Source organism: Malania oleifera, chromosome 10 (assembly GCF_029873635.1).
Source record: "Malania oleifera isolate guangnan ecotype guangnan chromosome 10, ASM2987363v1, whole genome shotgun sequence".
NCBI classification, from domain to species: Eukaryota; Viridiplantae; Streptophyta; class Magnoliopsida; order Santalales; family Ximeniaceae; genus Malania; species Malania oleifera.
Genome location: NC_080426.1, coordinates 26,533,937 through 26,665,274, shown reverse-complemented (window position 1 = coordinate 26,665,274; position 131,338 = coordinate 26,533,937). Strand labels below are relative to the sequence as shown.

The window sequence follows — 131,338 nt, the reverse complement described above, 5'->3', positions numbered from 1 at the left end:
TGTATTGAAATTTGTCTAAATTTAATTTAAAATTTGAAACTCGTGTGCTCTCAAAGGTAGCATAAGGGGAGAAAAAAAGTAAAAAGTGAATGGAATTTTCTTTTTTATTTAGTTATAAAAGTGGAACAAATTTTCATTCTGATAGTATTTCTAATATAAAGAGAATGTATTTAAAAATTAGACTTATTATCCCGTGTTTAGGAGAGATTTTAAATTTAAATTTAGATTTTTATAAATTTGAATAAAATTTAGATAGTGTGTGGGAGTATAGATTTCGAGTTTTAGATTTAGATTCTTGTGAATTAAATGAAATTCTACAATTTTATACTATTTGTTTAAATTCACACAAAATCAAATTTGAAGCATGAAAGTCCAACTCGCAAAACGAAAAGTAATTGTATTGAATATTTTTTAAATATAAACAATCCAAATTTTGGTTTCCAAAGCCCACATTTAGTAAATACAGTATGGCATATATATATATATATATATATAGCTTGTCAATTTTATTTTTAGTTTGGAGAAACATTGCACGTGAAGATGTGGTGATGTTGGGGAGGTGAGAGTTTGATTTGAGTGGGAACGTGTATATCGATAAAACTGTGTAGTCATGGGGATGTGTAGCTGGGAAACCCTAGTTCCCTTGGGATTGAGAGTCCAAATTTTGATAGAGAAATAAATAAATATAGGGAATAAAAAAGTTTGGAACGCCCACTTGACTAGACTTAAACAAGGATCTATTAGATTTCTTGGTATGTGATATCCGAGAGTCAAGTTTATTGGCAAACTATTTAGACTTAACTCGTCCCTAGCTTAGCTCAACTAGATTCTATTCGAATTCAAATTAAATTTATGCTACTCGAATACTGTAACGAGTTGAGTTTGAGCTCATAAATACTACTCGAATTGAATTTTGAGCTTATTAGGACTTTTAATTTTATTATTTTTATATTTTATATTGTCATATAATATATATTTTATAAATATATTTAATATTATATGTATATTTTATATATATATATATATTTATATATGTATTTAATATAATAAGTAGAATAAGAGGCCAAAAATCATTCCTTAAAAAGAATCTATGACTAACCATATGTGAACATTAATGACTGGAACTCCAACTAATTTGTCCAATCTCTTGAAGTACGGAATTTCTTTCCACTCTTCAGGCAAAAGAAGTTTCAGGATATCAACTGATTATAACATATTATATTAGCAATATTAGTATTAGGGAAGATAAGTGAGCACATGGGAAATTTATATAATTATATGCATAATTTAAAAATATACCCGGTGTAGCAATAACATAAGCGTCCCCTTCAACTACATTCCCATTGTTAAGCAAAAAACTCTTCACTGTTCCATCTTCGTTTAGTTCAATCTTTTGTAAACGAGAATTAAGGTGGACTTGACCACCCAATGACGTAATATGATCTACAATTGGCATGCAGAGTCTCTCTGGAGGATTACCATCTAAGAAGGCCATCTTGGAACCATGCTTCTCCTGTTAATGTATGCTCAATATTTCTGAATCAGGTAGAACCTTTCTTTTTCAATATGGAGCAGTGAAATGCATATTAAAACAGTATCTAGAAGTTGCATCTCATTTGTATGACATCTAGCATTCAATGAAATTTTTAAAGATTTGGTGACAACATGACTTAAAAAGGACTTTGAAACCAAGTGGATAGAGCAATCATTGCCTCAAATAGTTATTGTGTCGACTAATCATCATCAAAATATACGCAACTCCAGACTAATTACTTAATGAACTTATTCTTTAATCTTTATATTTGAATCAGGTGCAAAGAAATAATTTTTTTTTTAAACCAAAAAATAAAAAACAAAAAGACACATCAAACATGACATGTTGCCACTTTACCTAAAAGCTTCAGCCGTTAGGTGCAGGGCCAACAATATCAAGCTATCCAACAAAATAAATAGGATTTATTTCAAATTTCATATCTTTTCTCCCTTATGTAGAAACTTGGACACACAGAGACCGTCAAAATTTTTCTACAATAACTTCTCTCTCTCTCTCTCTCTCCTATGTGCCATAAAAGAGACAATTTTTTTTATTAATGTATAACATCCAAAGAGTGAAGAAGATCTTACCTGAAGAAATCGGTTCAAAGCAATCAAAATACACTGCATTGAAAGTTCATCTGGGTTAATGAAGTTTAGTGCCTTTGACATTGCAATAAACACCTCATTAGTCACTCGATCAGGTATTCCCTGAAAAATAAAATGACGGTATCATTAGCCATCTTGTCTCAGAAATGTACACTAACTTATTAAAGAAAAGAACACAATATTTAACAAAATTAACTAAGGTCATAATGATATATGCAATATCAATTACAGCCATAATGGTGGGTGGGCAAAAGTGCATTTGTAATGTTGCACCAATATTTAGGTAAAGTTAAACAGTGTATCCATTAAGTCAATGTTGGTACACACATCCACATAGAAAAACAAATTATACCATGTCCAAAAGGTAAAGAGTTTCATTACGGAGAACATAGAAACCACAAGATTACTCAAAAAGATAGGTAAAAAGATAGGTTCCCAAAAAGTACTAAAGACAGAACCCTCAGAAAGGCATGAGCAACCAACTAAATTTTTATTTTTTAGGAGTCTTTGAGGGTCAGTAGGAAAGGTCGCACATGCACACAAGGATGTTTACTTAATTGGATACAGCATAGCTTTCAAAACCTTATGCACAAACTGCAACCATTGTGCCATCAAGCCACGAAGTTAGATGTGCTTATTCAATCAAGTATTCTACATTACGTTTCAGTCTGTATAGTTAATTATATTTTTGTACTATGGGGGAAAGGAAAATGGATTTTCCCAGATCATCTAACCATCTATTTTCTACATTGCTTGTACCACTAATGAAACCGTAAACCTTCCATCCTATGGATGAGTTGCCTTTTTGATACCAGCCAGTGTGGTGTTGGTTAAGGCTTAGGATTCTTAGGATTACGAGCAGTGCAGCACAGCAATCCCCAAATCACCTGGAAAAATAAGTCCAAGAAATCGTTCTTGAACATAGTCAAGACATGATAAGCATTAGCTGCAATCTCGCCATGCTTTACAAAAACTTTTCTCGACAAATATATGTGCTCTGCTGACACATTAATGCACCATCATGCTTGCATCAATGGAACTGAAGGGAACACACTTGGTAAAGCACCTTGATCAGCAGCCAAGGTGGAACACCACTGGCTGCTGCCATGGTTAGGGGAGGAAAAGCAGTTTGATTAGTTAGTTATACTGCAGCTATGCTAGATGGTGGAAGTGCAACAAAGTTCTTTATTTGCATTTTAAGTAACAGCAGACATTGCCTTTTGGCTGAGAAGCGGGAGTATTAATTTCCCACATCAGACTTTGGCAATAATATTTTGTTAATTCAATCCCTTCCATCAAAGGACTCAATGACCTCAAAGTTCAAACCACTGAAACCATCAACCTCCTCCGTCAGCCTGAAGTCTTGTACCCCTTCTCTGCTGCCTCATCTGCAATAGACTTTTCCCTTAGGGTTGGCCTCCCAACATAATCACATCATTACCTGCTGGCTGCTCAGACAGTTTCAACAGACTTATCACCCAATTTGATTATTTGCAAATCCATGGGAGCATTCTAAACATCTACATGGCCGCCTTCTCTTTAATTTGTCAGTGTCTCAAATGACATGGTGATTCAAGAACCTAATACTTTTGGTCTTGATGTTGAGGTTGGAAGGCAGATAGTCAAGGACAGAACATGGTTGCTTTTCAACTTGTCTTGAACCTTCTTCATCCTCTCAGCTACCTAATATCTGTCTTTATCCCCTCCCACTTTTTCATTCCCTTCAACCCCTCCCTCATCATCTTTTTCCAGCTCCCCATACAACTTCTAATCCATTAGTTCCATCTCCTATTCAAAGGACCAAGACATTTGCCCCACATAAAAGCTTCCCCAGGTTCCTCTTCCGCATCAAAGGCTCAAGTCTTTTGAGATAGAGAAAGAATGGGTCATCTGCTCTTGAGACATTGTTTCCCCACTCCCACAAAGAAATAAGTGAAGGCATTAGGATCATATTGAGGAGGCGCCCAAGTCTTTATCCTGCTTGGAGGAAAGCACTACTACATTTTGGCCACCATCACAACTAAATTTGATGCTCCTAGCCCCTCCAAGTCATTATTTGGATATCCAAAGCTTAAGTAGACCTGGTGTAGCTCAGACTTTGAGTCTCATAAAATTTTGACCCTTCCACATTTCCTTGTTTCCCTATTCCCACTTTGTGTAGCTATGTTCTTGGCTGTAATGTCAACCAAAGTCTAGAGGGCCAGATTTAGCTCGCTGCCTTCTTTTCTACTATGCTCAGCAAGTCCTAGTCACTGCAACAGGAGAGAGTTCATCTCCGACTTCTGGCCCATGATTTCATTTACTTTCCTGCACCACTGCTTAAGGTACCAATCCATGATGATAACCTATTCTCCACTATCACTTGGGGATTCTGCCTTTCCAACCATCACAATAGATAAACCCTTGGCTGTCGTGCGCTCGCTTGTGCCCACCTTGCTCTTCACTGCCTTTTGTCCACTTTTCTTTTGGTCAATGAGGCAGCATAAATGCCAGGTTTTGACAGGGTAGAGGCCGGGCCAGGGAGGAATTGCATCAACTTATTGAAGGTTATGCCACCAAAAGTTCAAGAAACCTATGGTACAGACTCCCTGCCACTATTGCTCAGAGATAATAAGTTTTTCCATGTGTGCTTAAAAAGCTCATGTGGGGACCACAAAATTAGTAAGTATAAGCCATCCTGGAATTCACAGCTATGAGAGCATGGAGAGAGATGGCCACGTCCCAACTAAACGGACTAATCTCTCTCTGCAGCAGATAAGGAGCAGAGGCAAGAAGGTCACTGGTCCATTTTCCGATATGGAGAAAATATTGCTGATGAGACATATTCACAGGGCAGAACAGAGTAAAGGCAAAAGGAAATCTGTTTTCTTCATCAAAAAACTGCCAACAATCCACCTCTTAAGGATCTTGAGATCACATGTTTTTATTAAAACTATTTCATGCCCTTCTGCCATGATAACAGTGTCCTCTATGGTTTCTTCTTACATGAATATCTAGAGCGCACACAAGGAAATACTCCAAGAGAAACATTTGGAGAAGAGCTGTACCTACATAGGTGGCAACCATGCATTGCTCGACTAGCCTCCCCAAATCCCCCCTCATGCTATCAAGAAAAGAGCAGAGAGAACCCAAGTAAAAAGCGGTAACATGTTCCTCTGACCCTTAGCCATTTTATGCCCAGGAGAAAACGTGGGCATCATATTTCTGAATATTCTTTTGATCCCATGTCTTCCAAATTTGTGGTAACTCCTACATTATTTTCTCATTTAGCACAAAATTCAATTGGAGAAGCAGTGAAACACAAACCAACATCATAATAGCATTTACAGAAGCCTTCTTCAAGAATCATCAAGTCCCTCCTATCCTAATATTTCTTTTTCCTATGAAACAAATAAAACATAATTATCACAGTTTCTCTTACATAGTTATGCCATGTGTTCATATTGACAGTCTTCTGCAAATTTAATAAGCAAAAAAGATGCATACGGTTTGAAGTGCTAAATAGGGAACAACATCTGTGCACGGGCAGGCAAGTGTCCAACTAAATATCAAAAGGGACCTAGGGATCACAGCCTCAATTCCTAAATGCTAGTCCCAGAAGCATTCATTACAAATAACTCAACAGCATACAATTCATCCTCATGTTATCAATAAAAATGTTTATGTGTTTATTCCACATTTTAACCAGACAAACCTATATGAAATTACCTATAGGTTTGGCCTCAGCTAATAAGCTACTTGAGCTTATATTCCTGACAGGCAAAGCTCAAAACATTTATAGTTAATATATTCCTACAAAATGACAACAGCCATACTTGCTTTCTCATCCAGTCTTTAACAGTTAAACCATCCTGAGCCTCAACATAAGCTTGTCCGCCCAGAATTGCTGGCAGGAGTCCAACAGCAAATTTGATTTTCTCTGGCCAAGTCAGCATTTCATTGTTCCTTAAGATGGCCCATATCCCTGCAAATCATGTTTAGGATATGAATGAACTATGGTTGATAGGAATACGGAAGCCGCACATAAGAAGTACCACAAACAGAAAACAGAAGTGCTTAATAAACATCTACACATCTTGCCAATAAAGTGGAGCACAAGCAAGACAACGACATGTGACTGCATATACTGAAGATGCAGATTAGTGTTAGATTATCACTTTAGCTAAAAGCCTAAGCTATTAGATTGTGGACCAAGAATGTCTATCAAGCCTTAACCCCCCACACGTGCAACCCAACAGCACGTGGAGAGATAAACAAATGATAAACAACACCCATTATAGGGAATAAGACGATCCTTAACAAACAAACAATAAATGCAGGCAACAAAACTAGAACCCAGGACCTCCAGGCAACCTGGCTCTGATATGATGTCAAACTACCACTTTATTTAAAAGTTTAAGCTGTCAGTTTGTGGGCCAACAATATATATCAGGCGCCATACCAATATAGTATGTTGTATCTTCTGGGCCATCTGAATAATGTATGGGGTACCTTTGTTGCATTCAAGCACAGTTTTGAGTTTCACTTAACTTCTAAAAGTTGGATACACTGCCAGATTGATAAAAAAATTCTAAACTGAAGAATAAAACCATGCCTGCTTAATAGTTTCAGTTTTGTTAAGAAATTAGAAACTTTTATAAGGTTTGAACAATGTGCAGAGTATACTGGATCAGTAAAAACAGGATCAATTGTTATTTTTCCTGTTGTTGAGGTTCACGAGGGGGGGCAAAGGCAAAGGTAAAGGTAACATTTGATGTTCCACTAGACAATGTATAGTTGCTATATAACTATCATAGTTAACAATTAACCTTAAGTTTAGGACATAAGTTAAGAATAGGGCTACTACAAAGGAGGTTCTACAAAAGCTCACACTCCTCCAAGTGGGATACCTATGCCCTGCGGAGGAATTAAAAATTAAGTGAATGTCATATTCCACAAATCTTAACTTAGCCACATAATAAATTAACAAAACAATAATAAATGAGGGGTTAAAGATTCAATATTCTATGAAAAAATTTCTGATAATAGAAATGAGAATAAAGAAGACTTTAACTAAAAGTATGAACCTCAGCAGCCATGAGGGAAAAAAGAAATGATAAAAATATTTTTAACAGACCATAAATATAAGCAAGGCTCCTATAAGCGAGGACCCAAAAGGTCTGGAGCAAACAAGTGATCTCCTAACACCATTACCAAACATTTGAAGAAACAAATTACAACACTGCCGCAATTAACACTACGAGTACGAATGTATTAAAACGGATGGAAATAAGAAGAGAATGATATTTCCTCTCACATCAATAGCAAAAACAATTTAGAGAGAGAGAGGGAGAGAACACATCAAGACACAGAAATTTTCAAGGAATTATGGCTGCTCCATGACTAATATGACCATTCAGATGAATTGGAAGCTTGCCTGACTTTTGACCTCGAATGGGAACACACTTCAATTTTCTTATGCCTTGGATACCCATATATTATTACTAATAGGCACATATGTTGACTTGAAACAAAAAGTGAAATAAAACACTATGTCCATGTATAATGTAAGAATTGAAACTGCTCTGGCAATATGGAAATTGAAATTCGTCTGTAAATTGGAAGTGATTTTGGAAGTATTCCAGTATGTTTGTACCCAACTCATTTGGAACAAAAAACTTTAAACTATTAAAAGAGATACATATATTATTAATCTTGGGAGTTCAGAATTTACCCAATAATAGAATGAGAGTAATGTGTCTATTCTTGATGGCAGTCCATGGTTCAACCGTCACTCATGTGTAAAAGCAAGTAGGGATTGTGGCTCTCCTCAGTGAAAAGCCCTAAACGTCAGAAGGACAATGCTCCACAAACTTGCAATGGTTGACTGAGCTAAAAATTCTCTTTTGAGCTCATTATTGAACTTACAAACATCCTCAGCATTTTGTTCTTTTCCTTATGATAAAATATATATATATATATATATATTGAGAGAGAGAGAGAGAGAGAGTATACAATCTAATCGGGGATACGAAATCCTCAAAAATAAAAAAGAAACCAAAGACAAAATATTAAAAATAAAAAAACTAAAGTTAACCAAGAAAACCCCTCCTTAAGCCCTTCCCATCGTAATTCACCAAAAACTTCCAATCTGCTGATTCCCTCTAACCCTTCTTCACATTAGGTTTACCACCATTGAACTGAACTTTGTTTCCTCCCCAATCAGACAATTGAAGCCCAATTTATCCAACAAAATCTGAGCTTGAAGCTCCTTTCCAAAAGTCTCCTGACCTAGGGTGGGCGATATTCCATTACTACCCATTTAACCGTTACATTACCACTTTACCTAAAAACTTAAGTTGTTAGGTTATGGGCCAACAATGTATATCAAGCTTTGACACTCCCCCGAACATGCAGCCCAACAGCATGTGGAGAGATAAACACATGGTAAATAACAACCATTATAGGGAATACAATAATTTTTTTAAACACCACACAATAAATGCGGGCAACAAGACTAGAGTCTAGAATCCAGGACCTCCTGGCAAACAGCTCTGATACCATGTTAGATTACCACTTAAAAGTTTAAGTTGTTAGGTTGTCGGCCAACAATTTATACCAAGCTTTAACAACCTCTTTATTCTCATTACAATACCCTCATGACTAAATGAAATAATCAACAGAATGATTTGGATGGAAATTTTATAAGAATGAGATGTCTATTATTTAAAATGTGAAATTTTCTCTTATATTCCTTCACTAATTACTAGGGAGTAAAGAGTCAAATAGGGTTTCCTCTGCTAGCCTATTTTCTAGGTTCATCTGTGAAGATAGAAAGCATATGTAAATGAAAATTGGTGAAGAAATTTGTATGTGAAGGGTAAAATGAATTTTATGTAAGGTATGGTCAAGCCCCACCCCCCCCCCCCCCCCAACATAAAATTATCTTGGATTGAATGTGTATTTGCACCTTTGGATATGCTTGAAACTAATCACAATTCTATTTTAACTAGACACTAATTTAAATCAGTGCTTGATTTCATGAAAATAGCCAATAGGATAAATCCAGGAAAATGGGACAATTGGTTCCCCATAATATTCAACTTTATTATTTTCCTCTTTCAAATTAATTTTTCTTAATCTTAAATCTTCTTGTGTCAAACTTATAAATCAAAATTTGGAACTTGCCACTAGCCCATCAAAGATTCAAAAGAAAAAAGAAAAAAAAGTTTTACAAATCAAAAGTTCTTTTCAATTGATAAATGCCTCTTATTTAAGCCTTGTGTTCTACCAGTCTTAACTTTCTCAAGGTACAACACACAGGGACATGAAATGGCTGATGCGTGAATGTTGGGAAGATTCAATCGAATTGCACTAGTTTAATACAATATTTAATAAGTTGTTACGTATTTATATTCTAATCTTTAAGTCATAACGACAAGAATTTAAAGTGAGGAAAGCACTAGTTTCAAAACTCAATAATTTGACTAAAGAAAAGTTACACAAAATATTTTTTTCACATTTCACCTAATTCAAACAGCAAAATTCATCATCTCTTCTTCATCAAAGTTGCAATAACTGGTTATAATACTATAAACAAATTATGGTAAATGGCACATCACATGCACACAGGGAGGCATGCATACATACCATTTAATGGTGCAGGCAGGACTTCAGGGAAATCAAATCGACTGAACTCTCCTGGCTTGTTTGGCATTGCAAATATCATAGAATGCTCTTTCCACTGCAATCGATCACTAATGCCTAGTTCTCCAAACAAATTCTGCATATTTGGGTAGGCCCCAACTTCAAGCAAAGCAAAAAAACCAGTTCCATCAAGCATGAGTATATTTATGTAAACAGAAATGATGATGTATCATGAAAAAGCAGACAAATGCATCTTAGACAGAAGATATACCCAGAAGGCAATAAGGTCATTTCTTTTGTTCCAAATTTTAGTAAATCAAAACATTCAGGAAGAAAATAACATAAAGATGACAACGTGGCTTATGACAAAAAATTTAAAGATGAAGTGGAGCTTTTCATATGAATTCAAAACAAGATATACAATGGTATTTAGAAAGGATGTTAAACTTACAGAAGATGTGTAGACCTGTCTCATACCAGTCTCCGTCTTCATCTTTCCATGCAGCCACCTGTACGAAGCTAGACCAAACATTGCTAAGCAAAGAAGTTTTGCATGCTTCAACCATCAGACAAATTCATTACGTATAGCCAAGCTTCCTTTATTCAAAAAAAAAAAACCTTTTGATCCTAAATATGAACAGAAAAACCAGACAAACAATTGGATTTTTACTCTCTTTAAGATAGGGGTAAGTGGTAACAATCCTTTTCAAGTCTATGATACCTATAAATAAAAAATACTAGTTCCTGCACCAAACTAATCCTAACCATGGATGAAATCCTGAGAAAAATAAAATCAAATATAAAAATTTTTGAAAAATTAAATTAAATTTTTTTAGAGAAAAAAAAAAAAACAACAACAACTGAAATTGTCTTGCTCGGTCTGTATGACCAACAACTTGCTATAGTCTATATTAACAAAATTTGCACTTTCCCTTGTGCAAGCTTAAAAACCATGAATAAACATATTATAACTTGAAATAACTAATTCAAACTTCCTTTCCAAAGATAAAATGGTTTCTTTAACTGCTCTGGAGTCTACAAGACAACAACCTTCGTTCCAAACGTCCAAAGTCCATCATATTTATTGAAATGAAAAACCACAACATCTACAAACTTCACCTTATTAAATTCTTTTTCCAACTTTGTTGGGAGTAGTATTAGTTATTAGTTGATATTTGATAAGTAAAGCAATATAATTTTCTGATTATTATGTTAGAAGTTTTTTATAAAGAAGGATGTGCACCTCACTAGGACTTGTACTTATTCTCTTTAGCTTCTCTACAATCTCAAGTCATTCTCCCTCTTCCATCAACCCTAACATGGTACAAGAGCATTCAGTCCTTTGAATTGCTCGGACTTTCTTGCATGCATCCATATTTAATTATTTAAACTTCTCTTTGTCTGTTGTTGTTATAAAGGATTGGCCACTGCATCAGCTAGATAGTAAAAATCATTTCTTGCATGGCGATCTACAAGAAATTTATACGAGCAAATTCAGGGTATGTTGTTCAGGGGGAGTCACGTAAAGTTTGCCAACTCAAGAAGGCAATCTATTGATTCAAACAATACCTGAAAGCCTGGTTCAATAAATTCACTAATGTGTGTCTAAGTTTGGAATGAGAAACAGCGGTCACTCTATATTTGTCTGTCATATGAAACTGTAGTTCTAATAGTGTATGATGAGAAGATTGTTATTACAGGTAGTCATACAACTGGAAATTCACAACTGCAGAACTACCAGGGTATAAAGAGGATCTGAGGAAACCCCGTTCTTAGGAATAAAAATTGCCATATTCAAGGAAGATATTGCTCTCTGCAAAAAAAAAAAAGGTATGTTACTGGTTTATTAGAAAAGACCAGGCTGAGTTTAGTTTCTAGTTTTGTTTTCATTTTGGGTCTTGGACCCTCCATATCGACACCCCAACCCCCAAAAGAACCAAAAAAAAAAATGACCAGGCTCCTATAGGTAAATCCAGCGGATGTTCTTTTGTATCCTTAAAAAAAAATTTGGGAAAAATGACTATCAATTCTATGAGAATCCTAGTAAATAGAAAATTCAATTAACAAGTTGATTCATCTAACCAAAAATCATCCTGATGTTTCTTTCATTGTTATCGGTCAGTTACTGTTGTGAATTCTGAAATATCTCAAGAAAGCCCCAGGGAAAAGGACTATTGTTTAAGAAGTATACCTCTTTGAATATTGTGGTTTTTCTAATGTTGAGAAGGTCTATTTTCTGGGTATTCTATATCTGTTGGAGGGAACTTGGTTCTAGGAATGGGAAGAGTAGAATGGAATGTGGTGGCAAGGTCAAGTGCAGAGGTATAGTCAAAGTCTTAAATTTTGATTACAACTCAAATTTCAAAGCTCCAAAAGTACGGAAATTTTGATGGAAATTTCGATTATGGAGTTAATTTCGATTTCAATTTGGAAAAAATAATGGAAATCAATAGTTTAGCATGGAATTTTTTGTGAAACTTTAGAAAAAATGGTTAACAGACATAATAATGTAAGTCTTAGGACTAGTATATTACAAGTTAAATACATCTATGTTGTGTATGAGGTGGAAAAGTTATCATATAGTAAGTGTATGTATCAAACATATTTGTAAGATAATGTACATTAAACATATTCAGTTAATACAAATGAAATTCATAAATCATTTAAATATTATTTATTATATAAATAATGATAATTTAGACATCAATGATTAAATAAAATGTTGTTGTAAGTTTATTTTTTCATATAATTTCAAAAGCACTCGTAATAATATTTTGCTTCGATAAAAATAAATAAAATAAATCAAGAGAGAAATTTCAATTCACTCCTAAATCTTTCACTTGAATTCTGAGGAAATTTCATTTTTATGGTTAAAATTTCAACATGTATCGCTAAAATTTCGAGATTTCGATAAATTTCAGATGATTTGTTAAGATTTCGACGGAAATTATGCAAGACGGTAATCAATTGCCATTTCGATTTCGGGGGTGATGGAAACTGGAAATTTTGACAATATCATGGAAATTTAAGACCATGGATATAGTACAGAGCTATAAACCATATAGCATGTGAAATGCTGCAGGTCAACTATGTAGTTTTCTGAGTACTATGTCACAAGATATATGAGGAGTGAGAGCCTCACTATGGCATACTCATTCTCTGTAGCATCTCCCTCATATGAAATCTACTCTCTCTCTTCCATCAACCCTAACAAACTTGATCAGAAATTCTATTAACTCAACAAACTCTAGATTACTTTTTCTGCTTCATTTATTCAGCACTATCCCACCAGTGACACCCTCTCCAGTCACCTTTCTTTGTGCATAATGGATCCAACATAATAAAAATGCCTTGTAACCATCAACTTTCACAACCCCCTGATTTCTACTAGCCTAGAACTTCTAGATTAGCCTTGCAAGTGTAAAACTTGTATATTGAAAAGATCTCCATAACACAGATTTAAGTTAATGCTAGTATAATTTAATCAACCTAAACTATTTTTTCAGAATATAACACACATCCTAAACGGCTAAACCTCTTCCAGTATAGCCCATAAGTTCATCCCCAGTCACTGCATGAAAAACAAATGAATAAGAGAAATTGATGACATAATGCCAACCCTTTGAAGTAGAAAATTAGCTGTAGGAAAACACTTCCAATGCAGATGCAATTGATAATTGCATGACACGATTTCAAACTAGTTCTTCAGTATTTTTGTTAATTTCCTTCATTAAATAATTCCCTAGCAATTTTTTTAAGCATCCTGGATAAGATCAATACTCGCACATTTTTCCAAAATACTTAACCTCAATTGGCATGGCAATATCTCCTATTTTAAAATGCATCACCTCTGATTTTCGGTGATTAACCTATGGAAACAACTCTTCACCTCTCTGTGATCTCAACCAACTGTGCTAAAAAAAAATTTCCCAGTCCTCAACCACAATGCACATAAAATGATCCAAGCATTGATGTCTCCTTATCCTAGCAAGTTTCTAGCAAGTATATTATATTTCCCACAACCCGTCAGGATACAGATGATCAAATGCCTTAATACCCTCTTAACTCCTCAGCTTCCTTCTTAGTTAATTTATGTCTCTCAAAGCTATCCTTGCTACAAAATATATCCCAAGCTCACAACAAAATGCATGCTATAAGGATTTGTACAAGCCAAACAAACTTCTAATAAATTAAATGAATGTAACAAATCTCTCACTTTGTCTGAATTATGACATTGTACCTCCTAAGCACAGAAAAAGAAATGAGAAAAAAATCTAATGTGTATATTCAAACATGCAACTACGCAAGAAAATTTCAAACAAAACAGGAACCTTTTGATGTCTAAGAATTGAGAAGAGGGAAGTTCACAAACCTTTCCACCAAGAACATCTCTGGCTTCCAACACTAAAGGTTTGTGACCTGCATCAGCCAAATATTTTGCGGTAGATAAACCAGCCAAACCTGCAACCATTGAAAAACAGGTCTTAAATAAAAAAGAATAAGAAGAAGAAAGCCTTACTCACATCATAGACAAAGGTCTAAAAAGATTACTCTCCATTGGATAGAGCAAAGATATCCTCCATGGAATTGAACTTCCAGCACCAATAAAAGTGCTTTGAGAAGTCAAACCAAAAAATATTGTACAACTCTTTATAGCTACCTTCACCGCATCTTTAGGATATTAATCCAAGAGGGAATGAACTCAGATAGATAATAACACACAAGATAAATTTAAAATTTAAAAAGTAGCAACCAGCAAAAACACTATAGAAAAACTCAGGTTGGTTTGGCAAATCTGCTTCTGTGGTGCGTAAAGGTAAAAGGATTAAATTCTGGCTTGATATGTAGTGTGGGAATGAGGCTCTCAAAGACACCTCGCCAGAGCTGTTTAACCCAGCCATTGATTAAGAACCAATGGCATAAAATGTTGTTTCCCTTGGTTACGGAAGTGCCTCATGGGACCAACAATTAAAAGGAGATCCATCAATTGCGAAGTGGAGAATGTTATGTATAGGTCGGCCAGGCTTCAAAATGTCAGAATTCAGATCCATATGGTTTATGAACTGAAATGGTTAGGGAACAAGAACAGTATTTTCGCTGTTAAATCCTATTACAAGCTCATTTCTAACAGAGATCATCCTTCGATGGTTATTTGGAGACTGAAAGCCTCAAAGAAAGAACTTTTCTTCTCCAGGAGCCACGTCACAAAAGACAATCTAAGAAAAATAGAATCATGTATGTCAACTGGTGTGTCATGTGTAAAGAGAATAAAAAAACAAAAACCACCTTTTACTTCACTGCAGGAATGGTTTAGGATAAGGTGGGCAGTGCTAGTCACTGTCTCCTGACTTTTGCAGTGCCAGGAATGGTTCAATGAACACAGCTTGGAAGGTGGCCCCTATTTGGCTGTCTTACTATGCATGTGGACAAGAAACAAGAGGGTATTGGAGGAAAGGTGACACATGTAGAGGAGCTCAAAGACAACTTCTTTTTTTATTCTGAGAGATTGAAAATTTTAATCCTTGATTATTGATTCCAGTTTTTGGATTTTTCGTTTTGTTGGATGGTTGGTCTTTTTCTAATGGGATGGCATCCTCTTGGTGTCTTTTTCAAAAAATTAATTAGTCCCCCATAGCCCTGCCCCCTAGGGGCCTTGCACTCAAGGTGCCCATGGGTATGGTTAACATCAGAACATCCAAGAAGCTTTCTAAGGCCAAGCAGGCCCATTATTAGGCTTGTCCTGGACAAAGTTCTTTTGGAGTTTTTCTTTTTTCAAGGAAGTTTAACTTTTAATTTGCTTAAAATTCTGCACATCGCCACCGTCCTAGTTTGACTACTTTGAGAACCAGGATTACAAAATTATGAATATTGGGTTAGGATTTTTTGTAATCCTTGTATAGATATTATCTGTGCACATCTTTGGAAACCTTGGAGTCAGTTATTTCCAAAATACATAACTGCAGAGAGCATATTGAGTCTTCCCAGCCCTTGAAACTCACTTTTATTCATTCCTACTTTGATTTTCCTGCTTCTTCTTGTTATTTTTAATTATATTATTTCTCGAAATCCATCAGAGGCGAGGAATAGTCCTAGTGATAATACTGGAATAGCGAATCCAAGCCCCTTCTACTGCATCACACACACACACACACAAACAGAATAAAATAAAAGCTCAGAATTACACATGCACGGGCATGACACGTGTCACCTGATACACAAAGGATTTGAGATTATTCTGACAAAGTAAGCAGATACCTCATACATTATTGCAAGAAGAGATATGTGCACAGAGGCTATGTTTGCATCGTATTAGGATGGTAGATCCAAGAGCCTCCAACCACATTACACACATACACACACAAACACATACACACAAAAAACAAAAATAAAACATCAGACCCATAAATGCCAATTGATATACACAGCATTTTGAATTATTCTAAGTAGTCAGCAGATAACTCTTCACATTATTCTTTCCAAAAGAGATGTGTGCAGAAACAATGTATATGCACGTGCACTTGTGTAACAAAAGGCACAATGGCGCTAGTAATTCAAGATATTCAAGCTTAATATTTCTAAACAGACAAAACGAATGACATGGTTGCACACAGGATGATCTAGAAACAAAAATATGTTTGAAGAGAAATAAAGAAAGGATAAAAGGGGTGGAAGCATGATGATATTTTCTTCACCTGCACCAGCAATTACAACCTTTAACGGATTTTTTGGGGGAGAAGAGCAACGAAAAGATGATGATAAGTAAGCAGCTTCTAGGAAATTAACAGTATTCTCAAGCTCAGGCCGTGGATAGTCCATGCAAACTACCTGATTCATAAATAAAAATAAATCCCCACCATTGATTATTTGGATTCTAAATTCCTGACAATTAAAATGCCAGTAAATTCCACAGAAAACAGACCTGCAAAGTGCCAATATCCTTCCTCAGCCTTGTTCCAACATGATGCATATTGGGAATTCTCATGTTAAAACCCATGGAGTCACTACTCCCAAATGCTAACACATTAGTTTGCTGCGAAATATTAGAACCATATCTCCCAGAGGATTGTGAGCTCCAAAAGTTCACTATATTAGTTTGAGAGCTCAAAGTTACAGTAGAAATACATGCTAATTGAATCATTTCACTGAAAACAACTGTTGAAGTTGGTTTTGGCAGAAAATTTAGGATTGGGTCGATACAACTTCCAGCATAGTTATTCGCAAATCATCTGCCATTAAAATAATATTTGGCTGATTAATGCATGTTGGCGTTATAATTTCTTAATCAAAACAATAAATTTTCATTAATAGTGGAAAACAAATACAAGGAAGATAAGTACTACTTGTCAGGCCTCTATGATATGAATCCTTACTGATCAAACAAACATAAAAAGTATCAACTAAAAGCAAAACATCACCCACATAAAGTAGGGTTAACCAACTCCCTTACGTCAGCCAAACAAATAATGCTTGCAATTCATCTACTTGGTGTAATAAATTCAGAATCCTCATATGGCATAAAGATTTCTAAATGACCAATTAAGGAAGTCAACAAAGGATTAATTTCAATCGTTTAATAACACCAGCAAAGCAACAATTAACATGCTCTTACTTCTACCTCAGCATCCAACAAAAATAAATAAGATAAAGAAATAATTTTTCCAGTAGCAATACTCCCACTGCAATAATGATTAAAATGTTTATACATAAAGAATTCATCCATATACATAATTTTTGCTGATTGAACTGCCGTGGAAGATTTATCAGAAATTACAACACCACCATTATTATTAGCAAAAACACAGAGATTGTTGTGCACAACATCCAAACATCTACTCGCAAAGAGAAGGGGATAATTAATGAATTTGCAACGAACTGGCACGCATGCCAAATTTCTGGCTCCAGATTATAAAAAATGAAGAAGAAAAAGAACAAATATTTCACTACACTCACAAAGCACGAGGAACACCAGCCAATCCTTCCTCCTTAAAACTCAAGAGACCCCAAAAAAAAATAGTTGAATAACCATTTTGTATTTTTGGTAAGAGAAGAGTCCAGACTTTCAACCTGACCAGTCCCAACTTAGAAACTTCATTTACACCATGGTTCACATACAAACTAGAGTACAAAACACAGAGCCAAAGACCCAAAGCCTCTTGTATTTTTGGTAAGAGAAGAGTCCAGACAATCAACCTGAACAATCCCTATAGAAATCTCGAGTGTCTTGGAGTGATTTAGGGGATATTTATATAGAAGATTGTCTATTATTAAGAGAGATTATTTTAGGAGATTGTTTCCATCTTTAGCCTACCCAATTGTATTATAAGTGTAATGTATCGGCTTGTACAGATTATTATTCAAGAAATATAGAAAACCTATTCTGATTTCATGGTATCAGAGCTAGTGTTTCTATAATCCTAGTTAACGACGGCAGAAGGAGTCGTCAACAGCAGAGGGTCGAGCACCTCTGAAGCTTTCGATGGCGAGACTGAAGCCACCTCCACCTTGAATTCGAATGGGCTAGACAGCTCGTCCTTCCCACTCTCAGTGGAGAGACTGAACGGAAAGAATTTCCATGAATGGGCTCAGTCAATCAAACTCGTGATTGATGGCAAAGGAAAGTTAGGCTACCTTACCAGCGAGAAGAAGAAGGCCGCCTCAACCGACGCTGCAGCTCTGCAGAAGTGGAAGTCTGAGATTTCCATGGTGACTGCGTGGCTGGTGATCTCAATGAAACCTTCAATAGGCACAACCTATCTGTTCCTACCGACGGCGAATGACGTCTGGGATGCTATCCGAGAGACATACTCAAACATTGAAAGCTACTCTCAAATCTTTGAGATCAAAACTCGGCTATGGCAAATGCAGCAAGGAGGAAGAGAAGTCACAAACAACTATATGGAGATGACGAATCTCTGACAAGAACTCGACTTGAGCATTGAGGAAGAATGGGAATGCCCTGGAGACAGCGCTCGGTACAAGAAAAGACTCGAGAATGAATGAGTCTTCGAATTTCTGGCCAGACTAAACCGAGACTTGGACGAGGTGCAGGGAAGGATTCTCGGCCTAAGTCCTTTACCTTCAACTTGGGAAGTTTTCTCGAAGGTGAAGCAAGAGGCAACCCTCGCACGATGATGTTGAAGGAGCCGATTCTGATTGGAAATAATGGGCATGAAATGTCTGCCCTCATTTCAAGAGGAACTCCTGCTGGGACAAGCCAAAAAACGCAAAAAGGAAGACCCTGGTGTGAGCACTGCTGCAAGCCGGGCCACTCAAAAGATAATTGCTAGGAAATACATGGGAAGCCCGCAGATTGGAAGCCAAGACAGAATCCAAAAAATCGTGGCTACCAAGCTGCTATTGATAACCCAGCCGAGAAACCACAAGGTGCGAAAAATAATAATTCCACTTCAAGTGGCGCATTCAGTCCAGAACAGTTGGAGCAACTCTATAAAATGTTCTTTACCATTCAAGCATCAGGTCAATCTTCCACAAGTATTCCTTCTGGTTCTTTAGCCCACCGAGGTAATTTTTTGACAGCCTTAAATACCATCTCTCATTACAAGTCACCATGGATAATTGATTCTGGTGCTTCTGATCATATGACCGATTCCTATTATCTAGTTCTCATCCTATTCACCTTGTGCTGAAAATTTGAAAGTTAAAATTGCAGATGGATCACTCTCATCTGTTGCAGGCAAAGGTAGTATTCAAATCTCTGACTCTATAACTCTAGAATATGTCCTACACGTCCCTAAGTTGTCTTGCAATTTATTATCCATTAGCCAGTTGACAAAAGATTCCAATTGCTCTGCAAAATTCGTTTCCTCTCACTGTGTTTTTCAGGACCTATCATCGGGGAAGACGATTAGTAGTGCTAAGGAGTGTGAGGGACTCTACTATTTTGAGGAGGCGAATATGAGTGAACAATGTCAAACTGCTATTTGTGATTCTGCATCTATTTCTAGGGATAATGAAATTTTGTTATGGCATTCTAGGATGGGTCATCCAAATTTTAATACTTAAGAAGTTTATTTCCTTCCATTTGTTCAAATAAGACATCTTCTGATTTTCAATGTGAGATTGTGAACTTGCAAAACACCTTCGTAATTCCTTTCCAAAATCCACATACAAACCATCCAGACCTTTTATGTTAGGAATATACGAACAAATTCCCGAAACCTGTGAGAAACAAATAGAGAAAGAATAACGCCAAAGAAAAATTCAATCACACGCACAAGACAATATTTACGTGGTTCGGCAATTTTGCCTACGTCCACGGAGTTGCAGGGATTTCAATATTATCAAGAAGAAAGCACAGAGAGTGTGGCGATACAATTCTCTCGCTCTCGTTCTCTCTCGCGGATACAACCACCGAAACCCTAATCACCCGAAAGCACCCTTTTATATGTTGCGCCTAGGGTTCCGTTCCGAATGGGTTCCGTTCCCTCACGGCCCAAGCCTTCGCTCCATGGACTAAGCCTTAGGATAGAAATCTCTAATTAAATAGAGGTCGGGTCGTCATCCAAATCAAAACATAACTAGGCTCCACAAAAGCCCAACAAATCTCCCACTTGGAGACTAGTTCAATCACCAATATCAACTGCAATCCTCCTGAAAAACAATCCCCCATCCTTGCAACTCAAACCTCCTCTCCTTAAGTTAGAAGACCAACTGAAGCTGCACACAGCTTCAGTTTCTCAATAGTAACACCCTTAGTCAACATGTCTACTGGGTTCTTAGATCCACATATCTTTTCAAGTATTACCATCTTATCTTCAACAAGATAACGGATAAAGTGGTATTTTGTTTGTATGTGTTTCGACTTTGAATGAAAAGCCGAATTTTTGGCAAGAAAGATTGCAATCTGACTGTCACTGTGTAGAATGCCCGTCTTCTGCTTCTTACCCAGTTCCTCTAAGAAACCATGTAGCCAAATCATCTCCTTTCCAGCTTCAGTTGCTGCAACATACTCAGCTTCTGTAGTAGACAAAGTAACAATCTTTTGCAAATTAGAAGCCCAAGATATAGCTGTACCACCCAAAGTAAATATAAATCCAGTAGTACTCTTTCTACTATCATTATCACCAGCAAAATCAGCGTCTACATAACCCTGCAGTTTCAAACTTGCACCAGTGAAGCAAAGACATGTATCTGATGAACTCCTCAAATATCTCAGAATCCACTTTACTGCCTCCCAATGCTGCTTTCCTGGCCTACTCATGAATCTGCTCACGACTCCCACTGCATGTGCAATGTCTGGCCTTGTACACACCATAGCATACATCAAACTGCCAATAGCTGAAGCATAGGGCACCTTGCTCATATGGTCCCTTTCTTCTTCTGTCTTCCGTGACTGTTCCTTGCTTAGTTTGAAATGACTCCCCAAGGGTGTGCTCACTGGTTTAGATTCATTCATGTTGAATCTGTTGAGAATTTTCTTCACATACTCTGACTGTGAAAGCTTCAATGTACCAGTAGCCTTGTCTCTAATAATTCTCATTCCAAGGATTTGCTTTGCAGCTCCCAAATCCTTCATTGCAAACTGTTCTGACAATTGCTTCTTCAGATTATTAATCTCCTCAATGCTAGACCCTGCAATAAGCATATCATCTACATATAGCAGTAAAATGATATAAGAATTGTCAAAGAACTTAACATAACAACAGTGATCAGCTTCACATCTCTTGAACTCAATTTTATGCATAAAGCTATCAAACTTCTTATACCACTGTCTTGGAGCTTGTTTTAGACCATACAAGCTTTTTTTCAGTTTGCAGACTAAATTCTCTTGTCCCTGGACAATGAACCCTTCTGGCTGAATCATGTAGATGTCTTCCTCCAAGTCACCGTGAAGGAGTGCCGTTTTCACATCTAACTGCTCAAGATGTAGATTTTCTGCAGCCACCATTCCCAGTACCAGTCTAATTGTTGATATCTTCACAACTGGAGAAAAAATTTCTGTAAAGTCAATGCCTTCCTTTTGCTGAAACCCTTTGACAACTAATCTGGCTTTGTAGCGCTTGCTACCATCATGTTCGTTCTTTATTCTGCATACCCACTTGTTATGCAGAGCCTTCTTCCCTACTGGCAATTCAGTTAGTTCCCATGTCTGATTCCCCAACAAGGAGTCCATCTCATCCCTCATGGCTAACTCCCACTTGCTTGAACTCTTGTCCTGCAAGGCTTCATCATAACACTCTGGCTCACCACCATCAGTTAGCAGAAGATAATTTAAAGCAGGTGAATAACGCTGTGGAGGTCTAGTGGCCCTAGAAGATCTACGGACCGCAGCTACAGGTGTAATTTGAATTTCCTGCAATTCTACATTCTCCCTATTATCTTCACCCCTTTCCTGGACAGTATTTTCAGTCAACTCATCTAAGTTAATAAACTCAGAATTTTTCTGATCTATCGTTGTGACATCTGACACTACAGTTGACCTATCCTTGTACATAACCTGTTCGTTAAATATCACATTTCTACTTCTGATGATTTTCCTGTTTTGTTCATCCCAAAACCGATAGCCAAATTTCTCATCACCATAGCCAATGAAATAGCATATTTTGGACTTTGCATCAAGTTTACTACGAGCATCAGAATCAACATAAACATAAGAAACACAACCAAAAACTTTTAAGTAAGAAAAATTGACCTCTTTATCGCTCCAAACCTCTTCAGGAAGTCTAAACTCCATGGGAACTGAAGGTCCTCGGTTTATCAGATAAGCTGCAGTACTGACAGCATCAGCCCAAAAAAATTTTGGTAATCCAGCATGTAGCCTCATACTGGCACGCTCGTTGAGAGTTCTGTTCATGCGCTCGGCCACACCATTCTGCTGTGGTGTCCCAGGAATGGTCTTTTCCATTTTGATTCCATGTACAGCACAATACTCTCTGAACCCTCCATCTATGTACTCTCCTCCGTTGTCCGACCTCAAACACTTTACTTTCAAACCTGTCTCAGTCTCAACCATAGCCTTCCACTTCTTAAAAGTTTCAAATACATCATATTTATTTCTGAGAAAATAAACCCATACCTTTCTGGTTGAGTCATCAATGAAAGTAACGTAGTACCTTGAACCCCCAAGGGATGCAACAGGAGAAGGACCCCATAAATCTGTGTGCACTAACTCCAATTTTTCAGCCTTCGGTGTTCTGCCACTTTTCAAGAAACTCACCCTTTTCTGCTTTCCTAAGATGCAGCTTTCACACAATTCAAAATCAACAGACTTCAATTCCGGCAGTTTCCCTCTTGACAGCAGCATCTTCATCCCCTTCTCACTCATGTGACCAAGTCTACGGTGCCATAAGCTTGTATCAGTATTTGCTTCAGCAACTGCAATTGTATCTCTTGGACTTGACGTCATGTATAAAGTATCAGATTTCTTTCCACGAGCCAATACTCTGGCTCCCTTTGTAACCTTCCAAGTGCCACCAGCAAATAACATCGCATGCCCTTCATCATCAAGCTGTCCGACAGAAATCAAATTCCTTCTCAGGTCAGGAATATGTCGTACCTTCTCTAGTAACCAAACAGACCCATTTGGCAATGACATCCGGACGTTTCCCATACCCACAACATCCAAGGCTGTACCATCAGCCAAATATACCTTTCCAAAATCTCCTGCTACATAATTCTGTATGATTTCATGGTGTGAAGTAGTATGAAATGAAGCTCCTGAGTCCAAAACCCAATCATCAAGTGGACTGTCTACTGCAAGAAGTAGTGCATCCTGTACCTCTTCTGTTACAGCATTAGCGGAATCATCCTCACTCTTCTTCTTAAGACTTTTGCATTGTCTCCTAAAGTGACCTGTTTTCCCGCAGTTCCAGCATTGTCCCTTTTGGCCAGGTCTGGACTTACTTCTGTTTCGATTATAGTTTCTGGATTTTGATCTACCCCGATCTGAATTTCGGTCATTACCTCTGCCTCTAGTCTCAAGATTTAGGGCAGAGCCGGATCCTGAGGTTTCGCCTGCATCTCTTCTGCGAATCTCCTCAGCCAGAATTAAATCCCGTATATCATTATACTTCAGTTTTTCCTTTCCAGTAGAATTGCTTACTGTCATCCTCATTGCCTCCCAACTGTTTGGCAACGAAGCCAAAACGATCAGTGCACGAATCTCATCATCAAAATCAATTTCTACCGACGATAATTGATTTGTGATAGTATTGAACTCATTCAGATGTTGTGCTACAGATGCGTTTTTTGTCATCTTTAAATTAAATAATTTCTTCATCAGATGTACCTTGTTATTTGCTGATGGTTTTTCATACATACCAGATAGAGCCTTCATCAAATCTGCTGTAGTTTTCTCCTTCACGACGTTGTGTGCAACAGACCTGGACAGAGTTAATCTTATAACTCCCAGTACCTGTCTGTCAAGGAGTGTCCATTCCTCGTCCTTCATAGTAGCAGGTTTTTCTCCTAGAAGCGGTAGATGTAACTTCTTCCCATAGAGATAATCCTCGATCTGCATCCTCCAGAATCCAAAGTCTGTGCCGTCAAACTTTTCTATTCCAGACGCCCTTCCTACTTCCTCTGCCATTGCTCCCACTCGAACCTAACCCTAGGCTCTGATACCAGTTGTTAGGAATATACGAACAAATTCCCGAAACCTGTGAGAAACAAATAGAGAAAGAATAACGCCAAAGAAAAATTCAATCACACGCACAAGACAATATTTACGTGGTTCGGCAATTTTGCCTACGTCCACGGAGTTGCAGGGATTTCAATATTATCAGGAAGAAAGCACAGAGAGTGTGGCGATACAATTCTCTCGCTCTCGTTCTCTCTCGCGGATACAACCACCGAAACCCTAATCACCCAAAAGCACCCTTTTATATGTTGCGCCTAGGGTTCCGTTCCGAATGGGTTCCGTTCCCTCACGGCCCAAGCCTTCGCTCCATGGACTAAGCCTTAGGATAGAAATCTCTAATTAAATAGAGGTCGGGTCGTCATCCAAATCAAAACATAACTAGGCTCCACAAAAGCCCAACATTTTACTACGACTCACAATGATTTATGGGGGCCTTCATGCTCTCTTAATCACACTCACACGTAATGGTTTGTTATTTTTATTAATGATCACTCGTCTTTGTTGGGTTTACCTGTTGAAAATAAAACTGAAGTCCGTTATATTTTTATCAATTTCCACTCCATGATCCAAACACAATTCCAAACTCACATTCAAATCTTACGTACTAATAATGGTACAGAATATTTCAATAAAATCTTTGGAAATTATCTACAAGAAAATGGAATTATCCATTAAAGTTTTTGTGTGGATACCCCTCAACAAAATGGGGTTGCCGAAAGCAAAAATAGGCATATTCTTGAACTAGCTCGGCCATTGATGTTCACTACAAATATGAAAAAATATTTTTGGGGTGATGCCATTTTAACAGCTACATATCTCATTAATAGAATGCTTAGTCGAGTTCTTTCTTTTGCCACTCCTCTCCAAAAATTCCAAGAATGTTTTCCCAACTCCCGGCTCAACTCCAATCTCTCCCTAAAAATTTGTGGGTGTATAGCATTTATGCATGTTCATGCTCACAATAGGGATAAATTGGAACCTCGTGCCATTAAGTGCGTTTTTATTGGTTACTCTCCTACTCAGAAAGGCTACAAATGTTACGATCCTATCACAAAAAAATTATTTGTTAACCTCGAAACCACTCCCTACTTCCAAAAGCCCTCTCTTCAAGGGGGGAATTGGAGTGAAGATCAGTTCTTTGATTTCTTTGTTGATGAATCTATGTCATACATTGAGTCTGTCAACACCACTACACAATTCCCTGATCTTTCATGTACAAAAGATTGCTTAAACTCAGGGGGAGATATAGAAAAACAAAATAACAAGGAATTACTTGTTTACTCAAGGAAGCCAAAATCAAAGAACAAGGAGAATCTCATACCTGAAGCACCAAGAGAGTTGGAACCGATGATAGCTCGCCCAATCCCAATTAGGTAATAAATCCAAATGACTATGAACTTCCTTCTGATAAGTCTGCACCTGATGACATCAATTTACCCATTGCTCTCAAAAAACAAACTAGGTCATGTACTCTCTATCCCTAGTCAAAATACATGTCTTATAAAACTCTATCTACAGGGTGTAGTGCTTTTACCTCTAACCTTGACAAGATAAAAATTCCAAAATATATCCAGGAAGCCTTGGAGATTCCTGAATGGATGGAAACCGTCATAGAGGAAATGCAGGCCCTGGAAAAGAATGGAACTTGGGATGTTATGAATTTTCCAAGAGGGAAGAAGGTTGTAGGCTGCAAATGGGTCTTCACGGTGAAATATAAAGCTGATAGGGCAATTGAACAGTATAAAGCCCGTCTTGTTTCAAAAGGGTTTACACAGACCTATGGCATTGACTACACGGAGATGTTTGCACTGGTAACAAAATTGAATACAGTTCGGGTTCTCCTGTCCTTGGCTGCACACTTGGATTGGCCACTTCAGCAACTCGACATTAAGAATGCATTTCTAAATGGCGAGTTAGAAGGAAAGGTGAAGAAAACAGAGTATGTAAACTCAAGAAGTCCCTGTATGGACTAAAGCAATCTCCTAGAGCATAGTTCGATAGATTTGCGAAGGTGATAAAAAACCAAGGATATCGACATGGGCAGTCAGATCACACTATGTTTTTCCATGGGAAGAAAACAATTCTGATTGTGTATGTTGATGACATAATCCTAACTGGAGATTATATAGTAAAGATGGAAAGATTGAAGAAAGTCCTAACTACTGAGCTTGAAATTAAAGACCTGGGACGAATGCAGTACTTCTTGGGAATGGAAGTTGTTAGATCAAAAAACGGTATCAGTGTCTCTCAACCAAAGTATATCCTTGATCTCCTCACCAAAACTGGCATGCTTGGAAGCAAACCTAATGAAACCCCCATTGAAGCAGTAAAGAAAGTTGACTGCGAAATATCAGTTGAATAGGAGAGGTATCAGAGATTGGTTGGTAAACTAATCTATATCACATATGAGACCCGACATCGCATTTACAGTAAGTGTGGTAAGCTAACACATGCATTCACCAAAGAAGACTCGCCTAGAGGCTGTGTACAAGATTCTCAAGTATCTCAAGGGTTCTCCGGGCAAAGGACTTTTCTTCAAGAAGTATAAAAGTAAGGGAGTAGAAGTTTTCACAGATGCTAATTGGGCAAGATCAGCGGAAGATAGAAAGTCTACCACCGGATATTGCACCTTTGTATGGGGAAATTTGGTGACTTTGAGGAGTAAAAAATATAATGTAGTAACTCGAAGTAGTGTTGAAAGTGAGTTCAGGGCAGTTGCACAAGGGATAATGTGAAGGACTATGGTTACGGAAACTTTTAGAAGAACTACAGATCACAGTGAAATTCCCTATCAAACTCTACTGTGATAACAAAGCAGCCAACAGTATCTCTCTCAATCTAGTTCAACATAACAAGACTAAACATGTAGAAATGGACCGACACTTTATCAAAGAAAATGTTGAAGAAGGAACTATTTGTATGACTTATGTTCCTACCAAAGAAAAAACAGCAGACATCCTTACCAAAGGGTTAGCCCAACAGAATTTTGATGATATCATCTGCAAGTTGGATATGAATAATATTTATGATCCAACTTGAGGGGGAGTGTAGAAATCCCGAATGTCTTGGATTGATTTAGGGGATATTTATGTAGAAGATTGTCTATTATTAAAAGAGTTTCAAGAGATTGTTTCCATCTTTACCCTACCCAATTGTATTATAAGTGTAATGTATCGGCTTGTACAAATTATTATTCAAGAAATACAGAAAACCTATTCTGATTTCAATCCCAACTTAGAAACTTCATTTACTCCATGGTTACATACAACCACAGCTCAAAACCGAAAGCCAAAGTGTAGAATCAATTGCTGATGCTACTAAAGCAATCAACGAGAACCAGGTCCAATACAAAACTACTTGCCAAACAAAAGGGGTCCAACACAACCAATTCGATTAATAGAAAACCAAAACCAATTTCACAAAAGAGCATGGACTGATCATTACAGCGCTATTCAGGAGCAAGATTCGCATCATCAGAAGAAAAAACACCGACCCACCTGCGCTAAAACGCAGAAGTCTCAAACGAAAACAGAACCAAAACCAACGCCTAAAATAAACACTCAAAAGAAAAAAGAAAAAAATAAATAAAAGCGCAGCTGAAACTTCATTCCAAAAATCCCTGTGGCAACTTGTGACATAACTGATAAATGCAATAAGTTGCAGAATAACATGAGGGGAGTTGGGATTGCAGAGAACTTGCACAAGAAAGTTATAATTATCAATTCTCAGTACCTTCGGCGTAATTCAAGTACGATTAACAGAGCTTATAGTTCCTTCGAGCTGAAATGTGGATTTGTGAATTGTCGTCGGTCTTTTTTCCTTCGCTTTTTCAGTTTATGGGAGTGATTTCAGACGTTTCTTTTTCTTGGCGGTTGTCGGGGAAAGGCAAAGATGATATACTGGAACACGAGAAAGCAGAAGCAGTGGTTTTTCCACTTCGGGTGGCTATTGTTCTATCCAGGTAGATGTAGAGGAAGAGGTAGTGGTAGTACTTTTGAAACTGTCGCTGCACTGCCTGCATTTTATAAATTTCCTAAAAAGCCCAAGTTAATCACCAAATCTCCCCTAGTTTAAATTATTTTTTTAACATAATTTTCCTAAATATGATACTGTAATTTTTAATAATTATAAAAGTTAGATTACTTTTATTTATAAAGTTTCTTTCTTAATAGATCGTTTAATCATTAATTAAGTTTACATAAGGAATAATTATTTTTTTCCAAATTAACATTTCTCACTCTTTTATTTGATAAATTGAATTGAAAAATGACGTCAATTTTTAATGAATTAAATTAAAAACTTGGACAATGCTTTATTAATTTGGATTGGTAAGCTAATGAGACATTAATTGGTTTTTGAATTAACCAGTCTAACTAATATCCAAGCAGTGATATAACTTTTTTTTTATTTTTACAAATTTTAAAAATATATTAAAAATAAATTTAAAATAATTTATAAATAAAAAATACAACTAATTTAAGTCATTCTCCAAATTTAGGCACTCAGCATATCAGCAAATGAAATGGTAACAAACATTATTTTAATAATGATAATTTCTTTTCGCGTTAACTTAACAGCTTACTAATTATTAATTAACAATTTACTAATTAACAATTTACGTGAACTTAAGTTTTTTGTCACGCTATTTTGTATATATTTTATAAACACACAATCACTGGTTTTGGACCAATTTTTGTTTCTTCATCTCTTGCAAATGGGGATGCACTTTAATTAAATAGTCCCTCTGTTACAAATATATTGGTTTGATTTTAGTAAAAGCATCTCTTCATTTTTTGATCTTAATAATTAAATTACTATGTAACTTATCAACAGAAGTTATATAATACTTCTTACCACCTCTAATCTTTTGACTTTTCATATATATCTATAATTTACTGTGTATGAATTGTAATGTCGTGTTTCTTGGTAGTTATAAGTTTAAAGGGGTTTCTAATAATTTAACTTCTTGCAAATTTCACATTTTTCTTTATCGGGATTTGCTAAATTTGATATTAGATCAAGAATCTTCATTTTTTTTAGCAAATGAAAATTTTACAAGTCATAATTTACCATGACAAATTCTAAAGAGTCATTCTCATTATCATTCGTATCATTAATAAGAGTTGTCATCATTGAATTTTATAAGCATGCATACAATAGCAACACGTTAGTACTTGCTTTAAGCCCTTTTTTCCTATATTGTATGAAAAAAAAAAAAAATGCTTTGCCCTCTTTGTCATTTGGTCATAAATTTGATGATACATTGGTAAGAGTAAGAAAGCCGTTGTCCAACGAGAGCTCATAGCAAAACCATTTCATCATATCCTAAAGTGAAAAAACCAAGTTACCACAAGAGAATTGTATCCCCTCCATTAAAATCATGTCATGTATGTTTGTGTATGGTCAAGTTAAAGAAAAACGGCAATACAAAGAACAATGTATTTTTATTCAATAGTTGAGTTGTGAACACTAAGTACTTTAGAAATGACACAAGCATGAGTATTTATAGGAAATGAATAATACAGTTGTGGTATTTTGAATTTCAAAAATTCACCTCCTTGAGACTCATTGAAGATTAGAATCATATCTTCAATAAGTGTGTATTGTGCAACAACGGTTTAAATGTTTGAATTATTCTTTAATTGGTGAGGAATTTGCTGAAATGTTTTCATGTGTAGAATTAATGTCTTCGTGGACGAAATTGACAGAGGGAAGTGTATTGCTAATACAAGTTACTTACATGACACATTTATAGTAAATGAACTATGTATCGTATCCCCAGGTCATGCCAGTCTTTAACCAATGAAATAGACATTTGACTTTATTTGAGATATTAGAGAGGCCAACTTTGGGAGGAGGTAATGACGTGCAGCATTATGCCCTACCCACCCCCTTTATTTTTCACACAACATAATACGTTGCCTACAAAAGATCATGGCCAATATACTAGAAGTAGGGGTGTACAAAAATTACCGAAAAATCGAAAACCGCACCAAAACAATAAACGGTTTGGTTTTTTGGTTTTCGGTTCCGGTTGCGGTTTGCGAATATTAAAAAATTCGGCTTCGGTTTCGGTTTCAGTTTTGGGTTTAAACCGAACCAAAAAAACCGAAAAACTGATTTTCATAAATATAATTATATATAGTTATATTATACATGGACACGGTAACACACACACACACTAACACATGTGCTTAGGGTTTTAATTTTTAATTATTATTTTCACTTTTCACCTTTTCATTTCACTTTTCACGGTCACCTTTTTCAGTTTTCAATTTCACGCCGCCGCTTCCCTCCCGCCTCCTCCTCTTCATCTTCCTCAAGCCTCATTCCTCAGTTCTTCATCTTCAGATTCTTCACTGTGAATCTATGAGGGCCGTGCATGCGCAGCGACCGCCAGCCAGTGTGCCTCCCCCCTCCTCATATTTCTTCATCTCTGCTGATCTTCTCGGCTCTCGCTGTGAGCCTGTGAGTCTGTGACTCTGTCAGTCGGTTGTGTGCTGTCCGCCGTGCGTGCCTCCCGCCTCCGCCTCCTCCTCCTCCTCCTTCCTTATTTTTCTTCCTCTCTTCTCGGCTCTTGCCTCTCGCTGTGAGTCTGTCACTCATCCGGCCTTGTCTGAGTCGTCTCTCAGACTCTCACAGACTCACTCTCTCGAGTCGAGTCTCTGTTGCGCTGTGCCGCCGTGCATCCGCCGTGCGCCTGCAGCTCTGCCTCTCTCCTGGCTCCCGTGTCTTCAGTTCTCACCACCTACGTCTGCTGCTGCTATTGTAGCATGTAACTGTAAGGCATAAGCTGTAAGTTTAGTTTTATTTGTTTTCTCTGTTTTATATTTTCTGTTTTCTATGTTTTATAGTTTAGTTTTAGTTTTATATGTTATCTCTGTTTTATATTTTCTGTTTATTACTAATTTATTATTTAGTTTATTTTTTCAAACAATAACTGTTTTAAAAAAAATTGAAAATCAAAGTTGATGCCTAGTTTTTTAGTTTCTGAAAGTAATTTTGTGGATCAAATTATTTATTGTTATATGTAAATTAAAATCAAAATTAAAGAAAAATAGCTATGTGAATTTAAAATATAATAAAAAAAAATATTCATAAATTTTCTAAATTTTTCAAGAGAGAATAAATAATATATAGAAAATGTTTTGAATATTTTTTTGTTGTCATGTACGATAAAATTGCTCCTATTTTTAAACTATAGTAATTAAGTAAATTAATTATAATAATTTTTATTTTTTATAATAATATTTTAAATGTTATTATTTTATTCATATGTATTAATTGTTATTTGATTTATAGACAAAAATAAGCATATAATTAATTAATTTTTTGTTTTGTCATTTTAAACATGTCTCACCTAATAAATTTGCACTTATCTATGATTTTTATAGATGTTTGAATTTGGGGACAACGCAAGTCTTAATACAACTCCTTGTCCGAGCTCATGCCCGAGTCCAAGTCCAGGCATGAATACAGAATCAGTAAATAATGTTGCTGCAGGAACAGAATTGGGTGAGAAGAGGAAATTTAAATCAAGATAAGAGGTATGGGATCATTTTACTAGATTATGTGTTGATAACACTGCAGAGGTTGAAGCTCAGTGTAAATATTGTCCTAAAGTGTTTTGTGCTGATTCAAGAAGGAATGGAACACGAGCTTTGTGGAATCATTTGAATTTATGTGCTAAGTATCCCTATAAGAGACCTCATGATCGTAATCAATCCCAAATCAACTTCAAACCAGAGACAAAAATGGAAGAAAAACAGTTAACATGTCAAAAGTATGATGCTAATATTCTTAGAAAAGCTTTAGCATATATGGTGATAGTGGATGAACTACCATTCAGATTTATGGAGGGACAAGGTTTTAAATATTTTTGTAGCCTCATGGAACCTAGATTTAAGGTTCCATCACGAGTGACAGTGGCAAGGGATTGTCTTCTTTTATATAGAGAAGAGAAGAAGAAATTGAAAAAAAATTTGAAACATAATTGTCAACGAGTTTGCCTTACAACAGACACTTGGACATCTTTACAGAATGTTAGTTACTTGTGTCTAACTGTGCATTTTGTTGACATTGAATGGAGGTTACACAAAAGAATTTTAAGTTTTGGTCCAGTTCCTAGTCATCGAGGGGAAGTGTTAGGTTTTGCTATTGAGAAAGCTTTGTTGAATTGGGGAATTGATAAAGTTTTTACTATTACTGTAGATAATGCAAGTTCTAACGGTACGGCCATCAATTACTTAAAGAGGAGGGTGAACAATTGGAAGGGTAGTGTGCTCAATGGTGAGTTCATGCACATGAGGTGTGTTGCACATATCATTAATTTAATTGTGCAAGATAGATTGAAACTTGTGGGAGATTCTGTACTTCGAATTAGGCAAGCAGTAAAATATATTAGGCAATCACCTGGTAGAACTGCTAAATTCAAAGAGTGTGCAGATGAGGAAAAGGTTAATTGTAAAAAACATTTGTGTTTGGATGTGCCTACTAGATGGAATTCCACATATATGATGTTGGACACTACTCAAAAATTTCAAAAAATTTTTGATAGATATGATGAAAAAGACCGAGATTTTACACTTGATCTTTCAAAAGATGGTGGAAAAGGAAAGCCAATGAAAGATGATTGGGATAATGTGAGGAAGATGGTGCAGTTCTTAGGATGTTTCTATCACTTCACTTTGCGTGTTTTTGGTTCTAATTATGTGACTTCTAATACTTTTTACATGAAATTTGCATGGTCAATGCTTTTTTGGAAAATTGGTGCAAAAGTGATGATTTTGAATGAAGTGAAATGGCATTCAAAATGAAACATAAATATGATGATTATTGGGGGAATCCAGAAAATTTGAATATGATGATGTTTGTTGCCACCATTCTTGATCCTCGATACAAGTTAGAGTATATGGATTGGGGCCTTTCTAAACTGTTTCCTCCTCCTACATCTTCAATTTTGAGTAAAAAGGTGAAAGCTGTTATTTTTTCAATGTATGATGAGTATAAAAATGGGGGTAGACAATTCCAATGTAGTGGACCTAGTGGTAAAACTACCGAAGCTAGCTCTAGTTCTTCTAGTCGTATCTCTGGTATGGACTATGTGGTGGATGATGACGAACCAACAATGAAGATGATGATGGTTATGCTAGATAAATTTAAGAGGCATAGGTCAGAAAAAGAAGGTGGGGAAGGCAAGAGTGATCTTGAGAGGTATCTTTCTGAGGCACCTGAAGAGGGTAGTCAAGAATTTGATATTTTAGGATCGTGGAAGATAAATAATCCAAGGTTTCCTATCCATTCACAGTTGGCATGTGATGTTTTGGCTATCCCCATAACTACTGTTGCTTCTGAGTCTACATTTAGTACGGGAGGTCGTGTTCTTGATTCTTTCAGGACATCATTGACTCCTAAGATTGTGGAGGCTCTTATATGTTCTCAAGATTGGTTGCAGAATTCACCATTACCAGTGAACTATGAAGAAAGCCTTGAAGAACTTGATAAACTTGAGAAAGGTAAAACATAATTTCTTAAAACATCTTTTTCACATTTTATAGTTGTTTTATTTTAATTATTATTTTGTATTTATTTTCTCTAATTCATTAACTTTTTCTTTTTCATTCATTTCAGAATTTGATCAAATTGGCATGGATGATTTATTGGTAAGATTATGTATTATGAACAATTGAACAATGATAGTCAATTTAATTTTATCTTGTTGTAACTTTCATATTATTTCATTTTATTAGGAATGATGTTTACATCGAGATTGGAGAATTGAAGTAATAATTTTGAAGATGGAAGAATGTGTGATCAAATAAGCATGGATGATTTATTGGTAAGATTATGTATTATGAACAATTGAACATTGATCGTCAATTTAATTTCATCTTGTTGTAACTTTTATATTGTTTCATTTTATGGGTCCCTATAAAAAATTAAAATGCTCAATAAATTTTCAACTACTTCATGAAAAATAAATGTTATTTTTTTTGAAAAAAAATCGGTTTAAAACCGAAAAACCGCAACCGAACCGGCACATTTTCGGTTTTCAATTAAAGCATAATTTCGGTTCGGTTTCGGTTTCGGTTTGAAAATCACATAACCAAACGGTTCGGTTCGGTTTTCGGTTTTACCCAAAACCAAACCGCACCGAACCGTGTACACCCCTAACTAGAAGGGGGAAACAAAAAATAAGGAAACCCTTTAAATAAAGTTTAAATTCTTTTAGTCCTATCTTTGGAAAAGGCATTGAATTTGAATTTGTGAATTTAAATGAAATATAATACATAATTATATTAAAGTTTATTTAAATTCCTCCAAATTCAAGTTTAATACCTAAAATTCATATTCCCAAATGCAGTGACTCTAGAGGGTTCTTCTCTTGACATTGTTTTAGTATTTCTAGTGTCACATCTTCATGGTGTCAAGCTTAGCATTGTGCATGAACTACCCTCCCCTCTCTTTTATTTTCAATTAATATATGAAAAAATTTTGATGTGTATGTGGATGATGTCATGCTTTTCTATGCATGATCTTCATGTGATCTCAATCTATATATGCAAAAATTGGATGTGCGCATGTATAGGGTTGGTGACAAAATAGTTTTCAAAGTAGAATAATTTTTAGAACAATAATAATGAGTTTTCAAATCAAGTTGAGGCACATGAACATAAAATATAAATTAATTTTAAGGTACATACCTTATATCGTGGATTCCAATGTTGAGATTTGAAAAGTTTCACAAAGTCCCATTTAGAGATTATTATGGTACTCTTCTTAGGCAACCACACTAAACGAGAGTGAGGGTAAGATTTCTTCTTGTTGCTTAAATACCAACATAATGAAATTTTATCCATGAAAGTTCATTATGGCCTATAACCTTAGTATAATGATCATGTACCATATAGCTCATTAATTCCTTACTCTAAAAAATATCTGACACTCATTTAGTCCAAATTTTATAAAATAAAAGAAAGCATGAAATTCTTTTGTGAGACTTTACAAATTATCAAAATAAAGAAAAAATATTTATTAACAAAATACATCAAGGACATGTATGTAAATATTGCAATAGATGAAAAATATAATAACCATGTTAAACATATTCAATTAGTGTAAATAAAGTTCATAAATTAATTAAATATTATTTATTATACATATATACTTGGAAAATTTAGGCTTTAACAGTCAAGTGTAATGTTGTACCTACTACTTAATGTCTAAATTTGATTTTTCATATAATTTCAGAAGTCTAAAAGCTGTTCATATTACTCCTGTTATAATTTTTTTAGTTTTGATTAAAAAAGAATAAATTAAGAGAAAGTTTTCAAACTGGGTTTTGAATTTCAAAAAATTTCATCCTAAATTTAAATTTCAATAAGTTTTGAGATATTAATAAATTTCGGACGATTTATGCAAATCTCTATGAAATTTTATAAAATGGAGACTGATAGCCCTTTCGATTTAAAAGAAAATATAAAGCAAAAGATTCAATGAACATTTTGATAATTTTGTGAAAATTTATAATCATGATGCGAATGCCTCGTACCCATAACGTGACCTTGTACATCATCTACATTGCAGCATCCTTAATATGGTAGCCTATACAATGTATGCATGGACAAAAAATATCTATTGTTAAGCAAAATTCAATTCAATATTTCTTGTTATTATGTACATCCCAATCTTACATTATATAATACAATCAACTATTCTAAACAAGGAAGTAATCCCCCTACAGAATAATATATAATCTTCTACATTTACCCGTTTTCCTAATTTACTCGTTATTCACAAAGATACTTGAGATTTTAACACTCTCCCTCGAGTTGGATCATAGATATTAATCATCTCCAACTTGGTAATGAGATTATCAAAATTCTGGTGTGTCAATCCTTTAGTAAAGATATCTGCAGTTTGTTCCTTAGTATATACATAAGTCATACAGATAGTTCCTTCTTCAACTTTCTCTTTGATAAAATGTCGGTCCACTTTCACATGTTTAGTCCTGTCATGTTGACCTAGATTAAGAGAGATACTAATGATTGCTTTGTTGTCACAATAAAGTTTGATAAGAAATTTCACCGAGATCTATAGTTCATCCAAGAGTTTTCGTAATCACAGTCCTTCACGTATTCGTTGAGCAACTGCCCTGAACTCAGCTTCGGCACTACTACGAGCCATTACATTTTGTTTTTTGCTTCTCCAAGTTACCATATTTTCCTATACAAATGTGCAATAACCGGTGGTGGACCTTCTATCTTCCACTAATCCTACCTAATCTACATCTGTAAAGATTTCTACTTCCTTCCTTTCACATTTCTCGAAGAAGAATCATTTGCCCGGGGAGCCCTTGAGATATCAAAGGATCTTGTACACGACATCTAAATGAGCTTCTTTTGATGAATGCATGTGTTGGCTTACCACACTATCCAAAAATGCAATATCTGGTCTGGTATGTGATAAGTAGATTAGCTTACCAACCAATCTTTGACACCTCTCATTTTCAACTAGTATTTCACAGTCTTCGATCCTCTTTACTACTTCAATCGGGGTTTCACTAGGTTTGCATCCAAGCATGCTAGTTTCAATTAGGTGATCAGTGATATACTTTCGCTAAGAGACACTAATACCCTTTTTCGTTCTAGCAAATTCCATGCCTAATAAGTACCGCATTTGTCCCAAGTCTTTAACTTCAAATTCAGTAGTTAGAACTTTCTTCAATCTTTCCATCTCTACTGTATCATCCCCAGTTAAGATTATATTATCAACATACACTATTAGAATTGTTCTCTTACCCATTTCGGACTGTTGGAAGAACAGGGTATGATTAGATTGCCCTTGTCGATATCCTTGGTTCTTTATTACTTTTGCAAATTTGTCGAACCATGCTCTGGGAGATTGCTCAAGTCCATAAAAGGACTTCTTGAGTTTACAAACTCTGTTTTCTTCACCTTTCTTACTAAAGCCTGGTGGTATTGTCATGTATACTTCTTCTTCTAACTCGCCATTTAGAAATGCATTCTTAATGTCAAGTTGTTGTAGTGGTCAATCTAAGTTGGCTGCCAAGGACAAGAGGACCCGAACTATATTCAAGTTTGCCACCGGTGCAAATGTCTCCGTATAGTCAATGTCGTATGTCTGTGTAAATCCTTTTGCAACGAGTCGGGCTTTATATCGTTCAACTATCCCATCATATTTATATTTCACTGTGAAGACCCATTTACAACCAACTGGTTTCTTCCCTCTCAGCAAATTCATTATATCCCAAGTTCCACTTTTCTCCAGGGCTCACATTTCCTCCATGACAATGTAGAGACCCAAACTTGTATAAGTTGGGTTTGTCGACAAAGGGTCACGTTCGTCGACGAAGTCCTTCAGATCCTCGTCGACGAAATTCAGAGCCTCGTCGACGAGCAAATACCGAGCGGATCAAAGAAATATCTGGAACTTGAACTCGGTGACGAAGGGATGGCCTTGTCGACGAGCTATGTAGCGGATTCGTCGACAAAGACGCCGCCTCGTCGACGAGTGGGACTTGGTCAAAAGCCCTATAAATATCCATGTTTATTGCTTAAGGGCTAAGTTTGCCCCAAAAGCTTTCTCTCTCTCTCTCTCTCTCTCTCTACCCACGAAATTTCTCTCTCTCTCTCTAAGGATCTTCGTCGTCTGACGCCCGTTTCTAAAAACGGAAGTTCCTGCAGGGATCAAAAGAAGAAGTTTCACAACTTTAGCGGATTGGATCGTTATTTTAAGAATTTTTGGGTTGTCCCAAAAATCCAGTTAAGAATTTGATCTTAACTTTGATTAGATATTTGGATAGTAGTCGAAATTATAATAAGGTTATGTTCTGTAGTTTTAGATTTTCAGGATTCCGGGTTGTCGATTTGGATCGTTTTCATTCGAAGTTTCATTTTGAGTTTAAGGTAAGGGGAATTTGATTACAACAGCATTTTTGGAAAAACTAAACTGCTAAAAAGCTAGTTTATACTTATATGTATGACTTAACTGCTTATTTGCTAAATTCTACGAGTAGAAATGCCGATTTTTTGATTTTGGTAAAAACGAGGATTTTGGCGTATGATCTCCAAATCTTATGAAAATCACTTATTTGCGTTTATATTATAGTAGGAGATGCTTGAATCCTTTACTATTACATTTAAATGATGTTTGGTGGATTTTTATCATTTAGCGAATTTTTGGATTAAACTTGTGTGATATATGTTGAAATGGAAATGTATGAATTTTCTATACTATTGATATAGATTATGGGAACGGAGTTCCAATTTATTATACTGAGTATGTTGAAATGGAAATGCATGAATTTTCTATACTATTGATATACATTATGGGAACGAAGTTCCAATTTATTATACTGAGTATGTTGAAATGGAAATGTATGAAATTTTCTATACTATCGATATAGATTATGGGAACGGAGTTCCAATTTGTTATACTGAGTATGTGGAAAACAGAGGTCGGTGATACACTGAGCTGCATCAGTAACTAAAAAGGGGTAAACTGAGTGGATAGGCATCAGTTTGAACCCGATGGGATTAATTGAATTTGTGAAAATACTGAAATTGTACGGGTTACTATATTTTGCTATAAATTGTATATATGATACTAGAACCACAACTTGTGACCAAAATAAGTTGAAAGAAACTTCAGTAAAAAGGGGTTAAAAAATACTCCAATTCGGGGGTTGAAATAAACTCCTAGGGATAGGTACCGATGCTGGCAATACAGTGCAACCATACATGAGAAATCAGTATGGGTGTATTAGATGGTTGACCTGCGAGGAGTTAGTAAGTTGCTGGTAAAAATAAACCAGGGGGCGGTCGAACTATAAAAGATGCTCGACTTTGTCTGCACGAACAGGACACTTACAGAGGCAATCAGTGCACAACTCGTGCCACGAGATAAATAGGCAAATTGTCATACCAAGTTGGAGGTGTTCTAATAATCATATGCATAATTTAAATATTTGATGTGCAGATAAATGTTACATGTTATAGTATTTTAAACAAATGTTTCAAACGTATGAGTTTGCATGGAAATATGCATATATGCAATCACACACTATTGTAACACTTTCTTCCTTACTGAAAGGTGTCTCACCCTATTATACAACCTTTGTTTTCATGTCCATCAATACGTCAGTCCTAATAGCTAGAGGAATTGATTTAGCCTACGTAAGCATTCAAAGCATGTATTATACTTAGATGAAGATCCTTACTGGAGGATTGTAATAACAGAATTTATCTTATGTCTAGATTTATGTACTAGTGGATGTATTAGTAAGCTCTGATATAAGTCTAGTATAAATTCTAATGAATATTTATGTTTTTTCGCAACATTTACATTATAATTACGTATGATTTACACCCGTAGGTCCCTGTTTAGGGCGGGTTGTCTATGTATCTTGAACAGGTACAGGTATTTTGTACTTGAGTTAACGGCGCTGGTCCATATGAAGGGTCGAGTCGTTACAAATAGCCTCCATCCATTTAGGTATTTCCAGAGCTTCTTGAATATTCTTTAGAATTCTCATCTTGTCAAGGTTAGAGGCAAAAGCACAATATCTTGTAGACAAGCTTTTATAAGACATGTATTTAGACTAAGGATATTGAGTACATGACGTGGTTTGTTTTCTGATTGCAATAGGTAAATTAATGTCATCAGGTACAAGATTATTATAAGAGAGCTCATGACTATCTATTACCAAATCGGGATTAGGCGTGGACTTATGGTTGTTCGGAGCCATCACTGGTTCCAACGCTCTTGGTGCCTCATGTATGAGATTCTCCCTGTTCTTTGTGTTTGGCTTTCTTCAGTAAACAAGTATGTCTGTGTTGTTTTGCTTTCCTACATCTCCCGCTGAGGTTAATTGCTCCTTTGTGTTTGACAGGTCAGGAAATGATGCAATGGGAGGCTCAGTAGATAGGTCAGGGAATGAAGCAATGAGAGACTCAATAGATGGCACATATTCAGTAGTAAAGAAGTCAAAGAACTGTTCTTCACTTCATTTCTCCCCCTGAAGAGAGGTCTTTGGTAAATAAGGAGTGGTTTCAAAGAATGTAACATCAAGACTAACAAACAACCTTTTTGAGACAAGGTCGTAGCATTTGTAGCCTTTCTGGGTAGGGGAGTAAACAATGAAGACACATTTAACGGCACAAGGGTCCAATTTACCCTGATGGTGAGCATGAACATGAACAAATGTAGTACAGCCAAAGATTTTCAGCGGAATACTGGAGGGGAGTCAAGAGGTAGGAAAATGTTCCTAGAATTTATGGAGAAGAGTGGCAAGGGAAAGTACTCGATTCGGCATTCGATTTATGAGATGTGTAGATGTTAAGATGGCATCTCCCCGAAAATAGTTTTTCATGTTTGTAGTAAACATCAATGTCCGAGTTACTTCAAGTATATGTCTATTTTTTCATTCAACAACCCCATTTTGTTGACGGGTATCCACACAAGAACTCTAATGAATAATCCCATTTTCTTGAAGATAAGTTCCCATAATATCATTAAAATATTTCATACTGTTATCAATACGTAAAATTTGAATGTGATTCTGGAATTGTGTTTGAATCATGGAATGAAAACTGACAAAAATGGAACGGACTTCAATTTTATCTTTCAACAAGTAAACCCAACAAAGACGAGTATGATCATCAATAAAAGTAACAAACCATTTCATACAGGTGCGATTGAGGGATCTTGAGGGTCCCCACAAATCACTGTGAATCATAGTAAATGGATGGGATGGTTTGTATATAGATGTTGGGAAAGAAGCACGCCGGTGTTTTGCAAACTCACACACTTCATATTGAAACTCATAAGACATTTTATTTGAACAGATAGACGGAAACAAACGTTTTAAATATTGAAAATTTGGGTGACCCATCCTAGAATGCCATAACAAAAGTTCATTATCTTTAGAAATAGATGCAGAATCATAACTTACAGTATTACATTATTCACTCAAGCTTGCCCCTCAAAGTAGTAGAATCCTTCATATGCCTTAGCAGTGCCAATCATCTTTCCCGATGATAGGTCCTGAAAAACACAATGAGATGAAACAAATTTAGCAGAGCAATTAGAGTCTTTTGTTAACTGGCTAATGGATAACAAGTTGCAAGATAACTTATGAACATGTAGGACAAATTTTAAAGTTACAAAGTCAGATATGCAAATACTTCCTTTATCGACAATTAGTGAGAGAGAACCATTAGCAATTTTGACTCTCAAATTTCCAGCATATGGTGAATAGGATGAAAACAATTGACAAGAACCAGTCATATGATCAGATGCACCCGAGTCAATTATCCATGGTAATTTGTAACATGGTATAGTATTTAAGGCTGATAAATAATTACCTTGGTGAGCCTGAAAACCAGTGGAAGACTGACCCGAAGTCTAAATTGAGGTAATCATTTTATATAGCCGATCCAACTACTCAGGGCTGAATGCACTATTTGGAGTGGGATTATTGGTTTTTTCGCCTTGTGATTTTTCAGTTGAACTGTCAGTGGTAACCCAATACCCACGATTTTTTTTATATTGTCTCGACTTCCAATCTGCAGGCTTTCCATGAATCTCCCAGTAGGTATCTTTTGAATGATCTGGCTTTCGATAGTGCTCGCACCATAATTTACCTTTTTGTGATCTTTTCCCGGATCCCACAGGGCTTTTTGAAGTTAGGGCTGAGACGTCAGGCCTATTCGGATTTAGGGCTGGTATTTCAGGCCCAAAATGATCCGTTTGTGGCCTTAGCATCACGTGTCGTCAGCTCTCCTCCCTCCTTACTTCGGTGAACACCTCTCGGGTTGATGGCAAAGGTCGTCAGCTATGAATTCTTCCCCGTACGTTGTCCACATCTCGGTTGAGGTCGGCCAAGAACTCGAAGACCCGTTCGTTTTTGAGTCATTTTTTGTATCATGCACTATCGCCGGAGCACTCCCATTCTTATTCGATGCTCAGATCAAGCTCCTGCCAAAGATGAGTCATCTCCATGAAATACTCAATAACGCCTCTCTCACCTTGCCTCATCTGCCAAAATTGGGTCTTGATCTCAAAGATCTGTGAGTAACTCTTGACATCTGAATATGTCTCACGAACGGCGTCCTAAACATCCTTTGCCGTTGGCAAGAACAATTAGATTTTCCTGATTAACGACTGCATCGAGTTGACGAGCCAAGCGGTGATCATGGAGTTTTCGGACCTCCATTTTTGCAAAGCTACAACGTCGATAGAGTTTGGTTTCCTCCGTTAGCCGGTAAGATAACCTAGTTCAATTACCAATTTTATGGATTGAGCCCACTCACGAAAATTTTTTCCATTTAATTTCTCCATTGAGAGTGGAAAGGTTGTGTTGTCTAGCCCATTCGATATTTTCAGAAGAGGTCGACCCTCTGCTATTGATGGTGCCACTGGCCATAGTTAGCTAAGGTTGAGAAACCCTAACTCTGATATCACGTGAGCAAAATTCAATTCAATATTTCTTGTTATTATGTACAACCCAATCTTACATTATATAATACAATCAACTATTCTAAACAAGGAAATAATCCCCTTACAAAATAATATAAAATCTTCTATATTTACCCACTTTCCTAATTTACTCATTATTCACAAAGATATTTGGGATTTTAAGAATTGTGCATAAAAGGAATTGAAACAATCATATTACTTTTTCACATAATTTATCAGTAGCTGATTTTGTGACTAGTGACTGATAACTAAATCATTGATCATTGATGATTACAGGATTGAATGTTGGTGGACTATGTTTATGCCAATAAATACTGTAATTTATACTAATCGTCGATTAATTTATCAAGATAATGAGTCTGTCTCTCTATCCTTGTTTACTTAAATATTAATGTATTATCTCAAATCAAAAGTTGTAATTCTCAACACTCAAACCCAAATTTTTTAATTAAGAGAGTATTGAGTGATTATTTAACTTAGAGAGTTTTAAGTTTATCGTCTGAACCATTCTTGAAAGTCATTTATAAAAAAAATTATATATATAAAATAGAAGTCATTCATTAAAAAAAAAAAAAAAGGTCATAGTATTGCATTCAACACGAAATAAAAAAATAAACATTCTCATAGTAAATTTTTGGAATGTTAATTCATTATCAATTCCTTATTATCGAATCATAAAAGATTTTGGGTTGTTCTTTATTTATGATAATTAGTCATGGGCATGCATTGCGTAAGAATTTCACAACTCTTTATTTTTGAAAAATAAAAATAAAAATTATAAAGGAAGTAATAAATATTTAAATAATTTTTAAATTTTTTATTTTATCTTTATTTAAAAAAATAATAATATAATGATGTTTGGTACTACAAATAGGAACAATAATATTTTGGAATAATTATGAGTAATTATAGGAATAAGTTTGTAATCATAAGAGCATTTTTGGGTAGTTATAGTAATTTCAACTTCAACAAGAATTCGAGCGTATGAAAGTCTGTAACGACCCGAAAAATAATGTTATTTAAATAATAAAGAGGGAGGGAAATGGAAACAGAAACAGAAGGAGGCAACAGGTTTCGTCGACGAACGTGCGAAACAGAATTCCAGCGCAAATCTTTCCTCTCTCTCTCTCTAAAATGCACCCCTCCCCTTCTCTCTTCAATTCTGGCCCCATTTCTCACCGGATTGAATATTTGAGGCCACCACGATGCTCATGACGAAGTTCTTTGTAAGTTTGTCGGAACTGATCATGGGGAAAGTTGGTTTGAAATTCATCCCAAATTCAGGGTATGATGTTTTATTTAGAATCTGTTTTCCCTGCAGTTATAGGAAATGTTGTATGTAGGAAAATACTGATATTTTGTTATTGGGGATGTCATTTTTAGGGTGTTGAGTGAAGAACCCTGCGGGTATAGGGCTAAAGTACAGTAGGGACTTTTCAGAGACGAGGTAAGAGAAATATGCTATGTTAGGAAACTTGAATATGTTAACAGAAATTTTACCAACATGTATGTATATTAATTATTACGTAGTTTTTCAAGAATATGTGTTCTTAAAGTATATGTGGCTTGAGTAGAACTTTATACAGTTTTTTTAGTATATGAAGTTATACAGAACATACAGATATAGCCAGATATTCACAGGGATTATACAGACAGATATACGTTCATATACAACTTTTATTCAAATAGTTTCACAAAACAGATATATATACATATATATGTATACAGATGTTTACTCATATCAGTATGTTATAGTTTTATACAGATCAGTATATTACAAATGTTTATCCAGAATATTATATTATAGTTTTACTCATATCAACATATATAACATTTGCAGTATGCCATGTTTCCTATTACCATAACATTCAGAATATACAAACAGAGTATATAGATATATATTTTACAGACAGATATACAGAGATAGCATCAAGATGCACAGATACAGAATATAGAGATTACAGAATTTACAGTACATAAATATATCGTTATGGTAATTTTGGAAACATGATAAAAACAGTAAAAGAGTATATATGTATATATATAGTATCAGATCTCCGAGGAATGATTACAGACGGATACAGATAAAGAATACAGAGCACGGTATCGTTACTATATATAGATAGAGTGCAACCACATATCTCAGATAGTATGTGGGTACCGTCAATCGTGCTTGGAGAGTATGCAGCTTCCCAATTCGCTGGGTTGAGGGGGCCGATTTGACGAGGTAGCAGCCAGTCCCGAGCTTAGGAGTGGATGCAGTTGAGCCGGGTTGAGGTAGTATAGAGTATGATAACTTATCTGGAGGACTGACCAGATTAAGTCCCACCTATGGGCTGCACAACTCTATTATGAGGGGTCAAATCATGACATACAGAGTTCTAGGGATAAAACACGGTTATGTATATGTATACAGTTTTACAGCTTTTGTTGTATATAGTATGATATTAGCAGTATGAATGATAGAAAGTTCAGATGATACATATATTTTAAGCTACTGTACATGTGATATATGAGTTTTACAGATTTACCAGATCATGCATTTTTACATACTATTATTATAGTTTTTACGAATCGGTCGTCACACACTAGTAATAGCATATTTCCACTTACTGAGCGTCGTCTCATCCTATTATTTTACCATTTTTCGGGTGAACTAGTTAGGCGAGCAGATCAGACTCACATATAGAGTGATTTCTTGATAGCCCTGGTTTTATGGTGAGTTTGTGATCGAGTTTTGTATCTTTGGGATAGGTGATACTGGAGGGAGTTGTTTTATATGACTATGGTCTGAATGTATTGAACTCTGGTATTGTATAGTATGTATGGATGTATGGTTTATGTTTCCGTTGCGTAGGTATGAATACTGTATACAAGTTTACCCCGGTGCCTGCTAAGGCCCGAGTTTCCATAGCAGAGGGTATCAGAATAGTTTATATATATATATATATATATATATATATATAATATGAAGAAAAAAAATGATATAAATTTTGAGGTCGTTACAAAGTCTATCCTTATTTGTTGTTGATTTATCTGCAAATAGTGGTCTTCCAATCTCTAAACAAATTCTTTCACTTTAATGGCAAATTCTTCAACTGAACCCACACAGGTAATGTAGTCCTCTGTTCATAATCATACTAAAAATACTTGGGCATCTTCTTCAAGAGCAACGACCTTCCATAAATCATGTATAGACCATTTTCCAGCACATTACGAAGGTTCACTTCATTCTGAAACTTAAAGATAATCCACCCTTTCTTATGTTGGATAGCTTCTACTTGCACTTTCTAGGAATTAACCTACGAATTCAAAGCAAACTTACTTGGGTGTTTACTAGTGAAGTAGCCCACCAGGTGTTTGTTAGAAATCCCAATCGAGTCAATCAGTTCAGATGCTTGAATGCGAGCACCAACACCATCTGAAGCAAAAGCTGGAATTGTTCCACAACAGTGAGGGTTCTTGTTGTTAGCAAACAGCTCAACCCAAGCAACTCTCTTATTGTTCCTCATGATTGTCTTACCTTCTAGTTCCTTCTGTTGGCTCTGGTTCCTTTTTTCTGGCACCCACATTTCATGCCAAACAGATTCAACACTATTAATTATCTCTATACCCTCCGTAGTGTTTCTCGTGCCCAATGTTTCTAGTACCGTAGGCTCATCATTAGCCCAAGATTTGTTCTTTGTAGGCACAAAGTCACTAATTTCCTCCTCATCAATCAAACCTATCTATTCAAGAATCTTCTCATTCCACACCTTGGCCGTATCTTTCTTTCCTTCAACATTACTAGCCCCCTTCGAACTACCAGAGGCTTGACCACCATGTATACCCATATGACCTTGGAGAGACTCAAGCAGGTCCAAGGTAGAACTCGAACCACCTTGAATCTTTTGAATAACCTCCTCAAAAAGTCTCGCAAACTTTGCCATAATCTCACAGTGCTTCCTTTTGACCCACTTATCTCTGATGCCTCCCTTGATTTCTATGAATTTCTAAGCATCTTCGATCTCCTTCTTTAAATTCAGTTCCATATTAAGGTTCCTTACAACCCTAGGTGCATCACTATGACCCATGGTCGCACTAAAAAACTAAAATTTCAAATCTCACAAGCCTCGCGAACACATATGGAGGCTAAGAACCAACCCTCAGCCAGCCCAAAGTGAGTAAATCTAGCTATAGCGAAGGGGAAATCGAAGAGAAAAATGCACGGATAAAGATGAACCAGCCCCAAAATCGTGTATCCTTAGAGAGGGACGAGAGTTTCTCTCTCTAAAATGAAAGGGCGTAATGAATTGAATCTCTCTACCTTCTGCACATACCTAACAGAGGAGGAAGGGAACTATGAACAAAGCAGTTACAGGAATGCTGAAGGATGAAAGATTCGAAGGAGTACTGCGAGTCTACGAGAGTGCGAGCTGCGAAGTTGGGAAGGTGGAAGCTGAAGTTTGAAGGGGAAGACTAGATCTGCCAATTTGGAATAGGAGGTCCAAACTTGCCATTGCCGAACTGTGTGCGAAGGCTTAAAGAGGATTTAAGGTTTCAAGCCCTCCAAGAAGCGATGTCCAACAATGGAGGCTGCGTCGTTGCAATGTCCGATGATGGATAGGGTTTGAAGGCTACAATATCAGGCGATGGAGGCTGGGATGGAGAGTCTGCCTGGATACTGTAAAAGTTGTAAAGCTATTGGCCACTCAAAAGGTTTTTGCAAACCTAGGAAAGAAAATGAGGGAACTTCAGGAGTTAAAAACAAAAAGGGAAGGTTTTGTTCCTGAGGCTAATTCAGGGGAAGTTAATATCAAAGTTGATGATGTTGCATGTAATCAGGAGGAGGGTCTCCCTCCAAATGCTGATGCTCAGATTGAAGGAGTGTCAAAAGCTGATGTTGCTGAAAGAAACATGAATATCCATAATGCTCCTCTCCATGTGGCTGAAACAGATAAGGGATTAGGTGGTGTTTATAATCGAGGAATAAAGGCTTTTTGTAGCAGATAAAAGTAAGGAGGTTTCTGTTGTAGCTGAGATGTCATTCAATGAAGACAACTTGGTGGAGGATTTTGTTGTAGCTGTCCCACCAAGGTCATCCAAAAATGAAATTGCAAATTGTCCCCCAAAAGACAAGGGTAAGATCATGAATAAAGACTCAAAGGCTCTAAAAGAGAAGGGAAGGGCCATAGAAGAGGGATTTGTGTAAGTGAAAAGTAAGAAGAAAACAAAGATGGGTATGGTTTCTAAGCAAGCAATCGGGAAGGGAGGCTCATGCCTCCAACCTGCCCCATGAAGATCTCTACATGGAACATAAGGGGATTTAATAAGTCCTTGAAACAAAATGGGGTCCAAGACCTCATTAGAAGAAATAAAATAGTTGTGCTTTGTTTGCTAGAAACAAAACTTTCAACAAACAGTTTGAATGGTTTTCTGAATAAAAAATTCAGAATGTGGGAACAGGTGAACAACTTTAACCATCATAGAGCTGGAAGGATTTTGGTACTCTGGAATTCTCAGAAAGTCCAGTTGCAGGTTATTGACATGAATGCTCAGGTAATTCATTGTGCTCTTAAATGTTCAATTTATGCTAAAAGTTTTACCGTGAGCTTAGTTTATGGTTTTAACTCCATTGTGGATAGGAGATCACTATAGTAGGATCTAGTTCAGACTAGTAAACAAAATGTAGGGCCATAGCTTCTTTTGGGGGATTTTAATTGTGTTTTGTCTGCTAATGAGAAGAGGAATAGGCAACCTATCTCTACTTATGAAATTAAAGACATCAAGGATTGTTTTTTTGATCTAGGGCTCTTAGATTTGAGGCATACTATTTGTCACCTTACATGGTCTAATGGTAAGGTTTGGTACAAGCTAGGCAGGGTTGTCATAAGAACTTGACCCGTGATATATGGAATAATAAATAAAGAGATGGGTAGAATTATAAATTGAGTAGGCTTCATCGACAAAGCCAGAATTCGTCGACAAAGCCAAAATTCATCGACGAAGGCCTCATGATGCTCGGTGACGAAATGCAGAGGCTCGTCGATGAGGAGAAGCTGAGAGGTTTCGAGAAATCAAGAATTTTAGGCTCGTTGATGAGGCCGCCGTCTCTTCGACGAACTGTCTTCAGTGACTCGTCGACGAAGACGCCATCTCATCGACGAGGTTGGCCGAGTCAAAGAGCTATAAATATCAGTTCCATTGCTTAATCACTAAGAAATCAAAATATTCTCTCTCTCTCTCTAGGAACTTGAAAGACACACTCTCTCTCTCTATTTTTCTTCGCTGATTGTTGCTAAAATCGTAGATCCGACTTTACCACGAGGATCAGGGAAGTATTCTCTACAAGATTTGTCGATTGGATATTCGTTGCGGGCATTTTCGTGTTTTGACTAAAAATTGAGGTAAGGCTCGATTTTTATTTCTATTCCAGTAGTTTTGTAGGAAATGGAATTGTGAATACTTTCTGTACTGTGTTTTATAGGTTTTGAGAACTCGGTTCGCTGTTTAGGGACCGTAGAGTTCGGGATTGGTTGTTTGGGGAAGAGTAAGGGGATTCCGTTTATGTCGGTTATTTTTTAAATTAGACTCAGTAGAACTGTGGTTCATGCTCCTATGTATGTTTTGGTTACTCATTTGGGAAAATCTAATGGGCAAAATTATGGGTTTTTCATATTACAGTTTTGGGAAAAAATGGGCATTGGGTTGCATCTCTGGTTTTTTTGGAAAATCGTAAATATATTGTGATATATATTGTTTTAGGGATGGTCATGCCTTGACTTGTTTAAACTGTAAATGCTTGGGAAATCATGATTTTAGATTATCAAATGGGTATGGTTTGTTTGGTTATATGAGCATGCATGGTTGTGTTTTGTTGAAATGCAATGAAATAGGAACTGGGTTCCGAATTGTTCCAAGTACTAAAATTGTGTCCGATTTTATATCTGAGGGTGTGAAATATCACCTGCCATGTTTGGCAAGAGTGTCCGACTCTATATCCAAAGGCGTGAGCCTTACCGGCTGATTACTGAAGGGTGTGGATCCACCAATTGTACCAGTACGATGCCATGAGAGCCTAGGGCTACTCCATGTGCCGGGGATACCATGTAATGCGGGCTGATTTCGGGCCAAAGGGTGTGACGACACCGGGTTACTTGATCATGTGTGTGTGCGTGAATGCATTGTATTGGAACTGTTTTGTGGAAATACTGAAATTGCATTGAACTGTGTATGTTTTGTGTCATGATAACACTCATATGCCATACACCGATATAACCTGAATCTGTCTTACTAATATGTGTCTCACCCCTACTGTACATACATATTTTTTAGGTCCTTTGAATAACCGGAACTAGCGTCCTTGTGTTGGGAGCGTAGTGGTCGGTGTATTGCGGGAAGTACTTGGGTAAGTATTATGACTGTATCGGGTTGTCTTTTGGTAGTTTGGGCTGACACCCGAGCTTATGTTTTGTATTATGGAACCTAGATTCCTTTTGTATAGACTCTGGTATGGTACATAATATGTATAGAAAGACTTTTTTCCGCCGTGTATCTATAATGTATATAAATGTGTATAGGGTATATGGGAACCCCACGGGGTCGGACCCTCATTCATTGTACTATGTCATTGATGATTTGTATGATACAGGGACATTTTAGATTACTTATTCACCCCTGGGTCCCATTACCGGGTTCGGGGCGTGACAGTTGTGGTGAACTCTAGTCGGTTGTTGGTTGGCTACAATGTTCATGCAGTCTTCTAGTTGCCAGGGCACTTCTCTGATCACTCAGCTTGTATTGTTTCAATTTTTTAGGAGGAAGGGCTAGGGAGAAGATCCTTCAAGTTCTTCAATATGTGGACTATGCACTATGACTATCATGAAGTGGTCAAGGAGGATTGGGATTTCAAAATTAGGGGCTGCAACCAGTTCAGATTTGTTAAGAAGCTTCATGCTTTAAAGAAACCTTTGAGAAATCTTAATGATGTGCACTTTTCCCATATTTCAGCTAGAGTAGATAAAGCCAATGCTGAATTGATGGACTTTTGCATAATAAATACTATTGATACTGATATTCAGAAGAGGATGGTTAAGAAGAAGAATGAGGCTTCCAGACTTAGAGAAGAAAACAGAATGTTTATGGCTCAATTAGCTAAGGGGAAGTATTTAAAAGAATGTGACAAGAGTACGCCTTTCTTTCATGCTCTTATGAGAAGGCACACTAGCAGGAATTATATTTAAGTTGTTATGAAGAACAATAGAGAACAAACAAATTCCCAAATGCAGGTGGTTGAGGAGTTTCTTTGTTTCTATAAAAAGTTGTTGGGAAGGAGGTGCATATTACTATGGTTGATGATCAAAACATTACAAAAGGTCGTATCCTTAATGATTCTTAGTGAGACTAGATTATGACTCCCATTACTGATGAAGAGATCAATCAAGCTTTGTTCAGTATTAGTGATGGGAAATCCCCAGGACCTGATGGGTTTTTAGCTTGTTTCTTCAAGAGATTATGGAATACTGTGGGGAAGGAGTTTACTAATGTTGTTAAAGAATTTTTCTCAACTCGGAAACTTTTGAAGCAGATTAATCACACTATTATTGCTTTGATTCCTAAGTCTAGTCATGCCTCAATTGTTAATGATTTTAGACTTATTGCCTGTTGCAATGTGATGTATGAAGTCATTATGAATATCATAGCTGCAATGATCAAGCCTTGCCTTGAGGAGATTATTAACCCAACTCAATAAGCTTTTGTTAATCATTGGAATATGGTGGAGAACATATACCTTGTCCAAGAACTTGCGAGGAAATATGCTAGAAAAAGGGTGTCGCCCAGATGTATGTTGAAAATAGACCTCAAGAAAGCTTATGATTCAGTGTCTTGGAAGTTTTTGAATGAGATGTTGATACAACTTAATTTTCCTCAAGCCATGGTCAATTTGATCATGGAATGGATGCTACTTTGGGTTCTTTGAAGGGAGGAAAGGACTTAGACAAGGGGATCGATCTACTTAGAGTACCTTTCTTGGCTTTTGAAATCTCTTGAGGAAAATTCAGATTTTAATTTCCATCCTAGATGTGACAATCTTAAAATCACCCACCTTGCTTTTGTAGATGATTTGATTTTGTTCTCAAGAGGGGATTTTAATTTAGTAAAGCTTCTTCTGGATTGCCTTGGTAACTTTATTCAATGCTTAGGGTTGATTTCTAACTGTCTTAAATCCAACTTGTTTTCAGCTGGTGTGAAGAGTGAAGACTTTGATGGGATTAAAAGAATTACAGAGTTCAATGAAAGGGAAATTTCCTTTTCGTTACTTGGGGATACCTTTGATAGCTTCAAGATTGAATTCCATGCATTATTCACCTTTGATTAACAAGATCACTAGCCTGCTTAGTGGATGGCCTGGACACATAATCTCTTATGCAGGTAAACTGGAACTGATTAAATCTGTTATTCAAGGCATGGAGTGTTTTTGGTTGGCTATTTTCCTTATCACAAATTTTGTTTGGATCATGTTGTAAAACTTTGTAGAGTTTTTCTGTGGGGTGGAAGGAAGAGGCCCCTTGTGGCCTGCAAGGAGGCTTGCCTCCCTAAAGCTGAAGAAGGCTTGAGAGTTTTTGATATTAAAGCTTAGAACAAAGCCCTTCTCACTAGAGTCTTTTGGAACATCCAGGGAAAAAAAAAGACTTTTTATGGTCAAAATGGGTTCACCAGATTTACCTGAAGGGTGCAAATTTTTGGGATGCTTCTTCAAAACATGAAGACTCACCTTTATTCAGGAGGATGAATAAGATTAAAAGATCTTGCAGAGATGTGGGGGTCATGTGGCTGCAGATAGTTTGTTCAATCAGTGGGGTTGTAGATGGTCAGATTTGTTCTCCCAAAATCTACAATTACTGGAGGAACAAGGGAAACAAAGTCATGTGGCACAAAAATGTTTGAAAATGTGGTTGCTTACCTAAACATGCATGCACATTGTGACTGAGAATAAAAGGGAAACATTTTACAAGTGATAAACTGCTTGTTAAAGGAGTTGACCAGAACTGTGTGTTTTGCAGAACTGATACTGAGACTATTGACCTTATCTTTTTTAGATGTAAATTTTCTAAAATTGTGTGGGATATTGTCCGACACTAAAGTTATGTCATCCCAGAAAACTACTTTGAAGTAGTTGCATAAGGAGGCAAAGGGCACAAGAATTAAATCTATTGGAAATAAGATTTGCTTGGCTGTTACTGTGTACTTCCTCTTGCATTTCAGGAACAAAAGGAAGTTTAAAGGCAAATCAATTGAATCAGAGGGGCTGTTTAAGGTGATTCAGAGTCACACTTATAGAGCCGCTTATGATAAATTTGGATTGTACTCCTTTGATTGAGTTTTGGAATGCATGTTTTTGCTTTCAGTTGTTCTGTTTTATTTGGCCTTTTGGCCCCTGGCTATGCCCAGGTTGATTTGTATCTAGTTATTGTTTGGTTTTGATTTGATCTTCTGATTAGGAGCTTGGCTTCCCCTTGCCCGGGTATACCCAGTGTATATTGTACATATCAATTTTGATCAATACTATTTATCATTAACTGATAAAAAAAAAAAGTTTTGGGGTAATTATAAGAATAAACATGATTTAAAAAAAAAAATACTATAAGAAAGTTTTTTTTATCTTATGTTTGGAAATGTCTTGAATTTAGAGTTGTATTGGATTTAAATAAGATATAATATAAAATTGTATTAAAATTAATCTAAATCTACCCAAATTAAAATGTAAGATTCGAAATCCACGCCCTCAAATATAGCATTAATAGTATTAGAGATTATAAATTAAAAATGATACATCTTTTTTGTATAAATTATTAAAATTTTCTATTATAATTATTTTATGGTAAAAGACACTAATCTTTCCTGAAATTTGACAAAAAGACAAAAGCAACTCTTGAAATTTTAAAAATTCAATTGACCTCCTTTGAGGTTTTAAAAATAATACAAACCTTCCTTAAGATTTGTCGAAAAGACACAATCCTCCCCTCAAAATACTTATTGTTTTACAAAATATGAGAGAAGATTTGTGTCTTTTTGACAAAACTTATGAGAGGTTTTTGAATTTTTTTGAAAATTTATGAAATATCTTTGAAAATTTTAAAATCTCAAAGAAAGTTAGTGTTTTTGACGAAAAATAATATATATAATTGACCCCATCTAGTGGGACTTAACGCTTAAATTTGTTGTTATTGTTGTACTTGAACTTGTATAATTTTTTTTTTCAAAGTTATTCTCAAGGCGCTAGGCTCCTTAGCTACTTTGTGAAGATAGAGGACGAGTTTGAATAAGATATATATATTATAAAATTACTAATATTCATCAAAATTGAGACAAATTCAAATTTGAGTTGTGAGACCCATGATTGAGATTTACATGTTAGAAATTTTAGATTCGAACATTTGAAATATTAAGAAGAGGTATAGAGTAAGAGATAAAATATTTTTTATTGTATAATTTAGATTCAGGATGAAGTTATGCTAAAAAAAAATACAAAAAATAAATTAAAAAAATAAAGAACATTCCATGCCAAGGTCGTGGGAGATGTCACTTGGTTGAGGCTGTTGAGCCCTTTTCCCTCCATTTCAAAATTTTCAACCACAATATGAACGTATGTGGGCGCCTTGTTTTAAAATAAGCATATTTTAACATTAATTTGTGAAAAAAATTAATCCTTGTTCCATTGTGCACAAAATAATTATTTATTTATTTTAATAATACAAAATGTCACATTATTTTATAATTTATGAATATTTGTATAAAAAAACTGGACGATAATCCTTAATAAATTCTCGGATAAATTTCATGAATTGTTAGTAGTTCAATTTGTAACATGCTAAGTTTTGAACCTACATATAGTTTCGACATCATACAATGTGTTATGATAATCTCTTATATGTGACTGGATGCTTGCAGTTAACCCAATCAACTACTAAGCCTAAAAAAAGGACAATAAAAATCATAAAAATATTTTGATATTTATTTTCACTTAATCAAACCTCAATCTTTAACTCTTCTAAATTGAGAGAATGTGTAAATAAAGTGGCAAATAAGTAGAATGTGAGAATTTTGTACCAGTATAATATTATTGCATGACAATAAAATAATGTCAAAAGATTTATACAATATATTACAAGTTGAAATCTAATGGAACTCTATTTTTGTGGGTCAATTGAAGTTCCATATTCTCTTCCACTCATAAAATTCGAAGTCAAGATATTTGATATGGAAGTCGGATCAAATTTCACTTGTCATAAGGGATAATCAATGGGACTATTAAAGTCTTATTTATAGATTTGATTTATTTTTTATTTTTTTCTTACTTTCCTCGATAACTAAACATGAAAATGTAGATTCCTTAATATTTTTCATTCATTTCCTCAAGATTTTTTGAGTTTCAAATGGAGGATTAATGTTTTAAAATTTTTTAAAAAGCTCTCTTAACATTTAATTTTTAGGATGTTTATATTCCCTTCAAACACTTATCCTTTTTGCCGAATATAAGGGGAAGTTTGCATATTTAAGTATGTCAAACTTTAAGGGTCTCTGGTTTGTGATATTTTTCGAATCGAATCCTATATGGTAGACATCATAATATTTTTGGAAATAAAAGATTCCCACAAAACATGAACATCTAATTCTTATCTTTGCGTATGAATAAGTTTTATGAGAATCTCAATTTCATGGAAATCTTACTTCTTTAATCAAATTCCCTTATTATTTTTGCGAGTTAGACAACAATTACCCTATAATATTGTATTATTACACTTCATTATTATATTTAAAATAATAAAGTATTAATAAAATAAAAACAACATTATCTATGTGTTATAATAATATAATTTAACTATTAATATTTATACACCACATTATCTCAATTATTTTAGTTAATTGGACTATATAAATGCTGATTTTTTTTTATATTTATGATCATTGAAAAATTTATGACATAATGCATAACCATACTAATTTTTTGTATTGAAAATGTAATCATTCTTCATGTCATCTTCTTGAGATATACTAAATTTCAGCATGAAAATGTTATATACATTTATAAATATCTTATAATACAAACCAAAAAAAAGTATTCTCACGAGACCCATTTTTCAGGAATGAAATTCTCAATATATTACATGAAAATATTTTTATTATCATGAATTAAAAGCTCACTAAAAGAGAAAGTTCAAGAGAACCTTTAATTTTTTTCATCAACTATTTTTCTAAAAAAAAAAAGGGAGGAAAGGCTGCATAATTTTGCCAAATCAGGAGACTAATGTTTTTTTATCCTTAAAATTACAAAAAATGTTCATTCATACGAGTCAATGATAACACAGACTTACATAGCAGCACATGACTAGGATAATATTGAATTAACTGTAATCGAATAAATTGGATCAGTTCGGCTTGATTAAAAATTTATTCGATTCGGTTCGATTTTCATTTTTTTTTGAATTTATTTTCGATTTTCAATTTGATTTTTGAGTTTAATAGATTATATATTATTTATATTATATATATTAAAATATTAAATTGGCTAAAATTAATTAACCGATTTAACCGAAATTCGATTCGATCGGTTCCAATTTCTGTTAATATGAACTTTTGGTTCGATTGGATTAATGAGATTTTCTAATCAAATTTTTTTTGATTAATTTGATGAACAAACCCAAAGATTGCCCAATAATAATTTGCCACGTGGGTTTCTGTCACGACGGACGCGTGTTAAATGCGTGACTCAAAATAGCCACGATTTCCAGTAGCCGCATAGCTGCAGTGGGGCCAGCCAGCTTGGAAGGGAAGGCGCCCAAACTAGGCGGCAAAGAAACGTTTCTATTTCATTAGTTCACCAACACCGCAGTGGAACGTTAGGTTTTGAGTGTTAGGTTTTGAACGGCTGTTGTGAGCAACCAGTTCCAGTTCCAGTCCCACTTCTCTCCTCAAGATTTCGTCATCAAGCTAGAAGCTGAAGCCATGGCGGGATATCGCAGACTGAAAGATCGTTTTTTGGCTTCTTCCTCAATGCCAACCGACGGTCAGCCACCAAATCGCCCACCCCCTTTTAAGGATCCGCCTTCATTCTCCCTCTTCCTCTTCCTTCTCTACCTCACCCCCACAAATGCGAGCTCATCCCACCTCACTCTGGTGCTTCCGCTTCACTTCCCGCAGCGTGGAATAAATTATAATCCCCTGTTTCATTTCCGCAGTTCGATCAGGGGAATTGGGTTAGTGGATCAATGCCTTTGTTCGCTTTCACCCTTTATATAGGACGGTTCGATTTTTATCATTCTTTCATTTGTTTTGATTTGAGGGCTTATGCGGATGAATATAATATCTTTCTAATTTAGTTGGTTCAGTGAATTTGTGGATAATTGTTTGCATTTGGGTTAGTGTTGGTGCGTCTTGAAATATTGTCTGTATTCTCATTTTTGGATCATAGAAATAGGCAAAATGTGTTTGTAATGTAATAAGCAGTGCTTGTTGGCTTATTATAAAAAAAATAATATGTTGCCCACCTGGATAGCTAGGATTTATATGCTGACTATGGAGGACATTGACAAATAACCTGCCTGAGTGCACTTGTTAACACCAATAGAGTTTGGCTATCTAGTCTGACACTGTGGCATTGTTATTATGACCAGTTAGAAGCAACTTTTTTTTTTTTGCTTCCAAAATCTTCCTGTTTTGACAGCATATCTTTTAATAAATAAATAAATAGCAGTTTCACTTAACTTATTTTCCATTGCTTCTGCAGAAAAAAATCTGCATAAGGCAACAAAAAGGAAACAAAGTTGTTTTTTGAAAATGAGCTTGGTTGATAAATATTTGGCCTTTGCACTGATACGGCTTGTTGAATTTGAATTAGTTTGATGACACAAAAGAACATGATAGATTAACCTCATACCAGAAAATTGACACGTTCTTTTGTTGTCTTTGAAGTTGATTGGTTGAGTTTCACTTCAATGAACTGATGAAATTCAAATGTAAAATTTTTTTAGATTTTGAGCCATATATTTTGGGCTTTTTTTTTTCTTTTTAATTTTTTTTCTTGAGATCTGTTATGCAGCTCAAGGTTCCTTTTTTGTTTCCCTATTGGCATTGGTTTTGAATTCCATGGACATTGGTAGCATATACATTATATCACCTTTCTTATATATTCAATTCATTCTTGCCTCTTTTGAATAATTCTAGTCTCAAATCTCTTTCATTATATAATATGGAAACTGTAAAGTGCTAAATATCTCAAAAAAGTTAAACTCAAGGTCCTGAAAATTTGAAGCAGTTTCTGTGGCAATCTTTGTTCATAACTAGGCAGTTTAGAGTGTGCATATAATGTTACAGTTGTATCTCACGAGGCACACCTTCTCAATGACTGATAGATCTTGTTATCAATTCTTACAACCAACAAGTTTGTTACTTATGTATATGTGTAATGAGATATGTGCTTCTCATAGGTTTTCACTTTTCATATATTAAATTGGTTTTCGAGCAATCAAATAATGTTTTTGAAAATAGGATCCATGTATTTGCAGCCCTGTATTTGATCATTGGCTATGAGGCATTATAGTTGCAATTAATTCTTCTTGATACTTAGGGAAAACATTTGACTGTATTTGAACTCCAGGTGTTGAAGCTTAAATCATGGCGGGTGAAATGGAGAAGCCTTTGCTAGATCCCGAGAATTTCAATCGAGAAGGAATCGATCTGGTAAGTTTTGCAAATCCTATCCATATATTTGGAACTCATCCAATAGTACACAAACTATTCTGAATAATGTGTTTAACAGGAGCGATTACCATTAGAAGAAGTTTTTGAACAACTGAGAACTTCAAGTGGAGGACTTTCTTCCGAGGATGCTGAAGTCCGCCTGAAGATTTTTGGCCCAAACAAACTTGAAGAAAAGCCAGTAAGTTCCCCAGTTGTGGTATTTCTGTTGTATGCATGCCCTCATTTACAATGCTTGATTTAAAAAGAAAGAAAGAAATAAAAGCTAAAGCAATTACAGATCTTCTCTGAGCTGGGATTTCTAAAAAGTAAACAAGAGGGAAGGTAGAGTAGAATTGTGGGTTAAATCGTAAAAGTAAGGAGATATGGTAGCTTTGCTGTAGTGTATCAGTGGCTAGAAATTGAGCTGGAAAATTTACAGTAGTTGAAGATGATTGCTTAGACCAGAAAGGCTTGGGCTTATTTGCATACTCACACTTGCCTAGCTAAAATTGCAGAAACTGGATAATTTGATGGGGGGTGCTTTAATTATACATTTAATTATCCCTTTTGTCTTGAACTTGTGAAGTATTTCAAAGAATATAAATAAACCTCAACATTTTGAAAAAGCATGCTAAAAATAAGTTAATAATTCTTCCCCATAAACCAGCTTTTACTAGGAAGCTCAAGGTCGCATTTCTAGCAAAATTGACTGAATCTGTCCAAGTTTCCAACCTAAAACTTTGAAACATTTTAATCTTCTAAAGCTGTATGCAAGACAATAATATTTGTTTCCTTATATCTATAAAAATGAATTTCCAATTCATCAAATGAATGTATTTTCAACAACCATTGTGGAGTCCGAAGGCAAATGTCAAAAATTGCTGATGCAAGGAGCATTGCCCATGCTAGGAGCATCATTTGGAGGTTGAGGGCTGTTTGCCTTTGAGAGTCACAATCCTTACTTGATTTATCCATTTGTTTCAAATCCATTCATGGGCTATGATATCAGTCTTCGTAAACTCTTTCCATCATCCTTCATAAGATTTCTGTTCAACCATATATGTGTATGACAATGTGTATACCTAAAAGCCTAAGGATTTAGGTAAAATGATAATCTAACATGGTATCAGAGTTGGTTACCAGGAGGTCCTAGGTTTTAGTCTTGCTCGCATTTATCATGTGGTGTTTAAAAAATTATTGTGTTCTCTATCTTGGGTGTTACTTATCATGCGTTTATCTCTCCACGTGCGGCACGTGCAGGAGAGTGTTAAAGATTGATATACATAGTTGGCCCACAACCTAACAACTTGAGCTTTTAGGTAAAGTGGGAATCTAACAATAGTCAATTTCCATCTCAAAACATTAAGTTCTGGATATCTGATATGATCTCAGTACTCAAAATACATTGGTAATGAACCTGTAGGACAATTTTTTTTGGGTCTAAATATAACTTAAATAATTATATTATGCATCAATTACAACAAAATAATCAAGTTTTTAATTTCCAATAAGCTTTGGAGTAAACATTTACTAAAATAAATTGGTGATGGATGGTTTGAGTGAGGTTTGTTCTTTGTGTTCAGGATCTAGGGGCGATTAGGAATATTTTGGTTGTGAGGGAGGAGGTGGAGGTGTCTCTCATCTTGTGTTCTCAGCAGTGGCAGATGCAGGGGGGTGCTGGAGGGGGCGGCGCTTGATTATTTTTTATTTTTTTCCCTTTATCATATGTTAACTATCCAGAGTCCCCACCCTGCCAATTTCCCCCCCCCCCCCCCCCCCCAAGCTCCTCACATTTGCTTTTCTACCACAAGTAAACTACCCAGTCCCCCACCCGTCTAGTCGCACTCCCTTCCTCCTAACTCCTAATTTTTTTTTTCTCTAGCTTAGAACTAGGACCTATATGGTAATTTTAATTGTATTTTGGTTTCGAAAAGTTAAATCTCCCTTTCTTTCAGCTTCTCCTTCAACCCAAAACCATAAACAACGGAACATATATATATCTCCTGGGTTTCCTTGTATTCCCCCTCCACCTTTGTTTTTTTTTCTGCGATAAATTCTCTATTAGCTTTCAAAAATATTTAGTTAAGAATGAAAATTTATTTAGAGATGATAATTTTTCAAAAAATATCAAAAGTTAATATTAAGATTTGATTCTTAATTTGTAAGTTTATCTCTATATTATTTTTTACTTTTTTCTTGTTGCTTATTACTTATGGCCCCGTTTGGAACTAGGGAAATATAAAGAAAAGGAAAGGAAAATTTGAAGGAATCCACTTTTTTTATGTTTGGTTGTGAAGGCAAGTGAGAAGAAATAAAAAAAATACCAAATCAATGTATAAAAATTTTGGTCATCATTAACATTTGAATTTCTTAATTTGTAATCATAATAGAACAAATTTTTATTTTTAATAATATTTAATAAAGAGAGAAAATATAGTGGAAAAAGTGATTCTTATTTTTCTTCTCTTTCCTTTAATTTCCCAAACAAAATCCTTAATCCAACGGACCCTATAAGTGCCTATTTGGAAGGAGTCTAGTTTTTGTATTGGTTATACACGTACACACACACACACACCATGCTCACATTGATGTAATTTTAGCTCTTTTAAGCATTGGTGGTATACTGGCATGTATTTATGCAAGGTTCTAATTAATGATTTTTTTTTTTGGTTATTCATGGATATTGATATAGTGGATATTTCAGCTGAAAATCAATGAAAAATGTAATAATTACAAACATAATAAAACATTCTTCATAAATTTATTATATATACTTTGCCCCTCCTAGCCATGATTTCTAGATCCGCCACTGGTTCTTGGACAACAGTATTTGCTTCTTGGAGAATAGTGTTGAGAAATCCGCAAGGTTCTTACTTTGTTAAGCATTTTTTAGAAGATTTATGGGCTGAAGTTAAATTTGTCCAAGAATTGTTTAGTGGCTATTAATTTGAACACTCGGGAGTTAAAGGGTTTCAAATCTTTAGCAGGTTGCAACATTGTGGCTTAGTCTATTTCGTATCTTGGTCTTTCTCTAGGGGGAAGCCTTTCTTAGATGCTTCCTTTCATCTGGTGATTGAGAGGGTAGGAAAAAGATTAGAGGGGTGGAAGAAGACTTATTTGGGAGGCCGGGGATTGGGGGAGGGGGGGGTATGATCACTCTCATTGGTGTTTCCTTTCTAATATTCCATTTATTTTTTTATCTCTTTTTAAAATTCTTATGAAAGTGGCTGGAAATTTGGAGATATTGATGAGAGATATCTTGTGGTTTGGATTCCTGGAGGATAAGAGGGATCACTGTCAGTTGGAAGGTGATTAAGAGACCTAAATCTAAGGGGGGATTAGGGATTGGAAATGTGGTTCCTAAGAACATCTCTTTAATTGGAAGATGGTTATGGAGCGGAGGTTCCCTTTAGAGTGTAACTCCTTATGTCATTAGGTTATTAAGAGTACAAAATTCATAGGAATGGGTGGGATACCTGGGGAATTGGCAGTGTTATCCATGCAACTCCCTGGCAGTTTGTTTCCCAGTTTGCTCGTCTTTTCTTTCCTTTCACTCATCTTAAAGTGGGTAATGGTGCTAAAATTTGCTTCTGGGAGGCTATTTGAGTCGGTGAGACTTCATTGGAAATCTTGATGCAGCATTTGTTTGGACTTTCTTCCATTCATAATGCACCAATTTCAGATTTCTATATTTCAGAAGGGGGTTTTGTTGCCTGGGATCTCCTTTTTCTTTAGGAGTCTCAATGAAAGAAAGGTTGATGAGCCACTTGCTTATGGGTGTTTTGGATTCTTATTTTGCTACTGCAAGGGGGGATGCTAGTCTTTGGCTTGGGTATTCTTTGGGGTCTTTATCAAAGTCCTTTTTCATTGTCTCACAAAATCTCCAAATTATAGATTTTTCCATTTGAATAAAGCTGTGTGGAAAGCAAAGTCCCTTTAAAGATCTGGGTTTTCATTTGACTCTGGTTCTCAACACGATTAAAACAAATGATCTGCTTCAAATAAGGAGACCTTATAAGGTTCTCCGACCTGATGTGTGTTATGTGTCTTCAGTAAAATGAGACTAATGCTCATCTTTCCTTCATTGTTGGGTAACAATGTATTTATGGATCAATTAGTTTTCTTGTTTTTTGATGGGGTTTGGTGGCAGAATGTTCACGATTTTTTAGTGTGAAATGTGGGGGTTTTGGAAAGAATAGAATAAGGAGAACTTTTTGGAATTGTGCAGTATATGCTACACTGGATACTTTGGCTTGAGGGGAATACTAGAAGTTTTAAAGACCAGAAGACTTCTACAAATTTGCTTTGGAAAAAAGTTGCTTTTCTTGCCTATTTTTGGGCTCATTCTTTTGGGGTTTTGGGGGTTCTTTCGCAGTTTGATGTTCAAAGGGATCAGAAGGCAGCTTTGATGTAATTTTTCAATTTTTACAGAGGAAGCCTTATCCTCCTGAAACTGTGATTAATTCTTTTCTCATTCGACCTATTTTTGTTATAAAAAAAACAATAAATAACAAAATTCAGTTGTTTAAAATGAAGAATAAAATAATCTACCATGATTTGAAGCTTTCACAGACTCCTGGATCATATCCTTAGGATTCCTAGTCTTTTTAGAAAATTTCCTGAAATTTTCTTGAAATTTCTGCATTTTCTCTCTCTACTCTCTTTGCACTCTGGTGTGTGTATGCCTTCTATTTGATTATCACTTTATGTTGTTAGGTTGTGGGCCAACAATGCATATCAAGCCTTAACACTCCCCGCATGTGCAGCCCAATTGCATGTGGAGAGATAAGCAAATGATAAAACCTATTACAGGGTATAAGATGATTCTTGACAAATAAACAGTAAACACGGGCAACCATAGCTCTGATACCATGTTAGATTACCACTTCACCTAAAACCTTAAGCTGTTAGGTTGTGGGCCAACCATGTATATCAAGCCTTAACACGCTCGTGTATTCTTTTGGAATAGTAAGAGCATAAATGACACAAATCGAATGAGCAGGAGGTGGAAAGTTTTAAGTGCCTCATTCTGTTCATCCCTAAGATTTTTATTTTATGTTAATTCTTCTCCTAGAAATCCTATGCAAATTAATCATCGAACAAAGAAGATTTTAAAAGTTTACTTTTTATGAAATAGCTTGTAAAAAGTCAATTTATACTGATCATGTTTGGATGTTCCTAGTTAAGATTTACTTGATATAATTCCATGTATTTTGAATTATGTAATTCATGGGCATAATTCAGCATTGCATGAACTTGTAGAAAGCTACTTCACAGTTGAGTCATTGATCTTACATCTTAAAATTTTCCTCTTTTCTTTTTATTTTTCTTTTTCTTTTTTCTCCTGATATCAATCTAAATCCCATTGTGGTTCGCCCCTTCCCCGGACCCCGCATATGCGGGAGCTTTGTGCACTGGGCTGCCCTTTTGGTATCAATCTAAATTTTGACCTTACCTTGGTGTTCAATTCCTAAAATGTAAGTGCTGTACGTCTTCACTGTGATGCAGGAGAACAAAATTTTGAAGTTTCTTGGTTTTATGTGGAATCCCTTGTCATGGGTTATGGAAGCTGCTGCAGTGATGGCAATTGCCCTTGCTAATGGTGGAGTGAGTCTACAAAGTCCTTATTCCTGGCCCTTCTCCCTCTTGTGCAATATAAAAATATTTCTTAGGTTTTTACCATTCTATCTTATAATGATTTTTCAATACTTTCAGGGGGAGGGTCCTGACTGGCAGGACTTTATAGGGATCATTTGTTTACTAGTAATCAATTCAACAATTAGCTTTATAGAGGAAAATAATGCAGGGAATGCTGCAGCAGCGCTTATGGCTCGCTTAGCTCCAAAAACAAAGGTGCATTTACTTAACTGATTCCTTTAAAAAACAATTACAAATGGCAAGAATTCCATGCTGCTGGTAGTCAAAATGCCCTTGGTTCAGTTGGCTGTCCCCCCCCCCCCCTCTCTTAATTTAGCCACCTGTTCTATCTTTAACTGCATCTGTTGTTTCAAACTCTTGCACACTGTAGAAATGTAAATTTGTGAAGATATGATGATCTAGCAAGTTATGCTGCTGGTGCTCTCTCTATCTCTCTTTGATAAGAAAAGAATGATTATAAGAAATAGAATTCTGCAGCACTCTTAGAACGGTTTTGCTACCACCCTTGGAAGCACCTCCTGACGCAACTAGTGGGAGAAAAGAAAATGACTTGCGAAACCTCTCCCCTTCTCCTCCCTATGGACGTTGGTGTGTCAGACTGTCAATATGGCAATTGTAGGCCATGAAGGAAGGAGATTGCAGGAGATCAATCAAGACACTTTATCTGAGACTGGATTGAGTGGGAGTAGGGGAGTTTTTATTTGTGCTTGAGTGGGTGATGATGTCTTTGTTGTTGGTGAAATGGTTCTTAGAAGGGTTGTCGTTTTTTGGAAGGTTGGATGGCATTATTGTAGCATGTGGATTTGTTGCATCAAGTGTTGTCTGGTTCAGTTAAAAGTTGGAGGTCTACTACCACATACCATTCATTTGTGGGTGGTAATCTTGTTACATGGTGTACCGACAAACTATAGTAGCAAGATCCAATGTTGAAGCAAAGTACTGAGCTATGGCTCATACACTTAGTGTGGTTGGAATCTCTTATGTTAGATATGGATAGGTATAGACAGAGCCTATGGATGTGTTATGTGGTAATCAACTTCTGCATTTCTAGCAATCTTGTGTTTCATTATAGGACAAAGCACATCAAAGTTGAGTGCCACCTTGTGAGAAATTCTATGATGAAAAAGATTGTGGCTACTCCATTTGTGCATTGCTGTAGTCAGATGGGAAATTTATTAACAAAGTGTTACATAAGCCTATTTGTCTATTTTCTGTAACAAGCTCTGTGATATTTATACACCTCTAACTCCATGGGCAGTGTTAGATTAGCGACTGTTCATGGCTTATTGAATTCATGTTTTAGTGTATTTCAGGGAGTTTTTTGTCATAGGAGATATTTTAAATTTTAATAAAGCCTGCTCTAGGAGTGCAAGTCTCTTCTCTGGCTGACTGCTTTATCTCATATTTTCCTTCATCTTCTTTTGTCTTTAACCTTTATCTGATTGGCTTGGGCTAAGCAACCAGGGATTTTAAGTTAACAAAACTCAAAAGAAGTTCCTTCCTTTTTTTGACAAAAATTCATGGGAAACAGCATGGAAGGGGTAAAATGCACTGATTCCCCTAAGTTCTGTTGGTAGGATGCACACCTCCCTTGGCTTTCAAAAATTACACCTACTTCCTGTCAGTGATTTCTAACAAACAGTATATATATATGTATACATATATATACATGTATACATATATATTTGCCTTCATTAAAAAAAGAAAGCATCTCTAAGAGCATACTTTTGGTTGGAACATTTATGATGGTACTGCTAAACAGCCTCGTTTAACTTAGTTTTGTGACAAAAATGACATATTTTTTTTGTTTCCTCTTTTTGAGGTTAAGTTGGAGTTGGGTTTTGATTTAGGTTTTCTCTGATTAGGATAATTCAAGAAGATTCACTATGTATAAGAACAGAATTAGCTGATGTATTTCTTGAATATATTGGTATGGTTGCCTTTGATAAAATTAAGATCACAGCTGAATCAATGTTACTTTATGACCAGGTCAGTTTTATTGTTTGAAATCCATGGTTGGGTGCGCATCTAAAAGAAACTAAAAAAAAAAAGAAATCACTGTGAGTGTTGGAGGTTCTGGGTGCTTTACCCTTTCAATTCATTCTCCTTGGTTGCCGGTTCTGTAGTCCGTAGAGGCTAGATTGTTCTAGAACCAAAAATTATTGACATTTCAATCTACAACATGGACATTAGATACATGAATAATCGAATGAATTTGTTTTTAGGCAGAGAGAACTTGGGAAAATTTTGGGAAAAGCTAGGTTCTTTCATATGTGAGTGATAATGAGGATGTATTTTGATTTCTTGCGGAGATTGGTGCACCAAAAAATGGGAACTTAGGGGTGCTCAAATAGTTTCTTTAAGGGTGTTTCGCTAGAGGACTTGTAACAATTTTTTATTGCTTTGCTTCACTAGTGCTTTGTAAAATTTTCTCATTTTTTCTTGAATTCTATTGTTCCTTTGCTTTGGTATGGGTGCTTGTTCTCCTTGCATTTTGATGGTTTCATTAATTTCTTCTTAATATATTTCTTTGCTTATCAAAAAAACAGACAGGAACTCAGGGTATGAGGAGGGGTTTTAATGATCCCCATGGTTTGATAGACAGGGGTACTTTGCTGTAAAGGGTGCTTTTAATTTAATCGTCAACCCTCGACTCTCCAACCCCAAATCAAGTTGTCCACAGTCGAGGCAGTTACTTTTGTGAACCCAATCCCATAACTGCATTGCACATGCCATATTTTGATGTATGCCAAAATTGCATAGAGGTTCAACAGACTCAAACATGTTATCAAATTTTGTCTAGGTTGTTAATGACTCATGGATGGAGGGGGAATAATGTCATGAAAAAGTTGATGTCAAAGGAGGTGATTTTTGGGTGTCAGTTGAGGTTCATGTCTTTTTGGCAAAACTTAGGGAAGGTTAGTGTTTTTTGCCTCCAATAAAAATAAATAAATAATAATATCATTAGAATATAATCAAAGGCAAAACAGTAACCTTGTTGATTTTTTCCGTTACTTTAAATGTGCTTTCTCCTATTATGTGTCAGAAATTTTCAATGTAGATTTGAATACATTTGTTTTTTCCAGAAATGTGTTCTGTACTCACCCTTTGATGCGTGCTTTGTGCCTTGCATCTGGGCTTCAAGAACCGTTAAAATGTGCCTGGTGCTTTTAGAGCAGTGTTCCTGCATGTCGCATATGCAATAATTAATCAACTGACCACTTGTTGTGCAGGTCCTCAGAGATGGGCACTGGCAGGAACAAGATGCAGCTATTCTAGTACCAGGAGATATTATAAGCATTAAGCTTGGTGATATTATCCCTGCAGATGCTCGCCTGCTTCAAGGAGACCCTCTAAAAATTGACCAGGCAAATGCATTTATACCATACCTTTGGCATTTTTAGTGCTTGGTTCTTGGCTTTGCCATATTCATTCTACAGTCTCTGAACTTACTAGTAATTGTACTTATAAACATAACATATCATATTGTTTTTATTTTAATTAAGTATTTTTTTCCTATTCAGTCTGCTCTTACTGGAGAATCTCTCCCTGTTACCAGAAGAACTGGTGATGAAGTTTACTCTGGTTCAACGTGTAAGCATGGAGAGATTGAAGCTGTAGTGATAGCAACTGGAGTTCACTCTTTCTTTGGAAGAGCAGCTCATTTGGTTGACTCTACTGAAGTTGTTGGACATTTTCAAAAGGTGATTTTGAGATTGAATATCTGGATATTTAAATATGCCTTGACTCTTTCCTTGAAATATCACAAGATTATTTTCTTTTTCACATTTGGAAATAATTCAAACCCCTCCTCACGAGGCTGAGTTTTGAACCCTGTCTCCTTTATGGAGCGGAGGCATGTGGACATTGGCCCAGTGGGCTATGAGCCTGTCCTATCGTGAACTTTCTTAAAATAATTTATTTCTTAATTGGTGCTGTTTCTAATTTCTAAAATGGAATTCTTAGTTGTTTCTCAAGTTCCTCTTAATATTGAAAATATTGTGTATATTTCTCAGTTCAAAATTGCTTAATTTAGAATAAGTTCTGAAAACTTTGAGTCTGGGGTCACAACAAAACTTGGAACCCTGATTGGAGTACCATTAAAAGTCAGTTATTTCCCACCCTGCAGGTCCTTACTTCCATTGGGAATTTCTGCATTTGCTCTATTGCTGTGGGAATGATTCTTGAAATAATTGTCATGTACCCCGTACAACATCGTTCATACAGAAAAGGAATTGACAACCTTCTTGTTCTCTTAATTGGAGGAATTCCCATTGCTATGCCAACTGTATTATCTGTTACACTTGCTATCGGTTCTCATCGACTCTCTCAACAGGTACATTTTTTGATTGCTGCAAGGCAACAGCTACAATATTGTAAAAATATCTCAAAATCCATGAGGCTGCTTAGTTGTGGAAATCAGGTTTCATTTTTTTTGGATAGAAACAAAAAGATGTTATTAGAATAAGAAAGAATGTACAGTTGGATAAAAAATCCTTCAAAAATACGGAAAAAACTGAAAGAGAAGAAGCATAATCAAACTTGGAAAATGAAAGTGTATGCTTTTCATTTTTCATTTCCAGCTCTCTAAAGAACTACAAAATGCCAGCCTATTTTCCCATTTTCCAGCATTTGTGTAAGAAACTCTGGAGAACATCTTTTTGTTGTTTTCCATCATTTCCATATAAAGTAGGAAAACCGGAAAACAAAATGGCATCTTTGTAGTTCTTTGGAAAAATGGAAATTATAAATGAAAACTGTTTTGTACAAGATTACAAATTTGTAACTAAACAGACTATATTTCCAAAATCTGTGCATATGAGAGCTGTGGCAAAGCCATATACAAAGGCTTAAGGCGCCTCATTTGACATGAGGGCTGAAGTTTGAACAACTTCAAGGATACGAATATTTTTTACTTCAGGATTATATAACTGACCATTTTAGCAAATGGAAACACTCCATTATCCCCCATAACATTTGGGACAAATACTTAACGCTGACACTGTTTGCAATGCCATTGTCTTTTGTTTCATTTCCTTAAGGGTGCCATTACAAAAAGGATGACCGCAATTGAAGAAATGGCTGGAATGGATGTACTTTGCAGTGACAAAACTGGAACTCTTACCCTGAATCGCCTCACTGTTGATCGAAACCTTATTGAGGTAACCTTTTCTTTGGCGGGGCTATAAAACCTGACTTGTTAATAGCCTATTTGCTCCTACAATCTATTTTGGTCTATGATCTATCTAAACCATTAGTCTGAGGCAAATTACATAAACTTGAATAGTTCGAAGTAGCTTGATTTTCATGGTACCACCTTTTTTAAACTCAGTAAATTTAGATTTGTTTATAGAATGAATTGCATATTATTGGCTGCATGAAACATGAAGCCTTCTCAATATGTTAGTGAGTCCATGTGAATCTGTTCTAATTTTGGACATTTATACATGCATTTGTGGAAATATATCTCAAATGATTATTGCTTTAACAGTCAGTTTGGCATTTTTATTCTTTGGGGCTCTTGTTTATTGCACTCTTACTTTAATTACACCATTCCTTAATAATATACTTAACTTGTGAAATGTCTGTTTTTGCCAGAAGAAAAATGGTAATTTGCATCTAATAATTTATGGCAGGTTGTTAGCTACATCTTAGATTAAAAATTTCTATTGTATCCTAAAATTTTTACATAATAAGATTCTAAGATGGTTCATCAACATATTAAACAACTTAACAACTGGTTATTTCTATCTGCTAGAGGGAGAAATCTTTATTCTTTCTTTTAATGGATGTTTGTTAAATATGTAGTCTTTGGCTGATGTTTCAGTTGTTTCATTTATGCATTTGTCTGTATTAGTTCAGTAACCGAATGATTTGTAGGTTTTCAACAAAGAAATGGACAAAGACATGGTTGTCTTACTTTCAGCTAGGGCATCTAGACTGGAGAATCAGGATGCTATTGATACAGCCATTATCAACTTGCTTGCTGATCCAAAGGAGGTAGAGAAGGAATCCATTATGCTGTTAATCTTAAAAATTCTTGGTTTATTTGAGAATAAATATATTAACCAACACGTTTTTGTCCTTAGGCTCGTGCAAATATCACAGAAGTGCATTTCCTGCCATTTAATCCTGTTGATAAACGTACTGCAATTACCTACATAGATTCTGATGGTAATTGGCATCGGGCCAGCAAAGGTGCTCCAGAGCAGGTATTTACGTCCTCAGAATCCCTAGCCACGTGATTGTCGGCATCTTATAATTTTTTCTGCAATTGATATCATATCCTATTTTATATTCCTGAAGAAACTTTTGATGGGTGAATATTTTGATCTAATGGAATTGTAGTTAAGCATTTAGGCTGCAACAAGGGTTCCAATAATTTCAACAAGCAATTATTTGTTGAGATTTCTCCTACATTACAAAATTGCATTCTGACACAAAAATTTTGGGTTTGGGTATCCTTTGTACTGGGATTATTATAACTATGGGAGGGTATTTTCATAATACTAGATATCACTATAGTTTGTTGTTAGGGTTGGTAGTTATTTGGTTTTGGATGTTATCTGGTTTGAATTTAATGGATCTTGTTCTCAAATTTAAGATTTTCTTTGCTGAAAGTCTCTTATTTTTGAAGGGTTGTAAGTTTCTAATTTTCCTACTATGCATTTGGTAGCATGGAATTCAGACCTTGGATTTGGACAGAACGTAGTATTAAATTGAACTGAGTTTCTTCCAAACCATACAAATCCAAATCCAATACCTGAAATCCATGCTTGCAAAAACTACCTTAAGAATTTTTATCTTGTTGAGTTCTTTGAGTTTTTTTTCTTGGGTTGCAAAACAACACAGTGCAAGTTCAGAAGCTTTCTATTTTGGAGGATTTGAGCCCTAACTTTTTTCTGCCATTAACTAGGATTGCTTTTAGAAAGTTTTTGCTTGTGTAGCAAGAATTTAAGAGTTCATAAACAAGTCCATTGTACTGAAACGAGAATAGAGTTTGATTAATGAAATTTGGGTGTTTGGGTTGATTATTGAAGGTATAGTTTCCTGGTCCTCTTCCTCCTCTTCCTCCTCCTCCTCCTCCTCCTCCTCCTCCTCCTCTTCTTCTTCTTCTTCTTCTCACTTAATCTCTTTTCCAATCTTCTTTTTCTATTATCTCCAGCACCATTTTGAACGTTTTGAACCTTCTTTCAACACTGTCATACCCCTATATCATTACTAAAATCCTTTTTTTTCCTATCATCCTGAATTCAAACCCCCCCTCCCTCTCTTTTTTTTCTGACTACAACATTAAAATTCAGACTTAGCTGCAGTTCAGAAATTTTTGTGCAATGTGTTTTCTGATATTTCGACAATTAAATACTGTAGGAACCTTCACTTGAACTCCACAATTGGCCTCTTTCTTTGCAAATCCTTAAACCAGAACTTTCTTTTGCAAGGCCACCCACAAGTGATAAAATTTTGACAATCCTAAGATTGTCCTGCCTCTATAGTTGTAAAATAATTGATTTTTTTTTTGTTTCTGAAACATTCAAAAGAAAACCAAATTCTTGTTGTGCCTTTTTTGAGTTGCCAATGCTGCTCAACCTAAATACCTTACCCATTCTTTCACAATTTAAATTGCTACACCAGTGTCTGCTCTGATTAACGAGGCTTAACTTTTGTCCATTAGACAAACTGAAACCTAACCCTTTTGTCACAATTTAGTCTCGTGAGGATCCTGCATGGATCTGATGGGCATGTTTATGTTGTTGGTATAGCTTCTGAAGATTGATTTTTCATTAAATATTTTTTGTAGATAACATTTTTTCCTTTTCATTTCTCTTTCTCTCTCTCTCTCTCAGATTTTAAATATGTGCCAAGAGAAGCAAGAAATTGCAGGGAAAGTTTATGCCATCATTGACAAGTTTGCTGAACGGGGATTGCGATCTCTCGGGGTTGCTTATCAGGTGCGGAAACTTGGGTTATTTTTTCCTTATGTTGATCTGATGGCTGATTTTTGTGGCCATGATCGACCAATAGTTGATTAGCCGCCATGTAGAATGTCATTGAGATGGTCAATATAACAATGAGTGAGGCAGCAGAATTGGCTACAGTTAGGTGGAAAATAGAACTGGTGACTAGCTAATGCTGAATGTTCAATTTATTGCATTTAATTAGTGCTGCAATTGTGAAAAAAATAAGATTTTAGTTAAACTATGGGTTCTTGGAGAATTTGGGGAGAAAAGGATGACAGGAGGAGTTGGCTCATCTAATGGAGGTGCCCATTCCCTTTACTCATTCCGGGTCAGATATGAGGATCTGGCCAGGGGTTAGGTCTGGTATTTTTTCTTGTAAATCTTTTTTGATATTTTGTTGAATGCCACCTTTTTATTCTCTCTCTGGATGGAATATTTTTCTGGCAAAATTTCCTTAAAAGTGATGTACTTCCAACTGGACTTTGATTCTTACCTGAATAAATATCAATGATTTTCGGTAGATGACAAGGCCATACAAGGTATGAAGTCCATGTCAAATCACCACTTTACCTAAAATATTAAGTTGTTTGGTGGTAGGCAAACACCGAACAATGTATATCAACTATCAAGCTATCCAACACTCCCCCTCTCACGCATGAAAAGGCAAATATATGAACTAGAATGAACACACAAACACAAACAGAACAAAATGAACTACATTAGACATAATGGGAAAAACACAGATAACAAGACTTGAACCCAGGACCTCTTAGAACTGGAGCTCTAAGTTGTGGCTTTACCTATATGCTTAAGATGATAGGTGGTGAACCAACAATCAAACATTCTTGTTATGTATATAATCTGTAAGACTCATAAGAGGATAGTTCTCTTGTTTTTCTTCGTTTGTGAGGTTGCAAAGCCACTGCGGGGTGACCTGTTTGTATTTTTTGCTGAGGTATGTGTGTATTCAGATAATGTTGAAGCCAGAAGTTTTCGTGAAGATAGGTTTTGTGGGTTTTGGAGAGGTAAGAACGGCGGGGGATTTTGTGGAGGTGTGCTTGTTTTGCCTTTTCGGGCTTTGTGAGTAGAAAGAAATGAGAGAATTTTCCAGGATAAATTCGCACCTTTTCTTTTGCTATGGAACTGGGTTGTGATCTTAGCCATACCCATTTGATTTTTTTTTTTGGGGGTATTTCCTTGGGTGATTTGCAGTGTGACTGGAGAACTGCTTTGATGCAATCTTTATTCATATTCTTGGAGGCTGTTTTACCCTACTGCTTGTGTTTTAGAAGGTTGCTATATCCTCCCTTTTTTGTTTTTTCTTCTCTCTCATGATAAATCTTTTATTTTCTATCTAAAAACAAAAAGGATGACATTATCTTTTGTTTGAGTAGTTTTTTAGAACCCTAAGCATGAACTATTGTCCTACTAACATGTTTGTTGACTTCTACTACTTATTATTTCAGGATGTTCCAGAAAAAACTAAGGAGAGTCCTGGTGGTCCTTGGACATTTTGTGGGCTGTTGGCATTATTTGATCCTCCAAGACATGATAGTGCAGAGACCATTCGCAGAGCACTTAACCTTGGGGTTTGCGTTAAGATGATAACAGGTACATGTGAATATATTATTCACTACAAGGGCTTGAATATGTCTATTGTAAATTTCTATTTTCCACCAGAGTAGATTGTTTTTGTTAAAGTTGCATTATCTCCACTTTTGAATTTTCTTGGTTGTAGTTGTGATATATTTGATACTAGTATGCTATTTGAGTCAAATTTATATGATGAACAGATTTTAGCACCTACTTTACAATGTGTGTGTGTGTTTTTTTTTTGGATAGAAAAGAAGCTTTATTGGAAATAGGAAGGAGAAACAGATACATTAAAGGGGAAAAAGAAGTCTCTCACATGAAAACAGAGAAGGAAAAAACAACATCAATTTAGTAAAGCCAACCTGTTTGGTTGACATATTTGAAAACAGCAGCCCTTAAAACAGATTGCTCTATAATTGCAAACAGAAGCCAAGAACTGCACCCTATCCCAAGAAGTTCCTCTGATAACTGTTTCCAGAACAAAAATCTAGAATTCCTTTCCACCAAGTTCCACATAACACAACGCGAAGAGCACGCTTCCGCAACCTCTTAACATCCTTACCCTTCCCAAAACCAGGAAAAGAAATAGGTGACAAACCCACACTTCACCAGTACTCCAAAAATTACCAAAAGCCCTGTGCAAATGAACAATGTAGAAACCAATGAGATGCATCCGCAGAACTATCCTGAACATATGAGACGCACATTGGGAAACAAAGAATTAGGAGACCTCCTATTCTGCAGCAGATTGTTGGTTTTAACTCTACTAAGTGCCACATAAATGGCTTTATCTTGGAAGGAACTTTAGCCTCCCATGTACCCCAATAGAGAGGAAAAAACACATCTGCATTTTCTTTGCAATGTTTGGCATGCATATATTTTACGCATCACACACATGACAGTTTGTTTCATTTGAGATCATTAGATACCCCATATTGTTGTTTAATATTCCAGTTACGTGAATCCCAGAAAAAAATGGGTTGCGTATCGGGTGCTTGAAATATGAGATGAATTATGAATAGATGATTGATAACTAGGCGGAGAATAATTTAGTTAGTCTTTCTACTAATTTCTTTTTCTTGTTTTTCATTGGTCAATATATAGTTTCTTGGACTTTGCACTTCCCTATATGATGAAGAACTTTTGTTTTGCCTAAACTTTTCTTTTGTTTCAAACTATAAATAAAATCAGGAAAGTAGCCCTTCTTTAATCAATAGATACACATGCATATACCTGTGTTCTGCTGGAAATGCTCTCAAATTGAGGCTACACAATTGTTTTAATTCATTTTAGAGAGTGAAAAGCCCGGGATAAAATATTTCAATGAAAACACTCATGATGTTTTCATGTGCTTATCTAGGTGATCAGTTGTCAATTGCAAAGGAGACAGGTCGACGACTTGGCATGGGAACAAACATGTATCCCTCTTCATCATTGTTGGGCCGTGACAAAGATGAACATGAAGCGCTTCCAGTGGATGAGCTCATTGAAAAGGCAGATGGCTTTGCTGGTGTATTCCCTGGTATTTGAATTTAATGCTAGTATCATGAAAGTTTTAGCCTATCAAATTTTCTCTTTGATTTCTGTTTTTTTTTTTTCATATCATGTTATTGGGAGAATAATAATTTCAAGAACTCTCCAGCTGATGAGGAAAATTTTGACTTGCCATTGGCAAACATTTGCACTCTTAATCATTGTTGGGCTGTGGTGAAAGTGAGAGTGAAGCTCTTCAAGATGATAAGATAAACAAAGAATTATATTATCATAGAGAAAAGACTAAAGAGAATATTTAAAAGGGAGGATGGAGGGATCCTCCAGAATCAAATACTGAAGAAGGACGAAAAGAACCAAAAAGAAAGAAAAACTAAAAATTAAGAAAATGCAGCTTGCAAGTCCATTTGCAAGCTGTTCAAAGAAGTTCCTCGAAGAAGTCTATTCACTGTAGTCCAAAGTGATACCAAGAACACTACCTTCATCCGAAATTGATCAACATAATGAGAAGTACCTCTAAAAAAATGGAATGCTTGCATATTCATGGGGAAGAAGATGTCTTGGTCTATGCTCTGGGTTAGGATTCCATATATGGCTTGTAGGCTTTTGCAGCTGGTTGTTTCAGAAGGATGTGTTTTTTGGAATTACACTGCAATTGGTTGGCTGTGTTGTTTTGATTTTATTTTTTCTTCTTTGTTCTCATCTCTTATAATTGAAAAGGAACAATATGAGGAACATGCGTCAGTCGAGTTAAAAATGATTTACCCAAAAAGGTTTCCAAAAGAGTCCAATACTCAGGATCTTTGATCATTCCCTACTGAAAAGGGGGTATTCAAAGGTGTTCTGCAAAAGAATTGGATCATTGGGTTCCCTCTCATTCAAATTACGAATAAAATGAAACTTTTAGGAAGGCAAATCCCTTGGATTTAAGAAGAAGTCAACAATAGGAGAGCATCATGGAGACTAGAAAAGCAATAAAGAAGGGGACAATCTTGTGAAAAAAAAAGACTTCCCTAACCTGGAAATCATTCCAAAGCCAAATCCTCTCACAGTCTCACTGGTACCAACTTTTGTAGCTTACCTAAGGCATGAACATATGCAAAGCCTATGAAAATAATTTCCAGGGAGTAGAATGGCTAGCATTCACCATAGCTTTAACATTCCATCATGGTTTTGAAACCCATACCAGACTGGAACCAGTCACTTTTCTGGTACAGGTGATGTCATTAAACCAGAAATGGGATGAACCGGAGTCAGCCCGGTCAGACCTGGGCAAATCAGCCTAATCTGGCCAGACCTGTTGAAACAGGCGGGTTGACCCAGTTCTTGTTAATTGGAACAAAAAATAAAATAAAATAAAATAGGGCACTTTGCATAGGCCTAATCATCTTGTGTCTTGATTCTCAACAAACACTTATTTACCAATCTTTCTTGTAGATGCATACATGTCTTAAAAAATATTTAACTATTTTAATGAATTAAACTCTTCTCTTTCTGCCTTTGGATACTTTTTGGACACTTAATATGATATTACTAATAAATAAATTTCAAGAATATTAGAAAAATTTAAAATTTTATCTAAATTATTTCCAGTAATTATTATTATTTTATTATTAGCTAATAGGTAATTATGAGTCTTTAACCACATAATTGTAAGATTGTTTTTGACGACCGTATTATTATTATTATTATTAAAGGTTGATATACATTGTTGGACCACAACCTAGTAGACTAGTAGTTTAAGCTTTTAGGTAAAGTGGTAATCTAACATGGTATCATAGCACAATCCAACCTAAACTGTACCACCAAACCAAACTCAGCCATTACTGGAAAACACCCTCCTGTCGCTGCCTTTCACAGAATCCCTATAACCCTTCAATAATTCAAAAAACAAACATATAAACAAAGACAGAAGTCACAGAACCCTCTGAACTATAACCCTACAAATTTCCATCGCCGGAAACCTCCTCATGTGCCAGCTGACTGCTGGCAGTCCTGACCCCACGCACCAGCACGTGAGAGAGTTTCTGGACACTTTTTCTGTTTTTTTCATCCAGAATGTTCTGATTCCTTCCATAGACCATAATATCAAGGTATGGACACTTTTTTGTTCAAAACCCCAACCTTTTTCAACAGTCCAGTGTTGTTTTTCGGTATTAGTAAAGGTCATTGGTGAGTCTCTTGGAGTAGTGGCAGCATTTATACGTTGATTTTGTATGGTTCTGGCAGTGCTTTGTCCAGTTGTTGGTGACTCATTTGTGGTCGAATCAATGTTGACTTTGTGTTTGTTTCGGGTGGTCTGGAAGTTCACTTGTGGTTGTTTTGGTTGGTCCAGAAGTTCACTTTTGGAATCACAAGAGCTTTTTGTTCGCTGTGTATTTCTAATTTTCTGGTGTATCGAGGTTGTGTTTGTGTTGGGATGGCGTCCTCAAATCCCAAAAGTGTGTTTCCCTCATTAGGCACTTGTTCAACTGAACAGCATACTATAGTTGTCTTGGAGGAAGAGTATTCAAGGTTCCTACTGTATCAAGCATCCAAACAAACATCTCATCAAACTGAATCTTTTGCTTAGATAGGTAATCCCATAGTTTATATGTCATCTGGTTTGCCTCCCGCTAGTTCTTGGATCATCAACCCTGCTGCTACTGACCATATGGCAGGCGTAACCAACTTCTTTTCTGTCCTCTAGTATCCTAAAAATCTACCTCAAATTACTTTGCTGATGGGTCCAAAACTACAGTTAAGGGGATAGGAATATTAAATCCTACTCTACCCATCTCTCTTTTTTGTGTCTTGTACATTCCTAGGTCCCTTTTCAATCTTATGTCAGTTAGTATTCTTACAAAGGCACTAAATTGTTCTATAATCTTCTTTCTTGATTCTGTGGTTATTTAGAATCTGAAGATGAGGAAGACAATTGGCACAGGACTTGAGGCTCGTGGACTTTACTACTTCGAGTCCCTCTTGTCTCCTCTTTCCTGCACAGCTGCTGCTACACCACTTCAAATCCATTGTCACTTTGGTCATCCATCCTTGGACAAATTGAAACAACTAGTTCTTACCTTGAGTTCTATGTCTACTTTTAAGTGTGGTCTTGTTAGTTGGGAAAACATCATCATGTTCCCTTTGCTTCTCGGGTCAACAAATAGGCAGATACTCCTTTCATGGTTGTTCATTTTGATGTTTAGGTCCTTAGTCGTGTCATGTTGAAATTGGGGTTTTGGTACTTTGTTACATTTGTTGATGATTACTCTAGGATGACTTGGTTGTATTTAATGAAAGATTGTTTTGAGTTGTTTAATATATTTTGTACCTTTTGTTCTCAAATAAAGACTCAATTTGATATGCAAGTCAATATACTTCATATTGATAACGCTAAGGAGTACTTAAGTTGGGAAAACATCATCATGTTCCCTTTTAAGTGTGATCATCCATCCTTGGACAAATTGAAACAACTAGTTCTTACCTTGAGTTCTATGCCTACTTTTAAGTGTGGTCTTGTTAGTTGGAAAAACATCATCATGTTCCCTTTGCTTCTCGGGTCAACAAATAGGCAGATACTCCTTTCATGCTTGTTCATTTTGATGTTTGGGTCCTTAGTCGTGTCACGTCGAAATTGGGGTTTTGGTACTTTGTTACATTTGTTGATGACTACTCTAGGACGACTTGGTTGTATTTAATGAAAGATCGTTCTGAGTTGTATAATATCTTTTGTACCTTTTATTCTCAAATAAAGACTCAATTTGATATGCAAGTCAATATACTTCATATGGATAATGCTAAGGAGTACTTAAGTACCCAATTGAGTAACTATATGACATATTCTAGTATCATCCATTAGTCATATTGTGCCCATACTCCACAACAAAATGGAGTTCCAGAACGAAAAAACAAACATGTTCTTGAAGTCACTCGTACCCTTCTATATCAAATGAATGTCCCCAAAGTTTTTTGGAGTGATGTTGTGCTCGTTGCTTGCTCTCTCATTAATAAAATGCCATCCTCTGTTGTTGAAATGTGGAAAAGAAAACTGAATATTCCACTCACATGTGAAAAAGGTTACTTTCCCTTTAAATAGATGATAATTCTCATCTAATTACTAGGGATATTTACAACCTACCGAAAATAGAATATCCTATTTAAAATGGAAAGCAATAAAATAGGAAAGACTTATCTACAGAATTGAGTAACATGCTACCCAAATCCCCTAGGATCGTGCAACCAAAAATAGCTAACAAATCAACTTATTTGTTAGCTACAAATCTCCTAAAGATCAGCCTCCAATAAAGGTTGACAGATATGTAATAATTCTACACTCCCCTTCAAGTTGGGCTGTAAATATTGATTAGGCCTAGCTTGGAACTTAGATCATCAAAATTATTTCTTGGCAGGGCCTTGGTAAGGATATCGGTTGTTTGGAGACATGTAGGCATATACAACATCTTGATTATTCGTTTATTTTTTCTTTTATGAAATGTCGATCAATCTCCATGTGTTTTGTTCTATCTTGATGCATTGGGTTCTTTGGAATGCTGATGGCTGACTGATTGTCACAGACTCACGGAACATCTTCATGGGTTCTTCACCGAAAATATTTAATTCCTTTAGAAGCCTTCTTAGCCATATTCCTTCACAGATGCGGTGTGCCATTGCCCTGAATTAAGCTTCTCCATTGCTTCTTGACACAATTGATTGCTTCTTACTTTGCTATGTAACTAGGTTTCCCCACACATATGTGCAGTACCCCGAAGTTGACCTTCGATCATGTATTGATCTTGCCTAATCTGCATCACTGAATACTTCAATATCTCATCTTTGATTCTTTTAAAAAAATAATCCTTTACCTAGTGTTAGCTTCAGATATCATAGGATTCTATTAACTGCCTCCATATTTTCTTCATTGGGATTGTTCATGAATTGACTCACCATACTGATAGAGAAGCCAATATCAAGTTGGTTGTGAGACAAATATATAAGTTTTCCAACTTGTCTTTGATATCTACCTTTATCCACTGGTGCACTGTCTTCCTTGGCTCCTAGTTTGGTTGTTGAATCCATAGGAGTATCTGCTGGCTTGCATGCGAGCATCCCAGTCTCTTTCAAAAGATCTAGAACATATTTCCTTTGGGAGACAAAGAGTCCCTTCCTTGGCCATGCCACTTCCATGCCTAGGAAGTATTTGAGATTCCCAAGGTCCTTGATTTCGAATTCTTTAGCTAGAAGACTTTTGAGACTACTCATTTCCTCCTCATAATCTCTCGTTAGAATGATGTCATCCACATATACAATGCGGATAGAAAATTTTCATTCAGGAGAGTATTTAACAAATAGTGTATGATTTGATTGACATTAAGAATAGCCATACCTCCTGACTACCTTTGTGAATCACTTGAACCAGGCTCTTGGTGATTGCTCGAGCCCATATAAAGATCTTCTGAGTTTGCAGACTTTGTTGTGTGTAGCTTGTCTCGAATCCAAGAGGAATTTCCATGTAGACTTCTACAACTAGGTCTCCATTGAGGAAGGCATTCTTGACATCTAGTTCGTGAAGAGGCCAGTCTAAATTTTTTGCCAAAGATAAGAGGACCCGCAATGTATTTAATTTGGCTACAGGGGCAAATGTCTCTTTGTAGTCGATTTCATATGATTGAGTGAATCACTTTGCTATTAGCTGAGCTTTGAATTGGTTAACATTTCCATCTTCATTGTATTTCATAGTGAATATCCATTTGCAACCTACTGGACATTTTCCAGTTGGTGATTTTGTGATTTCCCATGTTCCATTCTTTTTTAGTGCACTGATTTCTTGCCAGACAACAGACTTCCATTTAGGTGTACCGAGAGCCTCTATTGTATGTTATTAGGAACCTGGATTTTTTTGAGGTTGGCAACAAAAGATCTAAAATTCGATGATAGTCCCTGATAAGACACAAAAGTGTATGTTGGGTGTTTTGTGCCTGATCTCACACCTTTTCTCACAGCAATAGGACAATCACTATCATCATTAGTTAACTCATTATGGGAAGTCTCGGGATTAGAGTTACCTGGTGGATTGTCACTTGATCTAGGGTTCGGATCAGACTCTTAGATTTGCTCAAGGGATGCTTGTTGCTCTATCTCCTTTTGGTTCCTTCTCCTTCGTGAATAGGTAATCAACTCACCATTTTTTGTTGGTTGAATAATGTCCAGATGTTGATGTTTCACGGGAGATTCTAAGAAGGGATGTGAAGGAGAAATGGATTCAGTAGTTAGAATAGATTCAGAAATTTGTGATAGGTGAGAAGGGCTAGAATCAGAAGAAGGGTGAGATACTCTTCAATATCCCAAAGCTGGAATTCCTGTGTAATTTTCCCCTGAATTTCAGATTTGGGGTAATATGGTTGTTGCTAAAAAAAGGTGACATCCATGGAGTGATAATATCTTTTAGTAGTTGGTGAATAGCTTTTATAACCCTTTTGGTTTGGAGAGTACCCGAGAAAAATGCACTTAAGGGCTCTAGGATCAAGTTTACCTCGGTGTTGACTATGAACATGAACAAAAGCTGAGCACCCGAATACTTTTAAGGGAATAGTGGAGATGAGTCGAGTATTGGGAAAGGACTAAAGTAGAGTTTGACAAGGAGTTTGGAATTTGAGAACGGGTATCCTATTTATGAGGTAGGCTACAGTGAGTATGGCTTCACCCCAAAAGTGTTTTGGTACATGTGTAGAGAACATGAGGGAGCGGGTAACATTTAGTAGGTGCCGGTTTTTTCTTTTGACAATTCTATTTTGGTAAGGAGTGTCGACACAGGAAATTTGGTGTATTATACCTTGACTCAAGAGATAATCATCAGGAATGGATTTGAAATATTCTTTGACATTATCAGTTTTCACAATTTGTATTGTTGCTTGGAATTGTGTTTGGATCATGGTGTTAAAATTTTTGAAAATCTGACCCGCCTCTGACTTTTCTTTCATGAGGAATATCTAGGTAAGTCTAGTGTGATCATCTATAAGAGATATAAATCAGCGAGATCCAGTAATATCTTGATCCTAGATGGCCCCCACACATCACTATGAATCATTGAAAGGGTTGGGATGCTTTGTAGGGTCGGTTGGGATAAAAGTTGCGAACATGTTTTGAAAATTGACACATCTCACACTGAAAATCATTTGGATTTTTATTATTGAATAATGAAGGAAAGAGTTTCTCGAGATACACGAAATTTGGATGTCCTAACCTATAGTGCCATAACATAATTGCACTATCATTATTAGAACGAATGACAGAAAAATAACTTTGACTTCTAGACACCAAACAATCGGATTTGTGAGTTGTTCCTTGAGGAAGATCATTAACCTTGAGAAGATAGAACCCTGGACACATCTTAGCACTGCCAATCGTCTTTCCCAAATCTAAGGCCTGAAATTCACACATATTTGGGAAAAATTTAGTTAACACAATTGAGGTCCTGAGTGAGTTTACTAATAGACAGTAAATTGCAATCCAAATTTGGCTCTAATAGAACTGAGTTGAGTGTTAGGTTCTCTAAAATTCTAATAGAACTTGTACCAGCCACCTTTGAGAGTGAACCATCTGCTATCCTGACTGTTAAATTTTCATAACAGTGACTATAAGTAGAAAAACAATTTCTATCTCCAGTCATATGGTCTGATGCTTTTGAGTCTAAAATCCATGGACCTAGCTTCTCCTTTTGAACACTAAGAGCACTTAAAAAATTACCTTAGTGTGCTGAAGAACCGGTACCAACCATAGTAGTGGGGGCTGCTGAAGATTGGCTGAACATTTTCTGCAATAATTCTAGTTGCTCCTTGCTGAAGAGATTGGGCTTGGGTGGTGTTGCTTTTTCATCTACCAAAAAGAGATAGTTATTCCCATTCAGTTTATGTCCTGTAATGGGCATGAGGTTGCTATCTGAATTGCTGTTGTTGCCTGAGACCATGGCTTCCTAATTAGTGGTGACGTCTGAGATTGAAGAGGTGGAGTCACGTCTCCCGGTGGCCATATTGTATTTGGTCATATGGGAAGATTAAGGTTCAGAAAAATGCTCCGAGACCATGTTGAAATGTGGAAAATAAAACTGAATATTCCACTCACATGTGAAAAATATTACATTCCCTTTAAATAGATGATAATTCTCATTTAATTACTAGGGATATTTACAACCTATTTAAAATAGAATATCCTATTTAAAATGAAAAGCAGTAAAATAGGAAAGACTATCTACAAAATCGGGTAACATGCTACCCAAATCCCCTAGGATCATGAAACCAAAAATAGCTAACAAATTAACTGAATTGTTAGCTGTAAATCTCCTAAAGATCAGCCTCTAATAAAGGTTGACAGATATCTAATAATTCTACATCTGTCCTTGGGGGTAAAATCCCATATTTAGTTATCTTCCCTAAGACTCCTTTGTTCTCCCTTTCTCCATGTATTTTGGTCATGTGTCTTTTGTCCATTCGTTAATTCCAGGATCGGATAACTTGAATCCTCGTGTTATCAAATATATTTTTCTTAAGTATTCCTAAGTATATGGATTTTTAACGATGTTATAGCCCTACTTTTTTGTAGAATACCCGTAAAATTGAAAGGAAAGTTTTATAAGATGGCTATAAGACCAGCTATGCTTTATGGTTTAGAATGTTGGGCAACTAAGGAACATGTACAAAAAATGAAAGTTGCTGAGATGCGTATGTTAAGGTGGATGAGCGGTTTAACATTAAAAAATAAAGTAAGAAATGAGCATATATGCAAAAATTTAGGTATAACACCGATTGAAAACAAGATAAGGGAGGGGCGGCTAAGATGGTTTGGGCATTTTAAACGCAGGCCTAGTAAAGTACATGTGAGGAGGATTGAGTTAGTTATTGTTTCTGGCATGAAAAGGGGTAGGGGTAGACCTAAAATAACTTGGAATGAGGTAGTGAGGAAGGATTTAATATCCCTTAATCTAGTAGAGGAAAATGATTTGGATTGGGTGAATTGGCGTAAAAGGTTTCATGTAGTCGACCCGACCTAGTGGGACTTGAGACTTGTTGTTATTTATAGCCCTACTTTACATGGATTATTTTTCTCTACTGATGTTACCTTTTTGGAGTCTACACCATGCTACTCTAATTCCTTGAGATCTGTTGACATTAATGAGTCTCTTCCTCTGCCTTGCCCTCTAGATCCTAACCTATTATCGATGCCCAATCCACCAACATCTTCATCTTGTTTGAGTTGTTCTCGTTGCTTGGATCATCCCAATTTGCTAGTATACACACAGTGATGCAACGGAGGAGAGCTTCCTCTAGCTTCCACTTCTATGCCTTTAGTTCCCTTAACAAATGATCCTATTTCCTAAGATGCTGATCTTCCATTGCTATTCGAAAAGGTAAACGCAATTGTACCGAACATCAAATCTCTAATTTTGTTTGTTGTGATTTCTTGTCACACTCATATTACTATTTTGTTTGTACTTATCGTTTGTTGCTCTTCCAAAATCTATTTCTGAAGTCCTATCCCATTTTGGTTGGAGGAAATGCAATGATTGAAAAGATGCATGCACTATATAATAGTGATACTTGGGAGTCGATACCTCTACCTCTTGATAAGTTTGTGGTTGTTTGTCATTGGGTGTATGCTAAGAAGGTCAATCCAAATGGTTCCATGGCTCGATTGAAGGCCTGCCTTGTTGCTTAGGGATATAGTTAAATGTATAGTTTGGGTTATTTAAACACATTCTCTCCAATTGCTAAACTCTCTTTAGTACATTTGTTCATCTCCTTGGCCACTACTTGTCATTGGCCTATCGTCAGTTAGTGCAAAAAATTCTTTCCTACATGTTGATCTTCAAAAGGAGGTCTATATGGAGCAAACACCTTGGTTTGTTGCTCAAGGGGAGTCCGGATTAGTGTGTTAGCTCAAGAAATCATTATATGCTTTAAAACAATCTCTGAGAGCATGGTTTGGTCTATTTAGTGTTGTTGTACTTGAGTGGCCTCCAACATTGTGCGGTAGATCACTCTGTATTTTATCGTCATACTCTATTTGGCAGGATTTTTCTTATTGTATATGTGGATGATATTGTGATTGTTGTAAATGATGATTAAGGCATCCAAGATCTAAAGCTTTTCCTATAGACTAAATTTCAAACCAAGGATTGGGGACCGTTGAAGTATTTCTGGGTATAGAAGTATTGAGATCTCGTTTGATATCAGTCTTGTCACAAAGAAAGTATATTTTTGATCTTCTAGCTGAGATTGGGCTGTTGGGATCCAAACATGTTGATACACCCATGGATCCCAATAGTAAGTCAATACCAGATATGGGTGATTTTGTTGCCTAACCTAGGACACTACTAGAGACTTGTTCAAAAGTTGAATTATGTCACAGTCACTCAACTAGATATATCTTTCATAACAAGTGTTGTGAGCCAATTTTTTGATTCTCCGAAAACAAATCACTGGGATGCGGTAATTTGCATTTTGAGATATCTCAAAGGTGCACCAGGGAGAGGTCTCTTATATTAGGATCAAGATCACACGCATCATTAGGGATATACAGATACATATTGGATTGGATCGCCTTTCGACTGAAGATCCACAATCCGTTATTGTATCTTTGTTGGTGGTAATTTAGGTTTTTATAAGAATAAGAAACAAATTGTGGTGACCAAGTCAAGTGCTGAGTCAGTGTATAGAGCTATGACTCAACACTATATGTGAACTTGTTTGGTTGAAGAACATGTTGAAAGAACTAGATTTTCCACATTTTCAGCCTATGGAGTTGATGTGTGATAATTGAGATGTTATTCATATTGCCTCCATCCTGGTCTTCCTTGAGCGGACAAAGCACATTGAAGTTGAATGCGACTTTGTTTGGGAGAAACTTGTACAAAAGCTCATTACAATTACTCTTGTGAAGTCTGATTTTCAGCTTACTGATTTGTTCACTAAAGCCTTGGAAGGTGCTTGTGTGAAATTCATTTGTAACAAGCCAGGAGCATATGTAGTATATGCTCCAACTTGAGGGGGAGTGTTAATGGTTATTTGGTCATTTAGCATTCTTAGTATATGTTAGAGTAATGCTAGTGAGTGTGAGTTAATAAGGGCATTATGGTCATTGTTATTGTACTTGACATATATTATAAATAGAGGGAGAGACTTATCATTGAGGTTAGGTCTTTCATTTTACCCAATTATTCAACATGGTATCAAAATTGGCTGCTAGGAGGTCTTGGGTTTTAGTCTTGTTGCCCACATTAAATGAAAGTTTGTTAAAAAATTGTCTTGAAATGGGTGTTATTCATCCCGTGTTTATCTCTTCGCGAGCTGCACATGCAAGGGAATGTTTAAGCTTGATATACATTGTTAGACCACAACCTAATAGCTTAAGCTTTTAGGTGAAGTGATAATCTAACAATTACTATTATTATTATTGATCACCGGTCTGGGTTTTAACGCCATTATTCCACTCATTCTGTTGAAGCTCATACTTGTTATGAATTACCTTGTGCCACATGCAGCCATAATCTATAGGGAACAGCATAAGCACTTCCTCACTAAAGAAATTTCAGACACCAAATTTCCAAAGCCTAAACCACCCTCATGGACCTACAAAGAATCTCCCACCTGACCAAATGGTCACTCTTGCTAATATCCACAGTAGAGACTAGAACATACAAATCCCTCATCGTCTTGTCTAACTGATGGGCTAAACGCAAAGGAATGATGAATGAGGACAAATAATACGGTGGACAACAGAGAGTTTTTTATGAACAGAAAACCCTAAAATCCCATCCCTTAATCTCCTCTGGGAACTTTTAATTTCAGCCTTCTATTTGTTTATGAAAAGACTAGGAGTCTTGGACCAATATAAGCCCAGACAGAAGACTTGACATAAAGCCCATAAAAAAGAATGAACTTCTATAGTAGCATGAATAGTGATGCTACAGGGTCATGAACAGTAATCACTGCAGTAAGTAGGCAGTAAGTCTAGCTCATTAGGTTTTCCTCGTGGGCTTGGATCCTACATCAATCCCCTTGGGTTGGAAAGAAACCAACATTAGAGAAAAATTCTTCAAAATTCAACATGGACCTCTGGATCAATTCAAAGATTCAGCACAGATCTCTGGATCAATCTTCTTCAATTCTTTTTCTGCAATGCCAGTACTTGTTTTAGAGATTGTTTTGCTCTCTCATGTCACTAGGATGCTTGTGTTGATTACCCCTTCAGTCCTTCTGGACTTTACTATTTTGATGTCTAATACATCCTCAATCACATCTGCACTGTTTCTAGGAAGTTTTCAACTTATAAGTCACCTGCAACTTCTTCCCCATCAAATCCATCAGTAACAAATCTGACACATAAAAATGGGACTAATCTCTCGCTTTGTAGGTAGCTCAATTAAACAAGAATTTGAACTGATTCTCTTATGAGGACCAAGCTTTCTCGGCTTAGGCTTGCAGTAAGTGTCTTTGGGAAATCTGTGAGCTTCCAGTGCACTATAATTCCATCCCTCCCCCCCCCTTTCAAATTCTTTAGTTTTCGCATGTTGATTGGTTGAAAAAGTATATAATACATTATTGACTTTGAGTTTTGCCCTTACAAATGTGTTTTGCAAAGGTCTTCTTGTCATCATTTACCCACATATGAAACCCCTGCTCACACCCATATAAGCTTTAGACCGAGACTTCGTTCTTCATTAAACTACGACAAAAAAACACTGGAGATGAAAGCTAACCCCTTATCTACTTCCGCTAATTAATCTCTTCCTTTCCGTGATCCTATCAAGAAACCTTCCATCACACATGATCATAAGCTTTATCCAAGTCTAGTTTCAAAACAATCCATTTCCTACCCCCCTACCTTGCATCCTCTGCTACCTTATTAGCCACCAAAGATGCACCCAGAATCTTCTACCTTCAAATAAATTACTCTGAATATCAGAGCGTCACCAACACCCCACAAAGTCAATTAGCAAGAAGCTTAGTGAAAATTTTACAAACATTAGTAATCAAATAGGCCTAAAATCCCTAATCACGACATGCTGATCCTTCTTCATCATTGAGGCGATAAAAGTAGAAGTAATACTCCTGCTTAGCACACCATTAAGCTGAAAAGTCCAATGATCATACGATCAACACATTTCACCACATCCCAACCACTGAAAATATGTGATAGTAAGGACTGCTGTCCTCGTTTTCTCCTCTTCGAACTGTCTATATGTATCATTAACCTCCGAAATCAGATGGGCACAAATCTCGTCCTTCAATCACAGGCCTATTATCTTCCCCTTTCAAACAAAGTGACCTATCAAATTCTGTAACTTTGCCCACAATAATTGCCTGATCTCTGACAATAGACCCTCATCAACATCGTATCTTAATAAATTTTCCTTCTTCCATTAGTCAACCTATGAGAAAATCTAGTATTACAACCCGTTTCCTTTACCCATTTTTAATCTAGTATGCTGCCTCCAAATCTCCTCCCCCATAACAATATCATCAAAATCAAGTTGAATGCTTCTTGTAGCCAACTCATCCAAAATAGGATGCTCCTCTTCTAACCTTTTTAAGCTCCCCATCTCATGCAAGACCTCCTGCTCTTCATTCACATATCACCAAAGTATCTACATTCCAGAACTTCAATTTGTTCTTAACAAACTTCAACTTCATCATGTGTAGAAAGCCCTCCCACCCCTCAACAGTACACTTCCCACCAATCCTCACCCATCTTGACAAAAGAAGGTTGAGACAACCACATAATTTTAAATCCTAGAGAAGCGGGAACCCACCTCATTGGATTTGAATAAGTAACAATGGGACAAGTGGTCAGATGCCACCCTCGGAATAGTCTCCTGACACAATCAACTAACAAGTTCAATGCCCCAAAATTAATTTAAATAGAGTTTAAAAAATTTAAAAAGAAAGTAGTTCTTAATAACTCCCTGGTCAGCCAAACTATGTCAATGAATTGATGAGAATGGTCCATTGTGGCAGAAAAGTCCAGTCACCTAAGATATGTTAATGTTGGTTCTGTTTGTGCAAATGAAGGGATCACCATGAAGGCATATATAGATGCAGCATGTTTGTAGAATAGACTTGTATGTCTGTACCAGTCTAGGCCTACTAATCTTCCTCTCATTATCACATATATTGATTTCCTCAAGTGTTTGCAGCATTGAGAATTACGGCTACATTTCAAATTTGAACTTCACTGCTGGAGTCCTTAGCTGAGTGAAAGTTTTAACATATTTTATCAGCACCCTGCTGCTATTGAAGTTTCTGTTCTTGTTCGAGAATCCACTACACATGAATCTATGGGGGGCTTATGGAAAAGAAGGGCACGACCTTGTCCCCCTCTTTGATTTGGAATTGGCCATTTAAGGGATTGCCCCAGTCTGTCCATTTCCACTGACAACGGGATAACATGGGCTTGCCCCGTAGGCCATCCACTCAAACCAGAATTTTTTTCTCCTGGTTGAATGGGTCTGTCTGGACTCACATCTCTAATGGTTTGTTAAGGCTTGTTATACATCATTGGCCCATGACCTAATAGCTTAAGCTTTTAGGTAATGTGATAATCTAACATAAAAGTTGCCTGGAGGTCCTGGGTTCTAGCCTGTTGCTGCATTTAATGTAAATTAGTAAAAATTATTGTGTTCTCAACATGGGTGCCATTCACTGTTTGTTTATCCTTCCCATGCAATCAGGCTGCAAGTGCAGGGGATGTTAAGGCTTGATATACATTGTTGTCCCATGACCTGACAGCTTAAGCTTTTGGGTAAAGTGGTAATTTAACATGGTTCAACTGCTATAACTGAGTGAATAAGGCATGGCTCTGCTTGGGATGAGTCTGCCCTGGCAATGATTACAGCTTCTGTGAAATTATGTTGAAAATAGTTGGCCAGTAGTAGTGCTATTTCATAGCCTCCTTTGGTCCATCTTTGAATTTTACTTCGAGTTTCACCTGCTACAGATTTCCCTGTACAACACTCTGAGCATAGAATATTTATCTGAAATTTAAAAAACACTCTTGAGCATGACCTACATTTAGCATATGTAGGCTATTGTAGTCCTATTATATAATACACAGACCCTTCAGTTTACTCGAAGGAAAAATCAAGTTCGCATGGAACTTTTGAGGGTCTCAATTAACTGAAAATTTGATTTCAATTTAAAGAAAAGACAGAAGCTTGTAGTAAATTATGGCATTATGAAACATTGAAAGACGTGGATGATTCCTCAGGCTATGGATGTGGATGAAGTTTTGGGGTTTTGGGAGATGTGTAAGTGTTTCTTCTGACTTTATGAAGAGGAATGCTTATAGATAAACTCACACCTTCTTACTCATTATAGGATACAATGATTTTTCTAGCTTCCTTTTGGGCGTTGGTTTCTGAGATTTTTGGGGTGTTGGTGAATGATTTAATAAGAGATTTGGGGGCAGTTATTTTGTAATTGTTTTTGTTCTTTGTACTTGTTGGAGAACATGTTGTTTTCTAGCTGTTGTACTTTTCCTTCTTAATAAATTTCTTTGTCAAAAAAAAATTCTGAGAACTTTTAAAAGTAGATGATTGTGCATAATTTAGTACCAAAGAAATTGAAGGATATATATAATATACATATATGAAAATTTTATAGTCTCTGGAGTTTACAAATTTCTCTTTGTTAATCATGCAAATAAGTGAAAAAACATTCAAATCAATACAATGCTCATGAACATTTTAAGATATCTTATTGTTTAACATAATATTTGTTTATTTTGTAAACTACGTATATTATTGATTTTGATATTTAATCACGTATTGTTATATTGTTGAATCATATGATACATTGAAATCACTCTGGGCCATTTTGAAACATGTTTCATGGACTCAAACATATGGGTTTGCTAAAAAACACACAGCACTTCTGTGAGCAGCAGATGAATGGGTTCACTAGAGACAAATGCCCAAGACAAGGTCCAAGAACCTATGTCATGTTTTCAAATCATTGTTACTGTTTTTGTTATAAGTTTATTGCATTGTCCGAAGAATGGAAAAATTACAAGTCACCAAAATATGATAATCACCTACAGCAGTTATTTTTGGTTAGTCAATGGTGAAATGCCTAGAAACTATGATCATCTTAATGAGAAGTCTTTCTTATGCCCTTTTTGTGTGTACACGTTGATGCACACACACAGACATCTAGCAATATACATGTATTATGTTTCTGTGTTTGTTGTTTCATTCATGATTTCTTGTATTGTTGACTTGCAACTTTCAGAACACAAGTATGAAATTGTAAGAATTCTACAAGAAAAGAAACATGTCTGTGGAATGACTGGAGATGGTGTAAATGATGCACCCGCTTTAAAGAAAGCAGACATCGGAATAGCTGTAGCAGATGCTACAGATGCTGCAAGGAGTGCTGCTGATATTGTCTTAACAGAACCTGGCTTAAGTGTGATTATCAGTGCCGTCTTAACTAGCAGAGCTATATTCCAAAGAATGAAGAACTACACAGTTGAGTATCATAGATCTCTTGTTAAGCCAAAGATGATTGCATTTGAAGTGAAACTTCCATGTTTGCATGCTGGAAAACAGTTGAATTTTTGTTACTGATTCAATGCACCTAAAATATCTTTTCATGAAATGCAGAATGATATAACTGCTACACATGCTGGCAATCTAATTCCTAAAATTTGAACTTAGAACTCCTTGAAAGCACAACTGGAAAGCTAGATATTTCCGCTAACTAATTATTGAGCTTGTAGATATAATCCATGCTCAATTTTTGATGACTTGATTAATCATTATTATATAGTTTCATTGTTTTTACTTTTTGTAGATATTATTCTTAAGAGTGTTTTTATAATGAAGCTGATTAGCTTACACAAAAATGCAGATTTATGCTGTCTCCATAACCATAAGGATTGTGGTAAGCTGTGTTTATCCTATATTATTTTCATGGATACACTAGTCAAGCTTAAAATTTTGACTGCTAACAAAAAAATTATTTATATTCTGATTGTGTTCTAACTATCAAATATTTGATCATATTGCAGCTTGGTTTTATGCTCCTGGCATTGATTTGGGAGTATGACTTCCCACCTTTCATGGTTCTGATAATAGCTATATTGAATGATGGTAATGTTTCAATTTGATCTCTTCTATTATTATTAGCTTTGAATTGTGAATGCAAAGAGTCAGACTTGAGACCAGGGTTTGACTACATAAAAATATCTGCTGCGAGCTTGTGTCACTGCTTTTCTAATTTGATGCAAGAACAAGTGGCAAACTTCCAGCTCATACTATAACTATACTAATTTACTTATCAATGATGATGACAATGATATAAATGCTAAGCCATAGCTCGACTCCAGCTATATGGCAGTTAATGCTTTGTAAATGTTGAAATACTTGAATTTTTGAAGAATATTTTAGGGTTGTATTATTGTACGTTAATATCTTTTTCCACTTTTTCACAAGCTATATCAATCTCTCTATTTCGTTTCTTTTTTTTATGTTTTGCTTTCAGAATAAATCTTTCAATAGACCATAATTTATTTATAGTCTGTAGTAACTTGCCAAATGTTTCTACTGAACTCCAGTACTGGAAATTATCTTCTACTATTCATTATCTTCAAGGATGTGAACACCCTTGTTAACTTTTGGAAGGACAATAGTGCATTGCTAGTTAAGAATGATATTTTAATAATTTTTGTTCTGTTTTTAACCGTTTACTACCCTGAAAAATTGTCGACTTTGGTCAGATGAATGTTAAAGGACTGGTTTCAATTAATAATTTGTATTCAAATTTTGAATGACTCAGAATTGCTGGATAAATAGATGAGAAAAATACACTAATACTACCTGCATATAATAAAGATGGCAACTTGCAGTAATTATTGTAGAATCAAACTCATGAGTGATACAAAGACACTTTGACAATAGTGATTTGGCATATTTGAAAACCCGAAACAACATTATCATTATGTTTTGGTTGCATGCCTTAAAGATCCAGCATGAAATTCTTACTTCGGCAATTGATGGAAAGTTGTAAAGAGAAAAAATGTTACTTCCATATTTTATTTATTTTCTTAGAAAGTGCATATTACAAGATCCTTGGATAATTTAACTGAAGGGTTTTAGAAGAAACATAAGCATTGAGAAGCAACACTGCTTTAATATAGGATATGATAAATAGCAGTGAGATTCAGAACAGCTGGAGAAGAGTGAAGTATTCCCACTTGTAGTAGTCTTGCACCAAGGATTCACATTACGCCCTTATCTTTTTGCAGCAGTAATGGGTGATGCATTTAGAAGGGTGTCCCTAGCTTGTATTGTTTACGGATATTTAGCTGGAGAAGCTAGAGAAGGAGAGCTAAAGTAGTGGAAATATTTTTAGCATCTAAAGGTTCTATAATGTAGGACAGACAATGTATAAAGAATCTAAAAATTTACCAAGTAGGGGTAATGTACATGGAAAGTAATGCTAGTTTTTAAGATTGAGAAACAGAATTTGGAATCAAAGAATCACAAATGGAATGGGAGTGTAAAGAAAATTGATGCTCAAGAGGTACCCCAGTTTGACCTTGTCCATAAATTAAGATCATTTATTCATAATAAAGAGGAAATTGGAAGAGAAGCTCATAGCATTGAAAGAGGATGGATGAAATGGAGAACTGCTTTTGCAGTGTCATGCAATCTTAGATATGCAAGGGGATGTCCCATCAATGCACCTGTTAAATTGTCCATGGAGCTATTTGATTTAGCTAAAGTTTCCAAAAGAATAAAAGAAGGCTATAGGTTATTAAGGTGGTGATAAAGTAAGGAGGTAAAAAAAAACCGGTGGTGACTGATATCAAGTTAAAAATTTATTGGAAAATATGGTCCTTGATACAGTGGAATGGCAAAGTGGGATTCTTGTAACTTGAGCCAAGTAGTTGCTGTTAAATATTAGAATTTGTTTTGATATCTCAATTGTGTGAGAATTGGCTTGTTTTTTTTGGGATTGCAAAAGAAATTCATTAGATAGAATAAAAATGTACAACCAAGAGAAGAGACATCTGCTTAACAAAGTCTAGGAAAAGCCAAGAAAGCAAAATAAGAAAACCAAAAAGTGTATAAAATAGCTCAAGGAAATCAGCACAGCCTAAGTCAACAAAAAAATTGCCTTTGAGTGCTTATCATGTTCGTGAATGTTCCAATTGCAATTTTGGGGTGTTCACTGGTCAGTTTGGGCTGGTTGTTTTTGGGGGGGGGGGGGGGGGGGGGGGGGTGGTGTTCAATTTAACTGATAATGCGGGGTTAAAATTTTGTAGACCATATCAAATTGAACTGATGGGTAGGTTTGGTCAAGATTGACTCTTTCAACCGCTCGGACATCCATCCCCTTCACCTGCTTATCTATCCGCATGCTGGCAGGTAGGAGCTTATATATGTGATTCGCTATGCTTGCTTGCGCCTATCGGTGGACTTTATTGCCTGCTGGTTAGCAAAACTTTTCTGGTAGCACAAATTGTTATGCTTAATTTGTTTCTATATGATAATAGCCAAATCCAAATATAAAATAGGGATGAAAAGCTCATAACTTTCCAAGAATGATTCTCTATGTTGAATCTGTTTAAGAAACAATCTTTTATGCAGTATTTCGCATGATTTCCCTTGAAAAGGCTCAAATCCATGTTCACCATATGAAAGGTTTCAATTTTTGGTTCAATATAATCACATCTAGGAGAGAGAGAGAGTGGACAATGCACATAGGAGCTGGTGTGTGATTGGCATGGGGGGTTGCAGTAAGGGCAGTAGTTATGCATCAATCAGCATATTGGATGCTTTTCAAATAAAGACTATGCTGTGAGAGTCAACTTTGAAAAGGAACAGGAAGTACTGAAAGAAAGTGGTCGTGGGTGGGTATGGGGGATGTGTGGCAGTGATTTTGGATATAATATTAGTTTTGTGTATAATATACTTCGGTTGGGCTGTGTTAGGATTCCCAAGTCAATTAGGATTCTATTTAATGTTAGGATTCCTAAATCAATTAGGATTTCTATTTACAGTCATGTTGTGTTTTCCACTTTTCCTTATTTTCCTTGTTATTTTAGGAATACTTATTATAGTCTTTTAAAGACTTGGATTGGGATTTATACCCCTACTCCTAGGATTCCGTACCCTATGTGTGTGTGTGTGTGTGACCTGATGGGGATTTTTCATTCAAGTAATAATATACTTCAAAGCCTTCAACTATTTTGGAGGCAGATTCTTTAAAGTGATCAGCCTTATTTTCTTTTTTTATTTTCCATCCTTTCAATTTTCCCATTTTCCCTATGATAAAACCCTAGGGTCTTATCATTTGGTATTAGAGCAGGTGTGCTTGTGAATGTCATTAACCCTCCAACAAAATCAAGATCTTGGAACTTTTTATCTTTGCTCACGCGATGGCCTTGGAAAATTCAGTAGAATCTCATATAGAAGCTAGGCTAAACGCTAAACTTAGCCTCAATATGAAGAGATCCAAGCATCCCTCTCTAAATTGCTCAACGCATCTTCCCATAAAGAAGGGAAGATGATGCCTCTGTGTTAGCTAATCGTAGGCAGCAAGATCAGCCATACCTGTGCAAAGGAGGTTACCAAGGAGAGTGTGATCATGGTCTTTCTTATATAAAGGTGGAATTTCCTTTGTAGAATTGTGATGACCCTGCTGATTGTGTTTCTAGGGAAGATTTTCTCTTTCATCATGCTCTAGAAATATCTAAAGTTGAGTTGCTGCTATTAGTCTGGATGGTGATGCTATCAATGGTATGACAGATTTGAAGCTCATTGTGGAATGCCTTCATGGGGAGAATTTGTTTTTGGATTACTTTTCCGATTTGGGCCCACTGGATGTGAGAATATTGATGGAGAGCTTGTCAACCAAACTAGCATTGTCTTGGAGTACAAGATACGATTTGAGCTGTTATCAAACAGAAGCAAAGATTGGAATAAAGGCCAACTCATCTGTATTTTTATTGAAGTTCTCCTATTTGACATTCGGCGTGAGGTCAAAGTGCGTTAGCCACAGACTATGACCATTGTAATTTCCTTTGCACGGTTAGATGAGGACAAGTTGGGAGAAGAATTATATCTCTTTAGCAAGACCATTAACCAGCAGATTGCTAGCAACATTATCACACCACTTGCTCCTCTTAATCCTTTTACCAAAAGATTGAATTAAGAGGAACTTAAGGAGTGAATGATAATGGGTTTGTGCTGGGCCTGCTGGCATTGTGAGGAAATATGGCATTGGAGGCACGATCCAAACAGGGACAACTCTTGATGATTGCACCAGCAGAGATGCTAGAAGAGGTTAAGGATGACTCTGTTGATTTATATCAAAAAGGTATGGAATTTGATGATAATGATGAATCTATCACTTGTTCAATTCATGGTTTAGTTGGGTATGCTAATCTTCATATCATGATAATTAATAGCTTCCAAAAACGCAAACTTATAATTATCTTAATTGATATGAGTAGCACTAATAATTTCATGGATGCTAAAATTGCTAACTGGCTAGCCTATCCTTTGGAGCAATGTGAAAATTTTGATGTGGAGATTGTAGATGGAAGGACCTTGACATGTCAAAGCAAGTGTCTAAAGGATAAACTTACTATGCAGAATCATGAGTTGTATGTTGATTTCTTTTTGCTGCCACTAGAAGACTATGACTTGGTTTTGAGTATTCAATGGTTACAGACTTTGGGTGATATAGCTTGGTGGTTATGAAGCTCTCCATGAACGTGAACACCCAAAGAGTGACTCTCAAAGGCAAACGTTGTGGTGGGTAATGTCACTACAGTTTCAAGCCATCGTATGGAGAAGCTTCTTAAAAAGGAGCTACATGATTGCCTAGTACAACATTGAGCATCAAAGGAGTCACGACATCAATTTGGCTAGGATGAGGGCTAGAATCTTTTACCTCAACATATTTTGACTTGTTTGTGGAGCCCCTAGGATTGCCACATCAACAAACACATGATCACCGCATTCATCTATTGCCAAGTAGTGTCCCTACTAATGTCCATCCTTAACACTATCCTTATTTTAAGAAAGAAAAAAATAGAAAAGATAGTGAAAGAGATGTTAGGTGTTGGCATAATTCAACCAAGTGTTAGTCCATATTCTTCTCCTATCTTATTGATGAAGGAGGATGATTCTTGGCGGATGTGTGTTGATTATCGAGCACTTAACAAGAGCATTGTGAAGGATAAATATCCTATCCCTATTGGGGATGAGTTGTCAAATGAGTTGGGAGGTGCCCAGCAGTTTACCAAACTCGACCCGAGATAAAGCTATCACCAGATTTGGGTACATGAAGTTGACTTCTAGAAGACTGCATTCAAAACTCACGATGGCCATTACGAGTTCTTGGTCATGCCTTTTGGGATTACCAATGCGTCTTCCTCCTTCTGGAATCTCATGAATGACATTTTCCAACCTTGGCTATGTAAATTTATTCTCATATTTTTTTTATCCCTGATGTATAGCTCATCTATCAAAGATCATTTATGTCATTTGTGAACTATACTCACCACTCTTCATGAGCATCATCTGTTTGCCAAGAAATCTAAATGCTTTTTCTCGACCGCATGTGAAATACCTTAGGCACAATGTTTCACAAGAAGGTGTTTAAGTTGATCCTTCTAAAACACAAGCAATGATAGGCTTGCCTATTCCACAATCATGATGCTGTGAGGATTTTTGGGCTGGACTGGTTACTACTGCAAGTTTGTCAAGGATTATGGAAAGCACACAATGTCCACCACACTAGTTCTTGCCTTGCTAGATTTCGACGAAGTGTTCATTGTTAAGTCTGATGCATCAGGAGTTGGCATTGGTGCACTTTTAATGCAAGACAGACGCCCCATTGCTTTTTTACTAGTAAGGCTCTTTCTTTGTCCTACATCAACATGTCTGTTTATGACATGAGATGCTGGTTGTTGTTCATGTAGTTACAAAGTAGAGATTGTATTCAATTAGCCAGCATTCCCAAATCCGAATTGATCACAAGAGCATGAAGTATTTTTTGGAGCAACAAATCTCTTGTATGGAACAACAAAAGTGGGTCACTAAGGGTGTCCTTAGGCCATAAGGCTCCCCACTTTGCAAGGGTAGGGGGAGGGTCATCACAGTGTATGCAACCTTACCCTTGCTTTTATGCAGAAAGGTTGTTTCCTTGGACTCGAACCGGTGACCAACCAGTCACAAAGGAGCAACCTTACCATTGATCCAAAGCCCGCGCTCATATATATATATAACTCTATGGAGATTTTTCATTCAAGCAAAAATATAATTCAGAGCCTTTGGTTCATGTGGATGCAGATCCCCTTGAAGTGATCAACCTTATTTTCTCTTTTTATTTTCCATCCTTTCAATTTTTCCAATTTCCCTATGATAAAACCTCATTGTTGTTTCCTACTTGGTTTTAGAATTCAAAATCAAATCCAAACCAGGATGTGAGTTTACTTTTATACTTGAATTGAAACAAATTGATACCCTCTCAAATCTAACAAGCTAGAATTCAATTGGGCTGGTTTGGTAATTTTTTTTGCATAGAGAAAGAAGATTTGTTAAAATAGAGAAGAAAAAATACAAAGGGAAGGGCAAGGCATCCTCCAACTAAGCAAAATAGAGGAATAAAACCATACAGAAAATTCATAGGGAATAGCCCTCCAGTCTTGCTGCAGATCACTCAAAGAAAACCCTAAAAAGGTGAAGTGGAGAACACGATATCTTTTCAAAGCAAATGAGTAAATTTTTCCAGAAAGACCTTTATTTCTTTCATTCCACAGCATCCAAATAACTGTGAACTAGCACAATGCCACAAAACCATCTTCTTCTTCTCCCAAAACCATAAAAATGTTCATCCCAACAAAAACTTCCTGTTTGCTGTGCAAATGCGAACCTTGTCAAAAATATCGAGCAAATTACTTTGCGACAACCTAGCAGCCTCACAATGAAGAAAGAGTGTTATTCTTCTGCAAACAATTAACACTGTAGACAAATATCTGGCTTAATTGTTTTGTGAGACCTCATCTATAACAACTAATTGGTATTAATTTTTCCTAACAACCCTAATTGCAGGTTACACTTCTAACTCAAATTTACAGTTCAGATGAATGTAACTATTTCCAGATTATTGATGCTTAGCCATGCTGAAGAAGATCATTTTTTGGATAACTCTTTTCCTCTTCCTAAACAGGGACTATCATGACAATCTCCAAAGATAGGGTGAGGCCGTCTCCAAGACCAGACAGCTGGAAACTCAATGAGATTTTTGCAACTGGCATTGTTATTGGCGCTTATCTTGCTTTAGTTACAGTCTTATTTTATTGGGTTATAAATGGCACCACATTCTTTGAGGTATCAGGATTGTAGAGCTTTATATCTTTAGATTCTTGAGACAAGGGAAAAGAAGAGAAGGAAGTTCTGTTCTCCTTACTGATTTATTTTCTTGGTTGCAGTCCCATTTCCATGTGAGGTCCCTTACTAGCAGTGAGGAAATTTCATCGGCTATATATCTGCAAGTGAGCATAATCAGCCAAGCTTTAATATTTGTTACTCGCAGTCAAAGTTGGTCGTTTTTGGAAAGGCCTGGGGCTCTGCTGATGTGTGCATTTGTGGTGGCTCAACTGGTAAGGTTAATGCTAATATGCTTGGCCCTGTAAATAAGCTTTGCCAGTGGTGTTCCCTGTCTTTTCATTTGTTTAGTCTCCGCCAGGGTGTTTCTGTAAATATGCCAACCAAACTGTTGATTTGAGATCGGTATTTGGTAACTGGTTTGGTCTTACTGTTAGGTGTGATAACAGAACAGAATTTCTCCTGGCTATATATTCCTAATCTTTTAATGAAGTTCCTCTTTTACTATAAAAAAAAATAAAAGAACATAATTGAATTATCAAGGGGTAGAACCAAACAAAGATGGGATTCATATAATTGAAGTTCATTTTTTCTCTTGTAGGTGGCCACCTTAATTGCAGTCTATGCACATATAAGCTTTGCTTCAATTAGTGGCATTGGATGGGGGTGGGCAGGAGTTATATGGCTATACAGTTTAGTCTTCTATGCACCACTTGACATTATCAAGTTCACAGTTCGCTATGCTTTGAGTGGAGAGGCATGGAATCTCTTGTTTGATCGGAAGGTCAGTGTAGTGTTTGGTGCTTTGTGGTTTTTTAGGGTAGTGCTTTTGGGTTTTTTGTAGCATCAAATCATCTTTATGCTGTGCAAGCCTTTGCTTGAGATGATTTTTTATGATTTATATTTATTGTTTGGATTCAACAGACAGCATTTACTTCTAAGAAAGACTATGGGAAGGAAGATAGGGAGGCTAAGTGGGTACTTTCTCAAAGAACTCTACAAGGATTGATGTCTTCAGAGTTTGATATCAATGGAAAGCGATCATCTCTTATTGCTGAACAGGCTAGGCGACGTGCTGAAATAGCCAGGTATTGTGGACTCATACTCATCACGCTGTATGATAAAGCATGCATCCATGATTATCTTGAAGAGATCTGGATGACAACCTCAGAAATATATCTTTTTTCATACATTATGGTTTTATGAATCATGGAAGGCAATATTTACCGAATGGTAAGGGTGCTGCAACAAAACCTAGAGGCTGTGTTCAAATAAAAAATAGCCTCTCTGAAGTGTGGATGTCAGGATGCGTGTGTTATGCCCTCCGCAGACTGTCAATGTGGTGTGGACCTGTGGAAACCATATACACTCTGAATATGTTTTTTCTTTGGGTGCAAAAAAAAATACATTTTAAACAATTAAGCCCATATGTTTGACTTTCATTTCTAAGTTGTCTCTATGGTTTTGTTTATTTATTTTTCAGTTTCGACCTTAAATTTTCAGAAGTGTACAGTTTGGACCTTTTGCCATAAATTATACTAATAATTGGTAGTCATTTTATAATAGTTGAAAGTACAATTGGGAAGACATCAGTTGAACTATTAATAAATGTGTATTAAGAGTTTTGAATTGCCGCAATTTTTAAAATTCAAAGTTTTGAATTGTTCTAAGCTGATGGTTGAACTTCAGAGTTTAAAATGTATTCCTCCTTCTTTGATACATTTGACTTGTTTGTGTCAAGTGTTTTTTTCCTGTTTCCCCCTTGGGAACAAATATTCAGTATTTTTATGGATCTTTAAGATGACCCTTGAACCTTGCAGGCTGGGAGAGTTGCACACGCTGAGAGGCCATGTAGAATCGGTAGTGAGGCTAAAAAATTTGGATTTGAATATAATCCAAACAGCTCATACAGTCTGAGGCTGCCACAGGATCTACACCAAACAATTTCCTAGTGCCAGACTTGGCAGCTGCTGCTGGCATGATCGTTATCAGGCACAAATATACATGCAGTGATAATGCTCAATTCTTTGGATTCCAGAGGTCAAGAAATGCAACCTGAAAAGGCTTTTTTGCCAATGACTATGCTTTACATTTGTTATTTTTTCCAGTAGAGGACAAGCCTAGTGTGAGGTTTGAAAATTCTATTTTCCACCAGCAGAGGTCTTTATGTAGTGGCTAGACAATTTTGGAAGTAATAAAGCGTGGAAATTTCTCATGATTGGGTTCTCTTCTATGTAGTTTGTAGTTTCAAAAATGAATGCGGGAATGTGTAAATTGTTTTGAGCACTGCATTCTGAGTTGCTAGCTAAATCATATAGTTAATACCATGTCGCATGCGCTTTCTCAGTTACTTGCTTCAGCTTCATTGTTTCTTCCAATTTGTTTCGAGTGACCCCAGAGGGATTGTGACATCCACTTGGCATGTAGAAAATGGACGCGTGGCAGTCATTCAGAGGGAATACAGAGTCCAATGAGCAAAATACAGAAGGGTGGATGCACCGACAGGTGGCCAGCAAACAGGCAGTGTGGTGGGTGAAGGATTTAATTTTTTGAAAAAAAATCAATGGGGTATTGACCCAAATAGTTCTTTCAAGCAAAGCAACTCTGGAAAATCAGAAAGAAAATAAAGGGTTTAGGTTTTGAATTCCATGCTTCCTTCCAAATGCAACAATAAGGCAATTGGACAGATCAAGATGGCTACCCTGAGACTTTGCATTTGTGCAACTCCTACAACCACAAATATGGATCAAACTAGGGTTTAAGGATGCCAGGCACAGGCATGGACACAGGTGGTAACTTGTGGAATTTTTTTTAAAAATGTAGGACAAGTTGTTGCAAGGCAATGGAAGCAATAAATATGTAATTATTATATTTATATATTATTTTGAAAAATATTATTTTTTAATATATATGCATTTTGTTCTATTTATAAAAATTCTCAATGTGTGAATTTTTTTTCATTTTAAATGTTGATAAGCTTAATAATTGTGAAAAAAAAAAACCCAAAAAAGATATAACTATAGTTTTATAACTATGATTTTTCATTAATTAAATAAAAGGAAGTCATACTATGTTTAAAGTATGTCTAAAAATATAGAAAATATTATTCATATTTCAAATTATTGTTCCAAATTGAGATTTCTTTAAATTAATAAATAGGTTCTAAAAGTAGAAGATTATCATATAATATTTAATTTCTTTTCTAGACATTCGAGCTAAGATCTAAAAAGTAAAAGATTGACATATAATGTCTGTAGGAATTGGATAATTAATTCTATTACTTAGTTGTTTTAATTAGCGCATGGGCACACAAATATATATATATATATATATATATATATATATATATATATATATATATATATATATATGAAATGTAGGCGAAGTCAGTTTAATTGAATTATTTCACTAATCTACTTTCCTGTTGACATTTTGTTGAGCTTAATTGGAATTGTGGAGTGGTTCCATATTTAGGCTTATTATGTACCCTAGAATGTAATTAATTGAAAGTGGGATGGCATGAAAAATTGTAGGCATGGTGAATTTGTAAAATTATAAAAATTAACCTATTCCATTCATGTCTATCAAATAAATTATTACAGTTTCACATAGATATAAAAAAACGGATAAAAATCCGTTGATTAGAATCAAGTATGATCAGTTTAATCTGATTTATAATAGATTCACAAATTAAACGAGTTGAATATGATTTATACTTTTTTAATCTGCTTCTAAATGAGTCGGTTAGTATTTCTTTTTTAATTTTATCTTATAGATGTTCGTTCATCCGTAACAACTAATATGATAATTTCATGTTTTCATGTTTATTAGGAGTCAATCCAACTAGCAAAAGCTATATTGACCAAGGTCTAATCCTACACTTTCAACTCTTGCACTGTCACATACGTCTCTAAGTTTGCCTTATGTCACTTTCAAACTCAAACTCAAATATTGAATTTTCTCGTGATCAAAATAAAAGACCCTAAATTCATGATTCGAAAAATTTGAAAGAAAATCATAATTTTGTGATTGGTTATTAAATGATTCACAATTATGAAATTATAATTTCAAAAATAACTTGAGTTATTATACTATGAAATAATTATTCATTGGATGGTAAAAAAAAAATTTATACATTAGGTATGGGAATGGCGAATTATCCACCATTTATCGTAGATTATTATATCCTAACCTTCATAAATCTACCACTTAATCAACTCAAATATGGATTGTAATATTTTTACTCGATAATCCATCTAATTTATCATAAATTATACGACCCAATCCGCTTTGTTAGGTCTAGTCTTGTAATCAATTAATTAAAGTAAAAGACAATAATCTTCCTTGAAATTTGACAAAAAGGCAACGACTCCCCTAAAGTTTCAAAAATTTCAAGGACCTCCCTTGAGATTTTAAAATTTTCACGAGCCGCCCCCAAAATTTGTTAAAAAAATACAAATCTTCCATTGTATTTTGCAAAAAAAACAAAAAAAAACAAATTATTTAAAGAAAATTAATGTCTTTTTGGTAAATTTTAAGAGAACTGTATGATATTTTGACACATTGGAAGAGGTCTGTTATTTTTGAAATCTCATGAGAGGTCTCTGTCTCAGTGTCTTTCCACTTTTTTAAAATTATGTTGCTGCTCATAAAAAATTATCAAATTAAATGCCTTGCTACTTTAGATAAATAATCGAATACTTCAATATTACGCGACAATTTGACTCAAATAAATAATCATCAATTAAAAACTAATCAAAATCAACTAAAATATATGAGTTTGATTGATTATTTAAACTGTAACGTAATTAGAGAGTTTGACTTAATAATCTATGGTTAACAATTACAGGCCAACAGAATGATATCCCTAAGCATCATTACAATTTCTTTAGTCTCATTTTACTTCAAAAGTTCGGTGAATTGATGTGCCTTATGGCATTATAAAATTTTGTACATACTAAAATATTAATTAATTGAGTTATACAAAAATCTACACCGCATAAAATACACAAAATGGATTAGTTGATCATATGAATAATCCAAACAAGTCAGATTCTAAATGTTAATTTTACAATTAGACCCTTCACCAAACTAATAAATAATGATATTATTAAAAAAATTTGAGATGTCCCCCAAAACATCTGGACTTTATGAGCAAGATTTGTGGGTGGAGGATTATGATTCGTAAGTTTGGTGCCGGATCAGGGGATCCGAAAGACTCGTTCGTGGCTATAATTCCTATATAAATAAAAAAATAAAAAAATAAATAAAAAATAAAAAAATAATTATGAATAAAATATATGTTTAAACTAAATTCCCCGCTCCCATTCCATAATCTTCTGCGCGTTGTCACTTGTAACATAAAGCGCTGGGTCCCACAGGCCGTGCTTGAAGTGACGTAAGACACCCAGCCCCACCTGCCCGGGCCGAAACGGAAAACGGGTGGCAGGAAAACGCCACCATCCACCGACGAACAGTGGCGGAGGAGGGGGAGGGGCCGGCGGTCGCGAAGTGCGATTAGGACAACGTGTCTACCCAATTGCGACAGCGCGTAGGGGGCATGGAGGATGGCCTGCCACCTGGCACTGCCACTTTATTCATACTGTACCCTTCAAATCAAAACATGACACGTAACTGTACACGTGGCAAGTTTCTGAGGTTGGAGGTTTTGTTGGCTTTTGCACGTGAAGGACGGAGATCAGATACAGCGGATCTAATCAGTGATGGCTTTTTTTGGTTCAAAGGTCGTATGTTGCATGTGGATTTGCCGTGAGCGCCATATTACTTTCTTACCCCCCCCCCCCCTCTCTTTTTTTTTTTTCTTTTAAAATAGAAACACTAAACTTAAAATAAGAATAAAAATTATGAGTTTGTATTTTTCTTGAAAATACCAATGAATCGATTAATTTACTCAGGATCGACATGAGTCTTTAATCTTGAAGGATCAAGAGAGATCAATATTAATGTTTTATTATCCCTTTCTATGTGATTAAAAGATATCGATACATAGTGACTCACAATCTCTACAAAATTTTACTATATATTGAAACTGGTGTTAACTCGTAATTTTCATATGATTATAAGTAGTTAGTCTTTACTTATGACCCTTATGTAATCAAGAGAGGTTGGTATGAAAAATTGTACAAACACAGTGTAGCAATCGATGCCTACACCATTCTTTATATGTTTATTTATTAAATTGCAAAAACTATACAAGGAAGTTTTATATACAAGGAAAGACTTTAAACGTGATAGTATGCTAGTTATAGACATATTCTAAATAAGGAGATACAATAATGAAAGGAAACCATTAGAGGAAAATTAACTGAGTCAATCACCACACGTTGATTGACTGATGATAGCTCTAATCTCTGAGTTGTTTTGTTTAACACTGCCCTAGGTTAGACTTGAGAAATTGGGAGCGATTCAAGGTGAGACCCTAAGTGAAAATGTCGCCAATATGATCTTTGGATGTTATATAGTGAAGGTTAATATCTGGATTGACCTCCTTTTCACGAATAAAATGGTAGTCAACCTCGATGTGTTTTGGGCGTGCATGGAACACTGGATTAGCAGTAAAAGCAAGTGCACTTTCATTGTCACGCCATATAGCAGGAGCCTTAGGGAGAACAATTTGTAAATCACATAACACCATTCTAATTCAATATAACTCAGCAAATACCGTTGCGAGAGCACCGTATTTTGCCTCTGCACTAGATCGAGACACCACAATTTGTTTTTTGGCACACTAAGAAATTAAACACAGACCAAGGAAAGTGTCATACCCCGTAATTGATCTCCAATCTTCTGGGTCTCTAGCCTAATCAACATCACAAAAGGCACAAAGATCAAGTGCACCACGGGTGAAATATAATTCATGATCAACTGTACCCTTTAGATATCGAAGAACCCATTTCGTTGCATTCCAATGTTCAAAAGTTGGAGCATGAAGGTGTTGGCACAGTTGATTCACGATGTACGCAATGTCCGACTAGTTGGCGTACAATACTGAAATGCGCCTACAAGCTGTCAATACTTAGTAATGTCATGAAGAGGATCACCTGATAGGGCGAACAACTTGCGGCTAGAGACACTCAGGGTATTATAAGGCTTCGCCCCCACCATCATATAGCGATGCAAAATGTCTAAGATATACTTGGTTTGCCTTAGATGCAAACCCGTATTATCTTGACTTGCCTCTATTCCCAAAAAATAACCGAGGGGCAACAAAACCCAATTGTAGTAAGCTCTGTGATAGATGTAGGTAACATGCTCTAGGGGCATGTTTAAAGTCGTAGAGTGCCTTTTGAAGGCAACAGACATGATCTGGAAACTTTGAGCTTTGAAAGCCTTGTGGTTGCTCAACATAGACTTCCTCCTATAAAGTTCCATTGAGAAAAGCATTAGAAACATCTAATTGCTTAACCTACCGCCCAAAATGCACTACAAGTTTCAACACAATTCAGACTGTAGCTGGCTTTATAACAGAACTGAATTTCTCAGAAAAATCAACCCCAGAAACTTGATGAAACCCCTTTGCCACTAATCTCGCCTTATACCGTTCAATAGCCCAGATGGAGTTTGCTTGATCTTGTATACCCAATGCATTGGAATCTCCTTTATATTCATAGGTTAAGGAACCAACTCCCAAGTTCCGTTGTCCATCAGCGCTTGATACTCCTCGTGCATTGTCTTGCGCCAATCACTAGACACAACAACTCGTGAGTAGCAAGATGGTTCAGAAATTTCAAGCATAGTGTGAAGGGCTTTTATGGGGTGTTTGGAGGCATAAAAGAGATGATAGTCTGTGTATTGCTTGGGACGAGAGGAGCTGGTTTGGGATCTAGTGACTATTCATGGTTTAGGAGGTACGGGTTGTGACGTAGGAGACGGGTCAGGCTAAGGGTTATTTTGTATAGGTGGGTTAAGTGAAGAGGGGGGTTCATAAGGCTCAGAAGATGGGACAATGGGATTTAGGTCTAGAGGATCAGGTATCGTGATGACTTTAGGTGATGAGATAATGGGATTATTAAGAACTAGGGGATTAGGTATCGTGACAGACTATGTGAGGAAATGAGTAATGGACCTTGTTCAGCTGCAACACTGCTTGGAGATCAAGTGATAGAGGACTCTCAAACAGGATAGACATTCTCATCAAATACGACATGCCTAGAAAAATAGATTTTTTTTTTGGATATAGGATCATAATATTTATATCCATCATGCTGAGATGAATAACTTAGAAAAATGCATCATTTGCTTTTTTAGGCTAATTTATCATGAGCATATGGACGAAGAAAAGGATAGCAAGCACACCCAAAAAAGCAAAATTTAGTGTAATTTGGTGTCTTGCTGAAAAGGACATGGTAGGTGGATTTATTTTGTAACACAACTATTGGGAGATGATTTATTAGAAACATTGCTGTATAAAAAGCATCGACCCAAAAAGTTTTAGGAAGATTAAATAGAGCTAGCATTGACAGCCTCATGTCCATTATATGTCTATGCTTTCTTTCAACAATACCATTTTGTTGGGAAGTATGAGGACACGTGAGTCGATGATGAATTCCATTTGAAGTTAAGAAAATTTTAAACTACCCTGATTTGTACTCTCCCCACTACCAGTTTGAATTTGTTTGATTTTGCAAGAAAGTAAATTTTCAACAAGCAGTTTAAAACAAATGAAGCAAGAGAAAACTTCAAATTTATTAGCAATGGGATACAACCAGGTGAATCTAGAACAATTTTCAATGAAGGAAATATAATAACGACGCCCATTATTAGACACAATTGGTGATACCCATACGTGAGAGTGGATGAGATCAAGAGGAAATTTAGAAACCCTATCCGAGAGAACAAAGGGCAACTGAGTGCTCTTGCCTAGCCTACAAGATGAGCAAACAAAGTCGCATTAAGTAGTGCCGGTAATGTAAAGATCAAAGGAATTGATGACACTCTTGGTGACTTGTAGGGATGGAAGGCCAAGACGAGCATGCCAAACATCAATAGAAGTTTTAATTCCTACAAATGCAACACGAGGTCATGTTTTATTTTCATAATTAGAAGACAAATGAATGGGACATAGTCCTCCTTCACTCGGCCCTTCCAGCAGTGTGCATCTCGTTTTGCGATCCTTCACACAATAAGAGGAACTGGTTAGGATAAAATAGCAATCATTATTGACACAAAATTGGTTATCAGACATCAATTTGGTTAGAGCATTGAGACAATGTAAGACACGATTGAGAGAAAGTTTTGAGCTACGAGTATTTAAGGTAAAGGAACCTATGTAGGAAATTCGCAAACCATTACCATTACCCATGACAACTATGTTCGAGCCATTATAAGGGGCTGGAGAAGCCATATCACCACTATCATTGGTGATGTACCTGTTTGCCTTGCTATCAGCCAGCCAAGTATTATCTGCTAGCAGAGAGTTTGAGTAAGCTACCATGGCAGCAAGTTGAGTTGGTGGATGCCAACCTTGGTAGCTATAGTCGAATTTGTTAAAGTAATCCAAGGCAGTGTGGTTCTCCTTTTGGCAAATTTGACAGGCATAGGGATTAAAAACAGCACTATTTGGGTTTTGATTGTTTCTGAATGGCTGAAAATTCCCTTGAAATTGAAATTGATTGTTCTTGTGCTTATTATTATTGCCTTGGAATTGAGGAGGGCCTTGATTTTGATTTTGTCTAGGAGGATTGGGAAACTTGGGTTGAAATGGTTTGTTCTGCTTCTTTTGGCCTCCAAGATGATGAGCCATCATAGCAAAACTGCTCTCTTCATGCAGCTGTGGGACGTGCATAGGTCGCTGGCCTTGAATTTGTATTTCATAGGACAATAGCTCAGAAGAAAAAATCATCAAAACTCATTGATTTGTCACACAAAACAACACCCATGGAGATTGAAAAGGATGAAAAAGAGGAATTCAAACCACTGAGAACATGATGAATTAAATTATCATCCTCTACAAGTTGTCTGGCAGCAGCCAGTTGATCTGCCCATGACTTTGCATCTTGAAGATATTCCCTGCAACTTTTCCCTTCTTGGTTTAAAAACTGCAACTGGCGCTTCAGGTAATTGATGTGGGAACGGGACTGTGAGGCATACGCATACATGTTGGCTATGGCAAGCCAGATCACACGAGCAGTATCAAGACCAAAGGTTACTGACAAAACCTTCTCATCCAAAGTGGCATTCGGCTAGCTGAGAACGAATCGGTCCTTCTTTGTCCAGAGGGGAAAAGCTGGATTAATTTTAGGAGTGGAAGTTCCAGCGTTTCCAATGGCTGGAAGATGTTTAGCTAGGCACGGTTTAGTGCCATCCACGAAACCTAGCGAATCATTACTCCGTAAAACTGGAAGTAATCGGGAAACCCAATTTAGGTAGTTTGTTTCATCCATCCGTACCAAAATCATCTGTCTGATAGTCGAGAGATTAAAAGTGATGGATGAGGAAGACAAGTGTATAGGTATGCAGGAAAGGGCATTAGCCTGTAGGCTCTGATATCATGAAATATTGTACAAACACGGTGTAGCAATCGATGCCTACACCATTCTTTACATTTTTATTTATAGAATTGCAAAAACTATACAAGGAAGTTTTATATACAAGGAAAGACTTTAAACGCGATAGTATGCTAGCTATAGACACATTCTAAATAAGAAGATATGGTAATGAAAGGAAACCATTGGAGGGAAATTAGCTGAGTCAATCACCACACATTGATTGACCGATGATAGCTCCAATATCTGAGTTGTCTTGTTTAACAGTATCAACCTCTGATCTATTTACATGAATAGAGAGGTTGGAGAAGGGTGTGCTACCATGCACCTATGGATGATTATAGGTTGTTATTCTTTACTCACGTACTAACTTTTGTACAATAACAGGCTCTAGTGTTCTCTCCACACTTAATCTATGCGAGAGTGAGACTTCTTTTGTAATCTCTTACTATTCGTAATGATTTCTTTTTGCCGCCCATGGATGAAAGTTCCGTACGAAACCGAATCACATTACATCTTGTGATGTACATTTATTTGTGTTTGCTTGTTTTTGTTTATTGTTCTTGATTAAATTTGAGAATTTGGTGATAACAGTTCTCTTTTTTGGTGGTTTCTACATGTAGTGTATACTAACTTTTGTATGACAATACGCTTTAGTGTTCTTTCCATCACTAATTAATTTTATTTATAAAAAGGGTCAACAATATTTTCAAATTATTTAGAAATGCTTGTTCCTTCGTCATTGCTTGTTTTTTAGAGACGATATTTTTTCATATAAAATTAAAAAATTTTAAAATATAGAATATAAAAAAGAAAGTGATGTAATGCTCGAAAATATACTAGTTAGACCCCAAACCCTAGTGCAAAAAAATCACTGTCTATTGAACCAAAACTTCAAAAATAAAAATGGTTTACGACTACCACACCACTAGGTAATTTTTATTTCTATCAAAATATAACAAGTGTTGAACAGTAATTATACACGTATTTCTTGATTTTTATTAATGCTCCAAAAATTAATTCAAAATCTTAAAAAATTTCTATTGTAATATGCATGAAATCTATTACACATATGATATTTTGATTGTAAATATAAATTTCAGACACCATCCACACTGCATCCTAATGCTTGCGCCTTGATTTTCATAGATGCTTTACAAATTAAACACAATTCTCTTTAAAAAATTGTCACAATTTCATATTCATAAATGCGTCTACTAAAAATTTATAATTTAGTTAAACAACCTACTCATGAAAAAAAATTAAGATACTATACAATTATCTTTTAAAAGAACATTTGCTCATTTTGTAAATCACTATAAATAAGAGTTGAATTTTTACTTAAGTTCAAACAAAGGGGACCAAACTCAACTAGTGGTGGCAAAATGAGTCGAAACCCGACGAGTGATCCATGACTTGCCCGTTTAAATCGAGTTTGGGTTTAGCACAAGATGACCCATTTTACAAATGGGTCAACTCGGACCCCACCCGTTTATTAAACAGGTTAGGCGGGTTCGAGTCGAGTCACCCGATTTATGCCCCGTTTAAAAATAAAATGAAAGAATGTTTTCATTATTTTTTTTTTAAAAATATGTCATTTTATATGATATGTTTAAAAATTTTAAAATAAATAAATTATTTTTTTAAACAAGTGATTCGTTTATTAAACGGACGAGTTTGTATTTACATAATAATCATTCGTTAATAAATGGGTCAATTCGAACCCAAACCCGTTTAAAAAACGACTTTGACATGCCATGATTCTATTAAATTCATTAGTATCTAAAGACTAAAGCACAGTATAAAATATTCATGATGCTAAAATTGATTTGCATTAATTTAATGTCATTATTATCCAATTCATTTTCTAGTTTGGGAATTTCACTATTATTAATAATTTTCATTGGCTTAAAATTCTCTTGAACAATTACTTTCCAAGCTCTGAAATCCATTGTTTGGATAAAAATGCTCATTCTTTATTTTTAGGAGGTGTAATTTATACCACAAAACATTAGAGGCGTTGTAGAGGTTTGTCCCTCACAAAATGAGGATAAACCAATATGTTCCATGTGATCTTTATACAAAAATGCTTAAACTTGTCGTAACCGAATTATGATACCAATTGTGAGAAAATGTGTAATCCCAAAAGAGGGGCTGAATTGGATATTTAAAAAATTTAAGTTAATACTTTAACAATTTTAACCACAACTTAAGCACGTGATCTAAATGAACAAATGTAATTAACAATCACAACAAATATGTATATCAATATATGAATTTACCCTCCCTTTGGAGTTGTGGGGTCAACTTCAAGGGGCGCAGGATTAGTCACGTTGACCGTAAAACGGACACTTGGATACTTGGTGCGCAATCCAAAAAAAAAAAAAAGTGTGCTTAATTTAAAGAAATTAGGAAAGAGAGAATAAAACTTATATTTTTACAAGGTTTGGCAATCCTTGCCTACATCCTTTACCTCAATCAACCCACTTGAGGATTCCACTATGTACTCCTCCAATAAGTAAAAAAAAAAACTTCTTTCTTTCAGTAGACGGAGAAGTCTTTACAATCTCTCATTCAATAGACGGAGTTACCTTTCTCCTTCACTGGGCGAAGATGTCTCTCTCCTTTACTTAGACGGAGTTACCTCTCTCTTTTAATATGTGGAGTTGCTTCTCTCCTTCGCTAGGCAAAGTCGCCTCTTTCCTTCAATAGATGGAGATGTCCTAACAAAGCGAAATCAATAGAAATTATTGTATAACGAATGTTCCAAAATTGAGCGAATAAGTATAATATAAATAACAATCTAATACATTAATGTGATTATGAAATGAAGCTCAAGAAGTGGTTAGAAGTGTCTCTTCAATCAATGAATTTCAAGACTTTTGCCACCTATTTTGTCACCCTAAACTCAACATTGGAGGGTTTAGGAGGGGCTGCAAATTTTTGTACAGTAAGTTTTGCTTCAGGACAAATGCGAGGATCTGGAACAATATCAAAAGTCTCACTAAGTGGCCGGCAGCTCATAAATGATCCCACCACTTGGGCAAAGGGCGATGGCAGCTAGCAATACATCTCTTGGAAAACATCAAAATTAAATAAGACGAAAAAGACAACAGTAAAATAAATTTCTTATCATTTTTTTTTTAATAAAAAACATAGAAAATATAAAATAATATCTGATGAAACATTATAAAAAAAATATATATATGAATCATTTTTGAAGTTTTAACCTTTTTGGAAATTTCAAAAATGACAAATACAATATTTGATTTTAGAGACACTTATACTTCTTAATAGGTTTGTCTTTGTTGGACAAATCTTAAAGGATCTTTTTAAAAATTTAAAAATCTTAGAAAAGATTTTTTAAAATTTTAAAATCTTAAAAGATGTTAGTATCTTTTTATCAATTTTAGGGAAAATTAGTATACAACAACAACAACAAAATCAAGTTTTAGTCCCACTAGGTGGGATCGGTTATTTGAATTATTTTCTGTCAATTTATGCGATCGTGGATTTTAGGGGAAATTAGTATCTTTTAACTAATTTATGAGAAAGTTAACAAGAAATTTTTTTGAAAAAGCATGAAAATTTCTAAGCCCTAAATATTGCTTGGAGTCACAAATTAGTATGCATAGTAACAATAAGAATATAATATACTCCAATTTTTTTAAAGATTTTTCATGAATAGAAAACTAATTGCTACATAAGATTTAAGTCATTTAATAAAATTCACTATTACATAAATTAATGAAAAAATGATTCATATAGTCGATCCCACTTAGTGGGAATAAGTCTTGGTTTTGTTGTCGTTGTTGTAATAAAATTCACTAATATATATATATATATATATATATATATATATATTTTATTTGTTCTTGCACAAATATCCATCAAGCTTTGAAGACCTAATTCATAGGTCGTTACTTTTTATCAAGTATTAATCTATCAAAATATTAAATAACTTTTTACATATATTTAAAATGTTCAAAGTAAACAAAGATAATAAAATCATTCAAAAACAAAAAAACTTGCACGAGAAAAGAGAAGAGAAGGGAAAGGAATAGAACAAAATAGAAATTTTAGAGGTTTGCTTGGTATAATTTTTTACTTTTTATTTTTTGTTTTCATCTTTCCAGGGTGTAAAAATAAATTATGTAAAAATATTTCTTTATATTGTCAATTTTCAATTAGTTGCCTTTGAAAAATTTGCAAATCAAATTTTTATAATTTTTATTGTTTTTACAACCTATTGTTAGAGTATATAATATCTAAGATTAAATTTTGCATATTGAATCACTCATTATATATATAATTTTGATTTAACATTAAATAAATTGATAAATTTAAAATATAATAAAATGGAAAATATTCATAAAATATTTAATTTTTAAAAAATAATAAAAATTCATTTAAAAATATTTTTACTATTTTTTGTTGTCATATATTATAAGATTGTTCTTGTGAAGTGAATTCTGAAATATAAAGATTAAGTTACTAATTAAAACAATTTTTACTTTTATTATACTATTTTTAATATATTTTATTTTATGCTTTTATTTTTTAATAATATTTTTTAATTGTTGTTTGATTCAAGGACAAAAAAATGAGAATTTATTCAATCAAAATTTTAAATTTGTTTTATTTTTAGAAGCATGAATCAAACAGTGCTAGGTTTGATTGAAAATTTTATTTTCAATTTCTATTCAAGCAAAGTTCTCGTTTCTAATTTTTATTTTCATAATTTTTTATAATGATTCTAAATGGCCTCTGAAAAATTAGTTTCTCTTCACATTATTCAATTTAGAGCAACTTTTTTTTTTTTAAATAATTAAACGTGGTTTTAATATTTTAAATAAATTTATTTAATGTTTGTCACCCAAGAGAGTGGAATTAATAGGTTAGAAGTAAAATGAAAATGAAATGAAGAATTAATTCGTATATATATAGTGTTGGGAAAAAATATAATATATATGAACAAATTCCCACAAGTAAATCAATGGAGTAATGCAAATAATAAAAATTGACACAAGAAATTTAACGTGGTTCCTTCAAATGTTGAGGTATGTCCACGGGGCACGGCGGTCCAAATCCACTATCATCAAATATGTTGTACAAAGTGGATACAAAAGACATAAGCCTTACAATACACAAGAGTGTATAAATAAATGTAACAAGATGGAAATGTCTCACCAAATATTCTAAACAAAGCTCCAAAGAACCAACCAAAATGAGCACAACCAGAATAACTCAATATGCTGTTAAAAATATGCAGCCAGAGACACACGAAGAAGAAGCAACAATAGCTTGCCACAATGAAGAAGATGACTGGCGCTGGTGCGTGGGCGTGCTGCAGGTGCTAGTTGCAGGCGTTGGGAGCTGGTGAGGTATCGTGTGTGTGGAAAACAGAATGGAGAGGCCACATTGTTGTGCTGCATCAAAAAAACCTAGGCGGGCAAAAAAAAGAAGATGAAGAGGCTGTAGTAACTACGTGTGAGGCTTGGGCTGGAAGCTCAAGAACAGCTCCACTTTTTTGCTTTTACAGGGAATCCAACAAACATTAAAGAGTGGTGCAGCTTTCAAGCCAAGGGCCCCACAAGGAGGGACACCCAACAAATCTCGCCCTCCCGACTTATGGAGACGACTCCACCAATCCGACCAAAACTCTACACTTCACATGCTTGTCTCTTGACAATGCTTTAGTCATCATATTTGAACCATTATCATCAGTGTGAATTTCGTCAAGCTGCAATAATTTCTTATCCAACACATCTCGAATCCAATGATATCTAACATCAATATATTTTGACTTTGAATGGAAGATAGAATTCTTACTCAAATGAATTGCACTTTGGCTATCACAATAAAAAACATACCTTTCTTGTTCCATGCCCAACTCTTTTAAGAATCTCTTCAACCAAAGTAATTCTTTGCAAGCTTCCGTAATGGTATTAAACTCGGCTTCCATAGTAGATAGAGCAACACATTTCTATAATTTAAACTGCCATGCCACAGCTCCCCCTGCAAAAGTCATCAAATAACCCGAAGTGGATTTTCTAGAATCAACATCACCGGTCATGTCGGCATCCGTGAATCCATGGAGCGTAAATTTATCATTTCCAAAGCATAAGCACGCCTTTGAAGTGCCTCTAAGGTATCGGAGAATCCACTTTACCGCTAACCAATGCTCCTTTCCTAGATTAGAAAGAAACTGACTAACAACTCCAACAACATAAGCTAAATCTGGTCTTGTGCAAACCATTGCATACATTAAGGAACCAACGGCCGAAGCATAAAGAATTTTCTTCATCTCTTCCTTATCTTTTGCACTTGTAGGACTTTGTTTTGAACAAAACTTGAAGTGACTAGAAAGTGGGCAACCAACGGGTTTTGCTTTTTCCATATTGAACTTCTCAAGCACTTTTTCAATGTAACTTTCTTGAGACAACCAAAGTTGCCCTTTTTCACGATCACGAAAAATTCTCATGCTAAGAATTTGTTTTGCAAGTCCCAAGTCTTCCATAGCAAAATACTTGCTCAACTCCAACTTCAATTTGTCAATATTAGAGAAGTCTTGTCCTACAATGAGCATATCATCAACATGGAGTAAGAGAATAATATAAGTGCCATCCGAAAATTTTTTCACAAACACACAATCATCCGAAGAGGTTTTTGAGTAACCATGATCAATCATGAAAGAATAAAATTTCTTGTACCATCTCCGTGGTGCTTGCTTCAATTCATACAAACTTTTCTTTAATTTGCACGCTAAATTCTCTTTCCCTTTTTATTTGAAGCCTTCCTGTTGTTCCATGTAAATTTCATTTTCCAAGTCACCATGTAAGAAAGCGGTTTCACATCTAGTTGCTCAACTTCTAAATTCAAGTATGTTGTCATGACAAGAACAACCCGAATAGATGACATCTTTACAACTGGTGAGAATATTTCATCAAAGTCAATTTCCTTTTTCTGACCAAAGCCTTTTACCACAAGCCTAGCCTTGTACCGAAAATTCTTTCCATCATTTTTTAGCCTAAACACCCATTTATTTTTCAAAACTTTCTTTCCAGGAGGAAGTTTAACCAAATCATAAGTGTGATTGTCAACTATGGAATTCATTTCCTCTTGCATAGCCTCCACCCATTCAACTTTATTTTCATGGTTCATGACTTCTTGATAGTTTTCGGGTTCCCCTTGATCCGTTAGAGTAACATAGTCACTTGATGGATATTTAGATGAAGGTCTTGGCTCTCTTGAAGACCTTCTCAATTGAGCTTGCTCTTGAACTTGGTGCTCTCCCTCATTTTCATCTTCAACATCATTAGGAATTTCATCATTTCCAACATCTTCAAGAGGTGGAAGAACATCTTCCCTATTTTCATCATGTGTCAAAGGTGGAGAAGGTAAGTCTAAGTCAACAAAATCATTTCCATTAGATTGTAGTTGCTCAACCGTGCCAAAATCTTCAATTGTTTGATTTTCAAAAAATACAACATCTCGACTTCTAACAATTTTCTTGTCAACCGGATCCCACAATCTGTATCCAAATTCATCATGCCCATAACTAAGAAAAATACATTGCATTGTCTTGTCATCAAGTTTGGATCTTTCATCTTTTGGAATGTGAACAAATGCACGACAACCAAACACTTTCAAGTGATCATAAGTGACATCCTTACCTTTCCAAATTTTTTCAGGAACTTCACCAAGTAAAGGAGTTGAAGGAGACAAATTAATCAAGTCCACTGCCGTCCTCATTACTTCACTCCAAAATGATTTTGACAACTTCGCATGAGAGAGCATACATCTCATTCTGTCCAGTATAGTGCGGTTCATCCTTTGAGCAATACCATTTTGTTGAGGGGTTTTCTTGACGGTCTTTTGATGTCTAATTCCTTGGCTGTAACAATATGCATCAAATGGGCCAATATACTCTCCACCATTATTAGAGTGCACACATTTCACCTTCTTTTCAGTCTCCCTTTCAACTTTAACTTGAAAATGCTTAAACACATCTAAGACTTGATCTTTAGTCTTCAAAGTGTAAGCCCAAACTTTTCTTGAACAATCATTAATAAAGGTAACAAAATAAAGTGCACCACTATGAGATTTAACTTTCAAAGGACCACATACATCTGAATATATCAAATCTAAAACATTAGATTTTTTAGTAACAAACTCTGCACGAAAAGGAGTTCTATGTTGCTTACCGGCCAAACAATGAACACAAGCTTTAAGAGAGGTACCTTTCATCTCGGGTAGGAGCTTCTTTTTGAACAAAAACTGCATTCCTTTTTCACTCATATGCCCAAGCCGCTTATGCCACAAATTGGTGGAAGAGTGACTTTCAATTGCATTCACAACACCATTACCAAATTTACCTTGCATCATATAAAGTGTACCGATTTTCTTGCCTTTAGCCACCACCAAATTATCCTTTGTGAGCTTTCATTTTCCATTACCAAAATGGTTGTCAAACCCTTCATCATCAAGCTTTCCGGTAGATATCAAATTTAGTTGAATATCAGGTACATGTCTCACATCTTTGAGCACCAACTTGCACCCCAAATTTGTTTCCAAACAAACATTTCCAATGCCAACAATTTTTTGACAAACCTTCATTTTTCATCCGAACAACTCCATAATTTCCTTTGGAATAAGAAGTGAAGAAATCTCCCCGAGAAGTGACATGGAATGATGCACCGGAATCAATAATCCAATCAGTCTCTTGACTTGTCAAATTAATGCAACTTTCATCACAAACAACCATGAGATCACCATCAAATGCAATTGAAGTTGTGTCTTCATGCTTTTTCTCAAAATTTTTCTCTTTATTTTGCTCCTTAAATTTCAATTTTCTACTCTCCCACTTCATATGCCCCTTTTTATGACAATAGTGGCACTCAATATCTTTTTTCGAAACTGAGCTGGACTGACCTCTTGATTTATCATTACGGTAAGAATATTTGCTTTTATTTTTGCCTCTCCCCCGATTTTCTGTCACAAGTGCCTCTGAATGAGAAGAGCCAACTAATTTTCTTTTAATTTCTTCATTCAACAAGCTGCTAGTTACTTGGTTCATAGTAACAATTCCATTGAGAGCCGAATTACTAACAGTCACAACGAAAGTCTCCCAACTTTCCGGCAAAGAGCTAAGAAGCATTAAGGCCTGCAATTCATCATCAAAAACTATTTTCATAGTAGCAAGCTAATTAATAATATTTTTCGTCTCGTTCAAATGTTTGGTAATAAGACCACAATCTTTATATTTCACATTCACCAATTTTCGGAAAAGAAAAGCTTTATTTGTAGCCGACTTTTTATCATAAAGACCCTCTAGTTTTTTCCACAATTCATATGCCAAAGTTTCGGAATAAACATGATGAAAAACACTATCATCAATCCATTGCCGGATAACACCAACGGTTTTCCTAGTAAGCCTATTCCACTCATCATCACTCATGTCTTTAGGCTTTCGACTATCACTCTCAATAGGCCCATCCAAATTTTTGCAAAATAAAAGATCTTACATTTTTGTTTTCCAAGTTACCCAGTTGCTTCCATTGAAGCTAATCATATGGCCAACATTACCATCCATGATTTACACAAATTTAATGCGTACAAATAACACGACTCTGATACCACTTGTTGGGAAAAAATATAATATATACGTACAAATTCCCACAAGTAAATCAATGGAGTAATGCAAACAATAAAAATTGAGACACAAGAAATTTAACGTGGTTCCCTCAAATGTTGAGGTACGTCCACGGGGCACGGTGGTCCAAATCCACTATCACCAAATATGTTGTACAAAGTGGATACAAAAGGCATAAGCCTTACAAATACACAAGAGTGTATAAATAAATGTAGCAAGATGGAAATACCTCACCAAATATTCTGTACAAAGCTCCAAAGAACCAACCAAAATGAGCACAATTAGAATAACTCAATATGTTGTTAATAATATGCAGCCGGAGACACACGAAGAAGAAGCAGCAGTAGCTTGCCGCAATGAAGAAGATGACCGGCGTTGGTGCGTGGGCGTGTTGCAGGTGCTGGTTGCAAGCGTTGGTTGGTGAGGTATCGTGTGTGTGGAAAACATAATGGAGAGGCCACATTGTTGTGCTACACCAAAAAAAACTCAGGCGGGCAAAAAAAAGAAGATGAAGAGGTTGTAGTAACTACGCGTGAGGCTTGGGTTGGAAGCTCAAGAACAGCTCCACCTTTTTGCTTTTACAGGGAATCCAACAAACATTAAAGAGTGGTGTAACTTTCAAGCCAAGGGTACCACAAGGAGGGACACCCAACATATAGATGACAACTAACTAATTTTAATACATTCTTACGTATCGAAAATTAATATATTAAAGATTGGTAAGTTTAAATCGAGAAATTTTTTTGAGAAATGGAAAAAAAAAAAAAAAAAAGTAAAACCCACTTTCATTATATTTGTTTCTCTATATTATATGCCATTAAAATAAAATTCTATTATAATATAATTAAAAATTTTAAAATAAAATGTTAATTAGTGCATAATGCATAAAATCCAAATTTAATTTCGTGATGTCTTAAAATTTTCCCTACATTTCTTCGTACCAACGGGATAAATTTTTCTCTTTTTTTTTTCTTTTCTTTCTTAACTATTTTTTAAATTTCAAACGAAACCTTAATGTATTTCAAAAACACTTTTAGAGATAAAGATAATTTAGTAAAACACATATAAATAAAATAAAATAAAATAAATTTATTACTTAATTTTTACTTATTTAATTTCGACTTCGGTTTTGTTAGATTCTATTTCTACCTCATTCCATCTTTCAAAAAAAAAAAAAAAGGCATGACATACATATGTTTAAATATATTAGCCCATCCTTTTTTAATCTTCACTTGCAGGCAATGACAATGAGGCTGAGGAGGAAAAGTAGAGTAAAAGATGATCACACAGCTGAATCAATGTAAATTAAATGAAGGCCATCCTCATGCAGCCATGCACCTAATTAAACGAAGTTAATTGGTGTATATATGTACTATTGAGAATACATAGAGGAACAATTAATCTAAATTTGGGCATTAAGGTAAATTGGGTTGGTGGAATATAAGAGTAAGGCACCTAATTAGCGTTGAGGAATTCGGGCAAGACATAAGTCAAAATTGTTTATAATTGAGAATTCCACTTGTGAGCTTGTCCCACATTAGAAAATTAGAGTGGATGATGGATGCTTATAAATATGGTTGGGCTCAATACCCAATAGACTTAAACTTTTGTGTAACGACCTCCCATTTAACTTGGGTTTTTTTTTTTTATATTTTTTATACTATAACATTTATAATGTTCTGATACCAAACTGAATTAAACTCAACCATCAACCTAAGCAGCGAAAAGCGGAAATCAAATAAATATAATCATATATAATTATATACAATACCAGAGTGCTAAAATATTTCCCAAAATATACATATATGACTGTTCCCAAAATACCCTCAACTGGTTAGGGTTATACAAAAATACTCCCAAAGTACTCACTCTACTGCCAGGGCAATACTAAGGCTCCTCTATCTGCGAGCTTGATCTGTTCGCTTACCTGGATCACCTGAAAAATATTAAAATAATGGGATGAGTCAACGCTAAGTAAGATGAAATATGCTATTGCTAGTGCGTGGCAATTGAGTTACAATACTGTGAAAATCTATTACTATATAATCATATATCACTGAATCTGTAATTATAATACCAAAAATATAAACCATCACCTTTTTCCTGTTGCTTAACATATTTGTACTTTAGGTTTCTACTCAAAATACTTCTAATATATATATATATATATATATATTTTTTGTCTCTATAAATCTGTATAATCATAGTACTAACTGAAAACTTCCTTGTGGATAACTGTGTGTCATGATTTAACCCCTCATGATAGGGTTGTGCAGCCCGTAGGGGGGATCTACCCTGGTTGGCCGACCAGGATAAACCACTATACTCCATCGGTCAGATCAGCCCTCCTCAACTCATCTATGATGGGGAGTCTGTCTACTAGTGGGCTCTATATGATCGACTTTTATACCATGTATTATCTTAATAAGTGGTTGCACTCTATATACTGTATGTAGCAACAAGACCGTGCTTTGTAATCTGTAACGGTCCATCAGGGTCTGATACTATATAATACATTTCTATATACAACTATCTGTTTTATCATGATTCTGTAATAACTGTATAAACCATGACGCTGTGATAAACTGTATCAACTGTATTTTCTAAAATAAACTATAAAACTGTATGTCATGGTACTGTAAACTGTATCTATATCAATTGTATAATCATGGTATTTTGTAATTACTATAAAATATTTCCTCTGTTTGTATATTCTGTAAAACATAGCTCTGAAAAATACTGTAAAGCATGTCTTTGTACTATATTTATATTCTCAAGCCACACAGTAATTTAAAACATATTAATCATACTTGATAAACTGTATTAATTCCTACTATGAATAATAATCTGGAATAAATATATATACTATACTGAAAATCATACTAAATTTGCCTAGCATAACATATTTCCCTTACGTGACTATTAAAAAGACCTTATCATATATCGGTCCAACCCCCGTGGGGCTTCCTACTTGACACCTTGAAAATAACATTTGCTAAAACAGAATATCAATATTTCTTTACGTACATCATTTCCTACAACTGCAAGAATGCCAAAATTTGACTAAAAGACCTTACCTTGATTCTAGGAAGAAATTCGACTCGATCCCACCAATGATCCGCCCCAATAGACTTGAAGAGAACTCTGCCAGGAGCGTCGTGGTGGCCTTAGATCATCGATCCAGCGACCGAGGGAGCCAAAATCGAAGAGAGAAGGGGGAAGGGCCATAGAGGAGAGAGAAGATAGGGTTCAGTGAGTTTTCTACGCAAGAAAACTAAGTTTAGCACTATTTATATTGTGGGATTCATCAACGAGCCACGTCACTTCGTCAAAGAGTCCTGTAGAAAGTTTGTCGATGAACCTGCACTCTCATCGATGAATTACAGACACCCAAAAAATCCTCTCGGTATCTTCTCGTCGACGAGACGGGACCTCGTCAACGAGATCTTTAAGAACCCTCATCGATGAAACCCTTGTGTTCATCGACGAGGCTTGGGAAATTTCTAGGAACTATCACCTCCAAAATGCAATATTGTCGACGAACTCTTCGCGTTAGTCAACGAAGTCGACTACCTCCTTCTGTTACTATTTTCATTTTCCTTCATCTTTATTATTTAAATATCATTATTGTTTGGGTCGTTACATTCTCCCCTCCTTATAAAATTTCGTCCTTGAAATTTACTATTCATACAGCTCATCATCCCTTAAAGACAAAACGGTCTACTTATTTTATTATCTTCCCTCACTTATGGCGAAGGAATACCATGGTTACATGGGTAGTTCTGGGAGATTACAAATATAAAAGAAAATTTCCTCTAAAACCAAAATACTATCTATCATATACTCAACATTACAATTACATTGTACAAAAAAAAATTATCACTACTTTAATTTACACATCACTGCTATGACCCACTAAATAGGTGAGGGTATTTTTTTCTAATCTCATTTTCAAGCTCCCAAGAAGCTTCTTCTATCGTGTGGTTCCTCCACAGGACTTTGACTAGTGGTATTTTCTTACAGCGCAATTCGTGTTCTTTTCTATTTAGGATTTGTATTGGAGCTTCTTCATATAACAAAGCATCACTGAGTACCAATTCGGCGTAACTGATAATATGGGAAGGATCTGAGACGTATTTCCCTAACATAAATACATGAAACACGTCGTGAATTCTGAATAGAGATGGCGGTAAAGTCAGCCGATAGGCAACTGATCAAATCTTCTCGAGTATCTCAAATGGGCCAATGAACCTAGGGCTCAACTTACCCTTCTTCCCAAACCTCATGATTCCCTTCAATGGTGTGATTTTCAGAAATACATGATCACCCACTTCAAATTTTGGTTCCCGGTGGCGAGTATCTACGTAACTTTTCTGCCGACTCTGTGCTGCACTGATTCTATCTCGAATGAGTTGAACTTTATCATACCCCTGTTGTACTACTTCTGGCCCCATAACTCGCCTCTCACATAGCTCACTCCACTATAAAGGGGAACGACACTTCCTACCATAAAGTGCCTCAAAAGGAGTCATGCCAATGCTAGCCTGGTAGCTGTTGTTGTAGGCAAATTCTACCAATGACATATACTGGGTCCAGCTACCTCGAAAATCCAATACATACGCTCGCAACATATCCTCAACTACCCGAATCGTTCTCTCTGTCTGACCGTCAGTCTGAGGATGGAAAGCGGTGCTGAAAGCTAGCTGAGTCCCCAATGCCTCCTGTAAGCTCCTCCAAAACCATGATATAAAATGTGGATCACGGTCCGAGACTATGGATACCGGAACTCCATGGGGTTGAACAATCTCCTATATATAAATCTCTACTAATCTGTTCATAAGATAGCTAACCTTAATGGGCAGAAAGTGCACTGTCTTCGTCAACCTATCAACAATTACCCAGATGACATTCTGACCATGTGGCGCTGGTGGTAATCCAGTGACAAAATTCATGGTTACGTAGTCCCACTTCCACTCAGGAATGAAAAGTGGCTGCAACTGACCAGTCGGCCTCTAGTGCTCAGCCTTAACCTGCTGGCACGTCAAACGCTGCTGCACAAACTCTGCTATTTCCCTCTTCATGCCACTCTACCAGAAATACTCCCGCAGATCCATATACATTTTCGTACTGCCAGGATGGACAGTGTATAGAGATCTGTGTGCCTCTTCTAAAATTGTTCTCCTGATACTATCACCTGCAGGCACACACAATCTGGTGCAAAATCTTAGAGCGCCATCGTCAGAAATGCTGAATTCTCCCCCCTGACCATCCAATATTCTGGCTATCACTTCTGCCAATTCCGGATTATCCCTCTGAGCAACTTTAATTCTCTCATAAAGTGTAGGTTGTACAACTAGACTGGCAATAAGCGCATGAGGATCATCTTCCACTAACTTCACGCCAAGTCTTTCCAAGTCCATCTGAATTGAATGTTGAACTACTACAGCTGACTGTGCTGTATTTCCGGATTTACAGCTCAAAGCATCAGCCACCATATTTGCTTTACCTGGGTGGTAACTGATGGTACAGTTGTAATCCTTGATGAGTTCTAACCACCTCCTCTGGTGCATATTCAACTTTTTTTGTGTGAAGATGTACTTTAGGCTCTTGTGATCAGAAAATATTTCACATTTCTCACCATATAAGTAATGTCTCCAGATCTTTAGTACATGTACAACCGCAACTAATTCCAGATCGTGAGTAGGGTAGTTCTTTTCATACTCTTTCAACTGTCTGGACGCATATGCCACTACCCTACCATGTTGCATTTGTACATAACCAAGCCCTTTCAAAGACGCGTCATTGTAAATCACATAACCATCTTCTCCTGATGGAATCATCAGTATTGGTGCAGTGAGGAGCCACTACTTTAATTCCTAAAAACTCTGCTCGCATTCTTCATCCTACACAAATCTGGCATTCTTCTTGGTCAAACATGTAAGAGGTCCCGACAAAGCCGAAAACCCCTCAACAAACTGATGGTAATAACCTGCCAATCCCAAGAATCTTCCAACTTCTTGCACGTTCTTTGGTCTAGTCCAATTCACTACCGCATCAATCTTGCTAGGATCCTCTGATATACCGTCTCCTGAGATCACGTGGCCTAAAAATGCGACTTCGCAAGCCATAACTCACACTTGCTAAACTTGGCATAAAGCTTCTCTCCCCTGAGAGTCTGTAGTACCCGTCTCAAATGCATCTCATGATCCTCAAAACTCCTTGAGTAGACCAATGTATCATCAATGAAAAACCACCACAAACTGGTCCAGATATTGGTGGAAGACTTTATTTATCAAATCCATAAACACAGCTGGAGCATTCGTCAAACCAAACGGCATAACGAGGAATTCATAGTGCCCATACCTGGTCCTGAAAGTTATCTTTGCAACATCCTATGCTTTTACCCTCACCTGATGATAACCTGATCTGAGGTCGATCAAACAAATCGTCAATACGGGGTAGAGGATATTTATTCTTAATAGTAACCTTATTGATTTCTTTGTAATCAATACACATTCTCATAGACCCGTCTTTCTTCTTTACAAACAGCACTAGAGCTCCCCATGGCGATACATTGGGTTGTATAAATCCCATATTCAACAAGTATTGCAACTGATTCTTCATTTCTCCCAACTCATCTAGAGCCATATGATAAGGAACCTTAGAAATCGGTGTTGTCCCTAGAGGTAAATCTATAGGAAAATCCACCTCGCGTTCGGGAGGCAACCCTGGTAGCTCCTCTGGAAAAAAATCTAGAAATTCTCGTACGACTAGGGTACTTTCAAGCTTCACTTCATTTTCTGATACTTCCTTTACAAAATCCATAAACCCCTAACTTCCATCTAGGAGTAATCTACTCGGATGCATTGCTGATACTAGCTGCGATGGAGCACATATACGAGAGCCAACAAACCTGAATTCTTGCTCACCAGGGGTTAGAAAATTACTTCCTTCTAAGAACAATCAATACTAGGGTGATTAGTTGCCAACCAATCCATACCCAGTATTAAATCAAACCCACAGATCTCAAACACAATCAAGTCTGCTGGTAGCACTCTCCCCTGAATTTTTATTGGATAGCCTCTAAGAACCCTTTTACACCTCAACACTGACCCTGACGATGTAGCTACTGAAAATTCTCTATATAATAACTGAGTCTCACTTCCAAATAATTTAACGTATGATGCAGAGACAAAAGAATAAGTAGCACCTGAATCAAATAAAATAATAACGGAATGTGATAAAACAGTAAAAGTACCTATCACCACATCCGCGGCAGCCTCAGCATCACTCGACGTCAACGCGTAAACCCTCGTCGGGGCCACATTCCTCTGCTGTACTCCATGAGGCACCTGGTATCCTCCCCGATAGGGCTTGGGAGCTGGGACTTGGTCTGGTAGTCCTAGGCATGCACGTGCCATGTGGCCGGGTCTCCCACATCGATAGTATACATCTCTCCTTACCCGACACTCCCCCAAATGACGTCTCCCCCACGTCTGACATACTAGGACGATCGGCGCACCCTGATTCCCCCGAGGTCCCGCCATCCGCCTCTGATCTCTCTATCATGACCTCCTTTCCATGTACCCCTACTGGGGCCAGCCTGAAAGCCCTAAAGTGTAAGCCTCTTCCACTGACTCTGAGTCGTTATACCCCTATGTATACCACTCTCAATGATCGCAGCTCTATCTACAACCTCCGTAAATGTCTGAGCTCGGAAGCCAATCATCTGATCAAACAAGTTCTGCCTCAATCCTTCTTCAAACTTCCTCGCATTTTTCTCTTCATCAGGTGCTAGATATGGAGCAAAACATGACAACTTGATAAATCGAGCCGCGTACTGAGATACGGTCATCTGCCTTGTACCAGATACATAAACTCTGCTGCCTTCGCGCTCTGAACGATAGCAGGGAAATACCGCTTAAAGAACAGCTCCTTGAATCAGTCCCACGTCGCTGGTACTGAAACCGGCCTCTGCTCCTCTATCAATCGCACTGATCTCCACCAGCGCTTCGCCTCCCCTGTCAACTTAAATGCTGCAAATACTACCTTCTGCTCATTTGTACATGGAAGCACTACCAACGTCTCTTCGATATCCTGGACCCAATTCTCAGCTACGATCGGGTCATCTCCTCCAGCAAAGGATGGGGGCTTCATCTGCGTAAACTACTCGATCGAACAGCCACGCTCCCCAGAGCTTCTGGCCATCTCAACCATCACCTGCTGAGTAACTCTGCGCAGCACAACATTTGTATCTCCTTCACCTATGCTGGAAGGTCCTGGCCTATCCTCCCCAGCATTCGTACCACTGTTTCCTGAGTCCATCCTGAAATAAGAAACACAATTAAGTACCTTATCTCCTATACAAACCTATCCTATACCAATTCAAAATTAATTACCTTCCCCGACCTTAACTCAATATCCAGTTCTGTCACCTAGACACACGACCCAACAATAGTTTACTATGGTTTTCCTGAAATCGTCACCCTAGGAAAAACACAGAAACCACCATGGTAATCTTGTGCCCAGACCACAGAACAAACCTCAAATCCTTTCCTATACTTTGGTATTGCTTCTGCTGCACTCTAAAGTCTATAAAACCTAACAACCTAGACTTTGATACCAAATTGTAACGACCTGCCATTTAACTTGGGTTTCTTTTTCTTTTCTTTTTTTATACTATAACATTTATAATGTTCTGGTACCAAACTGAATTAAACCCAACCATCAAGCTAAGCAGCGAGAAGAGGAAATCAAATAAACATAACCATATATAATTATATACAATACCAGAGTGCTAAAATGTTTCCCAAAATATACATATATGAATGTTCCCAAAATACCCTCAACTGGCTAGGGCTATTCAAAAATACTCCCAAAGTACTCACTCTACTGTAAGGGCAATACTAAGGCCCCTTTATCTACGAGCCTGATCTGCTCGCCTACTTGGATCACCTGAAAAATATTAAAGTAATAAGATGAGCCAACACTCAGTAAGACGATCCGCCTTAGTAGACTTGAAGAGAACTCCGCCAAGAGCGTCGTGGTGACCTCAAATCATCGATTCGGCGATTGACAGGGACAAAATCGAAGAGAGAAGGGGGAAGAGTGGTAAAGGAGAGAGCAGAAAGGGTTTGGTGATTTTTTTGCACAAGAAAACAAAGTTTAGCACTATTTATACTGCGGGATTCGTCGACGAGTCCTGTAGAAAGTTCGTCGATGAACCTGCACCCTCGTCGACGAATTACTGATACCCCAAAAATCCTCTCTCGGTATCTTCTCGTCAACGAGGCGGGACCTTGTCGACGAGATCCTGAAGAACCCTCGTCGACGAAACCCCTGTGTTTGTCGACGAGGCCTGGGAAATTCTTGGAATTATCACATCCAAAATGCAATGTTGTTTCGCATTCGTCGACGAAGTTGGCTACCTCTTTTTTTACCGTTTCCATTTTCCTTCCTCTTTATTATTTAAATATCGTTATTGTTCGGGTCGTTACGTTTTGGGTCAAGTTGGTGTTCACCCATGTGTATCAAACCCACCCATGGGCTCCTCCGGTCCTAACAAGTGGTATCCGAACCGACGGTTCGTAACTCTAGGTGAGTGACATCATAAAAGTCGAGACGTGAAGCTAATTCTCCTAACGTGCTAACAGTTGGAAGACCAAGTGTGTGACTGAGGCCAATAAAGATCATCTAGCCCTGCGATGGATTCGAATAGAGTCAAGATGTGGGATGTAGGATTGGTTCAGAGGCACGTGGAATGCAATCTGAGGCACTTAAGATGCCAGTGGTAAGGTCCACTTGAGCAGTTATTGGAGAATTGGGCTTACTCCCAAAAGGTAGACGATTTTCGTTCAAGGAGGAGCGGTTGGAACTCACAAGTGAGGGGGAGATTGTTGAAAATTCCACTTGTGAGCTTATCCAACATTGGAAAATTAGAGTGGATGATGGGTGCTTATATACATGGTTGGACCCAAGACCCAATAGGCACAAGCTTTTGGGTCAAGTTGGTGTTCACCCATGTGTATCAAGCCCACCCATGGGCTGCTCCGGTCCTAACATTTATTGTCGGAGACGATGCTTGCCTTTTAAAAGCATGAAAGAATTTTGAACCTCTAGCTCTTTGATCGTGTTGTGGTGAAGTTTCCAATCTTTTGGTTAGGTAGTTAGGGATCAATTCAAACATTCTACAATGGGAGAGAGCCTCTATGGTAACGCCCGGTAGTAATAACTTTGCTAATCGCTCTTGTTCATTTTTTGCTCAGCCAAAAAAGAAAAGAGAGAAATAAAAGATATGAACTTTTTCAGAGGTTTGGCTAAAAGATACTACTCACCTCAGATCTCAAAAATCTCGCAAACATTCCCTAAGATCTCAATAATTTTATAAACTTCCATTTAGGTTTGTTGAAAAGACACAGACCTTTCTTAACAAAAATATAGGCTTTTTGAGAGGTTAAATTGTCTCAAAAATCACATGACTGGAAAAGTTTGTGAAATTTTTAAAAAAATTTCTAAAAATTTTAAAACCTCAAAACAGGTGAATGTCTTTTAACATATTCTCAGGTGAAATCAGTATCTTTTACTCAAAAAAGAAAGAAAAAGAAATAACACGTGTACACGTTATCAATACATACATCACAGATGCACACATACAATGTTCTAAGGTTTGACAAAAAAGACAATAAGCTCTCATGAGATTTCAAAAATTTTAAAAATTTCAAAGACCTCCCCTAAAATTTGTCAAAAGATATAAATATTTTGTTTATATTTTATAAAGAAACAAACCTTTTGAGGGAAAGTCTATATATATATATATATATATATATATTTTTTACAAATCTTATGAAATGTGTATAACCTTTTTAAAATCTTAGGAGATGTGTTGTGATATTTTTAAAATTTTAAAAATTATCGCTCATCCTTTTATCAAATGTCAAAAAATGTAAAGCAATGGATGGAAAAGCTAGGTGGGGAAGAAATGAAGTACTAGAGTACAATCCAAGTCAATTACTTCTGTACTGGTGTACATAACTGGAAAACAGCCCTTCTTCCCTTTGCCCTTTTGCCCTTTGCCCTTTGCCCTTTGCTTCCACGTTGCTTGTAATCCTCCTCACGCAGGACCTACGCCATCCCCTCCCTCTCCTCAACCCCCTTTGGCCTTTTCAACCTTTTAATTATTATATATATATATTTTACAAAGGTCCCCTAGCCCTCCACCTACCACATCTTTAATTGATGTGAGTTGGTTTTGCAAGTTAATACTTTTACAGTATTAAATTTAGGAGAAGAATATATTAATTCTGTGCTTTGAAGATGTCTCCCATCAATTTGAAAATGTAATGCAAAACGTTATTCAAATTTACAGTAGTTTAAATTCAAGGGTTGAAATTCTTGCTCATGAACACATAATTGTAATCATTATCTTATCTTACATTTTTGGCTAATGTTAACTCAACCTAACTAAACTTCAGGCTTAGTTTTATCGTTATATATATTTAAAAGAAATAG

The 131,338-nt window shown here is 36.1% G+C and overlaps 2 protein-coding genes across 3 annotated transcripts; one reads left to right on the top strand and one right to left on the bottom strand.

The window, feature by feature from the left end:
• Positions 1-1,077: 1,077 nt before the first annotated feature.
• On the bottom strand, positions 1,078-28,363 carry LOC131166562 (15-cis-phytoene desaturase, chloroplastic/chromoplastic). Its single transcript, XM_058125155.1, has 11 exons — positions 28,100-28,363; positions 27,812-27,864; positions 16,688-16,994; positions 16,461-16,593; positions 14,141-14,229; positions 10,220-10,277; positions 9,772-9,927; positions 5,958-6,106; positions 2,125-2,244; positions 1,300-1,513; positions 1,078-1,202 (listed from the first exon to the last, which is right to left on the bottom strand). Exons 3-11 carry the CDS (start codon positions 16,904-16,906, stop codon positions 1,078-1,080), a joined length of 1,263 nt encoding a protein of 420 aa, XP_057981138.1. The 5' UTR covers positions 16,907-16,994; positions 27,812-27,864; positions 28,100-28,363.
• Positions 28,364-56,750: 28,387 nt separating this feature from the next.
• On the top strand, positions 56,751-101,885 carry LOC131165857 (ATPase 10, plasma membrane-type). Of its 2 annotated transcripts, XM_058123980.1 has the most exons (22): positions 56,751-57,105; positions 58,506-58,588; positions 58,668-58,787; positions 64,097-64,195; positions 64,304-64,441; positions 67,480-67,614; positions 67,771-67,950; positions 68,376-68,582; positions 69,289-69,408; positions 70,127-70,246; positions 70,336-70,458; positions 72,094-72,198; positions 73,674-73,818; positions 75,161-75,322; positions 91,554-91,792; positions 92,175-92,207; positions 92,335-92,416; positions 99,513-99,673; positions 99,775-99,945; positions 100,272-100,454; positions 100,595-100,758; positions 101,491-101,885. In XM_058123980.1, the coding sequence occupies exons 2-22, from the start codon at positions 58,523-58,525 to the stop codon at positions 101,585-101,587; spliced, it is 2,850 nt and encodes a 949-aa protein (XP_057979963.1). In that variant the 5' UTR covers positions 56,751-57,105; positions 58,506-58,522; the 3' UTR covers positions 101,588-101,885. The 2 variants fall into 2 exon arrangements, with proteins under 2 accessions (XP_057979963.1, XP_057979962.1); XM_058123979.1 differs by lacking the exon at positions 101,491-101,885 and having other exon boundaries at positions 100,595-101,308.
• Positions 101,886-131,338: the final 29,453 nt, after the last annotated feature.

Excerpts from the sequence above, each read along its gene's own strand:
- LOC131166562 (XM_058125155.1), bottom strand. The coding sequence starts at position 16,906 with ATGATTCAATTAGCATGTATTTCTACTGTAACTTTGAGCTCTCAAACT. Across the intron at positions 16,594-16,687 it reads AGGATATTGGCACTTTGCAG|GTAGTTTGCATGGACTATCC; the intron begins GTCTGTTTTCTG and ends TTTATGAATCAG. Across the intron at positions 14,230-16,460 it reads GGTTGTAATTGCTGGTGCAG|GTTTGGCTGGTTTATCTACC; the intron begins GTGAAGAAAATA and ends CAATGGTTGCAG.
- LOC131165857 (XM_058123979.1), top strand. The coding sequence starts at position 58,523 with ATGGCGGGTGAAATGGAGAAGCCTTTGCTAGATCCCGAGAATTTCAAT. Across the intron at positions 68,583-69,288 it reads CTCATCGACTCTCTCAACAG|GGTGCCATTACAAAAAGGAT; the intron begins GTACATTTTTTG and ends CATTTCCTTAAG. Across the intron at positions 91,793-92,174 it reads AAAGAATGAAGAACTACACA|ATTTATGCTGTCTCCATAAC; the intron begins GTTGAGTATCAT and ends ACAAAAATGCAG.